The 144,179-nt window shown below is 40.7% G+C and overlaps 2 protein-coding genes across 2 annotated transcripts; one reads left to right on the plus strand and one right to left on the minus strand.

The window, feature by feature from the left end:
• Positions 1-1,041: 1,041 nt before the first annotated feature.
• Positions 1,042-25,502, plus strand: CLEC3B (C-type lectin domain family 3 member B). Its single transcript, XM_075212499.1, has 3 exons — positions 1,042-1,157; positions 18,866-18,967; positions 24,388-25,502. Exons 1-3 carry the CDS (start codon positions 1,067-1,069, stop codon positions 24,786-24,788), a joined length of 594 nt encoding a protein of 197 aa, XP_075068600.1. The 5' UTR covers positions 1,042-1,066; the 3' UTR covers positions 24,789-25,502.
• Positions 25,503-40,199: 14,697 nt separating this feature from the next.
• CDCP1 (CUB domain containing protein 1) lies at positions 40,200-112,938 on the minus strand. Its single transcript, XM_075212505.1, has 9 exons — positions 112,682-112,938; positions 71,778-71,990; positions 70,818-71,171; positions 66,959-67,315; positions 64,959-65,177; positions 60,183-60,572; positions 44,937-45,305; positions 42,767-42,851; positions 40,200-41,080 (listed from the first exon to the last, which is right to left on the minus strand). Exons 1-9 carry the CDS (start codon positions 112,725-112,727, stop codon positions 40,663-40,665), a joined length of 2,451 nt encoding a protein of 816 aa, XP_075068606.1. The 5' UTR covers positions 112,728-112,938; the 3' UTR covers positions 40,200-40,662.
• Positions 112,939-144,179: the final 31,241 nt, after the last annotated feature.

A 144,179-nucleotide genomic window follows, 5' to 3' on the forward strand; every position in this document is an offset into this window, starting at 1 on the left:
AAATATGAAATTGCTTATATTAAAATTGTATGAAAGAGGTATCTAAAATATGAAAGAAAGAAATGGGATTTTCCTACTGACTTGCGTCGGTTCTGCAGTATTATACTGTGCTGTTTGCCACGATGATCTTCTTAAGAAGCTTAATTAAAGAAAAACTATTTTTTTATATTTTTTTTCTTAAACAATTGCAGATGAAATTCAGGCAAAGCAAACATTGTGAAGACCATTTATAACATTTTGCCAGGAATGTGGTATAGAATTTCAGGGGTACATGGCAGAATGCAGTGAACAGCTTCTGAAAGTTATTATTTTGCTTATTTTAAACATGCCTGATTTGATATTCAGTAGAAACAAACACACACAGTATCGTTCTCTGGGAAAATGTTGTGTAGTTGGCAATGTAGACCCAGCCAATAACTGGTAGTTGCATGTTTAATGTGTAAATGTAGAGCATAAATAAAGGGATGGGATAATGTGTATATTATACAAAAACTGCAGCATTGGACCATCATATTATGACAGTAGTCACTAATGGAATAACCCTGCTCTGCCTTGTATGGACAGCCAATAAACCTGCAACAATAAAATAATCCTTTCCTCTCTCTAATCCTATAGAACTGGCCCAAGTTAGGTAAAGGACGGTTTAGGAGTCCAGTGACAAGTACCATGCCAGTAAAAACAATGCTTTATTATTTTATTTTATTTTTTAAATTCTTACATATGCCAGTGGTTACTGATGCAATTTCCCCCAACCAGTACCATTAGAAAGAGCAGAAAGGCACCTGTAGATCTCCTGTAATTTAAATCTCCTTATAAATATCATGTGCATTTTTGGGATTTCACATTATCTAAGAATATCTGTGTAAACTTATGACGTGATACATTTAGAATGACCGTATTCCTGATGTTATCCATAAATTATCAACACAAATAACTATGCATATCAATAACTTCTGTTCTGTTCAGAATGCCTTCCCTGGATGTGGAGGGAGTTCCTGAACAGCATGTTTTTATTATAGGCGTATTATAAGTGCAAGAACACAGTGTACTTCATACAGAGATCACCATGGAGTTCAGACGAGCCTGCATGCTTCTCTGCCTCTTCTGCTTGGCACAAGTCACCTATCAGCAGAAAAAGCAAAGGCAGACAAGTAAAGGTAAGCTGGATTTACATCTCCTATCAACTCATGTTATGATAGTGGGCAAACATATTTTGAAGCCCAAGATTCATTGAAGAAAGCACAAAATGTTCCAAATAAATATTGAATTTACTATAAGATAGCATTCAAAGATAAATTATATAATTTACATATATGTGGTAAAGAAGGAATACGTTTAACATAAAATAACTAATAACTTTTAAAGTAGTTATACACAATTTTAAATATAAGTTGCAAATATAGAAACAATATGTAGTCCCAGCACATCTTAATTTCTAAAGTATAGACGATTCTCTCTAAAACATGCCATTATATATTGAGAAGTGATAGCTGAAACTAACTAAAATGTTATAGAGCAGATATAGGCAACCCATGGCTATACAGCTTTTCAATACGTGGAGTTAAGGTTGTATATATTTAGCATGAAATAGAGGCTGGTAGTTTTTGTTAAGGGGCATATGAGCGTAATAGCTACTTATCTGTACATATGGCTCTATGTAGGGAATATGAAAGTCTTCTGCTGGTCACAAAGCTGTAGTAAGGGATCTTGCTCAATATACCCTTCATATTCCTGCCACAAAGTGATGCCTATGATAGACATGGGACTGTACCTGGCATGAGGCTTTTAATGTTGGCGCAATAATGTTTGTGGTAGGAATGGGGCTGATATACTGAGCAAAGTGTATCATGTAATGGAAATGGGACTGTGGTTTGCATAATGCTGGTAGTTTGGGCACAAGGATGTAATGGTCATGAAATTGTTTACTAAGCACAATACGATAAATAACATGAAACTACAGTGGACATGTATTTTTAATATGGACACAAGGTTGTAAATGTGGGCACGAGGAGTTAAAAGTGGATATATGAAGGAAGCTCTTAACCTGAGCTCGAGGCTGTATCTGATGGGCATAAGGCTGTTATTATGATGTTCGCAGGACTGTAAATGGACTGTGGTAGGCATAAGGTTTTTATGGAGGGCACAATATTGTGTACAGGATGCATTGAATAATATATGGTTGGCATTAGACTACTGAGCATGGGGCTGTATGTAATGGGCCTGGATCTACTTTGCTGTAATGTGCACGCTAAGTATTTAATAGCCCTCACCTGTAAACAGAATCTCAGCTGAGGGGACTGTCAATTATCTGTCCTTGTCGTCCAAGTGCACTAGCTGAGTGAGTATTGTGCATCTTTCTAGAATCCTTGGGGAAGTGGATCATTGTTAGAATGGAAACTTTTACTGATGGAGTTGTTTATAAGAATGATCAACTTCACAGTTTAATAAGTAGCAAACCCCTATCTCCCTCCTTCTCCCCCCCCCAACCTTTTCCTCTCCCCATGTTTGCCTCCCCCCTCAAGAAACAACACAAGAAAAACAACATTATTATTCCGTTATGATAACATACCTATTCACCTTCTGTAATTCTGAGTTTTCTTCAGTGCCTGTATACATCTTGTCATTCATATGTATAATGTTTGGTATGTTCTGCATATGTTGTTTTGTGAAACTCAATATAAATTAAATAAAAAATAAATAAAAATGATCAACTATACAAGCTGTGTTTTATTAAGCTAAATTACACTTTTAATTTAAATCTAATATCTATACTAGGAACTAAGCTGGTGTTTTGTTTTAACTGTAGGGAGCTGTGTCTTGGATTATCTCATTTGGCATCTGTCTAACTTAATGAGATCCAGACTGATGAACATAAACTCAACTGACATTCTCAATATCTGAATATAAACCCCCTGAGAGCCTACCAGGCGTCTCTAACCATAAAGGAATGTGAAAAAACACACAAGACCAAAAGATTTCTTAATGATGTGAAAGATGTAACACAGCAGCCAGCACAGGACCTAATAACTTTTCCATTGTAAATGTTATTTATCCAGCAGTGCCATGTTGGCCAAATTTTAGACATTTATAGCATATACAACTCTGGAAGGATGAGAGACATTTTGCATTAAAATAAAATTTATTTAACTTTATCTACAGGTATGATAGCACCTTAACATAACCCAAAGGGTTAATGTATATTTAGTGTCTATTGAAGGTATGATAGAAATAGAAACTTCATTACCCAAACAAAAACATGAAAGATTGAATGTCTTCTCCTGACACCTCAAATATCTCAAGCCACTCATTTTCCTCAGATTATCTAAATCAGGTCAATCACGCTATTCTGCTTCTGTACCTAACATTACTCACCGAACTTCACTCCTCTATCCAGGTCACTAATTTTCTGTCTCCGCTTACCTAAGTCACTCCCCCTCATCTATTTTGTGTAACGTCCTATCTGGCCTCTGAAACCCAGGTAATTCACCCTTAGCTGCTCCAACCCACGTACCTCACCCATAGCTGCTCTAACCCAGGTACCTCACCTGTAGCTGCTCTAACCCAGGTACCTCATCCTTAGCTGCTCTAACCCTGGAAATTCACCCTTAGCTACTCTAACCCAGGTACCTCACCCGTAGCTGCTAAAACCCAGGTACCTCACCCGTAGCTGCTCTAACCCAGGTACCTCACCCGTAGCTGCTCTAACCCAGGAAATTCACCCTTAGCTGCTCTAACCCAGGTACTTCACCCGTAGCTGCTCTAACTCAGGTACCTCACCCGTAGCTGCTCTAACCCAGGAAATTCACCCTTAGCTGCTCTAACCCAGGTACCTCACCCGTAGCTGCTCTAACCCAGGTACCTCACCCGTAGCTGCTCTAACCCAGGTACCTCACCCGTAGCTGCTCTAACCCAGGAAATTCACCCTTAGCTGCTCTAACCCAGGTACCTCACCCATAGCTGCTCTAACCCAGGTACCTCACTCGTAGCTGCTCTAACCCAGGAAATTCACCCTTAGCTGCTCTAACCCAGGTACCTCACCCGTAGCTGCTCTAACCCAGGAAATTCACCCTTAGCTGCTCTAACCCAGGTACTTCACCCGTAGCTGCTCTAACTCAGGTACCTCACCCGTAGCTGCTCTAACCCAGGAAATTCACCCTTAGCTGCTCTAACCCAGGTACCTCACCCGTAGCTGCTCTAACCCAGGTACCTCACCCGTAGCTGCTCTAACCCAGGAAATTCACCCTTAGCTGCTATAACCCAGGTACCTTACCCATAGCTGCTCTAACCCAGGTACCTCACCCGTAGCTGCTCTAACTCAGGTACCTCACCCGTAGCTGCTCTAACCCAGGAAATTCACCCTTTGGCTTATCTAACCCAGATCACTTACCCTTCTCAACTACACTAACCCTTGTAACTTTCCCTCTGACTTCTCTAACTTAGGCCCCCCACCCTGCTCAGCTATTCTAACTAGAGATGCTCACTGACCCCCGTGTTTTGGTTTTGGTTTTGGATCTGGATTACTACCGTGTTTTGGTTTTGGTTTTGCCAAACCGCCATTGCGTGTTTTGGTTTTGGTTTTGTTTGGTTTTCTTTTGATATTTTGTTTAAAAATCAATGTTTTTGGGCATAAAATAACCAAATTTAGTGCTCCACCTGTTTCTTGGATAAGTAATGTAATTGTAAAGCTAATAAATTATAAAAAAAAACAGTTTAATACCCGGTAGGCCTTCATTAATTCTAAACACAAACCAGATTGTCTTCCTCTCCATCTATGCATATTGGCAATGCAGCCATCACCTTTGGATGTATATTACACCCTACACTTATACTTAAATATGTAAAGAAATGGACAAAGCAAGTTTGGTTTCTGTCTCTCTAGGCCCGCCTCCACTTGTAGAAAATACCAAAAAATTCAGCCGTTATAGACTGTACAATATTAATTGAAATGGACAATGCCAGTTTGGGGTCAGTCTGTGTATGACACACTACCCTTAATGAGAAATTGCCCAAACAGCAGCCTTTCAGAGGGTACGTGATATAGAAATGCCCCAAGTCCCTTTCCTCTTTGGGGGTATATTGCACCCTACACTTAAATAGAAAGTTTTAAAAAGATGTTATTGTCATCATCTTCAGCTTCATCCTCACCCTCATCAGTGTGTATGTCATCATCACAGACTATCAATTCATCGCCACTTGAATCCGCCATTAGAGAACGGTCAGTGCTTGGATGTCTTGGATGGTGAAGGCCTTCCTCGTGGAAGATGTAGTTAATTTTTATAAACATCATTTTCTCCACATTTTTGGGAAGTAACCTTCTACGATCACTGACTAAGTTCCCTACTGTGCTGAACACTCCTTCAGAGTACACACTGGAGGGTGGGCAGCTTAGGTATTGCAAAGCAAGTTTGTACATGGGTTTCCAAATGGCCTGCTTTTCTTCCCAGTGAGGAAGGGGACTGTCTGACATTTCCATATCAACTACCTCTTGAAAATAATCCTCCACCATCCTTTGCATGTTAATACTAAAATTGGATGGAGTTATGGGCAAGGTCACACATTTTTTTGAAAAATCCCTCGATTTGGATTCGGAGCGGGCGGGAGAGTACCGAGCTACTCAGCTCGGTACTCGGATACACAAAGTTCGGGTGGGTTCGGTTCTCGGGGAACCGGACCCACCCATCTCTAGTACAAATATAGAGATTGCGCTGAAAAATGCCATTCTGCCCACTTAACCATCTTGCAACCTCGTCTATGTTACGCCATTTAACGAGAGTTCATGGCAAAGTGTTGGGAAAAGCTGAAAGTTCTTCCCAAAAAATTACAAGCACTCCATCGTCAGCTAAGACCCTCCGCTCACCGACATCCCGATGGCTACAAAATACACCCACCACACCATCCTCAAATATAACCTAAGTAGCGCTCGGAGTTAGCCCGGCATCCCACTTATTAAGGTTGGATGACTCCTGCACTATTATTGATTCCTCTGAAGAAAGCGTTAGTCCCACTGCTGCTGCTGCTGTTGCTACTGCTGGGGGTGATTCGTCAGCCCAGAGGCAGGTCTAGAAAATGAGCAGTCCTACATTCCAGCAATTAACTGTGAAACAATCATTTGCTACGGGAAGCAAATATGACAGCAGTCACCCAGTCGCCAAGCGAATCACAGACGCCATGGCTGCAATGTTAGTGTTAGATCTGCGTCCAATCTCCACAATAAACGCAGCTGGTTTTTCACAGTTAATTGAGGTTTTGTGTCCGCGTTACAGAATTCCATCGCGACACCATTTCTCCCGTAAAGCAATTCCACAACTATACCAAAAAGTGTGTAAAAATGTAGAGATTGTGCTGAAAAATGCCATTCTGGCCACTGTCCACTTAACCACAGATATGTGGACAAGTGGAAGTGGGCAAACCAAAGACTATATGACTGTGATAGCCCACTGGGTTGGTCATTCACCTTCACCAGCAGGAACAGCAGTAGCATGTACACCACTACGTAACATTTGTCACAGGCAGGCCACTCTTTGTATCACCGGCTTCACTAACAGGCATACAGCTGACAATTTGTTACGCAAACTGAGAGGTGTGATTGATACATGGCTTATACCACTTGGACTCTCCCCAGGGTATGTCATTTCTGATAACGCCAACAATATAGTGCGAGCATTACAGCTGGGTGATTTCCAACACATTCCCTGTTTTGCTCACACCATCAACTTGGTGGTGCAGAGCTTCCTACGAAATAACCGTGAGGTGCAGGAGATGCTTTTGGTGGCCCGTAAAATTTCAGGCCATTTCAGGCATTCAGCCACAGCATGTAGGAGATTACAGCAGCTCCAAGAGCAGTTTAACTTGCTCTGCCACCAACTTAAGCAAGAGGTGGTAACTAGGTGGAATTCCACCCTGTACATGCTTCAGAGGATGGAGGAACAGCGCAAAGCCATCCAAGCATATTGCACAAGCCATGACATTGGGAAAGGAGGGGGAATGCATTTCACTCTTGCACAGTGGGGAATCCTTTCAGTGCTGTGCAAGGTGCTGAAACCATTTGAAGTTGTGACGTGTGAGGTGAGTGCAGACTCTGCTAGTTTGAGCAAAGTCATTCCTTTAATTAGACTATTGGAAAAGCAGCTTGATAAAATGAAGGAGGAGCTGAAAGCAAGCAATTCCGCAAAGTATGTTGGCCTTGTCGATCAAGTACTTAATTCGCTTCACAATGATCCTCGAGTTATTAAGATCTTGAACTCGGATCAGTATGTTTTGGCCACTGTGCTTGATCCAATGTTTAAGACCTACATTGAGTCTTTACTCTTAAATGAGCGAGATGTGAACTTTTGCAAGGAGCTATCGCTCAGCAAGTTGGCCGCTGAACTGGGCCTCGGCTTGACGACGTGTCCTCCTTCACTTTCTCAAGCTGCTGCTGCTCGTGAAATTTCCCAAAAAGAAGCAGGGAAGACGCATGGGGCAGACCATAACAATTTAACATCTGGGCTGGTTTGAAGGATTTTTCAAAAAAAAGTGTCACTTTGCCCATAACTCCATCCAATACGAGTATAAACATGCAAAGGATGGTGGAGGATTACTTTCAAGAGGTAGTTGATATGGAAATGTCAGACAGTCCCTTTCCTTGCTGGGAAGAAAAGCAGGCCATTTGGAAACCCATGTACAAACTTGCTTTGCAATACTTAAGCTGCCCACCCTCCAGTGTGTACTCTGAAGGAGTGTTCAGCACAGCAGGGAACTTAGTCAGTGATCGCCGTAGAAGGTTACTTCCCAAAAATGTGTAGAAAATTATATAAAAATGAACTACATCTTCCAAGACAAGACATGCAAGCACTGACTGTTCTCTAATGGCGGATTCAAGCGGCGATGAATTGATAGTCTGTGATGATGACGTACACACTGATGAGGGTGAGGATGAAGCTGAAGATGATGACGATAACATCTTTTTAAAACTTTCTATTTAAGTGTAGAGTGCAATATACCCCCAAAGAGGAAAGGGACCTGTGGCATTTCCATATCACGTACCGTCTTGAAAGGCTGCTGTTTGGGCAATTTATCCTTAAGGGTAGGGTGTCATAGACAGAGTGACCCCAAACTGGTTTTGTCCATTTCAATTAATATTGTACAGTCTATAACGTCTGAATTTTTTTGTATTTTCGACAAGTGGAGGGGGGCCTAGAGAGCCAGAAATCAAACTGGCTTTGTCCATTTCAATTAATATTGTACAGTCTATAACGGCTGAATTTTTTTGTATTTTAAACAAGTGTAGGGGGGCCTATAGAGACAGAAAGCAAACTGCCTTTGTCCATTTCTTTACATATTTAACTATAAGTGTAGGGTGTAATATACATCCAAAGACGATGGCTGCATTGCCAATATGCATAGATGGAGAGGAAGACAATCTGTTTTGTGTGTAGAATAGTGTGTAGAATCCTCATCAACATCCTCATTAGCGCCCTCGTCGCCTACACAAATAACCCCCTCATCCTCTTCTAATTCCAAAGTGGCATCCTCAATTTGTATATTACCGGCTACACTCGGGCTGTTCAGGCACACATCAGCAGAACTGCTGAAAGGGTTCTTCTTTATGGGTACACTAACAGAATGCTCACGATTAGACATACCACTGGTGGATGGACTCTCCACAGGGATTGTTGTCATTTCTGATTCAGAGCATACATTATCCTCTAATGCCTTTCTGTTTTCTTGCAGCTCGGCTTTGACGCGTAACAGTAGTTGTGCACCACTTTTAGGCTCTAAATTACTTGGTCTTGCTTGCTCACGAGTGACCGTGCAAGAAGAAGGCTCGGTTACATTTTTTGATCTGCCACTAATAGAGAAAGGCGAAGGCCTCATTGTTTCTTTGCCACTGCGTGTGTAGAATGGGATGTTTGCAATTTTTTGTTATCGGCAGTTAACTTTTTCTCAGTTACACTTTTTTTTCGCTTCAACACGGTAAATTTTATTTTGGTGTGTGTTTTTTTCCCTGTGTACTTTTAGATCGCCTTTACCAGATGACGTACTGGGAACACTACCATGAGGACTGGTGACAGAACCTGGCTGCTGATTCTGCTCATATGTGGACTGCTTTGAATCCATTTTAATGAGCCCAAAGCACTTGTAGTGCCAGAAATTGTATTAGATGGACACTGATGACAAATATGACTTTTTTGTGACAGCCAGAAAAATTATTGTTTCACACTGGGGAATATGGGACACCCCAAAGCACTTGTAGTGCAAACAAATTTTAGAAATACTGCTGACAAATATCACTTTTGACAGCCAGAAAAATTATTGTTTCACACTGGGGAATATGGGAGACCCCAAAGCACTTGTAGTGCAATAAGTTGAAAAATAAGTCTCCTCTATCCTCCTGTCTTGCTGCTCTAACAATTGCTAATATAATTGGTATTAATTATAATAGAATTGTATAGAATAGAATTGAAACAATAATGTGTATAATTATTGCTCTGTCCCTGCGCTAATACAGCCTCTGACCTAACCCTGCTCTCTCCCTCTGTCAAATGGCGATGGATTGCTGTGGAGGCGGGTATTTATGCTTTTCAAATCTCGCGAGAACCGAGCTCAGAAATACGAATACGTCACAATGACGTTTTGTCTCGATTTCGATTCTGAGTGGGCAGGAGAGTACCGTGCCTGCTCGGCTCGGTACTCGGATAGGTAAAATTCGGATGGATTCGGATCTCGGGGAACCGAGCCCGCCCATCTCCAATTCTAACCCAGGTCTCTCTCTCTCTGGAATCTCAAACTTAAATCCCCCTCCTTCCACAGATATACTAAACAAAAACCCTCCAACATGACCCCTTCTACATGGTACAGAATGATCTGTACCCAAGCATCCCACTTAATTTATTATTGCAGTTGACAATGGGAGTGTTGGTACACATCAATTAACAACAATAAGAAATAACCAGGTAACTCACCCTCTTCAATATCCCACCCCATGTCACTCACCTAGTTCAGCTATTATAATTAAGGTAAGCCACTTTCCTCTTTTCAGATCACTTACCCAATTTATCTACTCTAATCCAGGTTACTCTCTATCTTTTATTTTCCCACACACATGTCTTTTCAGATAAACTTCCCTACACTGCTAATATAACAATCTCCTGAACACATCTGCTTTGTGCCACTCACATTTCCCATCTCACTCAACCCCTTGGTCCACCTGGTCTCAGTTGATGTTCTCTCTTCATCACCAGTTCAGTGGTGTACAGTGTCTTCATACTCTTTCCCTTAAACAGTGCTTAGTGCTGTAAGAATTGTGAGAAATATCGTTATCTATGTCATATGTAGTTTTATCAGCTCTCCACTCATGTCATCTACATTCCCACACCAGTTATAATGAAATTAAAAAATTCCACCCAGTGCCATTAAAAATGTTGTCTGCACGCTATGGAGCTTGTTGTGGTTGTTGTCTGCTAACAGTTTTGTGTTGTTTCGTTGGAAACAATGAGAAAATATATTTTTATCTGCTTTTCTTATAATGCCTTTATTTTCATGGCCAAAAGTTTTGAGAATGACACAAGCATTGGTTTTCACAAGGTTTGCTGCTTAAGTGTTTTTAGACCTTTTTGTCAGATGTTGCTATGGTATACTGAAGAAAAATTGCAATAATTTCATAAGTGTCAAAGGCTTTTATTGACAATTACATTAAGTTTAAAAAAAGAGTCAATATTTGCAATATTGACTCTTCTTTTTGAAGACCTCTGCAATTCGCCCTGGCATGCTGTCAATCAACTTCTGGGCCACATACTGAATAATGGCCACCCATTCTTGCCTAATCAATGCTTGGAGTTTGTCAGAATTTGTGGGTTTTTGTTTGTCCACCCGCCTCTTGAGGATTGACTACAAGTTCTCAATGGGATTAAGGTCTGGGGAGGTTCCTGGCCATGGACCCAAAATTTTGATGTTTTGATCCCCGAGCCACTTAGCTATCACTTTTGCCTTACGGCAAGGTGCTCCTTCATGCTGAAAAAGGCATTGTTCATCACCAAACTGTTCTTGGATGGTTGGAAGAAGTTGCTCTTGGAGGATGTTTTGGTACCATTCTTTATTCATGGCTGCGTTCTCAGGCAAAATTGTGAGTGAGCCCACTCTCTTGGCTGAGAAGCAACCCCACACATGAATGGTCTCAGAATGCTTTACTGTTGGCATGACACAGAACTGATGGTAGCGCTCACCTTTCCTTCTCCGTACAAGTATTTTCCAGATGCCCCAAACAATCTGAAAGGGGATTCATCAGAGAACATGACTTTACCCCAGTCCACAGCAGTCCAATTCCTGTACCTTTTGCAGAATATCAGTCTGTTCCTGATGTTTTTCCTGTTGAGAATTGGTTTCTTTGCTAACCATCTTGACACCAGGCCATCCTCCAAAAGTTTTCGCCTCACTGTGCGTGCAGATGCACTCACACCTGCTTGCTGCCATTTCTGAGCAAGCTCTGCACTGGTGGTGGCCCGATCCCACAGCTGAATAAACTTTAGGAGATGTCCTGGTGCTTGCTGGACTTTCTTGGGCACCCTGAAGCGTTCTTCACAACCTTTGAACCTCTCTTTGAAGTTCTTGATGATCTGATAAATGCTTGATTTAGGTGCAATCTTACTAGTAGCAATATCCTTGCCTGTGAAGCCATGTTTGTGCAGAGCAAAGATGACTGCACATGTTTCCTTGCAGGTAACCATCCTTAACAGAGAAAGAAAAATGATTTCAAGCACCACCATCCTTTTAAAGCTTCCAGTCTGTTATTCTAACTCAATCAGCATGACAGAGTGATCTCCAGCCTTGTCCTCTTCAACACTCTCACCTGTGTTAATGAGAGAATCACTGACCTAATGTCAACTGGTCATTTTGTGGCTTGGCTGAAATGCAGTGGAGATGTTGTTTTTTGGAATAAAGTTGCCATCATAAAAACTGAGGCAGCAGAATTTGTGAAAAGTAATATTTGTGTCATTCTCAAAACTTTTGACCATGACTGTGTATCAGACTGTAAAGAGGGTTCTTTCATTATAAAGCAAATCTTACAAGCTGCTTCTTACACTGCAGCAACACACTTCACAACCAACTGTCAGTTTCTAGTCTTCTGACTAGAGGCACAGACACTCTTAATCAGCACCACAGAAGGTTGTTAATAAATTAGACATCTTGCGCACACGCCCCGGCATGTTGGGCAGCCAGGCGCGTGCGCAAGATGCCTAATTTATTAACAACCTTCTGTGGTGCTGATTAAGAGTGTCTGTGTCTATCTATCCTAATTGGATCACCTATGTATTTAAGGAGGGGTTAGACTCCTTGCCGGTTATAGCATTCAGTTCCTGTTAGCTGAGCAGCTCCTGTCTGTTGTACTGAAACTTGAATTGCTTTCTGTGTATGACCTTTGGCTTTTTTCCTGGACCTTGATTGTTCACTGATGGCCCTGACCTTTGCTTGTGACTCGGATACCGTTGCTTGTTACTGGCCCTGACCCTTGACTGTTCTTGACCACGCTGCCTGCCTCTGTCCCTAGACCTCTGCTTATTTCTGACCATCGTTATCTCCTGTCATTACTTCCTATTTCGTACTACGTTGTTATTCATAAGCTTACACTACATTGAGTTTAAGACCTGGGGGCATCTGAGTACCTGTAAGCATAACAAGCTCTACAGGAAAGGCAGCTACTATAGGTGAAGTCCTCTACTGCTATTTCTGCAGGCTTATGATAATAGCCGTTCACCGTAACATTATAACTGGCCAGTGAAGACATTATTGTAAGGAGTTACTTCAATGGATAACAGCGGAACGAATCCTACTCCAGCCCAGGTTCTGGCTGGTTAGATCCATACCCTGTCTCAGATGGTCCAAACTTATAGTACCCACTCAGGGCTCTATGAGTATTTGGTTATGGCGTTCGGCCTCTGTAACGCCCCAGTAGTGTTTCAAGATTTAATCAATGATGTACTATGGGAATTCTTAGGTAAATTTGTCGTGATCTATTTGGACGATATTTTAATCTACTCACAGTCCTTGGCTCAGCACTGTCAGCATGTCCGTGAAGTGCTGCAGAAACTCTGCCAAATCTTCAGGTTTCCTTACCTCCTTACCTGTTAGGATGCTGTTCTCTCTGGCTCCTGTCTACACATCAGTATCCTGTGTTACCTGTTTCACAATCAAGACCTGTGATGTTATTGCAAGAACCTCGTGCCTCATCATTGGTCTCGTCCTCAAGCTATTCACTTTCAAGGGATCTCAGTGCATCAGTTCTCTGCAGTTCATCACCTCTCAGTTGGTATCCTGTGTTATCTGTTCCATGACCAAGACCTGCGGTATATGCTCATAATTAGTACTGTTCTGAGCTATTTGCTTTCTAAAGACCTCAACGCTTCAGTTCACTGCCATACACCTGGAACTCTGCATTTATCATTCAGCAGTCCTGCTCAACTCCACGGTTCCATCTCACCCTGCTCTAGTCCCGCTTAGAGGACTGCAACCTGTGGCTAGAGAGCAGCTAAGTCCATATTCACTTGCGCGGATCTCTGGTGAATACCTCTCTACCATTAGACTCCTCACCTCTCTGGGGGTAAGTCAGTCTATAGCGGGGCTTTGAGGCCTATTCCAAACTCAGGCTCCATGAGATATTCTTTCTCAGTGGGACCCATGGAACCAGAGACTGCATCCCTGTGCGTATCTCTCCTGGAAATTCTCAACAACCGAGATCAATTATGATGTGGGCAACCACGAATTATTGGCAATTAAATGGGCCTTTGAGGAGTTGCAACACTGGTTGGAAGGAGCTACCCATCATATTACCATCTTCACTGACCATAAAAACCTTCCGTACATCTAGGTCGCCAAGACCTTGAACCTTAGACAAGCCCATTAGGCTATCTTTCTACCCATTTCAACTTCTTAATCACCTTTCGACCAGGCTCTAAAAACATCAAGGCTGATGCACTCTCTTGGAGGTTCATGTCCTGCCATGCCCTGCCTCCTGATCCTCTGCTCATCATTCAGACCTCCTTGATTTTCTTTAGATTGACCCAAGACCTTGGGGTTACGCTTCACCAATTGCAAAGAATTGCCCCCTCTAAAACTACTATAGACAGGTTGCTTCTTCCCACTCATCTTAGAAAAACAGTACTCGCTGAATACAATGAAAACAAACTCATTGGGCATCCAGGAATATCTAAGACCATCGAGAACTCTCACATTGATTCTGGTGGCCCACCTTGTCTTCTGATGTTAGGAGTTATGTCTTCTCCTCAGAAGAATGTGCCAGAAACAAATCTTCCTGAAGCTGCCCATCAGGTCAGTTGATGCCTTCGCCTACTCCAGTTAAACCATGGACACATCTCTCGGTGGATTTCATTGTAGATCTATCATGACCACAATACCATATGGGTGGTCGTGAATAGCCTCAGTAAGATGAACCACTTTGTACCATTACCTAAGCTACCTGATGCTTGAACGCTAACTTCGTTGTTCGTTCAACATATTTGTCGTTTACATGGCCTTCCTGAAGACATCGTCTCTGACCGTTTTGGAGGTCTTTCTGCAGTCTGCTGGGAATAAAAGCTGTCATGCACTTACCATCTGTAATTCAACGACCAGATGGAAAGAACAAATTAGTCCCTAGAACAGTTTCTTTGCCTATATATTTCCAAGTTTCATGATAACTGGTCGTCTCTACTTCTGTGGGCTGAATTTGCCTATAACAATTCTTGTCATTCCTCAACCCGCATATCTCCATTTTTCTGCAACTTCAGTTTCCATTCCAGGGCGAATTCTCTCTCCTCTATTATATCTCCTAGTGTTTCTGGATTACCTTCTACTGCTTTGTGGCTCAGAGACATCTAGAAGAAGGTCCACACTTCCTTGTGCCAGGCCACCTTCAGATTGTTGGTTCACCATCGTAAAGCTTGCTTTTTAAAAGCTGGTGATAATGTTTGGCTCTCCACCCGGAACGTCAAGCTCAGGCAGCCTTGTAGGAAATTAGAGCCCAGGTTCAATGGACCTTTTATTATTAACAAGAAGATCAATCCCTTGGCCTGCAGACTTAAACTGCCTCCATCTTTAAAATTTCTAAACACATTTCATTGTTCTCTGTTGAAGCCTGTTGTCTCTTCTAACAAATTCAATTTCCATAGATCACACAGACAATGACCAGTCAATGTGGATGGGTGCCACAAATTCATTGGGGAAAATATCCTTGATTCCAAGAAAGTTCAGGGGCAGATTAATTTCAGGACTACGCAGGTTAACTGTTTAAGCAGTTAACCTCGGATATCTGCAGAGTCGTTTTGGAGGTAAGTCTGTCAATATTGATGTCGTTTTTTCCTGAAATCGTTTATTTTTTTGCAGGTCTTCTCGCTGTCAGATTTTTCGTTGTTGCAGAAGCGATTACCACTGATGTGAAATGCTTTTATGCGCTTCAGCTGGTACAATTGATTTACTTTCTACAACAGTATGACTCCCTTTTGTGATGAGGCAGTTGTCCTCTTTCAATTTCACAATATTGTTATGCTTTGTGATTTTCTTCAATGATAACAGATTGCTTTAAGAACTTACTGGTATCTTTGTGGTGAGTATCGGGAAGATTGGGCACTCATATACCATCCATTAGGAATGGTAAATCTATCTGTCTTCTTTTGGTAATGGTGAGAGAAGAAGCTTTTATTGTTAGTCACAGAACAAAGCTCCAGAGTTGGTGTGCATGCTTAGATGATATACCCTACACTGGTGTTAAAGACAGTCTCAATACCTAAACTGCTGCCATCTTGTTTTACAGCACTTTATGGTTTCTGTGGCTTACTGTGTAACTTCAACTGATTCATTCTAGCTTTCCACACTTTACAGTCCTGGTTTCTTGCATACAAACCATTCACATTGTATTACTGCTTGTATTTACTCATAAGCTTGCCTTTGGCATAGTCTAATGTGAGCTAGTCACCTGGTTAAGCATCAAGTGCAGTCACAAGCATTTCATAGCTGTCTGGGATACCACTGAATTTCTTCTCCAATATCACAGAGGTACCCTATGATTTCTAGGACACTTCTTATGTACTTCTGTAAATGATGGTCCTTAATAAGCTTAGTTTTATATAGTATTCTGATTAAATGCAATTTATTGGTGAGATTTGCTCTTTCATGTACTTTCTATAGCTTCTTCCATATTTTTGCAGTTTCACATTTGTATATGTTCACAATTTGCTCATCATGTTATGGTAGATAATACTTTGGCTTTTTTTGATCTTTCTCAATCCTGTCATCTGGAAGTGGAATATGCCTAGTCACTGGCATATGTTTCCACATTAGCAGCATCTTTACAGCTGCTGGTCCTTCATGTCAGAGGACGACATTCATTGTTGTGGGACTACAGGGACCTCTAGTGTTTTAAGTGCCCTCTAAACAATGGCACCTTAGCATACCTCCCAACATTTAGGCCATGCAAAATCTGGACAAAATAAGCCCTGACCCCAATCAGTCCAAATCTTGCTCAATCCACCCAGATACACCCACTTCGGACAAAACCCAGTCCAAGTTCCATCCCTTTCAAGGGCAGCAAATCTGGACAATTGGGAAGCATGCCCAAGTTATGAGAGACTAGGTTTACCTAATGGTAAAGTCAGCCCTGATAGAAATAATAACTAATCTAATCTTATTTCATAAGTCACTTTTCTACCTAATTACTTTTACTATGACTGTCCTCTCTAAAGCTATTGGCATTATATTTAAAAGCAGAGGAAACAGAATCAGTAACTAGGTCAATAACTATTCCAATAAAGCTGTGAACAGGAGTGTAGGGAAGGCCAGATAGGTGCAGGTGCTAGTGGTAATTAACTCAATTGTCAAAACAGACTGTGAATAGAAAACTTTGTGATATGTCCCAGGTTCTTGGGTTTGGCATATTGTAGTTCAGGTAGGATGGATAGACAGTTGGAAGGCGCTAGGGAGGATCCAGTGGTTAAGACACATATTGGTACCAATGATAAAGTCAGAGGTCTGCTTAGCTAGGAACGGGTTTCTGATCTTGCAGGGCACCCCAACTCTTGTTGTCTCCCCAACATTAGTAGGAACCAGCCTAAATGGTCTAGGGCTGGTGGAGGAACTGGTTGGTGGTCATGCTGCCCAATTTTTTAATTATTTATGGATGGAGCTTTGTGTTTTTTACATGTAACACATATGCAAAAGACCCCATTGAAATGAAAGGGTAATGCTCTGTGCTGCATGCATTCCTCATACATTTGCAAACACATGTGATTGCATGAAGCGAACAACAGCATGTAAACTGCCTATCAAACTTGTAATATAAGTATGCACAAATGCATAGCATTCATATGCATTTTGACATGAAATTTGCACATGATTTATGATGCAAAAGCAATGCCAGTGAGTAATGGCCTTAGTTATATACAATGGACCCTAACTATGGTAAAAGTGCATTCTACTGCATAGATCTGATAATAAACATGTGACAATTTATCTCTTACATTTGCAATACAGATGACAATAATTGAATGTGTTAAAAGACATACCAGAATCTTTGGAAATGGTAAAATAAGGAAAACCTGGGCGTAGCAATAGTAGAGGGGTGGGGTTAGTTTCAGACAAAGTCTAGAATAGTCCAGTGGCCTAAAGAGTAAAGCTTGAGCCAAACAAACACATGATTAGTCCAATTTTAATTTTACATTGCTACATTAATAAAAATACCCCCAAACATACTTTGGTTTAATTATTTTCCAATGATGTAGAATTACTCTTCATATAATTCCTTTTGGGGTGCATAACTGCAGACTATTTTATCATGTGATAACATAGTTTACCATGTCCAACTTTAATTGATTAAATAAAATAACAAAATTGCAATTGACAACGAAAATAGCAATTCTGCCATTGTGCAATAAGCTACAACAATAATCCCTAACTGGTGAGCCTGAAGAGATGTGTGCAACACAAGAATTTAGGGGTAATATAGGAAATGCCTTTTAAAAAAATGTTGATGGACGATATGTGAACTATCTTTTAACTGAAATTGACTTTGCTGGTATTTTCTTTGGATCTTGGATGTACTTTTTTGCATACTTCCATTTTTATTTATGGAAATGATTTAACATTGAGGCATTATAGGAAAACTAATCACATGGCAGATATATTGCTATATTGAAAACTTATGATACACTATAAACTATAGGAATCAATGAACCTAAAGGTAAAATGTAGTAGGACTGTCCATCTTGATTGGATAATGTTTTATGTATAACTTGCGTGCAAAAAGGAGCAAGTAGGGGTTCTTGGCTCCAATTCCGATTTCTTTTCTTCTTTAACTTTGAATTTTTTGTCTACGTTTATCTTTGATTCCATATTGGTAGTACAAACATCTGCCTACATCATGTACAACTTGATATATCTCTCGGTCTGTGTGTGTGTTTGTTAGGGGATTTAGATTGTAAGCTCCAGTGGGGCAGGGACTAATGTGAATGAGTTCTCTGTACAGCGCTGTGGAATTAGTGGCGCTATATAAATAAATAGATGAAGATGATGATATATTCATATTCAAAGCTACAATTCAAGACTGTGCCTCACAAAGACAAGAGAGAATACATTCTCCTTTCTGTGGATGCACAGGAGTATGCAACCTCTAATAGAACAGTACCCTCAAGTAACCATAATATTACAAGTATTGTTTGTGTGGTTACTTTTTTCCAGGACATAAAAGAAGTAGGAGAAATGGAAATATATTGTTTAATATCTTATAAGCAAGACATTTTACTGATAATGGCTTGAATGTTTTTGGTATTGATTTAGAAAGACTTATTAAGTAGCTGCCAAAAGTAATTTTATATTCCTATTCAAATGTCGGCTTATACAGCAGATGTAGTGAACCTGAAAATGTATGAAGAGCTGAAGAAGGAGGTCCAGGATCTCAAGCAGGAGGTAGACCACCTCAAAGAACAGCAGTCGTTGCAGACAAGTAAGTACCAATGGACTATTAAACTTAACTTTGAATATTTATTTGGACTACTGTAATACCTAAAATAGATCTTAACCTGTTAATTTAGTTTCCAGGGAGTCTAGAGAGGAAACATGATTACATTAAAACTCATTTGACACTTAAAATATAACTAATAAAAAACTATTGTAATATTCACAAATGTATACTTGAAAGCTCTAATGTTAAATACAAAACAAAAATAATTTTATTAATATCCCCCTCCCAACCACTCTGGTCACTGTTTGTTGAGAAGCTCTCCTGGCAAAATATTTTTAAATAATATGACTAATGACTAATACTTCTAATATATACAATGTTTGGTCTGCACCTAATAGTCCTCCCTTGTCCATGGGCAGACCACTCTCATTTTTTATTCGCCTTTCTAAAAAAACAAGAAAAAAAAAAAGTGTCATGTCACACTAGTTCATCAATACTTTGGTATAATTTATGATCTTAGATGACTGCATAATCAGATGCAACCAATTATATTTTGATAGCAATAATCCTTTGTAAAATGTATACATTAAATTGTGTTTCCCACTATACCTTCTTATTCCTTGTGTATGTCAAATAATCTCTATTTTTGGGATCACTTTAAATGGCTTGTAGCAAAAGTGCAATCAATATAATATCATAATATTGCAATCAATACAGCAATACTGAAATGTTCAAATTAATTGGTCAATACAGATCTTGAATACAAATCAAGTTAATTCAGACCTATAGATAGCCTTTCACTGGAAGAGGAAGTAGTGGAAATATCCATATTCACGCATGTAATTAAAAGCATATACTGAATAGATTGATACCAGAGCCATAATCTACAACAGAGTGATACAAATCTTCCGTCATGCATCCCTGCCCATTCCAGTTTTCTTCTTCTTCCTTAAAAATTATGTTTTTACTTTTTCCAGCATGCATATTCCCATGCACCTCATACAAGTGGAAGAGGGCATGAGTTATGTATGAGCACAACAATATAATAGTTATAATATAAAATTTGTTTAAGAATGCACATGCTACAAGTCCACCTTTTTTTAAATTTTGCACTGACTTACTGGAGGTAAATTTTGAGACCCAACAATTTTGAGGTTGCAGAGAGAGATTAAGTTATTGTAGTGACGGGCACACCATGGTCTAATGCAGTGGTTCCCAAACTTTCTGAATTCGAGGCACCCTTAGAGTCTCCATAATTTTTTCAAGGCACCCCTCCAAAATAATTACAGAGCAGTCCTGTTTTATAAGTAGTTGGTTTTAAATAACGTAATAAGTATTTATGTCAGGACAGAAATACTTAGTAAGTTATTTGCAAAAATCACAAACATAAATCCAAGGGAAAAGAATATTTTTATATATTTTTTCAATTATATTTTTGTCAAAGAATAATTTACAGGTAATATTAAGAGGAATAAGATCAAAAACAATAAAACAACAACATGTACAAAAATCACACTGTGCCCATTCACGATCACACTGTGCCCTCCTTCATCCACACATTCTGTGCCCTCCTTCATCCACACACTCTGTTCCCCCTTCATCCACACACACTCTGTGCCCTCCTTCATCCACACACACTCTTGTGCCCTTCTTTATCCACAGACTCTGCCCCTCTTCATCCACACACTCTGCCCCACTTCATCCACACATTCTGCCCCTCTTCATCCTCACTCTGTCTCTCTTCATCCTCACTCTGTCTCTCTTCATCCTCACTCTGCCCCCTCCTTCATTCTTTTGCTCCTCCATTGCTGTTTCCTATCACAATTTCCTCTCCCCTTTCTTTACTTACCATACTTGGCCTTCTTTCTTCTATCTTTTTTTCTGTTTTCTTACCAATCCGGCGGCGCACAGGACCCAGCATCCACCTCTCTCCTGTCGCTTCTCACTTAATATGTCGGGCGTGACGTCATCACACTTTGGGAACCGCCGGTCTAATGTATTTTTTGCCATAACTAGAGTATCCTGAGCTATTCTCAGCTGAAATAATCATAGATAATGCAAATGTTTTTCCATTTAATCGTTATGTATGGTGTACAGGTGACTGCAATAAATTCTTCTCTCTCTGTACAAGAAGTAAAATGGACAACATAGTGCCATTTGAGCTTAATCTGCTATAGACAGTTTGTAAGAGCTGGCGAAAAAGTATTTTCTAAGGCATGAAATAGGACAACAAATGTCTCCTACTAATGGATAATTATTATGCTAAAATAAAATACGTGCAAGAGTGTAACTGTCTACTTGTTTATGTAACTGTTAACAGAAAAAGACATTATCCAGTACAGCAACAGACAGTGCCGTAACTGGAGCCATCTCTATCACACCGTGCCCCCTTATCTCCATCACATATATATATATATATAGATATATACACATATATATATATATACACACACACACACACACAGACAAAGACCATTGTTGTGACTGCCTCACAATACCACCCCCCTCATCTTGAATTAACCCCTCTTCAAAATTGTTGATTCCAGGATCATCATAAAACCCCTATCAACATTAACTCCCTCATCCAGTTTAATTATTAATCTCCACATCATAAATTAATTTCATTCATACTCATTAAACCCTCTCATTACCTCCTTCAGTCTCATCAAAAGACTGTATATGTGTGTGCCCAGAGGGTGTGTCCCTGTATGTGTGTGTCCAGTGTCTGTACCAGTGTCTCTGTGCCCATTTTATGTGTACCTGTAGTTTCTGAAAAATTGCCATAAGATGTCCAGGGGCAGCACAACGTGGCCTCAGTGCATAGGAAGTACCTGGATCCTTGGATCCTGGAATATTGGGGGCACTATTTTGAAAAAAAAATTGGTACATGAAATTTAGATAACTGCAACCAGCTCTGGTGTTAAATCAACGGCACCCACATTTAATAAATAGTTCCAACATTAAAACAATAGTATTCCTATTTAATAAATAAACCTATTTCCCTCCCTCCAAACAGCCCCATCAATAAATAAAATAGCATTTATGTTCAATAAATATAACTATTTCCCACAACCATCCCCAGAATTAAATAATTCATATTTACATTTAATAAATAGCCCTCCTCACCAAACTCAGCCCCACAGCTAATTAATAGTCCCAAATCACCCTAGCATTAAATTAAAGGTCCCGTCAGCTCACCTTAATTAAATAGACCCCACTATTAAATTAAAAAGTCCCATCAATAAATTAAATTGACCCACAATCACACCACAAATAAAATAGTACCCATTAAATAAGTAGCTCCCACCTAAACTACACACCCCTCCATCATAGCAGCATATACCCCCCCCATTCATAATAGTATCATGCAGCATACACCCCCCACTCCATCATAGCAGCATACACCCTCCCTCCATCATAGCAGCATATACCCCCCATTCCTAATAGCATCATGCAGCATGCACCCCCTCTATCATAGTAGCATACACCCCCCTCCATAATAGCATCATGCAGCATACACCCCGCTCCTTAATAGCAGCATGCAGCATACAACCCCCTGGATCATAGCAGCATACATCCCCCTCCATCACTGCAGCATGCAGCAAACACCCCTCCCTCCCTTCATCATAGCAGCATACACCCCCCATTCCCTCCATCATAGCAGCATACAGCATGCACCCCCCTCCATCATATCAGCATGCTGCATACACCCCTCCATCGTAGCTGCATGCAACATACACCCCTTCCCTCCATCGTAGCAGCAAGCAGCATACACCCCCACCTCCCTCCATCATAGCAGCAAGCAGCATACACCCCCACCTCCCTCCATCATAGCAGCAAGCAGCATACACTCCCACCATCATAGCAGCATGCACCCTCCTCCCTCCTTCCATCATAGCAGCATGCATCCACCCTCCATCCATCATATCAGCATGCATCCCCCTCCATCCATCATAGCAGCATGCATCCCCCCTCCATCATAACAGCATACAACATACACCCCCTCTCTCCAGCACAGCATCAAGCAGCATACACCTATACCTTCCTCCATTATAGCAGCATGCTGCATACACCCCCACCTCCCTCCATCATATCAGCAAGCAGCATACACCCCCACCTCCCTCCATCATATCAGCAAGCAGCATACACCCCCCACCTCCCTCCATCATAGCAGCAACCACTCCCACATCCCCCCATCATAGCAGCATGCACCCTCCTCCCTCCTTCCATCATAACAGCATGCATCCCCCCTCCATCATAACAGCATGCAACATACACCACTCTCCCTCCATCAGAGCATCAAGCAGCATACACCCATACCTCCATCCATCATAGCAGCATGCAGCATACACCTCCCTACCTCATTCCATTGCAGCAGCATTCAGCCCCACTCCATCATAGCAGCAAGCAGCATACACCCCCACCTCCCTCCATCATAGCAGCAAGCAGCATAGACTCCCTCTCTTCCATCATGGCAGCACACATCCCCCCCCCCCTTGAAGCTTTTGCTTGAAGCTTTTGCTTCAAGTCCTACCTTTTTTCTTCTTGCTTCCTGTCCAGCTCTCGCTGCCTGGCTCTTCTCCGCTCCACTGCTGCCTAGCAATGTCATGACATCAGATGCTGAGGGACAGAGGGCAGAGGTTAGAAGGGAGGAGGAGCCTTGTGCTGGGCGCCATTTTTGATGCGCCCGGCAGTCTTATTCTGAGGTCTGTTAGTCAGAGACAGGTAGCGGTCTCCCGCTGTGCCTCCTTGGGCTTGCGCCCTGGGCGACGGCACAGCCTGCACCTGCCTAGTTATGGCTCTGACAACAGATGCCAGTGATCAAAATGTTAACATAAATTAGAAAAAATTAATTCAAGAGGTTGCATTTACAACATATTTGGTATTTGAGTCTCATTTAGAGGTCACTGATATCTAGTAGTGTGGACTGCATTAGATTTACAATATACCAGACACAATTTTACATTTAGCTATTGCATTCTCATTGCACTTTATCAGCTGGTATCACCATCACCTGTGCCATTTCCATCTCTGTCTAACTTGAGGCATTTTTTTGGAAAGGTTATGCCAGTACTAGAGTTCGGGAAACATGTTTTATCTTTTACACACAAATTATTAGAGGAACAGGATATTTTTTTACTTTACTTGCCTTGTATAAAAGATAATAGAACATTCAGACATATACAGTATATTATTATTGTAGATTTGTATGGCGCCACAGTGCTCTGCAGCTCAGAGTTCATAGTCTGAAATATTTCAAGTCATGTCAAAGTATTAGTTCTACATTAGACTTAGACAGGAGTTGTGCATAGGGAAAAACAATCAAATTGTATCTTAAATATTTTTTTTTTATCTTAAAATGTTATTGTATCTGTTTGTTTCTGTATTTAAACACCAAATCTGAATGCAGAGAACATTATGCAATAATTAAAACTTTTAAATAAATGTTGTTGTCTTTTCAGTTTGTTTGAAGGGCACCAAGGCTCTCCGTAAATGTTTTCTGTCCTTTTCGGAGCCAAAGAACTACCACCAAGCTAGTGATACCTGCATCGCCCAAGGGGGGGCCCTGAGTACTGCAGACAACGGAGATGAGAATGACTTATTGTATGAATATGTGCGCACAAGCTTAGGTCCAGGGTCAGAGATCTGGATAGGCATCAATGACATGGCTAGTGAGGGATCTTGGGTTGACATGACCGGGAGCCGCATTTCCTTTAAACATTGGGAGACCGAAATAACTAACCAGCCTGATGGTGGCAAACAGGAGAATTGTGCATCTTTGTCTGCCGTTGCCATTGGCAAGTGGTTTGACAAAAACTGCAAGGATGAATTGCCTTTTGTGTGTCAGTTTGCAATTGTTTAGCTGCAATCTGCCCTATATTATGTTAAGTTAGGCTGGGTACACACTATAGCAAATTTCTCCCGATGAGATATCATTATCATGATTTTACCAATGACTGAAAATGCCGATCAGCATGCAGATTCATGTGTACACACTGTACACATTTTACAAGATTTACCTTCAGATCTCTGCTCTTCATCATAATCATCGGCTGAAAAGATTATGACTGTCAACTCTATGGAGATCTGCCTACACTGCTTTTCGTGAGTGCACACTGCAGAATCGGAACAACATTGTTCCATTGTTGAACAAGATTTTTAGTCAGTTTATAAAATCAAATGATAAGATGCCTTTTGGAATGATAATAGTCGATCGTGGTAGCGTACACATTAATGCAATATCGGACCAAACGGTCGTTTATCATGTGATTGGCCCGATAATTGGGTGAAAACCCTGCAGTGTGTACCCTGCCTTAGCCATGCTTAAGAGCAATTATGTAGCAAAATTTACACCCAATAAGCTGTCAGCTGAAAAAAAAAATGCTTTTTGTAAGGTCAAATTATAAACTAGGCTCAGACTTTAACTTGCTGCCACATGTATATTTATTTACACGTTATATATTGTATATATCTTTATGACAGTGGAAGTAATTAAGTCAAGTGCTATCGCTAATTCTATTATGTCAAATGTAAACAAATAAAGTATTTGTTGTATGTCTGTTCATATTACAATTTAGTACTGTGTGGTTTTGGGCTTTAAAGCTACTTGTATTGTTCTAAAGTACAGTTAGGTGTTTTTTTGACTGTACAGTTGTTTTGTTAAGTGGTTTTTGACTCTCCAGCTGTTTAACTACATTTATGTGTGGCTGTAACTTGTAGCTCATTAAAAGGCTGCAGTTTATTCACAGTAAGCACACTAGCACTGGAGGGAAGAGAGAAATTAGTCCTAGGTCTGACCTTAACTAGAGTGTTGTACTGTGGACTTGTATACCATAGAGACCAATCATACCTACATCAATAGACATAACAGTTATGGCAAATATAGCTAAAAGCATCGAAAAATACAAACTTATTTTTCTTGAACTAGTCTGTATGAGTCCTTATTGGCAACAGGTGAATAAATTGGATTCCATTAAATATGACAACATGGCATGCTATCTACTCTCACAGATCTCTGTCAAGAGCAGCAATAGCATTTTCTGGGGAAACATCAAACAATTTTTACTTTCTACCACTTTCTGTTCTCCTTGTAGCTGCAGATGTTGATTAAAATTAATACTGTTTAGGCAGCTGGTCAGAGACCAATTCTTCTAAGGTGGAAGCTAAATTCCTCACCTCAACAAAAAGTTCATTAACCCCAAAACATATACATATTTTTTTTTTACTTTAATGTCTTTTGAATTAAGCATCTTCCAGGACATTGTCTGTGTATAAAGCAATCCTATGAAAAAAATAAGGCACAATGGCTTGCTATAAGTAGGAGCTTGCTTGATATTTTTTTCCCATTTGGTTTGTCTCTTCAGATTGTTCTTAATTGGTGATAATTCTTCAGATTTTCCACGTGTTATGTGACTACCATGGTAACAACAGTCACATGGCATATGATGTAGTGAGCAGAGAGGCTTTGGATGGACCACCCATCTCAGCTCTCTCATTGTGACATTCTACCCACTCTTCCTTTGTGACGCTGTGGTAGTCATTATTGCTTGCCCTCCAGAGGTATTGAAAAGGCAATAATGATCTGTAGAGGGATAGCCAAGAACAATGAATATCCGATGTATGCTTAAAAGTTACTTAACTTGCTATTTTTTGTTTTTTAAAAATATTTTATGCATAATTACAGCTTTTAAGAAAAACTCTGCTAAGAGGATTTATATTGTGGTGTTTAGACACATGTTGGACCCTTGTTGTTTTGCATTGTATTCACTGCTTGGTGAACACAGGCTGGGTGCCTATAAGATTAGAGATAACTGATCACTATAGTAAACACGTTAGTACACACTGGCACTTTTTATATTTACTGTGTCAAGAGTTTGTTATAGACATCAACTATTCCTCTTTTACAAGATTCAGAACTGCATTTACCTTGCGGTCAACTCAAGAGCAATGGGTACACACACAGCTATACACCAGCGTGTATGTGCAAGATATAGTTTATTTTAGTTTTATTTCAACATATTCCTCTGGGAGTTTTTTTTAATAGTTTCTATTTACACTGTTTTGCCAGTGACATATAAAGGATTGCTGAGGAGGAGATGCCAAGAGCTTATGCAAAAGAGACAAACAAGATCTCCTGTAATTACATTGTTATGGTCAAAGCATCATTAGGTTTTATATCTGTACTGTTGTGATATCAGCACTTCATTGGAACCTCTGTTACTAATTTATTCCTTTATATTTTTTTTTAAACTTCATAACGGTTTGTAATATACTTAAAATATATCATAAGGGGAGCATTATCCCATTTTTTTTTTATTGTTCTATAACGCAATTATATTGTCAAATGGGATGTTATTTAATAATGGGCTTTTTCTGTAATTTAAGGTTCATAGCAAAGGGCTTCATTTTTGGTTCACAATAAACACTTTATTAGCTCCTTGTCTTCCCGGTGGACCAAGCCATCAAACAGTGCAAACTTCCATCCAAAGTAAACACATCACAAGTGATATATTTAATGTCTGATACTGTATACAGTTCAGCTCCTTTTGATTTGCAGCTCCCTTGAAGAATTCTGGCTGTGATACATTGCAGTACAGATGTGCCACATCTGCTACAATTTTGATAGTGTTTGATCTTTACAATTACATTTTCGTACTTTGAATACATGATATAAAAAGTACCACCTGCAAAGTATTTACAGTTAGAGGAATATATATAAAAACGCAGCTAGCGGAGAGCATATGTGGATGACTACTATAAGCCAGATGTCTTTAGTTCATGTTAAACTACGTTTTTTTTTTTTACTCTCCGAATTACTGTTCAATTCAAAATCATTGTGAATGTGTTTCTTATTGGAAAAAACCCCCAAGAAAACACAAAGGGGACGATTCAATTAGCTTCAAGTCTCTGTAGTAACCTATTGGCTAGGTTACCACACAATGTTATAGGCAATCTTTGCTCATCTTGCTTGCACCTCAGAGGTATGAGCAAGAAAGATCAAAGTTTTCATTACCGTATTTGCCAATAATGGTGGCTAATGTAATGATTTAATCTTACAGCAGTGAGAACATCACTTTCTTCATGTGTACAATATAGGAAAGCAACTACATATTACCAACTGGAGAGAAACCCTTTACAGCCTTGTGCTTTTATATGGTCACAGAACGCGCCTGTAAATTCTTTATATCATTGTCATTATTAAAAGCCTTTTATCAATGGTTCACAAAAAAACAAGATGCTACTTTGACATGAATATCGCAATATTGCTCTATAAAAAAACTTTTTTATATTTTTTACATTTTAAAAGTTGAATGATAAAATTAGTAAAACAGTTTAAGGAATCTAAGGGGGTGATTCAATTGGCCGCGATGTCCGACTTTGCCTATTGCAGTAAGGAATTTTCCTCTCATCTCTCATCTATGGAAAGAGTGGAAACTTCAGCAGCAACATCAGCATGGTGTGTCTCTGTAAACTGTTCCAGAGACACCATCGTGCTGAATTGAATCTCTGCCTAAGTCTCTGGAGAATTCTGGAAGAATATTTCAAAATCGAAGAATGTCTCTCAACAAAATTTTGAGATTTGGAAGAGGAGTCACTGAACATTTTAATGAACACAGGGGAAAAGTTACACTGGGCACAGTAATTCAATTGCAAAAAATGGGTCTTACTGTGTATGGTGAAGACCTAGAGTGAGGCACATATAAAAATTTAAAAGTATGGACTCAAGTATGGAAAACAAAGTGATATTACAGACACAACATAGCGCCAACATTTCAATCCAGCTTTTGGGACATTTTGAGGCAGGACAGATGTGGTAGTGACTTGTTAATCCAGTCTCATGCCCAAAGCTTGTATTGAATATTCTTTTGTGTGTTGTTTTGGTTAATCTTGGGTCAAGAACTAGAATTAAAGAAGAGGTTCAGAGTTCACCAATCTCAGTAAAGTAATTTCGAAGCAGGGAAGTCCTCTGACAGCCACAAGATCTCTAGAGATAGTGCTCAAATATACAGGTTTAGAGTTTTGCTCAATGTGATCTTCACATATTATATTACACAAGTACTAATAACCTAGATGTGCATTTCTCAACATGGCTGAAATGTAAGGAATCTGCCACTAGAAGTCACTGTTGTGCCAGCTATAAACTGAAGAACTGCAGCTTGTAATGACACAGAGAGTGGTTCAGAGAAGAGTCATAAAGAGCTTACATTTTGTTCTCCAAAACCTACCATTTGTATACAAGGTAAGAAAAGAGGTGTAAAAGAGTGAAGACTGAATTACATGTGGACGGGAATGCAGGGATGCGCGTGTGCTGCGGGGAAGGGGTTGTAGTTTTGTATGGAAAATCCTGGGAGGCAGAGGTAGTAAAATTGTTTGCACTGCAGATTAAAGTAATTGGCTTTTCCCCAATGGATTGTATAAATTGTCTTGGTAATAAGTCAAGATCAACTCATTAGTGCTAGTAATAATCAGGGCCAGATTAACCCGAGGTCTAACTGGGCTAGAGCCCAGGGGCCTCGGGTATCTGGGGGACCCGCCGGCATTCAGCTGGTCAAATGGCAGGCAGCTAACAGCAAATGTTATGCTGTTCGCTGCTTGCTGTCACTGTAATGCTTCCACGGCGCACAGTAAGCTCCTTACTGCGCGCTTACCGAAGCACTACAAGGAGTGGTGGAAGAATGCCTGCAGCCTGCACACAGTGAAGAAAGGACAGATCAGGAATAGGAGGAAAGCGCTCGGGGGAGGGGGCTCTCACAGCTTTATATTATGCTCTATTATATATGTTGGGGGAGAGGGGGGGGGCTCACAGTACTAGGGGACCTCCATTCCCTTAATCCGGCCCTGGTAATAATGCAAGTGTATCCACCAAAATTTTGGATTATAGGAGAATGATATTAGCAAATTATTTGTAATATGTTCTCTTATTATAAAAATACCTCCCAGGATTGTCAATGGCTAAATACATATACTTAAAAGATGTCTAATGGTTGAAAGCCTCTATTTTTTGGTTTGTGCATAGTCTCCTGCAACTATATTAAATGCTTTGCTTAATCTATTTTCATTGTGATTAGATAGAAGACCACTTATTTAAGCTCTGGGCACTGGATACAATTATATTCACTGAGCGATACTGTATCATATCCAAGGGCAACAGAAAAAAAATGAATATTTCTTCCTAGATAATATATATGAAAAACACAGAAAGCAGCAAGGAAATAAAAGGAATACATTTTAGTGAAAGTTTAGTGACAGTTGTGGCAAGGCACGATCAATACATTGATGTCCGCTCAGGCAGTTTACTGTCCACTGGCAGAGGTCTGATGCATAGGAACACAGGGACAGTTGGGTGGCATGTACAATATGCCTCACACCTCCAGGATTAAGAGGACACACTAAAGGGCTATAATTAACATCAATATATGACTCTCAACATTTCTTTATAGTTTGATTTATAGGCTTTATCAATTGCAAATAAAGAATAGGCATCAAAGATGAAAAATACAACCATTATATCATAGATTCACTCTTCATATAGTCAGTCAATAGGGTTTCAAGAACAAGCTCAACATACTTGCTGTACATCTAGCCATGAATAAAAGTTTTCTAGGAATCTATTTGGACATCAACTAGAAGCATATATTAATTTGCACAATCGTTTTGGTTGTTTCCAATATAATTTTCTAGGTAAAACAATTGTAATATTGTTTCTTTTTTTATTGACCATAATGTTTACTATACTTACTTTAAGAGACACATAGCAGGGGTGTCAGTGCTCTAGAACCATAGTTTAGTGCAGTGGATCCCAAACTTTCTCAGATCAAGGCACCCTTAAGATCTCCATACATTTTTCAAGGCACCCCTAATCTAAAATAATTACTAAGCATTTTCCCGCCTTGCTTACCACCGGTCCTGCCCACAACACTCCTGTGAGATCGCCGTGGACCCCAGGGAGCCACAGCACACAGTTTGGGAACCACTGGTATAGTGTTTGTTTTCCGCAATATCATCCCAATAGTCTAATATTGGGATATTCCCTATACATGAATAAAGAGGACAACAAATTCTACATGTATCTGTTCTGTGCATGCCTATGATTCGAAGCTTACATGGGGTATAATAGATTGTACGGATACATTTAACTTGAACTAAATGGCACTTGCACTTGTTACTGCAAATAAATATGCGGAAGCTTTGAGGAACATCAAGTGCCCATTTTGTAAGCAAGTTAATTTGGGGGCATATATATCAATAAGCATAAAGCACATGATGGCTTCATGTACAGATAATAAAAATACAGCTGAATCCAACTCTCTAATCTAATCTTTTTAATTGAAAGTTCAGCATGCCGTCAAGTATTTGTAATTGGGATTTTGCAACTTGGTGCAGTGCAACTCAGAATAAATATAGTCTGAGCAAAAGGACACTTCCTAGCTGATCGCATTAAGGAAGAGCCACAAAGCGCTGCAATTTCTGTTAGCACATTCATAGTGGAGTCTATGTTCAATCACTGGTGGCAATACTGAAGTATTTAACAGTCTCTACAACTTGTAACTGGGAAGCAGGTCTGTTATAGAGCTTCAGTACGTCACCCTCTAATTTCAGAAGTGTTTAGAGCTACAAACATTTACATAGCTGATATTTACAGTGCTTGATTTTGCAATGTAGCAAAACAAAAAAACATGATAAAAGTTGCAGAAAAAAAGCCAAATAAATATTGGCAATGGTGGTGGGGGAGGGCGGTAAGATAGGTTGGCATTGACCTCATGGCTAAATTGTGATCAAAGGCAAAATACATAAGACAATATTTTTTCATGTATACACAGGAAATAGAAGACTGACAAACTGACAGGGGAATGGGAGGGTAAAGGGTAATGTTTTGGAAACCATTATATTCTAAAACATGCACTGAAGCATTATTTCATTTTGATGCATGGTTATATATGGATTTCATTTGCTCCTTATTTTCTGGTGTTTGACAAACCTTCTGTTAGAAGGATGCGAATGTAGCAAGCGTCTGCATTATGGAGACAACCATGACACGTCTGTGACGCAGCATTTGCTTTCATGACTCACACAATAGTCTGCCTGTACATCTCTAGCAACATGAATTACTCTTCCACAATTGCATCCTGAGAAAAATGTTCCTGGCTGATCTATCAGTCGCCGAGTTCAAGAATGAAGGAGTGGCACCAGCTTTACTGTAGTTAGATTTATAGCTTATACAAATTATTACTCTCAGTATTCTGAACAATCTGAATAGCATATTGTTACACGTTAACATTACATTGTTCTCAAAGGAATGCAAAATATATTCTATGTGCTGCGATTCTATTCCAAAACTAGATCCTTGCAATAACGGCATGAAGCCATGAGTAAGATGAAACCATAAAAGTATTTATTGCAGCGTGAACACAAACCAGGTAATGCGTGGTAAATAAACATACAGGTGTGGCAGGATAATAAGTAAATGAAAACAACACAGCAGGTACAGCTAACTTAGCTGAACAGAGATTCACAGCGAGGGCCAGAATAGAACAGAAATGTTCACAAGAACAGAAATGAGGCAATGCAGATACCAAAGGAAAAACAAACAATGACCAGTAAGGTACATGGGGAGAAAAAGGTATAAATAATCAGACACATGTGTGGTAATTAACAAGGACCAGAAGATTAACTCCTGCCAGTGAGGGGAAAATGTCCATGGTAGAACAGCAGCACCTCTGGTGGTATAGAGGGGCTGCAGCCAGGTATAAAACAATGGTAAGACTTAACACAGAGTCCTAACAATATACCAGTTTAACTTTGTTTTGTTTATTTGTTGTATGAGGGGATGAAATAGATGCAAGAGAAATATCTATGGAGATTCATGATGAAGATCTTGTTGTAATATGGTCCAGCATATAGGACATTCTGATTTCTCATAGTGTTTCATTTGTTTAACATATATTTGCTCTGTTTCTATGGATCGTTGCCAGTAGAGTGAGTCTGTTGGTAAACCTCACTGTTTACTGTACAAGTACTGGTTCTTTAATAGGGAAGCAATAGTTTTCCTTTAGGTATAGAGCAGCATGGTCTGTTGACCTATCATTTTTAGAACTTGGAAGTTTACCAATTGTTCTTAATTAAATATTAATGATGTAATACACAAATTATGCAAGTGTATATCAAAATGACTGACTGCCTGTTATAAACTAGCCTTACAAGCAGAGACGTAATTACCACCGGAGTGGCCCATGCTTTAGAACTTGATGGTAAGGGGAGTGAGGGGTGGGCAGGGATAGCTGCTATTTGTGTCCATCTGCTCTGGAGGCTGCCACTCTACACACCCAAACATCTAATGTGGTTGCTAAGGAACACAATGGTAAGTGGGGTCTGGCAATATGCGTACTCCGGAGACCCCTGCTCTGCTTTTCTGAGCATGCCCAGTGAAGAACAGGGTTAGTATAGAATGCAAAACAGGATGAAAAGTCATATATTGGACAGAATCTAATAGTCCTTTTTCAATATTACATACAATGCTTTAATATTCGATCTAGAAAGCCACCATGGATATAAAGTGTTCAAAACAATAGTTTATGGATACTTCTCCATCCAGTAGGGAAAATTCTCCTATTCTTTAGAACGCATATCAACTGTCCTCCAACTGCGACTTTATTCTTATAACGTCTCTTTCTCCCTTGTAAGCACATATGGAATGTTTGTTGACCAAAACTTTATTCATTCACCCATCCGCTACAAGTGCAGAAGTATCACTTCATTATGCACATAGAAAAAAGGAGAATAAGTGCGTATCCGTGGGTTTCCAATAAAAACACACATTTATTAAACAAACACAATCTATACACAGGTATAATGGGATTCGTACCAGATGTAAAATGGTATACAGCATCCAATGTATAATCAGATGCCTTCCGGAAAAGGGACTGCCACACTCAGGACATATAGAACCCTCAGAATTCCTGTGAGAAAAAAATCACATCCGCCTCTTCCATGCACCAACGTGTTTCCACTCACTATGGGCTAGATTTACTAAGCTGCGGGTTTGAAAAAGTGGGGATGTTGCCTATAGCAACCAATCAGATTCTAGCTTTCATTTATTTAGTACCTTATACAAAATGACAGCTAGAATCTGATTGGTTGCTATAGGCAACATCCCCACTTTTTCAAACCCGCAGCTTAGTAAATCTAGCCCTATGAGTCTTTCTCAAGGTAGTGGGGGGGAAGGTAATTCTGACAGTATATATGCTTAAGGGTGGCCATCACGTTTGGTCCCTACTTATTGCAGCGTTTAAACAAAAACATTAACAATATATATAACAAATACATGATGCATAAAGTCGCAATCATGTGATGTGCAAGTTAAAAAGCCTTAAATGCATCCGTACAAACCAATAACATAAAAATAATAAAATTAGCATGAATGAAAGATATGATCCTAAATGGATCACGTCAATAGATGCTACCCCGATCACAAGATGCCATACAGTTCAAGAATTGTTGCATGGTTTGCGGTTATGAATATTCATATATCACGTGATCGGGACTTGCTTGGTATTGCATCTTATTTACATATATATTTTGTTCAGTCTCTTCATCATATATACCGTGTGATGGGAGGTACTGAAAATGGTGCAATATGATTATTATTATTGTTATAGAGTTTGTCAATAATACACAAAGGGCGACCGTGTGTATCACATGATCGGAACTGTATGCCATCTTGTGATCGGGGGTACCAGCTAAGAGCTGCCAGTACTTCCACATCATGTGACTGCCCCTAGACTGCATTTCAAACCTCTGACCACTTTGACATGTGATCACTTAAGTTGCTCATAGAACAGTGGTGTGTGTTCTGGATCCACGGTCTGGCATTTATCGGTTGGCAGTATTTCTTTATGTGGTCAGCGGTGGGCAAGTCTACAACTGATCAGCAGACACCCCTCATCACTCGCATCCCCAAAAACCAAACACCCCAGGCTGCAGCCTAGTCCGCCTATTGGTATTTCAGGCACTGGCTGTGGGGCCTGGTGATTGTGCGTTATGTCCCTGCTTACACGTTCCCATAAGGTGATTAGACCTTTCCTTTGCAGAGAAAGATCAGATCACATTATGTGATCAGAGTTTCAGCCCAAAAGTAGGTTAAACTATGGTTGTCTAAACTAATAGGTGAGAAGACATCAATTCTCAATTATTGTAACCAACTACACAGAATCTTATGTAAAAGAGGAAGCAAAAGGGGAAGTGACCGCGTTACTTGTGAGAGTAATGCGGCCTGCGCACTACTATGGTTAGTATGGTAATTGTAAAGTGGATTTCTGCTCGCGGCTCTCAGAGCTGCGAGCCAAAATCAGTGTTGAAATTACTGTACTAATAGTAATAATGCTCACTATTACTGTAGTAACAGCAATATTGTGCGGGCAATTGAATTCCCTCCTTAGTGTAAACATAGTTTTCACATTAGTATTCATTATCTAGGAGATCAAACTGAATAAGATTACATGTTATCGGCAACTTCTAGAACTATATAAAAATACTTTTCCACTACTATTGCTATTTTATGGCAACTTACAGACTTTACAGAATAAAATGCACTCATTTAGACCGTGCATCTTTTCCTGAAACATTTCCAGGCACTGTATGCTTTGCTATTATTGGTGGGATTTATTATTTAAATAATTAGAAAAATGAACTTGTCCTTTAAACAAATTAAATTGCTTTATTAACAATACACTGAGATTTTAAAAGCACAATATACATGAAACAGAAGAGGGCTGTATCCAGTAACACACATTCAGAAGTTCAAATTCCTCCAGGTTGCCAAATGCTTGTCCTGACAAATCCAATCACACCTCCAATGTATACACGATGCGCCCTCAGCTGCATTTCAGAATGTGCCTTTCTAAACAGGCTTGAGAGGTCTAGTTAATCAAATATTCATATTACATTAAGTTTGATTAGTGATATTTATAATATACACATTTTGTACACAAGTGTTGGTGAACAATTTGGAGGGATAATTGTATTGTAAGAAAATTGCAAAGGAACAGAGAAGTCTCAGATCTGTCACAAGTACAAAGCGGGTCACCAAACAGCCAGATGATGCCACTTTGGGGAAGTAAATTTCTTAATAGGACAGGATGTCCTACATTCCAGAAAAGAAAAATAAACAACTTTGTTGAACACTTGGGGGTATATTTACTAAACTGCAGGTTTGAAAAAGTGGAGATGTTACCTATAGCAACAAATCATATTCTAGCTATTATTTATTTAGTACATTCTACAAAATGACAGCTAGAATCTGATTGGTTGCTACAGACATCTCCACTTTTTCAAACCTGCAGTTTAGTAAATATACCCTTGGAATCCCAAGCATTCTGAATAACAGAGCTACATCTGTGTTGCTTACTCTAACACTATGTACTATTGCAAGCAAATTCAAGTATTTGGATATTGGGAGTTCTAATATACACATATCGACTGCTTAAAAAATATTTTTTCTTATTATCAATAGTTTTCATAAATATATTTAATACACAAATTAAGAGTGATTCTGGAGCACAGTGAAAATAAAACAATTTATGTGCAATTTCACAGGAATTGCTATGTACTTGGAAAGGGTTCAAATGAAAAAATATATGTAGACAAGGGCATAGCAATCATACCTTTGTTGTATTATTGGAAGATGCAACGTTACCCATCTCAAGGAACCCATAAAAAGTCTCAAGTTCCCAGAAATGTTGTTTTATTGTAACTTGCAGAATTTTGATGCTCCAGGAATACAATTTTCTGTTGTAAATCTTGTGTTCATTATTGCCATTCCAATAAAATCCCTAGTTTTAATACCATTAATTTGGATTCTTATGAATTATTTTATACTTTATTTGCCTTACACTTAAAATGAACCACTCAAAGGCCAGTCCCAAATATGCTTTCATAAAGGAAGGCAAAAAAACTAAATTTCTAAAATAAAATTGTTTAAAATATTACATCTGACATAGAACCTACTTCACTCTAACTAGAGCAATATGAATGTGAATTCATTTGTACAATTTGCAACAGGATTATTTGACCTACAAAAGTACTTGAAACATTGGATTAAATATAACATACCCAGCACCTTAAATCTCTGGGAAATTATAACAAAATGGTTGTACTTTCATATATCACACACACACACACACACACACACACACGTCTATGTAATGTGTACGCAAAATTAGCAGACACACCAATCACTAGAAATGATTTCATTATAAAAAATTGTCTTGTGTCATCTTTGTCATAATCAAAAGTAGAGATGGGTGGGCTCGGTTCCCCGAGATCCGAATCCATCCGAATTTACCCTATCCGAGTACCGAGCCGAGCAGGCTCGCTACTCTCCGCCCATTCGGAATCGAAATCGAGGCAAAACGTCATCGTGACGTATTCGTATTTCTGAGCTCGGTTCTCGCGAGATGTGAAAAGCATAAATACCAGCCTCCACAGCAATCCATCGCCATTTGACAGAGGGAGAGAGCAGGGTTAGGTCACAGGCTGAATTAGCGCAGGGAGAGAGCAATAATTGTACACCTTATTCTTTCTATTATTCTTTCATTTAGAATCTATTCAATTCTACTAATAATTCAAATTCTATTAGCAATTCTTAGAGCAGGAAGAGAGGAGGATAGATGAGGCTTATTTTTCAATATTTTCCACTACTAATTTGTTTGCACTACAAGTGCTTTGGGGTCTCCCATATTCCCCAGTGTGAAACAATAATTTTTCTGGCTGCCAAAAGTCATATTTAGCAGCAGTATCTATCTATACAATATTTTGCACTACAAGTGCTTTGGGGTGTCCCATATTCCCCAGTGTGAAACAATAATTTTTCTGGCTGCCAAAAGTCATATTTAGCAGCAGTATCTATCTATACAATATTTTTGCACTACAAGTGCTTTGGGGTGTCCCATATTCCCCAGTGTGAAACAATTTTTCTGGCTGCAAAAAATCATGTTGTGCAGCACTATCTATTGAATATTTTGCACTACAAGTGCTTTGGCCTCATTAAAATGGATTCAAAGCAGTCCACATATGAGCAGGATCAGCAAGCAGGTGCTGGCACCAGTCCTGATGATAGTGTTCCCAGTACGTCATCTGGTAAAACCTATTTAAAAGTACATAGTCTTTAAATCAGGGGAAAAAACACACACCAAAATTTTTTTTACCGTGTTGAAGCGAAAAAAAAGTGTAACTGAGGAAAAGTTAAGTGGCGATAAAAAAAAAAATTGCCAACATGCCATTCTACACACGCAGTGGCAAAGAAAGAATGAGGCCTTCACCTTTCTCTATTAGTGGCAGATCAAAAAATGTTACTGAGCCTTCTTTTTGTACAGTCACTCGTGACCAACCAAGTAATTTGGAGTCTAAAAGTGGTGCACAACTACTGTTACGCGGGAAAGCTGAGCTGCAAGAAAACAGTAAGGCATTAGAGGATAATGTATGCTCTGAATCAGAAATGACACCAATCCCTGTGGACAGTCCATCCACCAGTGGTATGTCTAATCGTGAGCATTCTGTTTGTGTACCCATAAAGAAGGGCCGTTTCAGCAGTTCTGCTGATGTGTGCCTGAACAGCCCGAGTTTAGCCGGTGATACACCAATTGAGGATGCCACTTTGGAATTAGAAGAGGATGAGGGGGAGATTTGTGTAGGCGGCGAGGGTGCAAATGATGATGTTGATGAGGATGATGCAGACAGATACCAAACTGTCTTTGTCCATTTCTATTTATATTGTACAGTCTATAATGGCTGAATTTTTTACTATTTTCTACAAGTGGAGGGGGACCTAGAGAGACAGAAAACCAAACTGCCTTTGTCCATTTCTTTAGATATTTAACTATAAGTGTAGGGTGTAATATACACCCAAAGACGATGGCTCCATTGCCAATATGCATAGATGGAGAGGAAGACAATCTGGTTTGTGTGTAGAATTAATGACGGCCTACCAGGAATGAAACTGTTTTTTTCATAATTATATAGCTTTACAATTCCATTACTTATCCAAGAAACAGGTGGAGTACTAAATTCAGTTATTGTATGCCCAAAAACATTGATTTTTAAACCAAATTGCAAAACAAAACCAAAAAAAAAACAAAACCAAAACCAAAACACGACGGTAATCCAGATCCAAAACCAAAACCAAGTGAGCATCTCTAATTAAAAGTGAAGCTTCATATCTACTAATCTCTAATATCCACTTAAATCGGAAAATTAAATACATTCCATCATGGTAAATCTGAGTCGGGACAAACCATGTTACAATGCAAGGGGTGAAAGTTAGTTTATTATTTTGCACATAAGTTAAATACTGCTTGTTTTTTCATCTTGCACACAAATACTTGATAGATTTATTTTTACACTGAAATTTAAAGTTGATCTATCCCCTCCAATGCAACATGGTTTTGCCCAGGTGCAAAGTTACTACTTTTTTATGCTTTTCTCTCCTTATTGACTCAGGCCCATGGTGTGGATACCAAATAAGAAAATGTAAACTTCTATAGCGGCCAAGATTGACAAACCCCAGCCATGATCAATACTCATGTGGAATTAAAGCACATCCTTATTGTGGATTGGCTAGCTTGAGAAAAGTGTTTTGTTTCTTTATCCAGCTATTGTGGTGAACGATATTGCATTGTATTTCTGATGGCTGCTTATATTATGGCTTCCAGATGCTATTGTTGAAGCTTTGATGGTCAATTCCCAGGTTAATGCTTTATTTGCAGTGTATATGAGTGCTAAATAACAATGGGCATTTTGATTATGGTAGAATCTCAGGAATTATTATATTTTGTGAAACTGTGCGCATGTCGTGAAAGCCTTCTCTAGAACCAGAACCGGAAGGAGGTTTTGCTTTACATAAATAGCGGAGGACAGTCAGGGTTGCCAGCAGCTGAATACCTTAAGATTTCTGCAATAACTACTTTCCTCTTTCATGTCTCCACCTTCCATTGTCTCATTACAACCATACCACACCACCGGTAGCTGTATAAAAATAATGGTGGCTGATAATGTATCTGCCTTACAGTAGCCACACACTTTCCCCATCACCATCTACAATTGTTATTCCACTAACTTATGTATCAATTATCCACCTCTTAAACTGTGAGCACATTTAGGCAGGGCAAACTTTACATTTTGTTTTATATCATTGTATTTGTATATGGATCCCCTCAATGCACAGATTTATGTAATATTTTGTTGCTTTATAAATACAGAATAAAAATAGTTATAGCGTAGGTTCTTTTAAAGAGCAAATTCTATTTTTTATTGTAGAAAAACAAATAAAAATATGATATTTAAGGTGGCATACACTTATTTTGTTGCAATGCAATCTCATGCATAGATATTGTGTAACAAATATGTAGGAGCTAGAAGAATATTTAAAATTTATTTTCAATTTAAAATGAAAACGCAAACAAAAACCACAAAGTAAAAGTCTTTCTTGCTTATGAATTTCCCTCACTGGATGTGGAAATTTTGAGTGAACAACATATGCAAGTTAGCACTGACTCATGTAGCTGCCAAGGCATCAATTATTCACACTGCATAGTGAGCTATGCTTTGAAGACTGTCCAGATGTTATATACACGTATGAGTAACGACCCTGATGCAGGTTAGCGCCACACTGGACATACGTGTCTTATCCGCCAGTTTAGTACCAGTAGTTACAAAATAAATAACATCTGTCTTTCCTGAATGTATTACGCAGACAACATAGTTCCACTTCCTGACTCTTCTATATAGGGTATACTGGTATCTTCATTTTCTACCGGTTGCCTTAAAATTGATTCAGTGAAATTGTAAATTTCATTTTTTCTCATGGATTGGGCAAGGGGGTCCTCCAGTGTATCTTCTATTGTACTTCCATTAGGGTAAGTTATTGGGGGCACAGGTGGAGCCTCAGCCATGCGTCCCTCAAAAGGTTGATATACATCTACCTCTGGGACCAATCCAGTTGGTTCTTGCAACAGATGGCCATAGATCATTGTATCATCAATAACTGCGTAGACATGGGACTCGTTATTTTTCCTACCCTTCTTGAAGACGGCATGGCGTCTGGGTACTTCCGTGTTTACCCTGGAATTGTATATACCCACAGGGTCTTCTTTCTGCTTTTTCCTGCAGTGAAAACAAACAGTGATAGGTGAAAAAATAAGGGATGTATACATATAACCAGCAATTAGTTTTTTTTATGGCAAAAATAAAGATAACATCTTAAAAATGTGTTTAATATTTAAAAAATTCAACTGGTCCGACCTCTGGTAGCCATATTTCAAACAGCTTGTGGCATAATAATGGGAACATCCCTTCAAAGCAGCAGTTTCAATATTATCCTTTATTTCGATTCAACTGCTACATGGGAAAAACAAATACATGCTAGACTTGGTGTATGTGGTGTATTGACTCAAACAGTGGTTTATCGCTCGATTGACCCAATAGTCTGCTGAAAAATCTGTATAGTGTGTATCCAGCCTTAATCAGATGGTCACTGCCAATCACTGTGCAATAAAATTGTAGCAGCTCTGCACAGAGAAATATAAAGGCACAAGAGGACAGACAGCTATGCAAAGAGTATAGCAGACAAAGCAAAAAAAAAAAAAAAGATCAGGAGATGTATTCAGGTTACTGGAATTGAAGTGTCTCTTAGTTCACCGGCCACTTGTCTCTTTGGACTCCGTTTGAAGGGGAAAGTTAATAAACTGACAAAAATGTACATTTCACAGTTACTGATGTTGGCTAAGGTGTGTATAGTGAGGCTGTGGTTGGCCCCGACGAGTCCCACGGTTAAAAATTGGAAGGCACTGGTTAATACCACCATAAGGCACGAGAGATTTGTCTATACTAGCAGACAGGCTCTGAAGGAATTTGAGAATATATGGTACAGACAGGCCCGGCGCTCCCATTAGGCAATGTTAGGCACTTGCCTAGGGCGCCGGGCTCTGGAGGGCGCCACAGAATGGTAAATGACTTTAAAACTGTGCGGCGACCGCTGACCATACCTGTCACGGCCACCGCACAGCATTCAGATGCACGGGGAGGGGGGGGGGGGGAGGAAAGAGGCTATTGCTCACCACCGCCGCCTCTCTGCTCCATCTCCTCCCCTCCACTTACCAGTGTCAGTGAGTGGAGGGGAGGAGACAGAGCAGAGAGGCGGCGGTGGTGAGACAAGGTAAGGAAAGACGGGGTGAGGGGGGAGGAGGGAGGAGGGCACCGATTTGGTAAAAATGCCTAGGGCGCCATGGACCCTACAGATGGTTAGAGTCTCCATTCTATCCTGTGTCATCTAGTACAGATGCTCTATTTACTTAAATGTATGGCTCCCGCAGTTCTTATAATAAGTATCTGAGTCCATGTAATAAACCCTGCATGTGTAACATACTTATATATGAGCATTTACGATGTATGATCCTGAGTGAATATAGCACATTTATTATTATTATGCTTTATTGTAATCTTGTAAATTACGTCATTTAATTCTGATATGTATGCGATTGTTTTTCTTTTCTTTTTGTTGTTTGGTATGTTTATATCTTAAAAAATTTCAATAAAAATACTGGATTTAAAAAAAAAAAAAAAAAAAAAAAGATATAAAAAGAGAGAAATACAAACATTAAAAATAAAAAGGAACACTTAGCATAGAATAAAGTAAGTTGTGAGAGGTTTGTGAATAAAATAAAATTTGAATTAAGGGACAAGCATATAGTGCCCATCCAAATATTAAAATGTATTGTTCATCTGCATATTGAGCAGTTTCAAACAACCTTTAAGGTGTTTTCCAGGTATACAATGTGAACATATACTTACTTTTTTTTGACACAGCAAACTATTATTATCAACGCTAAAACGACAGCAACTGCAGCAGATGCTGCTATCAGTATTGTTTTTAGATCTGTTAAAATGGAAATAAAGAGGATGTAAGACAAGGGGCAAACCTTTTTTATACACTAAGCATTAAAAGTGCATGAAGGTAAAATTGCCCTTGTTACTCTATGACTAAGCAGTGGAAAGTGTGAAACATGTTAGTGTGACCTTGGATTACCATACTCCTCCTTCCTTTAATTGATTTTATATCCAGTACAGTGTGGCAAGGATCATCCATACCTATCAGGGCCATCCCAACAAAATATGGGAGCGGCATCGTTATAAAATTTGTAGCCCACATAGTACACAGGAAATACAGGTTCATGAGAAATCAGAATGATTTATAAACTCTTTAGAACAAATATAAAACTGTAAAATCTGCTATCCATCTTGAAAAACATTACCAAAATAAATTTTACAGATCATAAATATTATATTAAATTAGTCACAAAATTCTTAAATATAGACCAATAATTAGATTAATATCAACAGTAAGTAGCCATAGCAAGTGCATTATGTCTGTCTAAGTACTACCATTACAAATAAAATATATTTAGTGCAGGTTATGCCTACCCACTGCTGTTAACTAACTATACCCTTTGGAGTAGAGGACAAAAAAGTACATTTTATCTCCAGTTTTTGTTATTATTTAATTTGTTCTATGAAATGACTACTAAATCTGAAATGCAAGTTGGTCTATATAAAACATACTTGCCTACACTCCTGCATTTCATGGAGCAAGCACCCTCCCAGATCCTGGTGAAAGTGGGGCTTAATGAGGCAATTTGTGTCATCAGGCCCACACCCCACTATGCAATTTCCACGTTAAATAGCAGGGCGCTACCATGCCCCTCTACTGCACTTGCCACATAACCTCCTGTCTGGGTTGGCAAGTATGATATAAAAGCATTTACAAATCTCTACTTAAAAAGGTTCAGGGGCTTCTAACAAAAATATTTCAGTTGAGGTTGTGTACATGGGAGCAGTGGCGGATCCAGGAAGGGGCGATCGGGGCAATCGCCCCCCCTAGCAGGGGCTTGCTGCCGGCGCCTCAACATTATGTGCAGGTCCGTTTTGCAGTGACAGTGTGCTGCCCGGCTGCTCTGATTGTGTTTTAAACACAATCAGAGCATTCGGGCAGCACACTGTCACTGCAGAACGGACCTGCACATAATGTGCAGCCGCCGGCAGCCTCAGAAAGCAGAAAGGGGGCGGGGCCTAAATCGCCCCCGGTACACCAATTATCTAGATCCGCCCCTGCATGGGAGAAGATATTTAATTACACACAGCAGAATTCTACTGAAGGACACTGCAGTCAGCCTCTTGTAGTCACCTCTTCCATACAATTATAGAGCATTTAAATATGGTACCATAGTTTAATCAGATAGTTCTGATTAAACTATACCATAATAAACTTTGCCATACCAAGTATATGTTCTTTGGTCAGTCAGTTATAGGGTCCATGACAAAGACTCACTTTCAAAGTTTTGTTTCTCTCCTGCAAAGAATTTTCAGGAAAAAATCCTTTTGGCGAGAGTAAGGTGGATTAGGAACAGTTGTTGGCAGCCAATAAATTGGGTGTTGGTGCATGCATGTTGGATTTGGGGATCTCAACAATTCCGTATAAAATTCATGCACTGTAGCATGTGTGAGACAGTTATGCAAAATACAATCATGTCATATAGAATGGTGAACACGGTCTTTGTTTTGGGAAAGGCCAAGATTGAAATTAACTTTTAGGAAGGGTAACAAGTCACATGGTCTGTGCTTTCCCTGCAGTCAGCAATTCTAGATCAGGCCAGCAAGCATTAAATCACATTTACAATGGTTTCGCTGCTGCTAAATGGCAGGGGAGACACACACAGATTGCATCTCCTTACCCTAATATGTCCAACCCCTCTTGGCGTTTTCACAATGAGGTCACTGGAATTCCACGCAAACCAAATATGTAAGCCACACCATCAGCATGACAAAATGTTTATCTTAAAGGTGACTATATCCTCTTTGAACAATGTGAATCAGTGGACATTCAGTGGTCCTAAAAAGGCCATACTGAAATCCTAGCTCTGCTCTCTCCCTACAATAGTCATAAGTCTCGATAGCAGGTTCTTACCTGGGGTCACTTGACTAAAGGTAATAGACATAAGCAGTTTAAGTTTATTTGTTCCATTCCACGGTTTGCAGTTGGAGATGTTTATCCAGAATGGAGAGTATATATCCATGAGACTTGGTAGTTGTTCATCCTCCCTTCTCACTACGACCTGCGCATTGTCTTTCTGTTCTTTTATATTGACGTAGGCAGTGCCCGTTTCACACTTAATGTCCATTGTGTCCTTTGAAAATTTGACTTTCCCGGACTGCTTTTTAGGTAAATTTATGCTCCATGAAACCGCAACATGATCTGGAAGCCCATCGGCCCAATTTGGAGTCTGTAGATAAATAGTATCTCCAGTTTTTGGAGATACAGTGAATATGCACTCCTCTGTAAACAAAATGGACAGGACACATTTAGTCACATTCTATATAAGATGTACATGGTTTAAAACACATACAGTGTGTTAAAAACAAACCATTGAAATATAACAGTACATACTTTATTTCAATAGAATACCAAGGGGTTAATTTTGACTTGGACGCATTTACACCTCAAAACACACAGAAAAAGATATATATATATATATATATATATATATATATATATATATATATATATAGAGCATACGTATGCGGAGGCACACATGACATGGCTCAAGTCTCGCTCAAAAACAGTAGTATGTAAACTTATGCCTATGGATATCATAGAGATGTGGCTTAACAGTGATGGAAATGACTGCTGGTCGCATTACCCTATTTGTACACAATATGTAGTTAATATGTAGTTAAGTGTAATATACACAGGAGAGAATATGGTCTTGATATTTCTTGTTTATCATCTTTCAATTTGAAATGGGAATGTCCTTCACTGCAGTAGTCCAAATGGAAAAGTCGATTAGGGTATGCAAAAAGATATCTACGACTTATAATATATATATATGTATGGTATATAATATAGCTGCGGTGCTAATGATTTCAGTAATATTACCTGTAAGGGACAATACACAATCAACTAATCTGAAGCGGCTAGATAGTGCTACTGATAATCACCATCATTGCACCAACTCTCTAGTACCCAGCAAGAGATACTCCTCCTAAAATGCACTTCTGGAGTTGCATCTATGTTCAATTGGGTGGCAATTATGTGAACATCCCCTTACAGTACTCAACTTTTGCTTTCCGGCAGGGCTGCCAAGAGGGGGGGGGGGCAGGTACTAATTACATGGGCAGTTAATTTTTTAAACCTACTAAAGCTAAAAAACCAGGCATTTAGTTTCTTTAAACCGTTATTTTTTTTCTTTTGTGTTTTTCCCCGCTGCGGGGCGCGCGGGGGGGGGGGGGGGGGGGGGTTGCGTGGCTCACCCCCTTCATTGGTGATGGAGCAAATACTCATCACGTCACTCCCGACATTCAGTGAGGAGCGGCACGGAGAGGAGCTAGCAGGAAGGCAGAAGAAAAGAGATGAAAGAAGCCAATACAAAGGTAAGTAAAGAAATGGAGGCAAGGGGAGGAAAACAAAGGCACCGAGTGATGAAGGTGTGTAGGGGGGGGGGGTGTGGCAGGATAGCATGTAAAGAAGGAGAAGGGGGGAGCAGCATGGCACAGTGATGAAGGGGAGGGGGTCAGCATGGCACAGTGATGAAGGGGAAGGAGTCAGCATGGCACAGAGTGATGGAGTGGGGCAGCATGGAACAGAGTGATGGAGTGGGGCAGCATGGAACAGAGTGATAAAGGGGGGAGCAGCATGGCACAGTGTGATGAAGGGGGACCAGGTGAAGGGGGAAAAGCAGCATGGAGGGTGCAGTGTGATCATAAGTGGGCACAGCGCGGTGATGATAAAGGGGCACAGTAATGTGTGTGATGACACAGGGAGCTTGTGGCAATGTAGTGTGAGGTAGGTGGTGACTAATTAATGGGTGCAATTTTGTTTGTGGGGTGATGGTGGGGCAATTTAATAGTGGGAACTATTAATTTAACATGGGGTGGTTTAGGGGCTATTGAATGTGGGGGTGAGTTTGGGGAGAATGAGGTCTCATATGGGACTATGAATTATTTAATGATAATGATGGTTGTGGGAAATAGGTATATTTATGAAATGTAAATACTAATGTAATGTATTGATGTATTGCTGGGGCTGTTTGGAGGGAGGGTAATAGGTTTATTTATTAAATGGGAATACTATTATTTGAAAGTTGGGGCTGGAGAAAGGCCTAATTATTAATCATGGGTGCTATTGATTTAACGCCGGGGCTGGTAGGAATTTTCTAAATGTACCCATTTTTTTTTCCAAATAGGGCCCCCAACATTCCAGGATCCAGACAAGCCAGAACTAAAGAAACCTGTAGCCACAGAAGATGAAAGTTACAAGAACAGGTAGGAGACAGCAGGACAGTCTGCATTCTTTATATACTACAGTATCTTGCTAGATTTCCTGATAGTCAGGAGAGCTGTGACATGTGTTACGCTCCGGCCAGTGGGCACTGCACCCTTGAGCCAATGGTGTACACAACAATGCAGGTTTTTTTCTGTAGGAGGGTGGCCTAGCGCTTTTCACCTGCTAGCCACGCCCCAATGATGCAAAGCCACACCACCAATTGTATGAACACAGACACCACCACTGTTTTTTACATGCTCAACTATAAGGGGGGCCCCATGAAGTTATCGTACCTCTTGGCAGCCCTGCTTGCCGGTCCACATTCTGAATAAATACAGTTGAAATGCTTTTTATGAGCGCAGGCACAGTACACAAATGCATATCTTATGCAAAAAAAAGTATTGGTGTACGTTCAACTTTACAGTTGGAGTACCGCAAGGCTCAGTGCTAGGTCCTCTGCTGTTCTCTATCTATACCGCTTCTCTTAGAAATCTAATAAGTTCCTTTGCATTTCAGTATCATCTCTATGCGGATGATACCCAAATTTATCTATCCTCTCCTGATCTCTCGACATCTGTGTTGTCCCGTGTAACTGACTGTCTTTCTGCCATTTCATCTTGGATGTCCTCTCGTCAACTCAAACTTAATCTTTCTAAAACAAAGTTAATAATATTCCCACCCACCAACAAGAGCATACCTGACATTTCTATCTCTGTTGATAACATGACCATAAATTCCACCCCACAAGCTCGCTGCCTAGGTGTAATCCTTGACTCACACCTATCCTTTGTTCCCCACATTGGCTCTATATCTAAATCATGTCACATACATCTAGAAAACATTTCCAGAATTCGCACATATCTCACACAAGACACGGCAAAAACCTTAATTCATGCACTTATTTCCCGCATTGACTATTGCAATTCCCTCCTTACTGGTCTTCACCCAAAACAGACTCAAACCCCTACAATCTATTTTGCACGCTGCAGCAAAATTGATTTTCCTGGCAAATCGTTATTCCTCTGTTGAATCACTGTGTATGTCTCTACACTGGTTGCCTGTTTTCTACCGAATCCAATATAAAATACTTTTACTAACCTACAAGGCCATCAACAAAGCTACACCAACATACATCTCCTCTCATCTCAAAATATCTCCCAACTCGGCAACTCCGTTCTGCACAAGATCTGCGTCTCTCATCCACACTCATTACATCCTCCCATTACCGGTTACAGGACTTTTTTCGGGGTGCACCCACTCTATGGAATTCTCTCGCTCGCACAATAAGATTCTCCTCTGGTCTACAAGCTTTCAAGCGTTCTCTGAAAACCCACATCTTCAGACAAGCTTATAATATTCCTCAACCACCCTCTTAACCTCACTACATTACCCTATTACCACCCGTTATACAACTACCCCTTGACCAACATTGTTGTGCGACAGGATCATTTAGCTTATGAGTCACTTTTACCTTTGCAGTCTGGCTGGGCCGACTGCAAATGTAGACTTAACCTCATGTGTCAAACTCCCATTGTCCAATAGATTGTAAGCTCTCACCTCTTTGTCTGTTTTACCCAGTTTGTTTATTAGTTTACTATGTTTGTCCCCAATTGTAAAGCGCTACGGAATATGTTGGCGCTATATAAATAATGATGATGATATATAGTCAAACACCTTTTTAGACCTCAAGTTTGACCTATCCTGCTAACAACTCTTCCGCCCACAAGGGTTATCACATTCTTATTCAGCTCAATTCCTGCCTAAAGAGGCAATGTATATCTACGCTATACTATCCTAACTAGTTTACATACAGAACAAACATAAAACTCCTAACAGTCATCTGCTATCTACCAGTACCATTAGTGTTATACTTAACAGACACAAAAATCACCTCGCCGCTTGTAATACTCATCCTCTATGCCTTCCACATGCTATGCCTAGACCAGTGGTTCCCAAACTTTCTGAATTTGAGGCACCTTTAGGGTCTTCATAATTTTTTCAAGGCACTCATAATCCCCAAAAATTACTGAGCAGTCCCGTTTTATAAGTAGTTGGCTCAAAATAATGTAATAAGTATTTAGATCAATAAGATCAAACAAAATAAACAATAGGTACAAAAATCATCACTCTGCGCTCTCCATCATCACACTGTGCTACTTCACCATAAAATTGTGCCTGTGCAAAATATCACATGCCCTTTCACAATCACATTGTGCCCCTTCACTATCACATGTGCCCCTTCACTATCACATGTACCCCTGCATAACACTGTGCCCTTCATCCTCCGTTTCATTTCTTATCTTGTACTTGTACTTCACAATTGAAACAAATTGGAGGTTGCTTACTCTGGATCAATTTCAAATATAAGTGCAGGATCGCAGGAGATCCAAAATAGGTGGAAACTTGATGGATTGGTGTCTTTTTTCAACCTCATCAACTATGTTACTTCTTTCTTCTGTTTTCTTCTTTTTCTCTTCTGTCTTTTCTTCTGGCTCCTCTCTGCACCGCTCCTCACTGAAAATGTCTGGCGTGATGATGTCACGTCCGACACTCGGTACAAAGGGAGCAGGGTGCCGTACTGGTAAGAATTTTTTTTTGGCCGGCCGGTGGCCAAGTGGGGGATGGCAGATAGAGGGAGCACTCCATGCCACCCCTCCCCTCGCTTACACAGCTTACTGCGTAAGCTGGCTGCGGCACCCCTGTGAGATGGCCGTGGCACCCCAGCGAGCCACGGAGCGCAGTTTGGGAAATGTGGGCCTAGACTAAAACCTTGTAGAAGCAGCTAAGCTATACTGCCCCAGTGATATTGGCTCCTGTTTTTGCAATGTAGTTAATTTTTGCCTATTAACAAATCCAAAGTTATGCATAAAAATCCTCTAAGACTAACGTGTCATTTTTAATGTTTATCATTGTCCATAATTTGCTGCAAATTAATTTTTTAGGGGAATAGCCTCCCCCAACTACCAAACATATTAACATTACAAGTAGTCTTATAGGAAAAGAAGAAGTGCTGAATGCTATTCACAACTATCAAAACCAATAATGTATGGAATTTAATTTACTATACTCTATATGGACAAAAGTACTCAGACACTTGACCATTACGCCAACAGGGACTATAATGACATTTTATTTAAATACATATACTTTAATATGGAGTTGGTCCCCGTTTTGCTGCAAGAACAGCTTATGTTATTCTTGGAAAGCTTTCCACAAGATGTTGAGGGTTTCTGTGGCAATTTGTACTGATCCATTCTGTAGAGCACTTATGAAGTCAGGCACTGATGTTAGATGAGAAGGCCTTGCTCGCGATCTCCATTCCAGTTCGCCCCAAAGGTGTTCGATAGGGTTGAGGTCAGGGCTCTGTGCGGGCCAATCTAGAACTTCCACACCGAACTCATTAAACCATGTCTTTGTAGTCCTTGCTTTTTGCACTGGGGTACAGTCATGTTGGCCTTCCCCAAACAGTTGCCGCAAAGTTGGAAGCATAGCATTGTCCAAAATGACTTTGTATGCTGAAGCATTAAGATTGCCCTTCACTGGAGATAAGGGGCCTAGCCCAAACCCTGAAAAACAGTCCCATACTATTATACCTTCTCCATCGAACTTCACAGTTGGCATGATGCAGTCAGACAGGTAACGTTTTCCAGGCATACACCAAACCCAGACTTGCCCATCTGACTGCCAAAAAGAGAAACGTGATTTTTCACTCCACAGTACACGTTTTCACTGCTCCACAGTCCTGTGTCGGCATGCTTTACACCACTCCATCCGACGCTTGGCATTGGACTTGGTGATGCGAGGTTTTCGTGCAGCTGTTCAACCATGAAAACCCATTCCATTAAGCTCCTGCCACACAGTTTTTGTACTTACATGAATGCCAGTGGAATTTCGGAACTCTTCAGCTATGGAAATAGTAGAGCGTTGGCAACTTTTTCGCACATGCGCCTTAGCAGTCCTTGACCCCGCTATGTGATTTTACGTGGTCTTCACAACTATTGAACCTCTCTCTTTGAAGTTCTTGATGATCTGATAAATATTTGATTTAGGTGCAATCTTAGTATCATCATCACATCATCACCATTTATTTATATAGCGCCACTGATTCCGCAGCGCTGTACAGAGAACTCATTCACATCAATCCCTGCCCCATTGGAGCTTACAGTCTAAATTCCCTAACATACACAGACATAGACTAGGGTCAATTTTTGATAGCAGTCGATTAACCTACTAGTATGTTTTTGGAGTGTGGGAGGAAACCGGAGCACCTGGAAGAAACCCACGCAAACACAGGGAGAACACAGAAACTCCACACAGATAAGGCCATGGTCGGGAATTGAACTAATGACCCCAGTGCTGTGAGGCAGAAGTGCTAACCACTTCGCCACCGTGCTGCCCTGTAGTAGCAGCAATATCCTTGCCTGTGAAGCCCTTTTTGTGTAAAGCAATGATGACTGCATGTGTTTCCTTGCAGTTAACCATTGTTAACAGAAGAATAACAATGATTTCAAGCACCACACTCCTTTTAAAGCTTCCAGTCTGTTATTCTAACTCAGTCAGTATGACAGAGTGATCTCCAGCCTTGTCCTCGTCAACACTCTCACCTGTGTTAATGAGAGAATAACTGACCTGATGTCAATTGGTCCTTTTATGACTTGGCTGAAATGCAGTGGAAATGTTGTGTTTGGGATAAAGTTCATTGTCATGGCAAAGAGGGACTTTGAAATTAATTGCAATTCATCTGATCACTCTTCATGACATTCTGGAGTATATGCAAATTACCATCATAAAAACTGAGGCAGCAGACTTTGTGAAAAATAATATTTGTGTCATTCTCAAAACTATTGGCTATGACTGTACCCCCTGCCCCATTAACACCTGAGTAGGCCACCTGTAACCTAATGCCCATAGCGAGAGTATGTCTTATTGTATTGCCTAGTCTTTGCATGCTGTATCGTGACTACGTACTCCATCCTCCCTCAATCTCTGACTGTTCTATTGTTGTATTACTGCTGTGTTGTGTATCCCTTATTCACAGGTTGTGTTCGTGCATATAGAAGTGTAGCTGCAGTGAGATTAGGGACAGCCAAGGTAGGCAGACTGTACTCTATTTACAGGCATCGTTTGGCAGGCGAGGACACTGGAAGACCCCAGTGTGTGTGAACACCCTGGAGTAGCAGGGACAGAAGGATTCACAGTGATGGGCCAGCTCCCTTAAGTATAGTCTGTGAGGGCTCTTCCTGGTGGTGCACTACCTTGTGAAACTGCCCGCCCAGTATTTCACCCCACCCCCTTCCATCAAAAAGAGAGGGGAGACGCTGCGGTGAAAGACCGGTGTAGTACTTGTAAGTAAGTGTTGAGTCTCTTTCCCTTCTTAGATCCCAATTCAGAACCTCCCCTTACAAATTCAAGTATGGGACTGGCCACGGGATCTGTTATCCACACTATGTCCACCACTGTTTACAGCATTCCCCTAAGGCGCACCATTTTACCTTCATATTAAATTTCAATTTCAATTCTCTAGAAAAATACCACACTCATATGTTAATAAAGTTTGAACTGATTAGACAAAATTTAGTGTAGACCACATTAAACCTATAGAGGGAACACAAACTCTGTTGCAAACAATGAACCAGCTAGTAAAAAGTTTAGCAGTTTCCAACCATCTTATTATAGAGCTACATTCACAAGTTAGATTATTTGAAATCAGCTGCAGCTTCAAATAAAAATTGTTACCATAACAACTAGCACAATTGCAAAACAATATAAGGAAGGTCAGAATGTAATGCAGAATAATTGAAAGGGCTAATCAGCAGCAACCTTATATAGAATTATAAATCCACACACATTACTAGACACCCACACATTACAATATAATCCACACCTTCTACAGTATTAACTATACATACGGCATTGAACATCCACAGGTTACACTGTGTAACCATCTTACACACTAAAATCCCTTCATGGACCACTAAACCCTACATATTACATTAATGGGGCATATTCAATTATTTATGTACCATTTTAGCTGGCACAATGCACAGCTGGAGACCATGTTTGGCAGCACCTCACAGCTAATTGAATCTGACCCTAGGACTCTCACTGACTACAGTAATACACGTACACAAAATGGTACACCCCACGCTTTATACTATGTACACATCTCTCTAAACTACTAAGCTCAAAAATGACACTAAATGTTTTATATTTCACACAATATTCTCCTGCTCAAAGCCAGTTTAAGACCCCCATGTGGCCATGGGCAAGATATTGATTGGGGGCCTCATGTTATTCCCTCGCTATATATCTATATCACTATATTTCCATTGCTTATCCCCCACCTTTATTTCTCCTCTTTCCACCCAGTGCTCAACATTTCAACACATATATACCTATATTCATAAACAGTTGGCAATAAGCGTGTACATGACTCCCACTGTTACAATTCGGGGCTAAAGATGGTAGATTCTTTATGCCAAAGTTAGCACAGGCAGAAAAGAGAACTCTGCATCAATATGGAATAGATAGGTTAGGAAAGCCAGGGTCCCAATCAAAACCAAGAGGAAAGTCCAAAAGTCAAGCTGGAGCTAGACCTAATAAAGCACTGACAATTGTCAGAACAGCAACAGAGACCTATACATAGGGGCAGAATTCTAAGGCAGGAGACCAGATAATGAATAGTGACACACAGACATGTTTAAATTCTCAGGGCTTGTTTGAATTGCCTTCCCCTGTGACGTCAGAAATCACTGTACGCATGATTCTTTTAAAAGTAGGATCTGCTTCTAGAAGATCACTGGACCATGTCCTTCGGAAAATTCCAAACCTTGACCATCTTTCCTAAAATGAAGTTGCTCTAATTCGATGGTTCTGACATATGGGGCCTAGGTCAGTGGAGAGATTTAGGTTCTAATGAAAAAGAATACATATTTCTGAAAATTTCCTGTTATTTGCATATAAAATAATTACATGAAAATGTCTGGTAAAAAATGCTGTGAGAGTTTTTTTACAAGCTTTTACCCTTCTGCTCCACGGGAGATTTCGGTCCTCCCTGAGCTCGCCTTAGGACACCTGAGTTACAGTTTGACAGGTGTACCGCCCCAGTCAAAAGCCCCACCTGCCACTGTCCTCGGAGACAGCCCTTAGTAACCCTAACCCACACACAAAGAAATAATAATTATAGTCTCCAGTCCCACCACTGCTCTCCTCCCCATCCCCATAAAAAGTCATATGATTCAGCAAGCAACAAGGAGACGAAAAATGATAAGAATCCATTATGTCTAAATATTTTGGATCCTTTCATATTATTGCTGAGAACAGTAAAGCCATAGATAGGACACAAATTATTTCCCTGTTGCTCCCTTGTCCCCACAGTCCCCCTTCTGTTAGACATCATCATTCCCAAAAAGAAATCTCCTTCCACCCATCCCAAGCATGTTCCAGAAGTAGTGAAACTACACACTCCAGCATACCAGGCATTATATCAGTGTTTCTCAACTCCAGTCCTCAGGACCCACTAACATTGCAGGATTGCCAGGTGACCAGTGAAATAATTAGTACCACCTGTGAATCGTTCAAAATGTGTCAGTTAGTAACGAATACACCTGTGCTCCAGCAAGATGATATGGAAAACATGTACTGCTTGGGGGTCCTGAGGACTGGAGTTGAGAAACACTGCATTATATGAAGAAGGCAACAGCTCGAATTATACTGGTCTGCTACATCTGACTACATTAAATTGCTCCCCCATCAAGTGTTTTACTTGATTGGAATAAAGTTTCTCAACCTTCCAGAAACACAGTTCTTAATAGAATCTGGCATACGACATCTATGAAATTCATAACAAGTCTTCTCCATGACACTGTTACTACATTTCATAGAATTTGGGACCCCTGGTATCACTTTAACAACTGCAAAGCCCTGGGTACATTGTAGCTCCTCCTTGTTTTGTGGAGATGGTAAAACTTCAAAAGTCTACTTAGTTGTAAAATCATATTTGTCATCTTGAAGAAACTAGCCACACTTGGTGTTAATCCCCCTCACACACACACTCCATCCCTTCTACAATACCCACTTCCCACCCCCATTCTTTCCCACCCTGCACTAAAATATAAAAATCCATCATGCTTTTATTTTTAGTTCTCTTCTTCCACTTACATGTCACATGCATATTTGTTTGTATTGCTTAAGGCTATATTGCTATGCTTTTGATATGTTTTATTCTTCTGCAGTTACAAATAAAAAGTAAAAAAACCCAGTATAATAAAAAACGGGTTACTTAACACTATCCACAGGCAACACTCTCTGGCCTGTGGATAGTGTTAAGTAACCCATTTTGCTATCTGGCTGCAGTCAGCCCCCAGCAATGCACCAAAATAAATAAATTCTGACCAACGCTGCAATTGGGACAAAGCCCTGACAGTACGGCACAGCCCTCCAAAATTTGGACTGCACTGCCAGAATCTAAAAGGTGGCAAGCTATGTTGCTCTCTCCTATCTGTTCTTGCACCATTGACTATATGCTGCTGCTGGTGTCTTAAGCTCTGTGTCTATTTGGCTGAATTGTGAAATGTCAGCGCCCTGTTCAGAAAAGAAAGATACTATTCACCTCCTGAAAAGCTGAGCAAGGGGTGAACACTCTAGCCTCTACATCCCCAACCAGCCCCAACGTGATTATTATTTATACCCCTTTACACCCAACTAGCCCAGCATTAAATTAATAGCTTCCTATTTAATATATAAGCCTATTCCCTCCAATGAGTCTGTCTCAATGGGTCTCAACTCACTTAAAAGCCCCCACATTTCATAGAGATCCCATATTGCTATAATAGCCCTGCCAACTCCCAATTACATTAATAACCACCACATTAATACCTTTATGAGCCACCACATTATATTAACTAAATCCCCACCAAGGCATGTACCGATTCATGGATGCACTGCATAAGCAACATATGCAGAGGGGAGGGGGCTGGTCCTTGTGATTGTTGGAAGGAGCCAGTGACCATGAGTACAGCAAACGCAGCGCTGTTGCTCTCTAACCCAGGGTCTGGTGTTGGACATGGGAAGCTCCGTCAGCCTTACCCTTTCAAGGATTTGAAATTCAGGCCCCACTCAAACTGAGAGACAATCTTTGTTTAAATTATATTAAAAAAATTGGCGGGGCTGGGTCGTTACACAATAGCCGATATGGCTGGATGAACATTTTGAAAGCTCTGGCCTAACTTGACTTACAACCTACTTTCATCCACTTTTCCACAGCAGTAATCAGCCTCTCAATGCCTAATTCATGGGCCTCTCTCTGTCAATCAATTGTTTTTGATTATAATATTATGGGCAACAATCCCATCTGGAAACATCCTGCAAGGTCTTTGGCTTCCCACCCCATTTCCCACATCATTGTGGACAGTACTATTATTTCAGTGCTCAGGAGCCCAAGTGCATTCACCATCCGATAGGGACTGCTTCTTGATAGTAGCACTTAGAGGAGTCTCCAGCTGGTGGCTCATCACAGTCACATGACAGGCAGAAATGAGCAGAAACTAGTGATGTCAAGCATAAAAAACAATAAAAACTTACCTCATTTCTATTACAAGATAAGATTATTAAGGAACTGAAGGACATCAAAGCCACTGTCCAAGCTGAAGCACAAAATGTCTTCCAATCTCTGAGATCTGAAACTGCTAAATAGAACAAAAAACAGACGCCTGGAGAACTGGTCACTTACCAGCATAAAGTACAGACCAATGACCAGCAACTACGCCTCAACATTGCACAGTTACAATAATGTCAATAAAGCCAAGATAATAGGACAAAGTGAAACAAACTGAGAATCGGGTGGAGGGGGATCCTGGAAAAGGTTGAAATTTCTCACTTCAGACCACATCTTAAAAGATTGTTCATGCAGATATCCCCACCACCACCACCACCACCAGAGGATTACTTCCTCCTAAACAGGACTCATCAGGACTCCTTCCAACCTCAGTGTCCATTTTAGTTCCCTTATCGCGACTAATCTACCCAAATGTATTTCATGCTTGTGGTAGCAGGTTGGTGATCATGTTTACCCACCACCACGTTTGATTCAATTGAACCCCATTTAGACGAAAAAAGGATGAGGTTTAATCCTTACAGGAAAGTTAATTCATCGGACTTGCACAGTAAATATGTGTGTCCCAGATCAGAACCAACAAAGTTTTTTAACTTAAAATAGACAGTCTCCTAGCCCAAGTAAAACAGGGCAATCAAAGTTGCCGGACACTTGATGCTGTCCTAAGTAGTACTTTGGAGAGATCTTGCCCTTTCACTAAACAAATCTGATAACCAAAAATCTAAATCCTTTGCAAACCTCTTTAAATCCCATCTTCTGTATGATTCTTGGAGGGTCAGAACCATTCACCTGTGAACATACGTTTTATTCTCTAGTGCATCACGTATTCCAAAATGGATATGATCTTGCTCAGCCATGCCCTCGCCCTTAATCTATAAGATGCCTATATTCATCCTATGTTCTGGTTGGACCATTCCCCAATATCAGCAGATCTTTCCATTCTAGCTTCTCGCCCAATGACATGGCACTTCTGCATAGTAACAAAATAACTACCCAGCTAAAAGAATTACTTAGTGAATATTTTACTGTTAACGAACAACCTGATATATCACCAGCTACTCTCTGGACAGCACATAAGGTGGTCCAGAGGGGATACTTTATTAGTTTTGCTAGCTTCAAGTTTCTCTCTTTAGTTGTCAGGCTAACAACTCTCATAATAACCAAACTCCAATTATTAAAATTCAAACACAAACAAAACCCCAAAAACTGTCTAAACAAATTAAAAGGAAAGTTGAAGCTGCTTGCTTGTGAACAGACCGATAAAAAAAAAAACTAAAATGGCTGAAACAATCCTTTTATGAAAAAGGCGATAAAGCAGATGAGATACTGGCTTTCGGCTGAGACCTGACAGATCATATAAAAACATTATTGCTATCAAAAATTCCAAAAAACAATTGATATATCATCCTATGGCAATTCGATCAGAATTTAAAAAGGATTATACTAATCTTTATAATGTCCCTAACCAAACCTACCTGTGCACTACACAATCCTGAACTGCTAACTTACCCAAACTCTCTGAGCATTCCATAGACTTGAATGAGAAGATTACTCTGGTGGAGATTGCCCTTTCCATAAAAGAGCAGAAAATGGGAAAACCACCAGACCTGGGTGGATTTTCTGCTGTATACTATAAATATTCTCTCACTCGCTATCCCCCATCTGCACAGACTTTTTAACAAAGTACTTCAAGGTGACCCTTTACCCATAAAAATGTTGAAGGCTAGAATAATGCTGAAAAAAAAAAAAAAAAAAAAAAAAAAAAAGATAACCGTAATGTGGATGGCAGGTGGGCGCCTGGAGCCCTCTGTGCCCTAGTTGGTGGCCTAGGTCACATAGTGAATGATCCAGCACTACTCCTGATGTCAACAATAATATTTTATTATTATTAATCTTTATTCATAGGGTGCCACAAGATTTTCGCAGCGCCGTACAGTAAACAGACAGTGGACCATACAGGGTAAAACAGTACAGAACAGTAAACAAAAATACCAGTACTTTAATAGCTACAAACAAAGCTTGCACAGTGGAGTTGGAGGAGAGGAATAGATAGAGACACAGTAGGGAAGAGGGCCCTGCTCGTAAGAGCTTACATCCTAAAGAGAGGGCAAACAGACAGGAGGAACAATGGAGAGTAAGAGAGAATCAATCGCAAGAAGAGCGAGTAGTGGAACAGGGTAACAGGTAAGAAGATCAAGCAGGAGAGACGATTAGGTGGAAGGGTGATAGGCTTTGAGGAACAGATGAGTTTTTATTGCCCGTTTGAAGGTGCACAGATTAGGTGACAAGCAGATGTTAGATCGTTCCATTGGAAGGGGGCTGCCCGGGAGAATTCTTGGATACTGGAGTGGGATGAGATTATCAGAGTGGAGGACAGGCATCCGTCCATTGGCCGAAAGCAGGGAGCGGGATGGAGCGTGAATGGGGAGGAGGTGGGAGATATATGGGGCAGTGGAGTGGTCGAGGGCCTTGTAGCTGATGGTGAGCAGTTTGAAGAGGATTCTGTAAGGGAAGGGGAGCCAGTGTAAGGGCACGGCAGAGAGGGAAGGCAGAAGAAAAGCGGCGGAAGAGGAAGGTGCGTCTCGCAGTCTCTTTAAGTATAGACCTGAGGGTGGGGGGGCAAGTTGGGAGAGGGGGAGGCCAGTAAGGAAAAGGTTACAGTAATCAAGATGGGAAATGATGATTGCATGGATAATGGTTTTCATGGCATCCTGAGATAGGAAGCAGAAGAGCTTCCTACTAAACGATGCATATTACAGAGTCTCCAACTGCCTACACTAAAACCTCTTTCCACAACACTAATCCTTTACACATTAGGCCATGTCACCAGGTCTCTGCACTAATTTCACACATAGGTATGTCAGAAACAAATTGCTCTACATCACTCTCCTGTTTATTACACATCCATAAACTGTTTATTTATAAACTTATAACTAAAACATAGACCTGTACAACCACAAACAATACACAGCACTTCCTCAGCATATAGAGTAAATCACTGAATTTTCATGGTTTGTCACCAACCTTACCTGAAGACCCTTTCTCACCAGCTGCACCAACTGTTTAACATTCACAGTACTTCATTTATTCTTCCGCACGCTACCTTCATGTACAAATTTAAAACTATGCGAGACAATTTAGCTTACATGGGTAACTGACATCCCATAGATAACCTACTAAAATATAATAACCTGTATATACAGATTTTTTGTTTATATTCTTAATGCTCAAAAGTAACATTTTGCAAAACTTATCCTTACAGTACTTCAGCTTCATACCTTTAATGATTGATACAAAAGACACATGTAGATCATGTTCCAGTAGTTTGTTAGGATTTCCGTCCCATGGTGTGGTCAAAACGATGGTAACATTGTCTCTCAGCTGAATCTTTTCAATGGACCCATTTGGGCAAAAGGTCCCAATTTTAAACTGACCTTTGCCGGTGCAGCTGTGAATGTCATACGTGAAACCTGTGGCTGTTACATTGCAGGGTTTATCTTGTACATTCTGTTGTAGATAAATGGACTTGGATACTATTTCAGTACTAATGTACTCTGGAGCGATCAAGTTCCAGGTGTACGTCTCCAGTCGCAGAGGGAACTCAACCAATGATTTAGGGATGGTAAGGGGCACATTGCTTATATTGCAGGTTCTGAGATCCCAACATGCTAAAAAGACAATAGAGAAGAAGATAGTAAACAAAACAAAATTTAAAACAAATTAAATTATAAGCTTTTTTGCTGCACACAGGTATGGTTTCTATCATCCAGAATCCTTAGGATTGTCAGATTAATATTTTTTTCCGTAACTTGAAGCACTAAGCCTAAAACATACTAAATAACATTAAAAATTGAGCCCTTGCTTTCCCCACACAGCCACCGGCATTTGTCTATTCACAGTGACAATGGAAGAAATGGTCAGTGACCATATCTGTGTGTATGGCATTATTAACAGCAGTAATTATTTACTTATTTCCCTTTCTGTTTTCAGAATTTTCTTGACAATCAGTTTATGGACAAAGGATTCCATACCTGTATGAACTTTTGCAGGCTACCAAATTACTGGATATAATTTTCATATAGCACACTAAATTTATATGGCGTCAGAAAATTCTGCAGCTCTGTACAGATAGGAAGTAGAGCATATTACAAAGATGTAGAGGATACTCAAGAAGGTAGATGTGTAAGAAAAGCACGATATTAAGCATATAATCATACAGAAGACATATTAGGTATTTACCAAACTATTGTTTCACAGAACAAGCCAGGAGAAGCAAGGACCCTGATCATGAGCGTTTATGATATTACAACAGACTTTTAAAATAAAATATTGTAGGAAAAATTCAATAGCATTGAAGCTACAAAAATTAGAAAACAACATAATCTTTTAAAGAACCATAGAAGTGATGAAGTCAGTGAAACATAACTAGATTCTCAGCAATATAACTTATGTGTATGCATCATAGCCCAAATAAACCTACGAATATAAACGTTCAACAGAAAAGGTAACATTTTCATTACAAATGTTTAATTTTACACTCCAGAGCTTGTTTTTATACTGAAAAAAAACAAAAACAAAGCTAACTGGAAAATGAATAAAGTAACCATAATATTCCCTATATGTTTATGTTATTAGCACCAAAAATTAACATTGCTAAACGTATCACCTGCATATTTAGACAACCACTCTTGGTGCGCATCCTCCACTGTTATCATACTGCACATTTGCACAGAGGATCATCATCATCATCTATTTATATAGCGCCACTGATTCCGCAGCGCTGTACAGAGAACTCTCACATCAGAGGATAAATTATTATACATATACAAAAATATAAGTGTGCCAACAAGTGGACAAATGAAAGTGATAATTGTACATGTCTTATTTGGGAACACCAAGCAACACATTTTGAACAAAGCCGCTCTTAGACATAAGACATAACAAAACCTTTGCAGTAAGTCTGCAAGGACCACTAATGCATGTACTGTTTTTGAAATTAGCATTTTCAGCACAATATCCTTTTAAAGCCGCACCAATAACTGGAAAAAGATTTTACAAAAGTGTCCACTTTCCCTTGTCAGGTCCCCGGGGGCTGCTTCGTGCAATACAGAATTAGTACATCAACTTAGTGCACTACTTTCAAATGGTGGCAGAGGGGGTTGTGTTATCATGAGGACCAATGACAGGATTGTGGCTTGTGATTGATCCTGCTCCTTTCTGCCGCCGTTGCATCTTGCTTAAAAGTGGCCCACATATATTGTGTTGCAGCACACAGCTCTGCACATAATGCTTCCAGATTTATGTCATCACTGATCAGTCATACCTCCCAAGAGTCAGGATTTAGGCGGGACAGTTCCAATTTGAGGGTTCTGTCATGCCATCCTGATCGGGACAGATTTGTCCCGATTGTGAGGTATTCTGTTCACTGCTGCTTTGCATGGCAGAGCAGCGGTGATGGGGTGCACGAAATGGTGTTTGAAGGGGAGTACAGGTTAGCCTAGCACTTCAAAAGTGACTAAGCCCTATTGTGCCATGGTCACGCCCCCATTGTGCCATGGTCAAGACCCCATTGTTCAGTGGCCACCCCACCTTTCACATCCCGCTGCCCGAGAGACTAATGCTGGGAGGTACATCTTGTGGATGTTACAGCTACCAGCAGGGCCATAACTAGGGCGATGTGACATGTGTGACGGCCCAGGGCACCAAAACACAGGGGGGCGCAGCCACTGACAGGTCTCTCCCCACACCGCATATAACACTCCTGACATCGATCTCTGTGTACTAATGGTGGCTGGTCTCTCCTGCAGGAACAGCCACCTTGATCTATGTGCTACACATCTGGGAAATCTGTTTATCCCCCTCTCACCTCCTATTTCTCCCCTTTCCCTCCTCTATCGTCTCCCCCTTCCTGTTCTCTTCCGCCCTCCATCTCCTCCCACTTCAGAGACCAAAGTGATCTGCTGGGGGAGGAGCAGGAATAGATTCCTGCTGTACCAACTGGAGAGCTGGTAAGTTTCTTGGGGAGCTGGTGGGAGTATTAAAATGGAGGGGTTTGGGTATTATTATTATATTGGGGCTTTAGGGCACTGTTAATGTAATATATGGTTGGAGGGATCTATTAATGCAATATGGGATCTATATTAAATATGGGGCTAACAAATTAATGTCAGTGGGTGAAAATTAATGTTATTAACTTGAGATGAGAGCAGGTTAGGGAGAAAGAGGCCTATTTGTTAAATGGGAACTCTGTTCATTTCAAGTTGGGTATGGGGAAAATAGGTCTGTTTATTAAATGTCAGTGCTGGTTGCAGGTATGGGGGCCTCATTATTAAACATGGGTGTTACCAACATTCTAGAACACTGTTTCCCAACTCCAGTTCTCAGGGACCCCTAACAGTGCAGGTATTCCAGGTACCACCTGTGGATCTTTCAAAAAGTGTCAGTTAGTAATTTCAAAATGTGTCAGTTAGTAATGAATACACATGTGCTCCAGCAAAGAGATATGGAAAACATGCACTGTTAGGGGTCCATGAGGACTGGAGTTGGGAATGACTGTTCTAGAACCTAGATAAGCAGCAACCTAACTAACACGAGCAGTAGCAGGTAGGGAAAGCTGCAAGACCAGGTAGGAGAGAGCAGGACGGTCTGCCAACTGTCTAGATTCTGTGAGGAAAATAGAACTGTTGATGATATGGTAATACGATTAATTTAATGCGGATGCTGGTGGTGGGTGCAGATAGGTCTATTAAATAAAAATGCTACTAATATAATGTCAGGACTGGTGGGGAGAATATGTCCTTTTACCAAATGGGAATACTATTAATTTATTGAGGGGCTGGTGTGGAGGAATACATCTGGTTATTAAATGGAAAAATCTATTAATTTAATGTCGAGGCTTGTTGTAGAAAAATAAATACATTTATTAGATGTGAATACTCTTAATTGTGGAGCTGCTTGGGAGGAAGGAGATTGTGTTTTGTTAAAAAAAAACAACCCAAAAGACTTAATTTAATGTCTGGATGGTTGGAGTGGAAGGAGGTGTAATTATTAAATGTAGATGCAATGTTCATTCATTAGTTGGCGTTCTAGGAAGTGAAAAGTAATCTCTTTTCCAAACAAGACTCCAACATTCCAGGAGCTAGATAAACAGCAAATTAGCTTAAGAAACCAGCAAAACCACCATGTAGTCAAATCTGCAAGGACAGGTAGAGTACAGCACAATGTTGAAGGGCAGTCTAATGTTTGTAAAGAGCTGATCCCCCCATAGTGGTTGTCCAGGACTCCTCAGCAGTGCGTCATCACTTGGGAGCTCCCAGCGTTCTCTCGCGCCGGGGAGCTATTATTTCTAGTTCATTTCTCTGCTTACCACCATTGCTCATATAAGTTTTCCGGGAGCAGCTAAAGTTACTGGAAGTGATCAATGATGACATGTGGGGGCTTCCAGCACAAATCAGAGAGCATTATCTACAGATCAGCATGCCTGACCCTATAATTTTGGGTCCTCACAAGTTGAGAGCTGGTGTGACTGACAAGAGCAGCTTAGGGTCGATTAGATCATAAATATGTAGTGGCCATAGTCCAGATCCTTAAGGGCTCAGGACCAGGTCTCAGTTGCAGCTCCTACTTCTTTTCAGAATTTACTTTACGGCCACAAGATGCCTGCTCTCTTAAGTGGCACTTACAACATTAGTTGCTTCCCCACTCCTTGTTTAATGCAGCACTATCTGTACTGCAAATAGGGATCAGTAAACCCTTTGAGGAGAGTGACAAGAAAGCACAAGTGTTCCCAGTGAATGCTCAACTGACAAGGTAACATCATGTTCCATTTTCTTGTGTCCACATCCCATCCAGTGTTGACTGTGTATACTGTTGGAACATTCGTCATGCGATTCAATTGACCAGTTAATGCAGCTCAGTGCAAACATACCACAGGCAAAGGGACAACACATCTGTATGAGGCCTAAAATGGTTTCAGATTCTGTTGCATGCTTGGAAACAGATAATACAACAAAAGAGTAAATGAAATTAATCATATAGAAATTGCATATTCTTACTCATATTTTTTTCCGCTGTTACCGTCAGACTCTTCATATTATCACAGAGAAAGGAAATTTTATAGTATTTGCCTCCCTCAAGCACTAGCTCGGTATTACAGTCTGATGGTCCCTTGCAGATCTCGCAGACAGGGACAAATCCACGAGCTACAGTTTTTCTCTTCCCTATATACACTTTCAGATCCTTTTCCTTGGTGAAATCCAGATGGTAGAGTGTATCTGAAGACAGAAGAATACAATGTCACACAACCCAACACCAACCTGATAATTATCAATGCATTATTCACAGTATAGTGGAAATTCTGGATATTGCAGTTAAGCTTTTATATTACATCATATTGTGTAACATAAGCAATAACATACTACATAATGTAAAACCAGGGAACAGTTAGGGACAGATATACAGCATGATTACGTACATCTGAAATATGTATTGTGTCACTAACAAGTGTAAATATTATTATTATCTTTAATTTATACGGAGATAATTTGTATTATCAAAGTAGTTATCAGGTGAAAATGATTTTGCATCCCTTAAACAGTATTATTTCAAGGGTATTAAATGATGGCAGCAGGTAAATGTGAACGGTTGGACGCGATAGAGATCACGTAACATGGAAGTTTAATAAATATTAATATTTAATTATTACTATACTATTACGAAGATATGTATTAAATGTCAGATAGTATGAAAATAAGTCTGATTAGCATATCAAATCACTGCCAAATGATCCATTAGGCAGTTCAAGCTGGTCGGGGGGGGCGGGCGAGATTCCGTAATTGGGATCACGACACAGAGTCTGTGTCTGAAGGGTAAGGGAAGGAAATGGGCTGCAGGTCTGACAGCTATTATCAATCACATGATGCTGAGCACCAGGGATCAGAGCCCTGATTGGAGGACCTTAACGCGTGCTCCTCTGACCCCACATGCTCAGTCTCATTTGTTCTATCCAGACATGTAACTAGAGACATAGGGTGAAGCAACATACAAGAGAGTATATTTACTAAACTGCTGGTATGAAAAAGCAGTGGTAGTTATTTTTATCGGCAGTGACTATGCCGACACCATGTAGCACCACGAAAAAATACCGATGACTGAGAACGGCAAGCTGAAAATATGGACTTACTATATCACAGACAGGCACTCATTCCGGCAGCTTTTAATTCCCTCCAGACCTAAAATGCGACTTCTACAAATAACTACAGTAAGAAATGACGTCACTTTTAATGGTTCTACTGAAAACGCTGCTTTTAAAGTGACAATGCCCGGATCCACCACCTGTATAATGTAATCCAGGCGGTGGGTCCGCCCATTCCTGCTTTAAAAGCGCCAGTTTCACTAGGACCATTAAAAGTGACGTCATATCTTACTGTAGTTATTTGTAGAAGTCGCAATTTAGGTCACAGCAATATTCCGACATGTGGGTCCAAGGAAGTAATAGTAGGCAGTTCTCAGTGTGGTAATATCATTTCTCTCCTTCAGTTTAAGCAGGTTGAACTTGTTGTTACTGGTGGTTTATATGGGAACATGAGGAATTGATGTAGGTGTTGCAGTGGTCAGTGGGAGTTCCCTCCTCTATCTCCTGGGGGTATATTTTCTAAACTGCGTGTGTGAAAAAGTGGAGATGTTGCCTATAGCAACTGATCAGATTCTAGCTGTCATTTATTTAGTGCATTCTACAAATTGACAGCTATAATCTGATTGACTTTACGCGCTCACGAACAAGACAAGGTCCTTCAAGTACTTTAAATGTACAGTGCTTTGTAAATGTTGACGCTTTATACTGATTATTAATCTGTAACTAGAAGTTTTAGCAATGCCCTAAAGTTTAAGCAAATTAATCTAAAATATAAATTTTTGCCCACCCCACCTGGGTAGTTGCCCCTTTTGCACAACCCTAGTTACGGCAATAATAGTAACAAATCTTCCTATTTGTCACTAAACTTAAGGACCTTAATTCAACTGGGTTAACAAGTGTTAAAAAAAACATAAAACTTACTTCCTTGACTTTTCTGAACGGTGACACTGAAGTTCAAGGCAAGACCAGGCTGGCCAGAGATCTGTCTGTCTACCTCGCAGTTTTTCAAGGATAAATTGAAGTTGTTCAGAATATTTGCAGGCTGCTTGTCACTCAATTTTAACAACAAAGATTGTGGAAGGCCGTACTGTACTTCTACCTCATTTTTCACACATGTGGGCATGGTATAATTCAGAAACTTCACAGTGGCTGCATGGGCAGGAGGTAAATTGAACTTCCAAGTCAGTTGTTCATTATGAGGAAATGAACCCGGGTAATTTGCAGACAGTAGAGTTACAAGGGACTCTCTCTGGAAAGTGGATTCAACAATGCCTAATCCTGTGAAGAGATAAATGCATCAGCAAAGTGTCCGAGAGATGCAAGTTATTTTTTTTTTTTTTTAAATTTAAGTTTTATTGAGTTTTAAACACATATACAAGTTATACATGTACAACCAACAAAATGGCATGGTATGTTATTGACACTGAAAAAATGACATCCTGGCACCAGTCCAAAATGCACTCAGAGAACTGTAGAGGAAATATGTCAACCCTTACACATATCTGCTAAATAACCATATAGACATTAACATATAGACAAAGTCAAAGGAAGGGAAGGGAAGGGGGGGGATCACATTAGAGCAAGTTATTTTTTGTATACCAAACTTGTCTAACTTTTCCATGATAAAGCTACAAAAAGCTAAAACTAATTGTTTAAATAGTTTCATTTTACATTGTAAAAGACAGTATGACCCTATACATAAAGAATAAACTGTGTTATGTCTATAATCACATAACAATATAGAGGACATGGACAAATAAAATAAAAACACCAATATAAAATCACTTAATAGGGTGATGGACCAAAGTACATCCTTGATGCAGTGTGACACGGAGACTACTAAATTTTGGAATTGTGCAGGATGGAAGCAGCACCATTTTTCCACAAGGAATTGGCGTCTGATTGATGGTGGTAGAAAATTCTGTCTCGGGCGCTGTTTCAGAAAATCCCATATATGCTCAACTGGGCTCAGAACTGGTTGCCAAGATAACATCCATATCATGCTCAAACCACGCGTGCTCTGTGGATGAGTGCACTGTTATCCTTGAAGACACTCTTCCCATCAGGAAAGAAATGCTGCAATATGAGCTGAAGAGGAGAATTCTGTATTATTAAGCAGTGGGTAGCAGTGTATTTGCCTCCTAATGGCATCCAAACCATGCCAGAAAAATGCCACCCCTTAACATTAAAGAACCATCAGAACCCTTCATTGCAAGAAACAGGCAGACAAGGGTGAGAGTAAAGGGTACTTTACGTTGGTGCCACACATGCATTAACTAATTTGTACAGAACAAGGTGATGAATGATTAAGCAGACCATATCACCTTCCACCACTGCTCGGTGGCTGTGCTCTTTGTCCTGCTGAACTAGCAAATGTGAGTTGCCGGGTGGTGAGACGGGTATAAGAATACATTTAGAAAGAAAAAAAAAAAAAAAGTTAATGCGTTAGTTTTAGGAGTGGGGTTTCTGACACTAATGTAAGTGTATTATGTGACATTTTAAATTACTACTATATTTAGTGGGAATTGTGTCCAAAATTTGGCAGGTAACAGCAAAGATGGTATATTGGGGTGAATTAAAAGTACAACTCAACAATCTCTTGAAAATGGGCTATTCGGACAGGGAACATATTATTTTCTTTCATACATAGTGGATCACTACAAACACCAGAATAAAGAAAGCCATTAAATAGTTCATAGCATAATTTTTTTCTTTTCCATCATTATTCCAATTTAAGTCTGTTGACATTATCCCATATTTAAAAGCACTAGAAACAAAGTATGGTGGTATCTCCTTTAAATCTGTATGAAAAGAGTAGGGTCACTTGTGAAGAAGTAAGGCTACAGCAGCCACTGCTTACTACATAGATGGGTAGGAGCTATCCTCCTTTCTCAATTCTCATTCTCGCAGCACATGAACTCCATACTAGTAGAAACTTCGGGCTTCCAAGACTAGGACTTTGATACCTTGGGAGACAGGTATCAAAGACTGTAAATGATACTTGTTTCATATTCCCTTACCTATGGACTACTGCAGTCACTAATTCAGACCTGTTGGCAACCTTCCAATGCCTAAATTTCAGTCACACAGCTTTTAGCAGGTGTCCCTGGTGCAGCTAGCTGGGGTGAGTGGGGCTTATTAGAGGAAATAAATATTCTTAGCTTAATTCTCAAAATTGATGAAAAAAATCCTACATTTCTATGAAAATATTTTAACCAGTGCTTTTCCATTTAATCGAAATGATCAGCCATATTGGAGACATCAAAAATGTATTTCACAGTTAATTGTGCTACATATAATTCCACTAATAATAACCTATGCACATATGCTATGCTGAGCATTTACAGAACAAGGTTATAAGGCCACTTCAAAAGGAGAAACAATAGCCTGAAGAGCCAGCTGCAATATAAAAAAATATTGTGAGTTTCACAAAACTATACACATATTTAAAGTATACTTGGCAACCTTATGTTGGCCAGGTCCGGGAGATCCTGGAAGGCAGGAGGGGTGTATGGGTGTATTGCCTGTTTTTACACTGTAAAAAGACCCCAAACAAGCATTACATCACTGGGGGCTGGGCCAAAATGACGCAAATATATATAGCGAAGCCCCGCCCCCTCCACCAGTACATTCCGGCTCTAATTTTATTGAAGTCGGCAGGTGGGCCAGATGCGGGAGAATCGCCAGCTCTCCCGGGAGTCCATGAGACTGACCCGAATTTCGGGACTCTCCCTGACATTCCGGGAGAGTTGGCAAGTATGATTTAAAGTGAAGCAAACAGTCTACATTTACATACCATGATATGCCCGATGACGTTACTGTAAAACTACCACCTGCACAAAGTCTTCTTCCTGTGTTTAACAGATGCTAGGGTTTGGCATTTGCAGTGTATTGAGATGATAAGTAGGAAGGGGGCATAACACATAATTGTCATGATGAGAAATACATTAAACTTAAAATTGATGTTGATATCTAGAAATGTATATAGAGAACACTTTACAATTACTCTAATAATATTACAAAATTCATTTCTGTCATCAGCTATTTTATGTATGATATTATGTAATTGTATTATATAGAAATATCAAAAAGCAGGCCAGGAATGTTGTCGATGTGTCACATCAGAACTTTGGTTATTAAAGCAATGCCAGAGCATATTAAACATCAGCCACTCCCGAGTTCCTGTCTGCCATTCACAGCAGGACACATTTTTCTTGCAATGAATAGTCATAAAAACAGTCATTGCAAATCAAGAAAACAGTGAAAACACATTAGCTTCATAGTTTAACAAGTTTGATTATAGTAAACGTATCTGTATTTAAAAGTATAAAAACAAACATTTTTTGTGTGGTGTTATCCTGGTTATAAAAACATTTAAATAAAAATCTTAAAAGAGATAGTTCCCAGCTATCTTCCCTTAAAGGAATAATAAAATATATGTTTTTGCATGTATTAAGCATTATTAACTCAAGTAAAATAATTTGAGATTAGTGGTCTTATAAAGGACCGTTATACCTAAAGACCAGTCGACTTCTCTAAGATGAGAAAGTGAGGATTTTTGTTATCTATATCTATCTGTATATCTATCTATCTTACATATATACATCTATCTATCTATATACACACACTTGTGTATGTGTTACTTGTAGCTCCCATATATAAGGAGACATATATTAGGGTTTGTGGTCCTCATAAAAAGCCATCTCTCTATTGGTGCAAAGTTAGTACGATTCATAGAAAAATATAACAAAAAGTAATAAAAGTTTTACTTAACACACACTTTTGATTGCAGATCTGTTTGCTATGCTGAATCCAGGGTTTATTAGAGTTTCAGTCCAAGGCAGACTTAGAGCAACGACGCCTTTTTCTTGGACTTTAACTCGAGAAACTGTTCCATTCCTGCAGAAAGTTCCAATGTTGATGGATGAGTCATGTACAGAAGTGCCGATGTTGAAATTAACAAGGTCTGGGCACGTATTTGACGGATGTACCTGTCTCAGCCATGGAGTGGAGAAGCTGAATATAAGACCACTGTTTCGGGAGGCTAAGATGTGCCAAAGGAAGGTACGATTTAAGCCAGTCAAGCTTGAAGGTTGTAGGGTTATATTTAAAGGGCACAAACCAGAATTGCAATCTAGACATAAAAGGAAAACACAAACACCATTAATTTGTCAGTTCACCAATAATATAAAAAAAAAAAAAAAGGGGCTTTTAGTTTTTTTGTAGAAGACCAAGGTGTAAATTTATCAAGCTGTGAGTTTCCAGCGGGTTTGAAAAGTGGAGATGTTGCCTATAGCAACCAGATTCTAGTTACCATTTATTTAGTACTTTCTACAAAATGATTGAATCTGATTGGTTGCTATAGGCTACATCTCCACTTTGCAAGCCCGCCAGGAAACTCGCAGCCTGATAAATTTACCCCCAAATGTTTATTGGAGAAGAAAATGTAAAATATTATGGCCGAGTCATGGTAGGTTCGTGGACAGCTGTTCTTCAAAAAATATTAGGATTCACCTTAGTACACTTATTGAAAGGCTCATGCAAAAAAGTATTTATGTAAACAGGTTAAATACAAAATGTGGTAAAACTAAAATGTAAATTTAAATTTCATTAAGAAGTGATATGTGCAAATGCATTTCATTTTGCTCCATTGCTGGGGATATATGCTTAGAATACAGCTCAGAAGGATAAAATAATAATAAATATAATAAATAATATATAATACATATTAAAGACTTACCAATTTTCCTGGTGATTTCCATAATAAAGTACCTCTCGGGAGTATTGCAGCTGAAGGTGTAATCCACTTTCCCACCAGGGAGAATTTCTAGATTAGACTCCTTGCAGATATTGTTTGCTCTGCAGATATAACAGGGTGCTGGTGGTGTATTATTACCACGTTTTATATTGATACTTATGTTGGATGTGGGTGGTAAGGAAATAGTAATACATTCTGCAAAAGAAAAGTGCAGCATAGTTACAATATTGTATTAAAACAATAAAAATAAATAAATATCTGCACTAGGTGGAAAAAGGAGCAACAATTCACAAATTACTTACATTTTTATACAACATTTTCTACATTCTCCATGCTGTCCAAAATTGCAATAAAACATTTCTTGCTATATAATAATGTTTAGCACATGTACAATATGTATTAAAACAATAAATGGTTTGATTGCAGAAGTATTTATACACCTGTATTGAAAGGAGTGTAATTGATTTAACATAAAAAAAATGTAAGATAAAAAAAAAATTGAGCCCGACGCAAAGGACACTTCCGACAGACTACTATTTCATGGGTGGAACGGGGGAGTATGCACATAGTCAATGCACAGTAAGGGTGTGCCAAGGTCGAGCGCATGCAGCAGCGGCCGATTCAAGCTTCAGGCATCCCTAAGGTACGTGTTTTTCAGTCATGTGATTTGCACTAGCTACAGGGCAGGCATAAGTGCCAAGTGATAGTGATGGCTGTTGCATATGCATGCTAGAACATGTGTTTGCAAGAGCAACTGTAAAAATGCATTTTATTTATAGCTGACATTAAGAACACCCTGAAAATGTATTTCATGGAAAAAAAAACAACATAAAACCCCTTGCCCGAATTATGTGCATTTTTAAAAAGAAAACAGACAATACGTTTGTTTTGCGTGCCTTAGTGAATCTGACCTATAATGTGTAATATTTAGGTTTCTTGTATAAGGACTCTATTTAATAAAGGGTTAAAGTATCTATCTCAAGCATAGATAGGGCTTCACTATATACATCAAGGGGTCATAGCCGTCAATACCAGCACTAATTACAGCAGGTAGCATCCTTGAAGGATGGCAATTCTTCTGCCATTGGCAGCTCAGGCTGTAAGTATCACTCTGTGTCCGCAATCTAGCTGGTCAGGTCACACACGTGCATAACATAACCTATGACTCTGGCCCAGGGAAACAGTAAGTTAAGGCTTGCTGCTCTCAGCCAGTGTAGCAAAGGCAGCAGCGTATTGCTCAAATACCTTGGCAAGATTCTATTGATAGGCAGCGGTTGCAAACCAGCTCATCGCCATATATTGATAAGACCATTAATCTGCTTCCAGAGATTCACTTGCTTACATAAACTGCTTATTTTTATCTCTGTCCAATAATCCCTTTGTCTCCTCCCAAAACTCTGTTACCAAGCTTATTTGTGATTGGATTGTGTCCAGGAGATAGCACCTGACAACAATGGGTAATATATTACATATTATGGCCTGGTCTCCTGTCACTTTCACTATCCTTCATATGTGCCTGTAAGAAGTAGGGATGAGCGCGCTCGGATTTCTGAAATCCGAGCCCACCCGAACGTTGCGGATCCGAGTCGGATCCGAGACAGATCCGGGTATTGGCGCCAAATTCAAAAGTGAAACTGAGGCTCTGACTCATAATCCCGTTGTCGGATCTCGCGATACTCGGATCCTATAAATTCCCCGCTAGTCGCCGCCATCTTCACTCGGGCATTGATCAGGGTAGAGGGAGGGTGTGTTAGGTGGTCCTCTGTGCTGTTTAGTTCTGTGCTGTTTAGTTCTGTGCTGTTTAGTGCTGTGCTGTTTAGTGCTGTGCTGTTTAGTGCTGTGCTGTGCGGTGCTGTGCTGTGTTCTGCAGTATCAGTCCAGTGGTGCTGTGTGCTGTGCTCTGTCCTTCTGAGGTCAGTGGTGCTGCTGGGTCCTGTGCTGTGTCCTGTTCAGTCCAGTGGTGCTGTGTCCTGTGCTCTGTGCTTCTAAGGGCATAGTTATTTCCCCAATATTCCCCTGTGTTTAAAAAAATAAAAAAAAGTTTTTTTTATAAAATACCAAAAACTACTTTAATATTTTTTAATTACCACAAAATTTTCACAACCAATCCTGCAGTATAAGCCCATTGGTACTGCAATATTACCAAGTTCACACATTCAGCAGTAAAAGTCCAGTGGTACTGCAATATTACAAAGTTTACACATTCTGCAGTATCAGTCCAGTGGTGCTGTGTCCTGTGCTCTGTCCTGCTGAGTTCCGTAGTGCTGCTGGGTCCTGTGCCGTGTCCTGTTCAGTCCAGTGGTGCTGTGTCCTGTGCTCTGTGCTTCTAAGGGCATAGTTTTTTCCCCACTATTCCCAAGTTTGTAAAAAATAAAAAAAAAGTAAAAAAAAATAAAAAATTAAAAAAAAAAAAATATATATAATAATTATAACCAAATTTGCAAAACCAATCCAGCATTATAAGTCCATTGGTACTGCAATATTACCAAGTTCACACATTCTGCAGTATCTTGTGCTACATATAATGGAGACCAAAAATTTGGAGGATAAAGTAGGGAAAGATCAAGACCCACTTCCTCCTAATGCTGAAGCTGCTGCCACTAGTCATGACATAGACGATGAAATGCCATCAACGTCGTCTTCCAAGCCCGATGCCCAATCTCGTAGTACCGGGCATGTAAAATCCAAAAAGCCCAAGTTAAGAAAAAGTAGCAAAAAGAGAAACTTAAAATCATCTGAGGAGAAACGTAAAGTTGCCAATATGCCATTTACGACACGGAGTGGCAAGGAACAGCTTAGGCCCTGGCCCGTGTTCATGACTAGTGGTTCAGCTTCACCCACGGATCTTAGCCCTCCTCCTCCTCCCCCCCCCTACAAAAAATTGAAGAGAGTTATGCTGTCAGCAACAAAACAGCAAACAACTCTGCCTTCTAAAGAGAAATTATCACAAATCCCCAAGGCGAGTCCAAGGGTGTTGGTGGTTGTCAAGCCTGACCTTCCCATCACTGTACGGGAAGAGGTGGCTCGGGAGGAGGCTATTGATGATGTAGCTGGCGCTGTGGAGGAACTTGATGATGAGGATGGTGATGTGGTTATTGTAAATGAGGCACCAGGGGGGGAAACAGCTGATGTCCATGGGATGAAAAAGCCCATCGTCATGCCTGGTCAGAAGACCAAAAAATGCACCTCTTCGGTCTGGAGTTATTTTTATCCAAATCCAGACAACCAATGTATGGCAATATGTAGCTTATGTAAAGCTCAAATAAGCAGGGGTAAGGATCTTGCCCACCTAGGAACATCCTCCCTTATACGTCACCTGAATAACCTTCATAGTTCAGTGGTTAGTTCAGGAACTGGGGCTAGGACCCTCATCGGTACAGGGACACCTAAATCCCGTGGTCCAGTTGGATACACACCAGCAACACCCTCCTCGTCAACTTCCTCCACAATCTCCATCAGATTCAGTCCTGCAGCCCAAGTCACCAGCCAGACTGAGTCCTCCTCAATACGGGATTCATCCGAGGAATCCTGCAGCGGTACGCCTACTACTGCCACTGCTGCTGTTGCTGCTGTTAGTCGGTCATCTTCCCAGAGGGGAAGTCGTAAGACCGCTAAGTCTTTCACCAAACAATTGACCGTCCAACAGTCGTTTGCCATGACCACCAAATACGATAGTAGTCACCCTATTGCAAAGCGTATAACTGCGGCTGTAACTGCAATGTTGGTGTTAGACGTGCGCCCGGTGTCCGCCATCAGTGGAGTGGGATTTAGAGGGTTGATGGAGGTATTGTGTCCCCGGTACCAAATCCCCTCGAGATTCCACTTCACTAGGCAGGCGATACCAAAAATGTACAGAGAAGTACGATCAAGTGTCCTCAGTGCTCTTAAAAATGCGGTTGTACCCACTGTCCACTTAACCACGGACATGTGGACAAGTGGTTCTGGGCAAACGAAGGACTATATGACTGTGACAGCCCACTGGGTAGATGCATCCCCTTCCGCAGCAACAGCAACAGCTGCATCAGTAGCAGCATCTACAAAATGGCTGCTCATGCAAAGGCAGGCAACATTGTGCATTACAGGCTTTAATAAGAGGCACAACGCTGCCAACATATTAGAGAAAATGAGGGAAATTATCTCCCAGTGGCTTACCCCACTTAGACTCTCATGGGGATTTGTGGTGTCAGACAATGCCAGTAACATTGTGCGGGCATTAAATATGGGCAATTTCCAGCACGTCCCATGTTTTGCCCACACCATTAATTTGGTGGTGCAGCATTACCTCAAGAGTGACAGGGGTGTGCAGGAGATGCTTGCGGTGGCCCGCAAAATTGCTGGACACTTTCGGCATTCAGCCAGTGCCTACCGCAGACTAGAGGCACATCAGAAAAGCTTGAACCTGCCCTGCCATCACCTCAAACAAGAGGTTGTGACGCGCTGGAACTCCACCCTCTATATGCTGCAGAGGATGGAGGAGCAGCAAAAGGCCATTCAGGCCTACACAGCCACCTACGACATAGGCAAAGGAGTGGGGATGCGCCTGAGTCAAGCGCAGTGGAGACTGATTTCCGTGTTGTGCAAGGTTCTGCAGCCATTTGAACTTGCCACACGAGAAGTCAGTTCCGACACTGCCAGCTTGAGTCAGGTCATTCCCCTGATCAGGCTGTTGCAGAAGCAGCTGGAGAAAGTGAGGGAGGAGCTGGTAAGCCATTGCGATTACAGCAAGCATGTAGCTCTTGTGGATGTAGCCCTTCGTACGCTTTGCCAGGATCCGAGGGTGGTCACTCTTTTAAAGTCAGAGGAATACATTCTGGCCACCGTGCTCGATCCTCGGTTTAAAGCATATGTTGTGTCTCTGTTTCCGGCGGACACAAATCTACAGCGGTGCAAAGACCTGCTGGTCAGGAGATTGTCCTCTGAAGAGGACCGTGACATGCCAACAGCTCCACCCTCATTTTCTTCCACATCTATGGCTGCGAGGAAAAAGCTCAGTTTTCCCAAAAGAGGCACTGGCGGGGATGCTGATAACATCTGGTCCGGACTGAAGGACCTGCCAACCATTGCAGACATGTCTACTCTCGCTGCATTGGATGCTGTCACAATAGAAAAAATTGTGGATGATTACTTTGCTGACACCATCCAAGTAGACATGTCAGACAGTCCATATTGTTACTGGCAGGAAAAAAAGGCAGTTTGGAAGCCCCTGTACAAACTGGCTCTATTTTACCTGAGTTGTCCCCCCTCCAGTGTGTACTCGGAAAGAGTTTTTAGTGCAGCGGGGAACCTGGTCAGTGAGCGGCGAAGGAGGTTGCTTCCTCACAACGTTGAAAAAATGATGTTTATAAAAATGAATAATCAATTCCTCAATGAAGTACAGCACTGCCCTCCAGATACTACAGAGGGACCTGTGGTTGTGGAGTCCAGCGGGGACGAATTGATAATGTGTGATGAGGAGGAAGTACACACTGTAGGGGGAGAGGAATCAGAGGTTGAGGATGAGGACGACATCTTGCCTCAGTAGAGCCTGTTTAGTCTGTACAGGGAGAGATAAATAGCTTTTTTGGTGTGGGGGCCCAAACAAACCAATCATTTCAGTCAAAGTTGTTTGGTAGGCCCTGTCGCTGAAATGATTGGTTTGTTAAAGTGTGCATGTCCTATTTCAACAGCAGACCTCTCAACTGCAGCTCATCCCTCCTCTGCGGGGATAATGTCTCCTGTGCTCTGACACGTCACTCTGTGTACTCTCAGCCTCAGGATCTGACACTACAGCTACCATGCCTCTTGTAGCAGCCCTCACTCCAGGGCCTCTTCCATGTGCAGTGTCCCCCTCTCTCTTGGGTTCACTATAGTGGCATGGAGTTCTCCCCCTCATCCAGGGCACACATTCCTTGCCCTGGCTCAGTCACCACGCTCAGACTTCCAGGCAATGCTGGGGGAGCCTGGGAGCTTCCACCCCAGGTCCCCAGCTACAACTCTCCTCTCCTGTGTCTTCTCTCTCTTTCTGACACTTTAAAGATCGTGCCTTTAAATGAAAAAGTCAGTCTTGATTGCACGACTATGTGCAAGTGCAACAGGGACATTTTTTTGGGTTTACAAAGTCAAACAGTAACACTACGACCCTGTCTGTCTGGGGTCTGTCAATGACGAATTGTCTGGAGCATGTTTTGAGGAGGTATTGTGGCCCCGGTATCAAATTGGGTACCGGGGCCACCCCACTATGCAGTCCAGATACTTGTTTGGTGGAATTCCGACACGTGGAGGGTTTTTTAATTATATTGTGGCCTCGGTACCAAATTGTGTACCGGGGCCACCACACTACGCAGTCAAGATACTTGTTTGGTGGAATTCAGACCAGTTGAGGGTTTTATTATTATATTGTGTGGACCACTCTATCTATACCACACTACAACTCTATACCACTCTATTTCCTACTTTAATTCTATTTAATTCTATTTCCTACTTTAATTCTATTACTAATTAATTACCATAAAGAGGAACCAAAAAAACCAATTTTACCAAAAGTATAATATGACTTAGACTTACAAACACTACACTTGAAAGATCGTGCCTTTAAATGAAAAAGTAAGTCTTCATTGCACGACTATGTGCAACAGGGACAGTTTTTTTCTTTACAAAGTCAACTAATAACACTTGGACCCTGTCTGTCTTTAACATACTTAATGGGATCTCAATGACGAATTGTCTGTAGCATGTTTGGAGGAGGTATTGTGGCCCCGGTATCAAGTTGGGTACCGGGGCCACCCCACTACGCAGTCCAGATACTTGTTTGGTGGAATTCTGACACGTGGAGGGTGTATTTATTTTATTGTGGCCCCGGTATCAAGTTGGGTACCGGGGCCACCCCACTACGCAGTCCAGATACTTGTTTGGTGGAATTCTGACACGTGGAGGGTGTATTTATTTTATTGTGGCCCCGGTACCAAATTGTGTACCGGGGCCACCACACTACGCAGTCAAGATAGATAGATGCGTATCATAGATAAAGTACATTCAGTGGTGTGGGGCAAATTGAAAAATATTCAAAATGCACTGACATTATCAAAAACAAGAGGTTGTCACACGCTAAAACTCCAACATGTATATGATGGAGAGGATGGAGGAGCAGCCGTATGTGTAGTGTAATGCAGACCTGTTGAAGGTTTTTTATATATTTTATTGTGGTGCCCAGTGCCCACTCCTCTACGCAGTCCAGGTACATTTATTGGTGCGAATCAAACAAGTTGATGGTTTTCTTATTATATATATTGTGGTGACCCACTCCTCTACGCAGTCCAGGTACATTTATTGGTGCGATTCATAAAAGTTCAGGGTTTTTAAGATATTGTGGTGACCCACTCCTCTACGCAGTCCAGGTACATTTATTGGTGCGATTCATAAAAGTTCAGGGTTTTTAATATATTGTGGTGACCCACTCCTCTACGCAGTCCAGGTACATTTATTGGTGCGAATCAAACAAGTTGATGGTTTTCTTATTATATATATTGTGGTGACCCACTCCTCTACGCAGTCCAGGTACATTTATTGGTGCGATTCATAAAAGTTCAGGGTTTTTAATATATTGTGGTGACCCACTCCTCTACGCAGTCCAGGTACATTTATTGGTGCGATTCATAAAAGTTCAGGGTTTTTAATATATTGTGGTGACCCACTCCTCTACGCAGTCCAGGTACATTTATTGGTGCGAATCAAACAAGTTGATGGTTTTCTTATTATATATATTGTGGTGACCCACTCCTCTACGCAGTCCAGGTACATTTATTGGTGCGATTCATAAAAGTTCAGGGTTTTTAATATATTGTGGTGACCCACTCCTCTACGCAGTCCAGGTACATTTATTGGTGCGAATCAAACCAGTTGATGGTTTTCTTATTATATATATTGTGGTGACCCACTCCTCTACGCAGTCCAGGTACATTTATTGGTGCGATTCATAAAAGTTCAGGGTTTTTAATATATTGTGGTGACCCACTCCTCTACGCAGTCCAGGTACAATTATTGGTGCGAATCATAAAAGTTCAGGGTTTTTAATATATATTGTGGTGACCCACTCCTCTACGCAGTCCAGAAAGATACCTTGTTGCAACGTTTTGGACTAATAACTATATTGTGAGGTGTTCAGATTCAGAATACACTGTAAATTAGTGGAAATGCTTGTTATTGAATGTTATTGAGGTTAATAATAGCCTAGGAGTGAAAATAAGCCCAAAAACTTGATTTTTAAACTTTTTATGTTTTTTTCAAAAAAAATCCGAATCCAATACCTTAAATCCGAACCGAGACCTTTCGTCAAGTGTTTTGCGAGACAAATCCGAACCTCAAAAATAACGAAAATCCGGATCCAAAACACAAAACACGAGACCTCAAAAGTCGCCGGTGCACATCCCTAGTAAGAAGTCACTAACTGTATGTAACAAACTGACCTTTTCTCCTCTCAAACAACCTCATATACCCGGCAGTAACAGAAACATGCCTCACCTGCAGCCATTTCACACAATAACAACTTTACATTTCTCTGCCACAAGAACTTTCCATAATTTCTAAAAAGTGTCTTCCCAGAGTCAACCAAGTTCTCAATAGTAGTACACTAAAGAAACGCAAAGTCAAAAACTCTCCCACAAAGTGGAATGTCATTGGTGAAAGTCTTGTACAGCTCATAACTTACTGAAATATACTGCTATTTACCCCACCCACCAAAATGCACTGGACACTGCCAAACAAACATTTCCAATTTCCGCTTCTAACTCAACAGACGTACGTAATATGTACATGTACATTTCTTCTCAAACCTCCCACACCAACACCTCAGAACATCATCACTGCCCAAAACCTTGCTTCCTACTTTAAGGTCAAGATCCAATATGAAATCTTATTTTCTGCTCTGGCTGGCCGATTTTGTGCGTAGAATCCGAAAAATGCCCAGAACTGGACCATACGCCACAGATCGCAGCCACGTTCAATTAATCTTCAAGAAGAAAAAGAAAACTTACTACAGCATACCATTTCAGGGAGGCGCTGTCACAGGGGTGCCGCGGCCAGCCATAGAAAAAACAACACAAAAACTTACCAATCCGCACGGCGCCGGGACCCAGCATCCTCCTCACTGAGTGAGAGAGGAGGATGCTGGGTCCCGGCGCCGTGCGGATTGGTAAGTTTTTGTGTTGTTTTTTCTATGGCTGGCACGCGGCAGAGGGGGACACAGCGTGAGAGGGGGCAGAGGAGGGGGACACAGCGTGAGAGGGGGAAGAGGAGGGGGACACAGCGTGAGAGGGGGCAGAGGAGGGGGACACAGCGTGAGAGGGGACAGAGGAGGGGGACACAGCGTGAGAGGGGGCAGAGGAGGGGGACACAGCGTGAGAGGGGGCAGAGGAGGGGGGACAGCGGGGCAGAGGGAACAGCGTGACAGAGGGCAGAGGAGGGGGGACAGCGTGTCTGGATTCAGAGGGGGCATTTTTGCATACAACTAAATAAGTATTTCTGTCCTGACCTAAATACTTATTGCAATTTTTTGACCCAACTACTTCTAAAACAGGACTGCTCAATAATTATTTTGGAGGGGTGTCGTGAAAAAATTATGGAGACTCTAAGGGTTCCGCAAACTACAAAAGTTTGGGAACCACTGGTATAGGCATACCAAACTCGATCGCACACAGGAGCATCCAATTCAAGCCCTGGGCATATCTCAGGTACTTGTTTTTCAGCCGTATCTCTTACTCCACCTACAGGTCCAATTACTAGGGAAGACGGCTGTGCATATGAAAGATTTTTCAAACTAATCCCTGGGTGCTGAATATATGTAAACCACAAGAATTAATTAATTAATAAGATAAAATTACAAATGGAGAACTTCTGCATCCGTAGTAAGTGTGTGTGACTCTTATCAAAAAATGTTAAAATAAACTATGTTGAGCTGCCTTTCGTCCTAATTCTACTACTCATAAATACAAATATATAATCCACGTGTTATATAAAATAAAGCTTTATTTCGATAAAAACAACATTCTCAAACTGTAGAAACAGTCAATAAACACAATAGCTAAAAATGTTTTTTTTATTAAAACAAAGCTATATTTTATATGACAGCTGTGTATGCATGCTATTACATGTGTTTCAAACAGGAGCAACTGTAAATGTATTTTATGTACAGTAGATATACATAACATATTAATAAATGTATTTTATGGAGGGAAAACACTATTTTTTAATGTTTGATCATTAATGCCTATATTATTAAAAGGCAACATTAATTGTTTTGGTTTTTTTCTGTCCATTCTTCTGTGATTTTCTATTCCACAAATGTATTCAATGTATTCATCACCACAAGTATCTTCACATCTGCTCCTTGTTGAATTCAGGTGTATGTATATCCGATTTACGCGTGTTTTAAAACAAATGCACATTGCGCTCAGTATGTATGCCTTTAATGAATCAGGCACACAATCATTAGCTTCTTCCCCTCCCACTCCCACTCCCTTCAACCGCTCATAAATCACCGCCCAGGGGCTGTGTCCTTCTCCCCTGGGAAGGGAGTGTTTTTTCTTGTGTGTACCCCATCTCCCAAGTTTGACGTTATGGCAGGGGTACCCCACGCTGCGTGTACCCCTGCTATAGTGGCAAAGCCTAGTGCTGGTACTAGTAAAACTGAATTTGCTACTACCAGCCTGGGATGACAACACTAGGGTTAAGCCGTTTTGTATGTCTAGACACTTTATTTGTTTTTCACTGTATTATTTACACTGTTGTGCTGTATCGCAGGTGCACCTGCTCCTGCCAGCTGGCTGTTTGCTGTTTGAATGTCGACTTTGTGACTGTCGACTATACTACCTGTTGACAGTGATAAATGTCGACCATTTTAACCACATAGACACACTGAACTTGACACCAAAATGTCAACCGTCAGAAATGTTGATAACAGTCTAGCTGTTGACAGGTTCGGTGTTGACAGATTAACTACATCACACCCATAACGTCATTGGAATTAAGCCAGTTTAATATATCAGTTTACATTTTTGGTCACACTATCATGCGATAGATTCGTTCACCAACCCAATCTTGAAAAAATAGACCATCTGCAGCCTACCAGGAGCTTATTATGATAACATTTGCTAATGGAAATAAATTCAGAGGATACAGTCTGGTATACTTGTCAGTTTTTGACTTTAAAAGACAGGATAAATAGAACTACCAGATGGGAAAAAAGAGAAATTGAGACACCAGTTTTGCCAATACTGCAAAAAAACTATTCAGTAATGGACATTTCCAAATCATGTGGCAAAAAGTACCCAAATCCAATCTGCACCTAGGACAATTTAAACTTCAGTACTATTCAAATTTAACAGGTATTAAATAGACTCTTCGTAAAACATAACTGAATTTGCTGATTATTTGCACAGAACATCAAAACACAGGATAAACCTAAGATACTGGTCCACTCTTGATCTGAAACAGATCCTAGAGAACCTTCCCATTTTTTCAGCAGCAATGGAAGTTTTTCTATATCAATGTCCCTCAGCAAAATTGTGTATATATTAGAAATTCATTTCTTTTGACTCATTCTAATTTTAATTTATACAATTTATCTCGGAAAACTAATGAGTTCCTTTGGATTAAGAATTACCTCTATGTGGATGACACCCAAATGTATCTATCATGTCCAATGTATGTTGGCCTGTGTTACTGAATGTCTTTCTGATATTTCATTTTGGATGTCCGCACAACCTCAAATCAACAAACTCTTTCAGAAACGGAGCTCATAATATTCCACTAGTCAATTGACGCTTTCTACCCGACAACTCTATTTCTGTTAACAATCCAATAAACTGTATCTTTCACGTTAGCTGCCTAGGTGTCATCCTTGATTCCCTACATGCAATCTCTATTCAAATCCTGTTAGAAATGTTTCCTATATGTATATAAAAGATACACACATCTCACACTAGATACAGCAAAAACTTTAAATCATACACTCATTTCTCTCATTAATTATTGCACTTTTCTTCTTACAGTCCTTTCCCTAACCAGACTTCCAGTCCTCAATATACAGTATTTTGACTACAGTGGGCTAGATCAACTTTCCTCACAAAAGGTTCTTCTGCTGACACTCTGCCAGTCCCTACATTTTTTGCCTGTATTTTCCCAAATCTAAAATACCGGTAGATTATTTCTACTAAGATACAATCCATTAACAAAACTTTCTCTACATACATCTTTTCACTAATCTCAAAATATTTCCTAACTAGATCAGATCAGATTTCCCTATAGATGTTAACAAGATAAGGAGGCCTTGCTTGCAAGCTTGTCTGTTTTCAATAGTCAGGGGCCTATTTATTATTTGAGGGTGATAACCTAGATTAGCAGTACCCAATGTACAAGTAAAATTGTGCAGGGGCAGCTGAGCTATGTGTAGTCTTACTGCTTCACCAGTCAGTCTGGGGAACCTCTGTGCATGAGTGAACTGGTATTGCTAGTTCACACATGCACAGTAGAACATATAAGCCTCACTTTTGTAAAATAGAAATAGTTATTTATTTTAATATTAAAGAAAACAAATAAAGCATATTTTCTTGAGCATCAGCTCTGCTATCGCCATCCTGAGATAGCGAGAGAGTTAGGAGGACAGTGGCGGTACTGCAACACACTTTGCTTGTTAAATAGGCTTTCCCATGCTTTTCCTTGGAGAAGCTCCACCAGAGGCCTCTTGAGATAGCTACTGCAGGCATTAGCCTTTAGTAAATAGGGAGAAGCCCTATCTTCGGTGAAAGCAAAACATTTTGGCAGAAATAGGTTATTTCTCGGGGGGGGGGAAAAGGATTCAAGGATCAAGGATCACTCCCAGGCAACAAGCTAGTGGGTGGGATTTCTTGTCATGGCAACAGAAATAGAAGTGGTAGGTAACTTCTTTTGACGGTTGGGAATATTATTAACTGTGTTTTTGAAAGATTGAGTTTGCGTTAGCGAGAGGACATCCCAGATGAAATTGCAGGAAGACAGTCACTAACGCGGGTCAACACAGATGGTGAGAGATCCGAAGAGGATAGATACATTTAGGGTATCATCTGTATAGAGATAAACCTGAAACCAAAAAGGAGCTTATTAGTTTTCCAAGAGAAGTGGTGTAGATAGAGAAGAGTAGAGAACCAAGGACTAAGCCTTGTGGTACTCTAATAGATAAAGAAAGATGAGGAGAGAAACAAACACAAAGAACAATTAGATCGGTAGGATGAGAACCAGAATAGGAGAGTTTCTTGAAGACCTAGTAATTGTAGTGCTTTCATCAGAAGAGAGTGGTCAACAGTGTCAAATGCAGCAGAGAGATCCAGGAGAATTAGAAGCAAGTAGATTTAGCAGTGATCACATCGCTGACAACCTTAGTCAACGCAATGTCCATGGAGAAAGCCCGACTGAAGAGGTTGTGTGAGGAAATAAAGCGTGTGAGGCAAGTGTAGGCAGTTCTGTCAAGAAGCTTGGAGGTGCAAGGGAGCGGATATATACGACAGTGATTTAAAAGACAGTTTGGCCCATAATTTTGTTTTTTCAGAATAGTAATTAATGTGTGTTTGAATAATGACAGAAAAATACCAGTACAGAGAGAAAAATTACACATTGTACCTAGGAGTGGGATAAGCACAGGAGACAGGGGTCTACTGATTTTTAAGGGTAAAGGATCAAGAGCAGAGGTGGTAGAGTAGGAAGATAAGAAGAAAGTAGATACTTCATCTTCAATTGTGGGATCAAATGAAGAAAGGGTATTAGAGATTGCTGGGAAGGAATTGAGCTACTCGTTTGTCAAGGAAGACTGTTCCATTTCAAGTCAGATCTAACAAATGTTGTCACTGAATTAGGAAGCAAGATCCTGGGCACAGGTAGTAGTCGGAGGGTTAGGGATGGGAGGGATTAGAGAAGATTTAAATGTGTTAGAAAAGGAGTTTGGGGTTCTAAGTCTGAGCAGAGATGAGAGATTGGAAGTATGTTTGTTTAGCAATGTGCAGAGCATTTTGATAGAAGTGGTAGTTCACAGTATATGTGAGAAAATTAGATGCACGAGAATTATGCCAGTAACATTTTGCTTTGCGAGAAACTTTTTGAAATTGCCAACATGGAGTATGAAGAGTCACTGGAGCCACTTGATCAAAGGCTGTTGCTAAGGTTTGGTGAAAATGAGGTACTGCCATATCAGTGGAGAATGTAGAAATTTGGGAGAGGATATTGGAGAAATATGGATAACTGTTGAAAATTAATCGAGTTAAGATTTCTGCAAGTATGAGGAGGCTTGGGAGAGTTTGACAGCAGAGAGGTGAAAGTACTGGGGGAGAGCTTGTAGCTAATAATGTGATTATCTAAGAGGGGGAAGTCAAGGTAATCAGAAACTGAGCATAGTCTAGAGAAAACAAGATTAAAGCAGTGGCCATCCTGAGGAGTAGATGATTTAGTCCACTGGGAGAGGCAGAGAGAGGAAGTTATAGAGAGTAGTTTAGAAGCACATGTGGAATATGGATTATCAATGGGCATGTTGAAATCACCCATGATGTTTGTGGGGACGTCAGAAGATAAGAAATGAGGTTCACTGATAGTGTTTTGATATACAGTACACGTTTGGAGGAAGTGGGGGGAGGGGACCTGTATTAGATGATATATCACCAGTTAATAGAAGCAGAGAGAGCAAGATAGGTAAGGTGAGTGTAAGATGTGTGACCTTTTATTTTCTGTCGACAGTGTGACAATGTTCCAGTTAGTGAATATAAATAGGTTCATGAGTGTTAAATAGAGGTGAGTGGAGTAGTGAGGGGCAATGTGTACAAAGGTGTGTGTGTTGCAGGAACTGAAAAGGATGATATAGTTCTAAAGATAATGCCATGAATGGATAATAAGAAAAGCAATTTATTAAACATTGGGATTTAATGGCAAGAAACTGTGGCAAATAAAAATAAAATACCTAGTTGCAATGTCCCCTGCAGCTAGAGAAGAAGTGCAGAGTCAGGTTGTAGTAGATGTAGCTTATTTCTGGGTGTCTTCAGAAGTTGCTCAGTGTTTAACTGTACTGTTTAACTGAGCATTTCCCAATGATTTGTGAGAGAAACCCACTTAGTGTAGGAAACCTCAAACACGTTTCCCGTTAGACTGAATTCTAAGATGTTGTTGGGATGAATACAAACTCGCTACATCTGCTCTAATTGGTCAGCCAGTGTTGAAAGAGGGCAGACTGCCTAAAGTTTGAAGTCATACCGAAGATGCTCCTGCCAGTATATGAATATTTGCACTCTCACAAATAATCACGAATAGGTCATACCTGACTAGAAAATGGCTGACTTCATGAAGACATGTGAATATAGAAGAAATTATATAGCTGTAACAAACAATAACTCTACCATATGTTTACGGATATCTTAAGATCGACTTAACGTGGAATTGTTTATGGCAATGGTTCTCAAACTTTTTCAGTTCGCGGCACCCTTAGAGTCTCCATAATTTTTTCAAGGGACCCCTCCAAAATAATTACCGAGCATTCCCATTTTATAAGTAGTTGGGTCAAAGTAACGTAATAAGTATTTAGGTCAGGACAGAAATACTTATTAAGTTGTTTGCAAAAATAATACACATAAATCCAAGGGAAAAGAATATTTTTATATATTTTGTTCAATTATATTACTGTCAAAGAATAATTTACAGCTAATATTAAGAGGAATAATTTTAAACAAAATAAAACATGTACAAAAATCATCACACTGTCCCCCTTCATGATCACTCTGTGCCCTCCTTCATCCACACACTCTGTGCCCTCCTTCATCCACACACTCTGTGCCCTCCTTCATCCACACACTATGTGCCCTCCTTCATCCACACACTATGTGCCCTCCTTCATCCACACACTCTGTGCCCTCCTTCATTCTTTTGCCCCTTCATTGCCGTTTCCCATCACCATTTCCCCTCCCCTTTCTTTAGTTACCATACTTGGCCTTCTTTCTTCTATTCCTTCTGTCTTCTCTTCTGTCTTCTTACGAATCCAGCGGCGCCTGGGACCCAACATCCTCCTCTCTCCTCCCGCTTCTCACTGAATATGTTGGATGTGAAGACGTCACGCCCGGCATTCTGTGAGAAGTGAGGAAGGAGGAGGATGCCGGGTCCCGGGGCGCCGCTGGATTGGTAAGTTTGTTTTCTTTTCTTCCTGGCCGCAGCACCCCTGTGACAGCGCCGCGGCACCCCTGGGAGCCACTGTGCACACTTTGGGAACCGTTGGTTTATGGGAACTATTCATGGAAAAAAATTCAGACAGAAACATTCCACCTGCTGACATCATTATAGCAGGCCAAGGGAAATCTTTCCACAATCACAGAGACCAGATTAACTATTATAATACAGCAGATTGCAAGACAGGTAATTTTCACATTTCATTGTGAAAAACGTTACGAGACCGAATATGTATTTTTGTTACAGATCAAGCATCTTAGTTACATTAATTTATAAAGAAATTAGGTTAGAATGCAGGTGTTTGGGAAGTCCATTTCTGTTTGCAGAAATCCCAATGCAGTGAAAACATTAAAATGTACTAATGGAATCCATAGTGTCATGGCTTAATTCAAACAGAAGTGAGGCTTACACTAGTAGTATTGGATAAGAAAATATAAAAGTTGAAATTAAAAGAGTAGCACTAAAATGTTAGTAGGCCAGATGTGATGTTTTCAGGAAGTGGTTGTGCTAGGACAAATAAGTGCATCTACACAAAAAGAAATCTGTTGTGTGACCACTTCTGTTAGAGAATGAGCCCTATTGCCTGATTGTGTTCTTTTTTCTCTAGTTTAGAACAAATAGTGAATAAAGTAACATTACTACTTAGAATAATGTTGATTTCACAGATTACAATGCACTAAGACATACAAATAACTGCATAAGAAAGAGGGGTGGCACCTAGTTGCAGCCTCAGGCAACTATGTTTAGGCTCATCCATAACTACACATATTGACGCTGCAAGCTTTGCACAAAGACAACCATTGTGTCAATGCTGGCTATGAAATACCTGTTAAAACATGACCTACACTATGTGAATGCTGACACACCATGTGCTGGAATAATTAAACTACAACAATACAAAAAGAAAACCACTGCTTTTACAAAGGACGTATCTAGTCTCTCTTATATTACATAAACCTCTTCCACTCAAGTAATAGAACAGCAAAAGGTATCTACTTCAGGGTCTTCGCTGTTTTTGAAAGGAATTACCCCTGGCACCCACTTCTCACTTTATTTTTTTCTCATCGGTCTCATAGTGCTGGAAGATATCTAATTGGGCCATCCCTCTAGTGGGGAACGGGAGGTGCTTATGAAAAGAAAAAAAGAAAACTAAGAGTAGAGTTATACTTTAATATTAGTAAGCTGCCAGCCTTGTGAAATAATTCCCCAGTACTATCTCAGCTCTCCATCTGCTGCATTATACCTCCTGAAACTACCCAGTTGGAAATCAGGAACATTATCTAAACTTGTTATAAACAACACCGTTTAGGTAGACCTTCATTCTCTACAATCCATAACCTGTTCTTATGATATGTTCAGTGAATTTGATTGATCTGCAAAAATGTACTGTGTGAACTGGTGGAATCATAAACACAGTGAAGGGATAGTGATATCTAATAGTGATAACTAAAATACTCAAATTTTACTCTCTGCTTTAGATCCGAATATTGACATTTTGGGTTTAAGCTGTTCTCTAAAATGTAGCACCAGCCTTTCGTGTAATGGTCATCTGAAAGGATCTAGGACAACTTGGTACTAGCACTTGCATCTAAATCCATGTTGTCTTATTAGTATGCAAAATTTTTAAGCCCCCATAAATTGAAGTGGAGAAAAATTTGGAAGCCTTTGTTTGCCTGCAAACCTTAAATGACATGGCTTCTTTATAAATTATTTACACTTGGTCCTGGAATTGGAACATAGCCAAAGATTAATAGAATGTGTAAAAAACAAAACAAACAAAAACCTCTTTAGGGGGTATATTTACTAAACTGCAGGGTTTGAAAAAGTGGAGATGTTGCCTATAGCAACCAATCAGATTATAGCTTTCATTTATTTAGTGCATTCTACAAAAATACAGCTAGAATCTGATTGGTTGCTATAGGCAACATCTCCACTTTTTCAAACCCCGCAGTTTAGTAAATATACCCCTAAGAGTTGAAACTATTGACAATAATTCATTACTTTCTAAAACAGTAGGCCTAAAAATCAACAAATAAATAAGATACACAGCTACATAAAAATATACGATTCCATTATGAATACAATGTTATGTACAGAATTTTGTGGGATGAGTCTACTGATGGCAATGGAACATACCAATTTAATAATAACTAGTGACATAACAGAGGTAATTGATGACCAATATTCATAAAAAACTGGTTCCAATGTAATTGATAGGCTGCATTCATATGAATATTGATTCAGCCCAAACAATGATTGATCCAACTCCTCCCACCGGGTGGGTGACTAATGCACTATTAATCTGACTAATGTACTATTTATCTATAACCTTCTTGTACACAACTGCAAGTTAGTGTAGTAAACAAAATAGTGTTGTAGGGAGCAGTTAACCTTACTTCACTGTATGAAATCACTGCCTTTTAAATTCCGTATAACATTGTTTTGAGGTTAGTATTTTGAAAACCAACCTAAACACTTCACTGTGGAAACACACATAGTTGCCAATAGCGCTTAAAGATTCCAGTGCATATATACAAACAAAGCGGATTAAGCAAAATCATGTAGTGTAAGCATTTGTGGGTACAGATTCTCATATTAGCTACTGGCTTCAAATATCCAAAATCTCCATTAATGTACAACACAGCTCATTACAACCAGCATTGACCAACACAATATATACCCAGCATTGTTCAGCTCATTATACCAAACACAGCCAGGATACAACATCCAGCAGTAAATAACTAGAAATACCAGTAAGCCGCCTGCCAATGACTATACTGAATATATTTTAAGGTCTGTGAAGGTGAAAGTATTGCGGACAGTAATGGCCAAACTGTAATTTAATATACTTCTCAATTTAAAACTTCACAGTCACCACTTGTTCCCTTATTTGCCAATAATTCTGACAGTAATATTTTCCCACATGCAGCCTCCATATTTCCCCCGATATTGACTTTGGGAATATATGTAACCCCTTCAGCCCCAGTGTACCAGTGATACTGGAAGTTACTGGACAAGCATATATATATATATATATACACACACATACACATACAAGTTAACCTGTGCATGATACTCATGCATTCTTGTCAAATCAAGCTACTTAAGGTGTTAAAAAGGTTCTTGTCATGCATTTGGGCCATAGCCCAGGTCTCCTCAGGGGAAGAGCGTTACTTCCTGACGCAAGTGCCCTTTGTTAACGTGGTTTTGTCCACATGTCACCACCTCATCATTTTTCTCCATCGCCTCATCCTTCATCTTCCTCTATCCAGATGTCTATCCAGACACAGGGATCCCTCTCAGCGGTCCTGAGTATCACACTCCTCTCGCTCTGTCACCCCCGGCAACCACCAACCACTCCCAACTGTCACCCCCGGCAACCACCAACCACTCCCAACTGTCACCCCCGGCAACCACCAACCACTCCCAACTGTCACTTCTTTTTCAAGAAATTTTATATATATATATTTTTTTTTATTTTTTTTTTTAAAAATCTTTATAAACACTTTTAACAATTAACAAATGAAAAACATTTTAGTATACCAAATTTCAGCCCTTTCTGGGGTTTTTTTTCCACACACACTAAGAATTTAGTAGGTCAGTGTATAACTCCGCCCAGCAGGTGGCACTGCAGCTTGGTTTTTTTTCCACACACAGACACACGCCACTAGGCTTTTATATTATAGATATATATATAGGCAGTCTCTGGGGTCCCGAGACACTTCTCAGAGATTGGCCATTGGGGAAATTGTCCCCCATTGGCTGTAGCTGCTAGCACTGATGGGAAGGGACAGAAAACCCATACAGTGCAGCCCATCTCTCTCTTCTGCGTGGATCAGAAGTTATAGAAGGAATATCAGGAGTGTCACCTCTGCAGCATTAGAAGTTCCAGCCATCACAGGCAATATCAAAGAACATAAGCAAAATGAGAGATGATCGTTCTTTCCCATCCCTAAGAGTCCAAGTGATTCAAGACACTCCATCTGTGCACTAACTGGACAGAACAGGACTGTATCCTCTGAAGGGAGAAAAACCCTTTGACAATTTGTGTTGAACAACAATCCCAGGAACACCATGCGTTTCTGTTGGTATCTAACTGGATTTGTTGCAGTTGATCACTCATCTATGTTCTTGCAGAATGTCCCTGGTCAGCTGCACATGTGACTGAAGCCGAATACGCCTTGATCAGCAGGTAGTCTAGGTAAGGTAAAATATTCTGATCCACTGCTCCCGAAAGAGCAGTAGGCACGCTCCCACCACCAGAGCCCCCAGTGGAGGATGCAGGAGGTCATGTTGCTTGTTTGTCTGCTGGCTTAGGGGCAGGGTGACGTCCTGTCCAGGTCTGTCTGCCTCTTTGCCCCCCTCCTCTTGTAACCGGGGCTTGGCTTCTGGAAGAATCACCTCTAGAGCGACCGACAAACCGAAAGGAGCGAAATTGCCTCCCTTTTGCCTTCGTCGCAGCTACCAAAAGAAAAGCACTCTTCTCCCCCAGCGCAGGGACTTGGCGTCTAGTCTGGCGCGTGTTTCGGTTACTAACTGGCACAACAGCGCCCATACATTAAAGGTTTACATTTAAATTAATAAATATACTTTTTAATACATCTTTAATCTTTTAGTGCTGAGGTTTAATCCATTTGATGCACCCCATGCCACATCGGTCATAAAACTCATTTGTATGTACATAGATTTTATGGTTCTTACATAACAGTGGAAGGGCGGCTATGGGCAACTGAAGTAAGAGTGTCTGCTATTAAAACTTAACATTGGTGGTGTCATAATTGGTAAGGCAAAAGTTAGTGTGCGGGATAGACAGGGAGAGTTTTAATTACTTTAAAAAGACCAGGTGGTTGTTTTATGATTAACCCTTTGTCTCACACACATCATGCAGGCTTAGGTTAGTTCTGGATTGCGACAGTGGTCCTGGGGGTGCATAAGTGGGTATTGCACCTCCTCGTCTGTGCTCCTCACTGCCCTGACAAGCTCTTGATTTGTGGCATAAGAGGGTTCCAAGCAGGTTTTACAGCAATGTCTGTTAAGTGTGAATACATTTGTTGTTTTATTATGGTGCAGTGCAATAGGTTTCACAATATGTTGGACGCCAGACCATCTCTATGTTGTGAAATAGAAACGCTTTTATTTACACGCCTCCTACATTCAAGTACATTCTTCAATGGTTTAAACAATAAATCGAATATATACATCTCCATTTCTCCTCCTGCACGGATATGTTAATAGGATAATCAAAGTTAAAGTGGTGCCTTAGAACACATTCTCTTTCAGGAGTATTTCACTCACCCCTCCTCTGCATGTATAACATCAATCACTGGGTTTGGCATGATCCTTGCTAGTGTTCTCTCAGGCCTGCTAACCCCTCCTCCGCAGGGGTGTATTCACTTCTTTGGGCTCTGAAACTTACTTGCTAGTGTTCTCTCAGTCCCTACAATACATGCAGTCTCTGCTCCTAGCAGGATGTATTTGGGTTCATTTACTCAAATGCTGTGTATCTCAGTCACACAGTTATATTCTGGGTGAATGCGGTATATTCCCACCCAACTCCTCTCTACCACCCTGCCATACTCTGAGGTAATTTCTCCATCAAATGTGTCTATTTCACTCATTCTCTGTGTCATGGTGTACTTTGGCCCTTGTGACAGCAGGCCGTGGACCAACTCCCCAGATTGCAAGGGGATCCTGGGACCTTTTCCCCTCTGCCCCATGTCCATGGCTGTCATTCTCCCAGGGCACACTTATGTTCAGTTCATACCAGCCTTATGGTGCTAATCAACCATTTCTAGTGTGCATCCTCTGGGTCCTAGTGCCAGGGCCACACATTTAGTCACAGGGAGATGTGAATAGCAATGCCAGAGGGGGTGTTACAGATAAAATAACCTTCTCTTTCCCAGTATGGTTTCCTCCCTTTTGAGGACTTCTGGAACAGACTAGACATTCTCAACTGCAAATTCTACCAATACCTCCAGATCAGACACTTCTTTCACTCTACCAGGCCTACCTCCACACACAGACCATTATCTACCTTACTTTAATCTACTTATGTCTAACCTACTCTCTGTAGGTTAGTCTTCTAAATCTGCAGTCCCATAATGCACAGTGTTATATAGGTAACACACAAAAAGAGGAGCGCTCCATTGCTAATTGTCATTGCTGAAATACAAATACTAGGACTGCCAAGCTTTTCTTCTGAATTTGCAGTCAAAGTGTATGGTGTTATCAAAATGGATTCACAGCAGTACACAGAAGAGCAGGAGCACTAAGCAGCTGCTGCCACCAGTCATGACGATAGTAATCCCTCTACGTCATCTGGTAAAGCCTATGTAAAAGTGCATAGTGTTTTTAAATCAGGGAAACAAAAATGTAAAAAAAACACCTTTTACCTTGGTCAAGAAAATAAGACCTGTAATCCAGGCAAAGTTATGTTACAAAACCTAAGGGATGTCATTGCAACATGGCTTATCCTGCTTGGACTCTCCTCAGGATATGTCATTTCTGATAATGCCACCAATATTGTGAGAGCATTACAGCTGGGTGAATTCCATCACATTCCGTTTTGCTCACACAATAAACTTGGTGGTGTAGAGCTTTTTAAAACAGGACAGGGACGTGCAGGAGAGGCTGTGGCCCGTAAAATATCTGGACATTTCCGGCATTCGGCAACAGCATGTAGGAGATTGCAGCAGCTGCAAAAGCAATTTAATTTGTCCTGCCACCAACTGAAGCAAGAGGTGGTGACAAGGTGGAATTCATGTATATGCTTATGCAGATGGAGGAACAGTGAATAACCATCCACACTTACTCCACAAGCCATGACATTGGGAAAGGTGGGGGGGATGTATTTTAGTCAAGCGCACTGGAAAATACTTTCCGAGTTGCGCAAGGTGCTGAAACCATTCAAAGTAGTCACCTGTGAAGTGAGTTCAGACACTGCTAGCTTGAGTCAAGTGATTCCCTTAATTAGACTTTTGGAAAAGCAGCTTGAGAAACTGAAGGAAGAGATGAAACAAAGCAATTACGCTAAGTATGTCGGACTTGTAGATCAAGTAATTTATTTGCTTTGCCAGGATCCAAGAGTTATCAAAATCTACAATCGGATCACTACATTTTGGCGACTGTGCTTGATCTTCAGTTTAAGAGCTAGGTCTTCTCTTTGTTTCCAACTGACCCAGATCTGAAGAGATGCAAGGAGCTCCTGGTGAGCAAGATGACAGCTCAAGTGTTACGTGGCTGGACAGCGTCTCCTCCTTCAGTTTCTCACTCAACTGCTGCTAGGAAAAAAATTAGCTTTCCCAAGAGACCCAGGGATAACGCAGATGACTCGGCACCTAATTTTGACATCTGGTCTGGTCTAAAAGAATTTACCAAAAAACGTGACACCTCTGCCATAACTCCACCTGATCCTACTATCAGCATCAAAAGGATGGTGGAAGATTATTTTCTTGCCAGCATAGAAATAGACACATCAGACCGTCCCTTTACATACTGGGAGGAAAAAAAGGGAATTTGGAGACCCATGTACCAACTCGCTTTGCACTGCCTAAGCTGCACACCCTCCAGTGTGTTCTCGGATGGAGCTTTCATCAGAGCCGGGAACCTTGTCAGTAATTGGCAGAGGAGGCTACTTCCTCAAAATGTGGAAAAGATGATGTTCATAAAAATGAACTTCAAGTTCCACGAGGAAGACTTTTCCTGCCAATTACATAAAAATATTGAGATTTCTGTAATGGTGGATTCCAGCGGTGACGAATTAATAATGTGTGAGGATGAGGTACACACTGATGAGGGTGAGGATGAGGCTGAGGAGACTGACAACATCATCTTGCCACAGTAGAGTTCATTAACAACACTGTTACCTTAGGGGCCTTAAGCCCATTGTTACCTTGTTTTGTGGGGGCCCAAACAAACCAAGCACGTCAGCCACAAGCAGTGGCACTTTTTTTGGCTGAAGTGCTTGGTTTGTTAAAGTGTGCATGTCTTTTTTAAGATCCAACACAAGGGTGTGTGGGAGGGCCCAAGGACAGTTCCATCTTGCACCATTTTTCCTTTCAGCTACCGCTGTGTGCCAATGTTACCTACATGTGCTATATACTGTTGTGTGTGTAGCAAAAATCTTAATCAGCGATCATTGCCATGTATTAGCTGTAGAATTACTTCAGTTATCCAAGAAGCAGGTGGAGTGGTCAAATGAATCATAACTGGTTTCATGATCCAAGGACAATTCCATCTTGCACCAGTTTTTTTTTCTGCCACTGTGTGCCAATGTGTCCTAGATGTGCTAGGAACTGCCTGTTTTTGAGTCATGCTCTGTCGCTTACCATCCAGCCAGGTTGCTGTAGAATTTGTCCGAAAGTGTATGAATATAATATTGTTGACCTGCGAGGTGGTCAAAATTGACTGCAATTGACTTGAAAATAATGTTATTGAGGTTAATAATGTAGAAACAAAAAAAGAGGAAAATTATGTGAATTTAGCATATTTTAGAAATTTTTCTAAAAAATACAGATCCAAAACCAAAACCCATGAGGGTGGTTTTGCCAAAACTAAAACAAAAACACGCAGCTAATCCAGATCCAAAACAAAACCAGTTCACGGGGACCAGTGAGCATCTCTAGAAAAAATGCTTGCCACTAACGATAAAGCATTTTATCTCTGTCACAAATATTGCTTGCAGCACCTGTTCACCTTTGTGCGTGTTTGTTAAAGTGACACTTTTAAAGTAGAGAAAAAAAATGCACACTTCATATTTAACACAACACTTATAGTTAGTTTACTATATCTGCATACCCATTTAAAAATCTGGGGTTATAGATATGTTCATTGTATACAATTATGTGTAGTGTATATTTATTTGCGGTAGCATAAAAAATGTAATGGGAAAGTAAGTGAATGGAATGTGATAATTTTACAATGAAGGCAGTAGGAGAAGTGGCGGTATGGCATACCACTCTATACACCCCCACTTCCACCACTGGTTATGTGAAGAAGAAAGTACTTCCTCCGTTAAATCTGTGCTTTTACATATCAGGACATAATTGACAATCATCTAGTCCTCAATAAATCCTACAAAGTGAGAAATCTAACCTCATGTGACAAATAATCCATAACAGATTGTACTAGACAACATGAAAAAGCCATGTGCGATAATGTTATTGCACCCTTTCTGCTCCCTTAATAATAAAGAAGGCAATATGAGCCAGGTGCTGCTAATCAAGTGTACCTCATTAATCAATCATCAGGAAATGTTACTACCTCTATATAAAAGCAGAACCTGTGCGATTACAATCTAGAGCATGGAGATTGGCATTAACAACATCTGCAAAGATCTCAAAGAAACATTTTACTGCCCATCAGTATGAAAAGAGTTAGCAGGCAATTTCCAAACAGTTTGTAGTTTATTATTCCATATTGATAAAGGCTATTTACAAAGGATACATTTGAACACTGAAGACAGTTGTCAATCTTCTCAAAAGTGGATATGCCAGCTGTCACGGTTCAGGAATGGATCCCTCGGTTTGCTTAGATCTGCACTACTCAAGTAAGGCGCAGAGTCTAACGAGGAGACGGTATTCACCAGGAACCACCGCAAGGCGGTTTGGCCTTTACTGAGTCTATCCCGCAGGTTGCGACTCCTACTAGGAGTACCAGACGAAACCCCTTAGGAGAATATGCAAAGATGGTCAGCAATGGCGGACAACACAAGCAGAAGAGTAGTAGAGATTGGCAGGTTACCACTGGAGAGATGGTAGCAAGTACACTGTGGAGTGTCAATTCTGCAGTAAGTAGGTTACCACTGGAACGGCGATGAAGTACTCTATAGAGTATCATTTCTATGGACAAGAGGTTACCACTGGAATGGCGGCAAGCAGGGTCGGACTGGCCCACCGGGGGACCGGGCTATCCACCGGTAGGCCCCGACCCTGAATCGCTCCCCTCTTCGTTGGTGGGGGGGGAGCGAGAAACTTGAAGAAGGAGAAAAAAAACAAACAAACAAAAAAAAAAAACAAAAAAAAAATAACTCACGTGACCGCAGCGCTGGCTCCGTCCGCACTGAATGCCGGGCGTGATGACGTCAGTGAGGAGCGCTGGCAAGACAGAAGACAAGAAAAGGAAGAAGCAGATAGAAAAGGTAAGTGATAGGGGAGCATGGCACAAAGAAGGGGGAGCATGGCAGCGATCGAGGAGCATGGCAGAGCAGGAAGAGCATGGCACAGAGACGGAAGAGCATGGCGCAGAGAAGGGGGAGCATGGCGCAGAGAAGGGGGAGCATGGCGCAGAGAAGGGGGAGCATGGCGCAGAGAAGGGGGAGCATGGCGCAGAGAAGGGGGAGCATGGCGCAGAGAAGGGGGAGCATGGCGCAGAGAAGGGGGAGCATGGCGCAGAGAAAGGGGAGCATGGCAGAGAAAGGGGAGCATGGCAGAGAAAGGGGAGCATGGCAGAGAAAGGGGAGCATGGCAGAGAAAGGGGGAGCATGGCAGAGAAAGGGGGAGCATGGCAGAGAAAGGGGGAGCATATCAGAGAGAAGGGGGAGCACAGACAGCATGGCAGACTGTGAAGGGGGGCCAGGAGAAGGGGGAGCAAAAGCAGCAAGACACAGGGTGATGAAGGGGGGCCAGGAGAAGGGGGGGAGCAAAAGCAGCATGGAGGGCGCAGTGTGATCATAAGGAGGTGATGAAGGGGTGCAGTAATGTGTGTGTGATGGCATAACGGGCTTGTGGAAATGTAATGTGTGTGTGGTAGGTGGTGGCTAAATAATAGGGGCTATTTTCTTTGTAGGGTAAAGATGGGGTAATTTAATTTTATAGTGGGGACTATTTAAGATGGGGTGGTTTGGACTCTATTAATTGAATGTGGGGCTGAGTTTGAGGAGCATCAGGTATATTTATTAAATGTGAATATGAATTATTTAATGGCAGTGACGGTTGTTGGAAATAGGTATATTTATTATATGTAAATGTGATTAATTTATTGCAGGGGGTGTGTACTCTTTATACACACACTGCATTCTTTATATACTACACTATGGTGCTGGCTGTCCTTCGTGGGCTGACCACTCCCCCTCTATGATGGCTGACCACAACCCCTCTGGTGGGCCCCTAGCGTTGCAGTCCCCCGGTGGGCCCTTCATGCCCCAGTCCGACACTGGCGGCAAGTATGCAGTGAAGAATTGGCTCTGCGATCTGCAGGTTATCACTAAAGTGACTGAAATGTTCTGTAGAGAGTCAGCACTGTGGACAACAGATTACCACTGGAATGACAGTGAAATATTATGTAGAGAGTCAGCTTTGCGGACATCAGGTACCACTGGAATGGCGGCAGGTAAACTATGGAGTGTCAGCTCTGTAGTCAGCAGGAGAAAAGGAGCCATGTCTAGCACCTTGGAGGTAACCAAAAGGCACCTCCTCTTGATGTTTGGTGGCTGTTCTTTTTAAAGTTTGGAGCCAAAAACATTAGCCAATGGGAGTGGAGCAGAGGCAATGAATAGATCGGGTCTGCGCATAAGATGGCGGTGGTCGGGACAGAGTGAGCAGTCGGCGGGACCAGATAAGAGCGCCGGGAATCAGTTGTGCAGTCCGATCGCCCGGCGTGTGACACCAGCAAATGTATTCAAAGATCCAACAGTATGATGCCCCCTAAAAATTGCAAAGAACCTATAAGGTACATCCAGAGCTCTACAGGACTCTGTCAACACTGTAAATGTAAAAGTTTACAACTCTACCTTCAAAAAAGACTAAACAAGTATGGCTGTCATGTAAGGGTAGCCAGGAGACAGCCCCTTATCAACAAAAAGAAAAACAACACATTGTCTTATGGCTTAGATGTGCAAAGTTGGAACAAGACACAAGATGTCTGGAACAATGTCCATTGGACCAACGAGAATGTGGACCCATTTAGGTTAAGTCAAATATGGTGCTGTACATGAAGACCAAACACAGCGTATCACCAGAAGAAACTTATACCAACCATCAAGCACAATGGGGGAGGGGTGATGATGTGTGCTTATTTTGCAGTCACAGGACCTGGACACCTCGCAATTATCAGGTCCACCATTAACTCTTCTTCGTACCAGAAAATTATACCAGAAAATCTGAGGACATGTATTGAACAGCTGAAGCTTGGCGAAACTGGATCATGAAACAGGAGAATGATGCTAGACACACCAGCAAATCTACAACTGAATTTCTGGTAAAGAAAACAATCATGGTTTTGAAAAGGCAAAATCAAAGTCTAGACCTCATATCCATGGAGATACTGTAGCAGGACCTTAACACAGTGGTGCATAACAAATGTCTTCACATTTCAATGATACTGGGCAATTGACCGGATATCACAGCATGTGGTCCCACTCCCAACGACTTTAATATGGTGTGTAGAGAGCCAATCACAATTCTGCTATGTGGCCCAGACATATGTAGTTACACTTCTGGCTGTTAGTCTTACCATCTGACCACAAAATCGGGTGTAAGAACTACTATCAATGGATGTGTGGCCACGGCAATAATTGGCTAAAAATATTTCAGAGAACAGGGTAAGAGATATTTGACACAACCTACTGCATTTTTACCTTTCCACATAATAGCTTAAGATCTGCCATGTCACAAAGACCCTACTGAGAGGCATGGCCACAATTGCTGGACCTATACTAGTGCTATCATTTATTTGAAATGTAATTGGAATTATGTTTTGTTTTATATATATTTTTAATTTTCCAATTTTCAAATAGACGTTACAAAACAAAAGAGTAAAACCAGTTCAAACGCATGAAACATTGGTTACAATTTCACTTTGAAATTATAGGCTTTACTGTGACTAATCACCTGGTGGTTATGTGTGAAACTATGAGAAAATAATCTCAATATAATTCAAGGCTATTTTATTATTTCCACCTGTGACAATGACTAATAATTATTGTAAGTTCATTTTTCCTTTAATTTTGTTAAATGCAGCATTCAGCACACACATACATATATTTATCATCATCATCATTATTATATATATATATATATATATATATATATATATACATATATACACACACACTGTATATATTACATATACATACACATATTGAAAGCCCAATTCTAGGCTTCCAGTTACACCTTGAATGTGTGAGCTGGCAAGCTAGGTGACACATGCACATATCATTACATTGAATTTATCTCAAGATTTTTTTTCCCCAATACCATAAGGTTAAACAAATTATAAATAAAAACTATGCATTTAATTGATATGACGAAACCTTGAGATATTCTCTACAAGATATAACTGTCATTTTTAAGAGGGCGGAGACTCAAAACCAAATGAGTACCTAGTTTTGTTTTAAAGGCATTCATACAAGGATACAGAGTGACTCCTTCAGACTCCTCTGTGGAACGTGTCAATTACCAATAGGTTGTTTTAAAAGTAACAAAGCTACCTGTATTACTTGTAGGCACATCATAGGCAGATGTCAGTCCTTCACAGCTGAAGGACGATTATTGGCTTGGGGCTGCACGCTAAACTGGAGACACTGATAATCTTGGTGAGGATACACAGATGCTTGCTGACTGAAAATCTGCTATGATCAGGGCCGGATTTCCCGCTAGGCAACTTAGGCACCTGCCTAGGGCCTAGCGGCTCTCTGGGGGCCCAGATGGGGGGGGGGGGGACAAAACAGAAAAAAAAAAATTTCGGCCCCTTCCCCGACTCGTGACAAGATGCAGGGTTCCCCGTTACGATGAACAGCGCTAATCGCGCTCACGAAGCAGGTCCTCAGTGATGGTACAATGCCGATTCGCGGGAGAGAGACGGCGTGCGTTCCACAGTGGAACGCACGTCACTTCCGGATGGTGTCAGAATGTATGACTCCATTTGACTGCTGGACTGTATGAGGTTGGTCTATGACTGTTCTCTAATTGGACCTCATTGCCCCATACTATGTTCCCTTGACCTGGTTGGACTGTAATAAGGATATACCATCTTTCCAACAGAGCTCTCTCTAGCAGCCTCCACTGTTTCCCTTTACTTGGAACTCGCAGACCATGGCTGTTTGACCAATTACTATTGTAACAATTGCAGTGTCAGACTTCCATTCATATGGCAATTGTGGACATTCATTTGTATTATTTGTATGTAAACATTAAATGTTTTTTGTTTTAACCCCCATGCTGTCATTCCAACGTTATCACCCATCTTCTCTACATATTCTTACCTAATTGCATTACAACTAATTATTTTCGTTATAAGACAATTTTGAGCGCTAATAGTCTACCATATTACTACAGGGGGCATGTATTATGATGGAAGATGCAGGGCACAGGGGGCATGTGTGATGGAAGATGCAGGGCACAGGGGGCATGTGTAATGGAAGATGCAGGGCACAGGGGGCATGTGTGATGGAAGATGCAGGGCACAGGGGGCATGTGTGATGGAAGATGCAGGGCACAGGGGGCATGTGTGATGAGAGGGACAGTAATGAGGGGCCGCATGGTGATGCAGGAGGAGCAGCGTGATGTGCGGCGGCACATAGCTTACCCTTCTACTTAACTATAGGAGTATATGCTGTGTTAAAAAAAATATAGTGCTATGGATTGTTTCAGGGAGGCAGGGGGGCATGTGGGGGGTGTGCGGGGCTGGGGGGGGGGGGCCCAAACCAATATCTTGCCCAGGACCCCATGAGGTGTAAATCCGGCTCTGGCTATGATAACAACGTTGCTGTGTAACATTCTAAAAGAATACTCTGTTACTATGAGAGACTGTAAATAACATGCTATACTGGCTGGCCACTAATGTCTGTGAAGTTGCTCTGCCTAAATTAACATATTACAGACGTTACCTATGAGAAACTGAGACAGCAGTTCATAGTAAACCTGAAGCACTGTGCAGCTATTTATGCCCCCCAAAAAAGTTAAGGACATTTGGGACTTTATTTGTGAATGGTACACTTTTCATGAAAACAGGATACGATTACTGACAATGTGGTGGATTTGGTTTAACTGAGTACTAAATATGGAACTATACAAAAAAACTTTTGGGATTTCATGCTGATTGGATCAATTCCTTTGTTTTTCTCAGATTTTGGTAAAGGATTGCAAGATTTATGACTTTGAAAATATTTAACCAATAACGGTTTTGCCGTGAATACCATTGCATGTTTTCACTCCTTATGGCAATAAGTTTTAACACCATTAGTGCTAAGGACAAGTGGGACTTCGCTAATTCCCTTCGGTGGTGAAAGAGACTCAATGATATCATTGCACCATTACTTAATGACATCATTAAGCCCCACCATCTCATCCACTGCCTACGGAAAAATAACGAAGAGTCAGAGGACAGGGTGAGGAGGGGGTCCCCACTTTCATATTAGTTGCCCCCTTAATAGTTATTCTCTGGTGATCATGGTTGGTCACTAGACAATTTCCCCCTACACGACATAAATAATTAAGTCCAGGGTCTGGGGAGGAAGGGCCAGATCTCCCACATTTTTACCTTACAAAAAAAAAAGTAAAGCAGAGGTACCCTCATTTGAAAGAGTGGTATCCCCCCGTTCAAATTATACGGCCTTTCAATAATTATTGTTTGGTGATCACATGTGATTACCAGACAATACCAGCCAGTGCCATAACAAGGGTGGTACGGGCGGTGCTGTCGCCCAGGGCGCAAAGCCAAGGGGGCGCAGCAGCCGCCCGCTACCTGCTTTCAGCCCTTAAGTTCCGCTTAAGGGCTGGAGAGAGAGAGAGCGATTTTAACTTGCCAGAGTTTGATGCTTCAGCCGTTAAGTTCCTCCGTGGAATGCATGTGCGTTCCACTGACAGGTAGTTCGGAATTTGGAACGCAAACTGCTGAAGCATCAAACGCTGGTAAGTTAAAATGTCTCACTCTTTCTGTCCTCCTACCCAACCACCCCACCCCCCTCCTTAGATGGGGGGCGCCGGTGCCCTGTCTCGCCCAGGGCACCAAAATGTATAGTTACGGCACGGATACCAGCCCACACTACATAAAACAAGCAGCCCAGGATGGGGTATTGTAATGCAGATCTCTCCCAAGCTGGGAACTAAAGACTCACAGGCACCCTTGTTTGAAAAAGGGTTCAAAGTGGTTTCAATTAACTCAGGGGTACCCTCAATTGATGCTCATGAAGTGCAGATCTTCGTATAAAAACCTATCTGTAGAATCCTGCTTTTTGTTGCTTTGGAAAGGTGGATTGATGTCAAAGAAAGTATTTCTTAGTAGTGGTGCTTACAAAAAAAAACCCCAACAAAACACACATTTGCTTTTACTTCACTTTCTTGCATTTTTATTAAAAAAACAACTTTTTCCCCCATATTGGGTAGAATTGTTATTGCTGTGACAGGAGGCATTAGCAAACTAATACCAGTAGTACTATTTTCTGAAAACTTAATGTCTTCTGAAAAACAAAAATATAGTACAATTTGTGTTGGTACTGCACTGTGTTTCTTTAAAAAAATATATTTGTTTTTTATTTATATGGGTGTGTTTTGCTCCCGACACTTATTGGGGATTACTTGTTTGAGCCCCTTAAAACCTTTTTCTGGTTTAATTTTGAGCATCTTTTTTGAGGTTTTATATAGATTGTAAGCTCTTCTGAGCAGTAATCTCTAGTTTGTGTTTTATGCAGTATCATATTTATTTGGAATACTTAATACTTTAATGTCCAGTATATAAAATTAAAATCTTTACTGATAAGTTGGAACCATTTCTATATTGTTCGTATAGAAAATTCTGAATAATTTCTGAACAATTCAGGCAATGACTTGTTACTGAGGAATTTTCATCTGAACACTAATGAGCAAGAGGATCAAATAGCCGAGGGCATTACCACATACAGTCACAGTATCCGGAAATACTGTTACTATGGGCAAAGATGATGATGATACAGGATATATGACATTTTGATACTCATTAGAACTTAGAGGGCAATTTTAGCCAAAAATAATTCTTTAAATCAACATTGACTTCTCCATGCAGGTCTTTCCGGTCAATGCCTAAAAGCATGACAATTACTGTTAAATTACTCCTAGATAACATCAGAATAAGAAATGCTGCAATAACGGGTGAGTGCAGGATTTCCAAAACTGCACGGACAGCATGGAGCCCACACTCTATAAACATATACAGAATCACCCAAATCATATCTGCAATAAGCATGTACTGTGGCAGTACAGAATAATAAGACCATACTTGCCAACTCTCCCAGAGTGTCCGGGAGACTCCTTAAATTCGGGTCAGTCTCACGGACTCCCGGGAGACCTGGCAAATTTCCTGCATCCCGCTGCTGGCACCCCAAAATGACGCAATTCGCTGTGAATTGCGTCATTTTGGCCCCGCCCCCCGCAGCAAAATGCCATTTGTGTCCCTGGGGGCGGGGCCAAAATGATGCGCCCCGCCCCTCCAGTCACGCCCCTTTCCCGGGAAGACCAATGAGAAAGTAGGTAAGTATGAATAAGACATTTGCATGTGATTTGCTTGTTTTCTTTCACAAGATTGTGCTAGTGGTGTATCCACTCACTGTATTTCTGCACCTATCAGTGCAATCTATATCCATCCTGTTGCCCTACATCCTTGTATCATATTTTGCATAGTTCAAGCTGGTGTGTTTTTCTGCCCAAACTAACCTGCAAAGCTGTAATAGCTCTGTAATGCTATGCCCTGTGGCTCTCTGTTTGCAATAGGATACCACATTGCCCCTGCTAGGATGTCCTGCACTCTATATAGTAAGGCATTATACCATTCTACTGTGATGTCGGTATTTCAGTAAAAGTGAAGGAGAAATGTTACAGTGTTGACATGGATTTCTAGGATTTTCTTGTATACTGTACAAACAAACTATACACATCAATGCAATACACAGCTACTATTGCTTTAATGTTAGAAGCACCTAATTACCAATTGATTGACGTGCGGGCACTGCACCACGTGGGAGATGTACAGACATCAACAATTTACATACACATGCCCCAAAGCAGTCGCAGCTCGAGGAACTATAGGCAGTTGGTCGTGGATTGATCGGAAATTTATACACATTACATGATCGTAAGGTGATTGGAACAAGATTATGAAACAGTACGACCAACCAAATGAACTGACAATCAGCACTTTGGGGCGACTTTCAACCATCGTGTAATTATACACACTATGCCGACATCCGAACGTACGGTCGTATGTCGGCTATTTTGCACGATGATTGGACGAAGAAGCTCCAGTGTGTACCTAGCCTAACTTTGCCTTACCAATTCTGCCATCACCAAGGGGTTTTGTGAAGAGTTGACACTCTTAATTAGGAAACTTTTGGTTCTCCTTTAAACTAATCTATCACAATTTACTTTCAGCAATTATCATAAATCAAATGACCTCCTATGTTTCAACTATGTAGCTTTCTTACAAATTCACGTGTCAGACTTGGCTTGGTTTTAGAACACAGAGACTTGAACTTTTTAAGTGCAATTTAATATGGAAAATGAATCTACAATGTTTAATATAAAAACAACTAACAAAATTACATACAAAGCTATAATACAACACAATAGTTAATGGTAAAAATTTCTTGATTGGAGAAGAAGAAATAAAAGGGCCACATCTCAATGAGAATTTGACTGCCCAAAAGTGTCACATTTTTATAGTGACAGGACAATTTTAAACATGCTGCAGGTACCCACAGCCACTCTTATTCTGTGATGTCAGACATTGAAAGTCTGTGTAATTGGAAATTAGTTGTTTATGACCTCTGTTCAAACACCTTTCAAATCAATTTTTTTTTTTTTACACAGGATTAGCTTCTCACCAGAATATCCTACAAAGATGATTTTACCTCCACACAACAGGTCATATGTTTCCCTTCATTTGCATATCAAACATGACTCCTGTAAGTATGGTATTTGAGGAAATATGATATGACATTTTCCTGTGTCCTTATGTCCCTTTGTTCACATTTATCCGAACTGCTCTGACACTCAGTGACACCAAAACATTGAGAAAACATTCAAATTGGTCTAGACATGAACAGTCATTATCATCGTTTTTAAATGGTTAAAAGGATAATTCCACCCAAAAATGGAAATTCAGTTTTTAATATCAAACTAAACCCTGGTCCCAAAAGTTTATTTAGTTGTGATACGGGGCCAACTGGGAGGGCACTTCAGAAGGGCAAACCAACAGGTTTTCAGAGGACCATACCTAATACATGAGCACCTCCCTTTGGTTATCCCCCTCCACTTTATGTACTTTATAATGTTTCTATTTTTCTGTTTAGTAGGTGTAATGTCTATTTTTGTGTTTAGTAGGTGTAATGTCCTACATATGTATAGAGTGTAATAGGATTATATTGAGAACATGTCCCATGGCAGTGTTGTGTTTGTTTGGTGCAGTAATCTATGTTTAGTATAGGAAACGGTATTAACTGGTGATAGGCTGCTGTGGTGCGTTATGTTCCATGTATAACATGTACAGATCCAGGAGTACAAACGCAACATATGGCACTACAGCATCTACAATATTTTTCATATAGATGCATGTTAGACACATCTACTTTGCATCTATATGAAACAGTTGTGCATGAGTAGATGAATTTTCTTAAAAATAACTCAATTACTCAAACCTGCTCAACATTTCAGAAATGTGCATCACTGCATATGCTCAGTTTAAAAGTAGGTACACATAGGTATTCGTGAGCTGCTAGAGTATAGCACCTAAACATGGTTGCAAAATGAAGACAAAATAAGCCATGTCAAAGCAATTTAGGTGTGAAACACAGGGTAAGTGTGGCTGGGTACCCTATGTATGTATTAAATTAATGCATTCATTAATGTGTTGCACTGGTTAGTAAAGGCACGCAGCGCCAAAAGGGTTAAGTACCGGCGCATCGTGAGTATACATGTAGAACTTTGCCATTTCCCAAACGTATTATACATTTTAATTTATATAAAATAACCCTGGTGGTCCAATAGGGATCAATACTCCCCTGGCGGTTTTTTGCCTTTGCTCTGGTTCCTGTCAGTAGATACCAGAGCGCTGTGGTGCCAGGGCTGTGTCCAATCTTTAGTTGTCCCATAGGGGACTGCAGGAGCAGCCCAGGAATCCAGATAGCTGCTCCATAGTAGTCCCCCACTGGCAGCCACTGTACAATAAAATTAATACAGGAGACGCTGGGCATGCTGGGAGACCCAGCCAGCAAAGGAGCATACTGGAGCTCAAAGGGCTCCAGGAGTAGCTGACATGGAACCTAGCTATCCATCGTCTGGAGAATATTTCAGCTTGAGCAGGGAGCCAGACCCCAGAGCAAATCCTATGGAAGTATTTTAAGCAGGAGTTTTAAAGAATAAATCTCCTGCCATAATCTCAGTGGCACCATAGTTGATAATGAGGCTGATTCTCCCTCTACCTGACAGCTCGTGGACACCACCCCCCCTGCCACTAGCAGCGCATTGGTTAAAGGGGAATGAGGCTGGATTAGCTCCTTGCCGGTTGTGTACTAAAGCTGTAAAAAAAAGAAAAAAAGAAAAAAGAAAAAAAGAGCCATACGGTTCATGTAAAGGTTTGTTCCATCTGTACTTCTTGATGAACAACTGGTGTGGAAGGGTCCTAATAAGAACCCTTTAAGAGCAATAAATCATTACTGCTTTCAAGATTCTTTGAAGTTGGCTCAGGCATGTGCAGGTTGACTACAGACTGGCTGGTGAAGCAGTAAGAGTCCGCTTACCTTTGCCATTCAGTATCGCCGAACAGCTAGGCATCGTTCAGCTGCCCCGGTTACATTTTCTTCTTAAATTCTGTACAAGAAGATTTTCTCTCCAATATAAGAAGCAATAGAAAATCTTCCATATCGCCCAATATTGATTAGTAGACCACTTACTTCCATCCAGTTCAGAGTAAAAGTATATTAAAGTAAAAGTATGATGCTAGGTGTTTTTATAAAACTAAAACAATGATATGTTAGTACACATAAGAGAAAATGCATCACTTATTTTTACAACGTATGCCACTGTTATGAGTATGTGGTAAAATAGTAGGGTACCCAGACATTAGAGGAAGCACATAGCTATAGGAAAGTAACTAATCTCAACAATGGCCAGAAAACAGAGCAAAATAAACTAAGCGAGTATATTTACCCAATAGTTTATTTTAAATTTACAATATAAAAGAAGTGTAATCCTATGCATTCTGCCAAACTATGAATCATATCGGGTGAGGTTCTTGCTCTTATGCAAACTGTTTGGGCGTTCCCGGGCGAACACTAATTTACTATCCAGCTTAAAAAAAAATATAAAAAGATGGCATTTAAACCGACCCATAGTGAAGTACCATCCTCCATTTATGTGTGGATGTGCTGCTCAATAACGAGAAGGGAATTGAATGATTAGCTCCACAATGCTGTCCCGAACATCACAAGGGGGTCTTTTTAAGAAGATGTGAAGAATGAAAATGCCAGCGCATGCACAGTCGAAAGGTTCTTTCACCGCTTTTTGTTAGATTTCTCAGAGCTTACCGCTGTATGGGGACAGGAGCATTAGTTAATCTACTAAACTGTGGAAAGCGTAAAAAGTAATCCCATCTCAGGATGCCATTACTGTTTGGGTTTTTTTCAATGGGATCCGATGCCTCACAGGGAAAGTGCCCTAGTATGGTCTCCATTCGCCGGCAGCATAAGGCTGCGGTCAAGAGTGAAAACACTTTGGGGCACATTTATCATTTATCGGACAAAACGAGAAATACTTATCAATCCTTATCGCATGGATAAGGATTGATGTATTTCTCAAATTTATTAAAAATGGATCCCAGAGACAGCAGTTCCGAAAAACTGCTGTTTCTGTGATAAAAAAAAAAAACATACTCACCACTGCCTCTTCGGTCGCGCTGGCTCCGGATCTCCTCCTCTTCGGCTTACTTTATCTTCTTCATGCTACTGCGCATGTGCCGACCGGAGAACTTGAGGCTGTGACAGGGAGGGATCACAAGATCACTCCCTGCGCATGCGCTGTCCAGCTCTGCTCTCCGGAGCAGAGCTGGACATACCGAAGAACACAAGTTTTACAAGTAATTCCTATGATGTACGCCAGCTTCAGCTGCGTACATTAACACAACAAGTTCCTGAAAAAAATATTTTTTCGGGACTTGTTAGATTGCGGCCAGGAGCAGTCACCATTCTGTTGAATGGTGACTGCTCGCAAAAACGATCAGGAGTGCAAAGCAGCAGATATCAATGATATCTGCTGCGAAGCACCTTTAATAAATTTGCGGAGAGCACATCCTGGCCTAATTTACACGGTAAGTGCACGATAGTGCACTACCGTGCTTTCTTAAATATACCCCTTTGTTGTGGATAGGGTCAACATCGATGCTCCAGAGCAGCCCTGGCATAGTAAATTGCAGCGGTGCTTCTTTAAATGCCACCACAATACGCAGCAATATAAATTGATGTCTATGGCACTGGGGTCATAAATAAACCCCAAAGAGAGCTTGCAAACAAAGAAAATATTTAATGTTTACAAAACCTATCATTCACTGTTTATGACAGATTATATATATATATGCTGTTTCCTGTCAGCAGACAAATATAAATCGGATTAGGTAAAAGCCGGAACTGCCAGAATGCCAAAATGAGTCAGCTTTCTACAGCGCCCTCTGCTGCTTGGTGTTCTTGCTATATATTCTCTCCCTGTATAGTGCAGTCTGCTCTGCTACAGTCTGTAGCAGAACAGATTACACAATCAGTTTGGCGACAGTCAAAATTGTGAATGAGAGAATGCCGCCACTTAAGCTCCCGACATGTCGGCAGGCTACATGCCGACACTTACAATATGGTCAGTGGGATTGGCGACATTGACAATGTCGCCAATCACAATGCATACATTAAAATAACAATGCTGCCGGATCCGGCGGCTATAACCCGGACCCGGCGACACTGTTCTTTTAATGTCGGCGTTGTGATTGGCGACATTGTCAATGTTGCCAATCGCACTGATGACATTGTAAACCTGTCTGCATAATGTAAGTATAAACAGCAAAAGAAGGAATAAAGTAGGTGCACTGCTGCTCTCGAGATAGCAGTGCTTCTTTTGTTGTTTATACTATATACCTTACTGCGTAGGTAGCACCCGTTAGAAATGATTATGCAATATTGTCTGTATCATTAAACTTTTGGGCTCTTGCTCTCTCCACTTGTGCGACAGATAGAGGCCCCTTCCTTTTCTTTGTACATTTTTAGGTAATTCACATTGCATAATGTAAGTGTCGGCATTTAGCCTGCCAATATTTTCATGTCAGCAGGTTAAGTGCCGGCATTCTCTCATTCGCAATTATGTACCCTATCATCATCATTTATTTATATAGCGCCACTGATTCCGCTCCCTATGCTCCGGAATGGGGCACAGAGTGCCCTAACCATACATTCCGGCTTCGGGAATGGGGCACAGAGTGCCCTAACCATGCATTCCGGCTTCCGGAATGGGGCACAGAGTGCCCTAACCATACATTCCGGCTTCCGGAATGGGGCACAGAGTGCCCTAACCATACATTCCGGCTTCGGGAATGGGGCACAGAGTGCCCTAACCATACATTCCGGCTTCGGGAATGGGGCACAGAGTGCCCTAACCATACATTCCGGCTTCGGGAATGGGGCACAGAGTGCCCTAACCATACATTCCGGCTTCCGGAATGGGGCTCTGAGGATCTTAAAATGGTTAAGGTCCTATGAGCCCCATTCCGGTAGCCGGAATGGATGGCTAGGGTACTGAGATATCCATTCTGTCACCCTTCCTCCGCCCATAATGTATGGTTAAGTAGCTCAGACCTCCATTCCGGCAGAGAGAATGAATGGCTAATGTACTCAGAGCCCCATTCCGGCAGCCGGAACAGATGGTTAAGGTACTCAGAAATCTATTCCGGCAGACAAAATGGATAGCGATAACATATAGCTACAATTATATATATATATATATAAATAATGTGGAATAGTTGTGCCACATATTATAACTAAACACATTACAGTGACCATATCTGTGTAACAGAACAGAATGCACTATACAGGGAGAGAATATACGGCAAGCTTCACTGAAGACACCAAGCAGCAGAGGGTGCTGCCTCAATCCAGCATTCTGGTTTTCACCCATACCCGATTCTGAGCATTATTCTCCGATACATAAGTTAGGACATATATTTTTTTAGAAATGGTGAAAGTTTGTAAAATACTGCAAAGGTTACTCTATTGTATGGTTACACATGATGGCTGTCACCCACGTAACGGCCACTCACTGCAGGACCTATCATGGTGACTGACAAGGTTAGATGAGTAGAGGCAGGAGTGAAAGAGTACTTCCTATAACTCATATCCCTGTTCCACTCACACTGTAAATTACTAAGTGACTGCGAAATGAGTTCAGGTGGCACGTCTCCTACGCTCCTTTTGCAATAAAATATTGCACAAGAGCCTGTGACCGGCATGTTGCAGGCTATGAGGTGAGAGAGGGGCCTCACCAATGCCACCTCTGTTTCACGTGAGGAATGGCCAACACTCTCACCTAACCCTAATAATCTCATTGTGTATACTGAGCTCAGCCCTTATCCACTGGAGACCTAAGGTGCCACAGCTGCATTTTAGTTTAATTAGCAGCCACAAAACATTTAAACAAGCAGAGCCAAGTCTTCAATGGAGTACATGTAATATAAATGCAGATTCTTACCTGTCAGATATGGAAGCAGAAAGCAGAGCAGAATTCCCAGGAGCATCCTTGCTGCGTATCTATGGCCCAGACCACGGCCCACATCAAACAGTCCAGCTGTAAGTCTCCTCTTTCTATCCCATGCACAAACCACTAATTTCCACCTTTTCCTGGAGTTTTCATTTTATGAGCATGCTCCCTTAAGGTTTCACATTAACAGATCAATAAGATATGTTTTCCTCCCTGTCTTCACCTTTCAGCAGAACCCAGCTCACAGTTTACAGGAAATGGGTGTCAAGTATAGACTTGTACACTCCCAGATACACATTGCACAAGGCGTGTCCTCCAGCCTTGCTTCCTCCTTTACCTTCAAGGTGTACACAGGTAAATGTTCAAGAGGTTGTAAACAGTTGCTCTGTAAGCTGAAAACTGCAACTGGTCATTCACATTGACTACATGGAGAATATAAACATATTTTTTATTGCAATACTGAGCTGTCAGTTTAGTTTAATGCAGTAGTTTGTGGACTTTTGTTGGTAAAAAGATCTATGATTGTTTTTGTGTCATTAATGGTGTCTATGTCACACATGCTGTTTGCAACTAAAATAAACAAGTAACATGTTTGCCTTTTACAGTAGTAAAAGAGGCTGGAGGTTAGAACATATTTAATTTTTCAGAAGCCTAACATCACTACAAGATGAGTATACCAATCCCACAAAATCAGATCACCCATCTAATAAAATATGTGGTATTTCACTGGGGAAATCCTGAACAAACATACAAATATTGAACACAATAATATTCTTCCTAGTGAAGCTCAAATGGAAAAAAAAGTTTGCTTTTTTTTATCTACAACTTTACTTTAGAAAGCACATTTCTAGAGACTGTGGGGGGAATTTAATTCTCCCCGAAGTCTCGCCATGTAAAAACTATTACCGTTATTCCAGTAATATTAACCCAGCTTGGTATTGGTAATGGTATTTACGCGCACTATTACCGTAACAACAGTAATAGTGCGCAGGCCGCGTTACTTTTTCATGTAACGCGGCCAATTGAATTCCCCCCTCTGAGGAATATTTACTAAACTGTGGGTTTGAAAAAGTGCAGATGTTACCTATTTCAACCAATTAGATTATAGCTGTCATTTTGTAGAATGTACTAAGTAAATTATAAGAATAGAATCTGATCTGAAATTATAACTATAGAAACTGATTGGTTGCTATAGGCAACAGCTCCATATTTTCAAACCCACAGTTTAGTAAATATACCCCTTTGGCTTGTCATCTTATCCCCTTATAATTGGGCACATGAATTACCTTATTCCTGTGGTTTGTGGTCTGTCATTTCAAGTGAGATGAAAACTTGGTATTCACCTTGTTTGGTACAAATCATCCTTTCACGGAGACCTTGTACTTGATATGTTTTCTTTATTAGAGCTATGGGGCATATTCAATTAGCTGCGGAGTGCCTTCGCGACTGTTCTGAAGGCACCCCAGAGCGATGTAAAATGACGGAGGGGAGAAACTTCCGCAATGTTGCATCAACGTAGAGCATACTTGCCAACTCCCGGAGAGGGGGCGCAACTGGAGGGTGGGAGGGGGCGGGGCCAATTGCGCCATTTTGACCCCGCCCCCACAAAACCATAATTTTTGACGTGGAGGCAGGGCCAAAATGATGCAATTGGCCATACCCCGCCCCCTCCCGCCCTCCAAAATGGCGTGAATCTCTGTGAAATCCAGGATGCGGGAGAAATGCCAGCTCGCCCGGGAAACTGACCCGGGAGAGTTGGCAAGTATGACGTAGAGTGCCTATGGACCGGTCACAAAGGCACTCTGCGGCTAATTGAATATGCCCCTATGTCTGATGGCCCTGGGCTTCCTAGGGACCATCGTGGGGAAAGTTGGGTTAACTCTTTGGTTATGTTGTCCCTCATTACTAAATATTTATGCAGTCCTATTGGATTACTCTTATTCTTGGATTATGTATATTTCACAAAATTATGCAGCGAAGTTTTCTGCTCTGCTATTATTTTATAATGTTCCAGGGTATGCTTTTCTGTAAGGTTATTGAGTACTAGAGGGAGTGTTTACATTTGTAATGTTCTGCCTCTCTTGTGAAGCCTTTAAGTACACTAGTAAATTGCCATGCAGATGAGAGTACATAACATATGTCTATATGTCTAAAGGACTAGAGTCAGACAGGCAGACATACTGTATCTTGCATAGGTGACCTGTGTGAATGGGTCATGGGGATTTGGGAATGTTCACAATTTATTAATTTTAGCATTACAACAAGAGTGCTTATACATATTGAGCATGATTCAGCAAGGCACGTATTCTGAGTGCAACCCATGTTCAGTATTATACGCACGTATTTAGGCTTTGTGTACTCACAAATTCAGCATGGCATGATCTCAAGATACATGCGCTGTTGAATTCAGGTGTAGGGCTGCTGTGATCTACTGCACAAGACGCTGCAGGATATGTCCAATACCTATGTGGATTATAAATTCGCAAAAGAACACACAGGATAATAAAAAAGATATTGAATTAATGTCACCTGGTAATAATATAGGCATTAATGATAAAACAGTTAAAAATGTATTTATTAGAATGTTGTTAATGTCTACTGTACATAAAATACATTTTTACAGTTGCTCGTGATTGTAAACACATGCTATAGCATGCATACGAGACTGTCGTCACTGCTGATCGGGACTTAGACTTAGCCCTTTAGCTGGTGCAAGAGATACTGCAGTAAAACAAGTAACTTTGACATGCCCAGCGGTGGCTTTGGACGTGGCTGCATGCGCTTGAGTTTGGCATGCCCCTAATGTACATTGACATTGGTAAACCACCCCTTCCCTGCCAAGTTCACTCCCTGAAATCGTAGGCTGAAGTAGGAGGCCTTTGTGCTCGCATGCGCACGGAAACGGCTGTGTTCCCAGACGTTTCTGACGATTCTTGGCATGCACAGAATGATTTTGCAGACGATAAGCACAAAATCAGCAGATACGTGCCTTGTTGAATCAGGCCCATTGTGTGGAGGATAGAAAGTGGGGTATGCAATTTGTTTCTTCATAATGAGAAGTCATTAGTCCTGCTCCTGATATAATCTTTGAATGACTGATATCAGCAGCGACACCCTGATAGCAGAGTCTGCAGGACTGACTCTTCAGTAAAGCTCACTTGTTTGCCACACAATCTTATCTCCTTTATGGATCTGATGGAGGCCTTGCATATCAGCCGGGATTGGATCACACAACATCTATTATTGATGTCCATAGGGCACAACCTCCTCAGAGTCTTCGTTTAAATCAACAGTGTCTTTCTGTTTTTATTGTTTTTAATGAACTAATAAAATAGTAAATATATTTCTAAATAACAGACACAATGCTGACTTCAAGTAAATAGTCATTTCACCTCTGCAGCTTGTATCTTGAGTTAGTTCTTCCAAATATATACCTGCAAAGCTAGTGCCATCTACTGGTTATCATGTATATAAACTGCATACTGTTGATTTCCCTCTTCACTGCACCAAACCTCTTTAACCGTTAACACACTAAAACCTTATCTATATAATAATCACACTGACAACTTGATTTTGGCAAAAAACAGGTCACAATTTATTAATTACAAAAATATGGTGGCGGTGAGAGCAATCGCAATCAGCTAATGACTAATAGAAAAACCAGTGTATGGTCACAGGCACTATCCACTGGTCCCTGGACATCATTCTATACGACTGGCCGGTGCTAAATCTGGGGTCATCATGACTACTCCCTCTGGACTCACAAGGATGTGCCCCCACAAAGCAGGTCGATGGGTCCCCCACACAATGGGACCAAGAGCCTGGGTGCTTCGAAGGGGGTAGGGACGTGCAACCAATCAGCGACAGCACCGTGTGAATTAGCCACTGATTGCAAGAGCTCTCCCGCCAACTGTGCCTCCTCTGTTATGGGGAAAAAGAAAATATGGGCTACAAAATGCCATTCTACCCACTGTACACATAACCACAGATATGCGGACCAGCGGAACTGAGCAAACTAAAGATTATATGACTGACAGGCCACTAGGTTGGGGGTTGGTGATTTGCCTTCACCAGCAGGAACAGCAGTGGCATGTACCCAAGTACGTCACATTTTTCAAAGGCAGGTTACTCTGTGTATCACCGACTTCACTAAGAGGCATACCGATGACAATCTGTTACAAAAAGTAAGGGATGTAATTGCAACATGGCTTATTCTGCTTGGACACCAATATTGTGAGAGCATTACAACTGGGTGAATTCCATAACATTCCCTGTTTTGCTCACACAATAAATTTGGTGGTGCAGAGCTTTTTAAAAAATGACAGGGACGTGCAGGAGATGCTGTTTGTGGCCCGTAAAATATCTGGACAGTATGTCGGACTTGCAGATCAAGTACTTTATTCGCTTTGCCAGGATCAAAGAGTTATCAACTTCTGGAAATTGTATCACTACATTTTTGTGACTATGCTTGATCCTAGGTTTAAGAGCTATGTCTTCTCTTTATTTCCCACTGTCCCAGATCACAAGAGATGCAATGAGCTTCTGGTGAGCAAGTTGACAGCTGAAGTGGTACCTGACACGACGGCGTCCTCTCCTTCAGTTTCTCAGGCTACTGTTGCTAGGAAAAAGCTAAGCTTTTCTAAGAGACCCAGGGATGATGCAGATAATTCAGCAGAACATTTTGACGTTTGGTCTGGTGTAAAAGAATTGCCCAAAAATCGTGACAGCTCTGTCGTAAAATGAACTACAAATTACACTAGAAAGGCTTTTACTGGCACTTAGATCAAAGTACAGAGACTTCTGTAATGGTGGCTTTCAGCCAGGATTAATTAGTATTGAGTGATGATGATATACACACTGATGAGGGTGAGGATGAAGACAATGTAGATTGCAGGTGCTGGGTTCTAGCTTAGAGAAGGAAGCTAGCTGATGCTGGAATGCTTATTAATATTTGGGTAAAATTACATTTTGGCAATTTTATGTTTTTCTGCAGTAAAGTTTCACCTTTATTAAAGATGTGCTTGTTTCTTTAAAAAGGTAAAAGTTTTATTTTTTTACATTTTTGTTTTTGACATTTTTGTTAGAGACCTCTGTAATGGTGGTTTCCTGTGGGGTTGAATTAATATTGTGTTAAGATGATGTACACACTAATAAGGGTGAGGGTGAGGCTGAAGATGATGACATCATCTTGCCACTGTAGAGTTCATTGACAGCACTCTTACCCTAGCTGCTTTAAGCCCATTGTTACCTTGTTTTGCAGATGGCCCAAACAAAGCAAGCCCTTCAGCCACAAAAGTGGCACTCCTTATCGCTGAAGTGCTTGGTTTGTTAAACTGTGCATGTCCTTTTTAAAGATCCAACATAAGGGTGGGTGGGAGGAGGCCAAGGACAACTCCACCTTGCACTACTTTTCCTTTCAGCAACCGCTGTGTGCCAATGTTAGCTACATGTGCTATAAGTGCTGAAGTTTGTTTTCAATCATCCTTTCAATTGCTTCTCTCTTGTATGTGTGACAACATACTTTGTTTTTCATTGGGTTCACCATCTCCAACTGTGTTATAGGAGTGCTCTGGGTGACAGCAATCGCCTCGTCCTTATCTTCCAAATATTCGTCTGCAAGGGCCTGTGACACACCCATTTGTTTTCTCAGGTCTCTTAGCTGTTCTTTAAACTGGACATAATTATCATCCTGCCTCAGGTCCTCCTCTGTATTATTCTTCTGAAGCGCAGTGTATCTCTTGTGTACAAGCTCTCTTAAACCTGGGATCTCATCTGGTGGGTCACATTTTAATTTAAGTACGGCCTCCTCAACTGCATCTATATATTGTTTTAAATCTCTGTTCAATGCAGCATATTCCAAGATGACGGACTCCATGCTGCCTACATGTTCCGTGTCACAGTCTGTCTGAAGCAGATGTAATGCCACTCCAGTTGTAATTTCTCTTCCTGTCTATATTAGTTTGGCAGTTATTTAGGGATGAGAGGGAGGTATCCAGAGAGGAGAAGGAGATTAAAGATGCAGCACGAGCAGACATGGTTTAATAATGTTCATTGACAGCACTGTTGGTCTTAAGGCAGCTAAGCTATTGGTAGCTTGTTTTGTGGGAGACCCAAACAAACCAATCACTTCAGCCACAAAAGTTGTACTCCTTGTCGCTGGAATGCTTGCTTTGTCAAAATGTACATGTCCTTTTCAATATCTAACATAAGGGTGGGTGATAGGACCCAAGGCCAATTCCATCTTGCACCACTTTTCTTTTCTGCCACTACTGTTTCCTAGATGTGCTATGAACTGCCATGTGTTTGTGTCGTTGCTCTGTCGCTTAGCATCCAGCCAGGTCACTGCAGTCTTTGTCTGAAAGTGGATGAAAATAATATTGTGACCTGTGAGGCGGTCAAAATTGACTGGAAATTAGTGTTATTGAAGTTAATAATAATCTAGGAGCAAAAAAGAGCAAAATTGTGATTTTTTAGCTATTTTTCTTAAAAATACAGAACCAAAACCAAAACACGGGGTCAGTGAACATCTCTAGTTAAAACCTCATATCGCTGCTGTTTTGCTAAACTAATTCGAAATAATTAAGTGGTGTAAGCATTGTATTTATATAATAGTGGCTTCACTTTTTATTGTGCTTTTTAAAGTTGTTACAGATGTACGTATTGAAGTGGAATTCAATGGTTGCGTAAACTAATTTTGCTACTTTGTGCAATTATCAGTGCATAACTACATGCTAGATTTTAAGCTGCTAAGTTATTCATATATAATTTAGTATTTATGTGTTACATATTTTAGAAGTGGTAATCACACATGATGCTGTACAATGGTGAGTATGATGGTAATGCTGTCTGTATTTTTTCTTTGTTGTATTACTTTTGTGGAGAAAAAGGCGGTGTTGTTTTGAAACTTTAATGGACTTAGGGCAAAGATTGCACTAGGGTATCTGCATTCCATCTCGAGAAACACAAGGGGCCTCATTCATTAAGGAAAGTAAGGCAAACAATGAGTACATTTTCTCCTGAACAAACCATGTTACAATGCACAGGGTGCAAATTAGTTTATTATTTTGCACATAAGTTAATACTGGATGTTTTATCATGTAGCACACAAATCCTTGATAGCTTTATTTTTACACTGAAAATTTAAAGTTGATCTAGGACATGCCCTACCCCAACTATAAATCTGTCCCCACATTTTAAATTTACCTCTCCCTCTATTGCAACATGGTTTTTCAAAGTTGCAAATTTACTCTTTTTTTTTTTACTTTCCTTTTCTTAATGAATTAGGCCTAAGTAGTAACTTGAAACTGCACGAGAGTGGCCCTGCTGTGCCACTAATTGTTGATGTTGGTTCACCCGAATCCAAATTCATGTCCAATATTGATAAGGGACCCCCAAAGGTTATGGAGGTTGAACACTTACAGGTAGCTGCACACAGTAGCCAATGCAGAATGTCAGATGAGGGTTTTGTTTACCTCATTTAAGAATATTCTAGCAGTGACAGGAGCTTGTAATAAACATTAAACCTGCCTGGGACTCCCTTGTGTCTGTTTCTTATGTAGCCACTGGCCTGCTGGGTACGTCAGCATACCTGGAGGTGGGGATGAATTTTTTTCATAATTTGCAAGGTCTCACCTTTTCTCCAATGGAATGACTGCATCCATGTCATATTTTCTCTTCAGTTTTGTAGCTCTTAGTAAAATCTACCAAGGGTTGACTCGGGAAACCCCTGCCTGACTCACAGTAAATAACTGGTGATGGCTCATAAACCTACAGAAACGTACAAAGAATACCAGCGGGCTCAGAATTCCAGTTTCACAAAATGATCAGATGCATAGCAATGTGGTTTGTTTTTCACAAGCATGCACATTAGGTAAAAAGGGGAAAAGCCACTTGGCATGTGTATTAAATGGCATGACAACTGTAAGGCCACTAAATCAATGGATAGTAAAGCGATTGGAACTTGGCCTCAGATGAGATAAAGTGGCAAAATTGACTATAGCCGTGAAATATAATTTGCACACAAAAGACAATAGTCTAAATTTGGTGCAAAAGAGTAATAAGATAAACACATTTGCATGACAGTCATTAATGACATAGTGCAATGATCAGCATAACAGTAAAGACAATGGTATCCGTTCACAATAATATTGATTATAATGGTTACCTTGAATAAAAGGTAACTTTGGGTTTAGTATAAAGCATTCTAAGACTTCACTCCCTGGTGTAGGCCAAATTTTGGTAATATTCACATCTGGACCTAGAGACACTCACCTACTTACTGACTAATGGCATGTAATGGAAGACTTTTTGAAGTAGAAAACACTATTCCATTTCACAATTAAACAATTGGTATGAACTCATACTGAAGGGAGTAGTCCCAAAAATGCAGTTGGCCATAAATATGTGTAGAAGATGAGGAGAGTAGTAGTCCTGGCAGTACTAAGTAGATCAGGTCCAGACCTCTAGCTCAGATCTGCCACTATAGATGCTCAGCACCTGATATATTGCGATTACTCACACTTGCTGTGGACACTTTCACAAATCAGGGTCTTAGTCTTGATTACACCACTCGGCGGTACCATATCACCGTGCATCTCCCTTTTGGTTGAAGGCAGCATTCTATCCTGGGACAAGTGTGACTTCTGTTTACCGTAATGGAGGCAACCATCTTGGATGAGACATTTGCTAAACATCCTGCTGAGTCTGTACACCTGATTTTTTCCACCAATTGGCTTCCACTGCAGACTATAAGAGTCTCCTCCTACACACAGCAAATTGCCAGTGCAACACTTTCCTAGTTCCTGGTTCCAGACTTCCACATTTGCTGTTTGTTTTCTGCATCAATCTGCCTGCTGTATACAGATTTCAACCATCAACCCTTTGTGGGAATTCAGCTTCATCGTGTTTGCTGTTATATGGACTTTTACTATCAAACCTCTGAATGAGCTCGGCTTCATTGTGCCTGCTGAAATAAAGACTTTGCTTATTTATTTCTTGTGTGGATTCACCTTTATTCTACCTGCTTATGTACAGACAAGTTAACCCGTGCATAATACTCATGCATTCTAGTCAAATCAAGCTACTTAAGGTGTTAAAAAGGTTCTTGTCATGCATTTGGGCCATAGCCCAGGCCTCCTCGGGGGAAGAGCGTTACTTCCCGACGTAAGCGCCCTTTTTTAACGTGGTTTTGTCCACATGTCATCACCTCATCATTCTTCTCCATCACCTCATCCTTCATTTTCATCGCCACATCTATCCAGATGTCTATCCAGACACAGGGATCTCTCTCAGCGGTCCTGAGTATCACACTCCTCTCACTCTGTCACCCCCGGCAACCACCAACCACTCCCAACTGTCACCCCCGGCAACCACCAACCACTCCCAACTGTCACCCCCGGCAACCACCAACCACTCCCAACTGTCACTTCTCCTTCAAGAAATATATATATATATTTTTTAAAAATCTTTATAAACACTTTTAACAATTAACAAATTAAAAACATCTTAGTATACCAAATTTCAGCCCTTTCTGAATTTTTTTTTCCACACACACACTAAGAATTTAGTAGGTCAGTGTATAACTCCGCCCAGCAGGTGGCGCTGCAGCTTGGTTTTATTTTTTACACACACACACACACACACACACACACAGACAGACTAACACATGCCACTAGACATTTATATTATAGATTCCAGCTGTTACCTTCTGTGGGGATCCTCCTTTCACCAGTCTATTCCTTTCTCTCCTACTGGCTATATGAGATAGTAGGTTGTTGTTCTGAGTCATCCACATTCTGGAGCCATTTCTGTGTCTTGGGGTACCATCTTCCAGTTCCAGGCATACTCCAGGTTCTGAGTTCTGAGTTGTCCAGGGCCAGTTCCAGGCTTATTCTGTTCAGGAGGCTGCCACCCCTGTATATCCACTGCCTGAATTCAGAGTCTTTCCAGTCCCAGTTGTGGTACTATATTTGTCACAAAAAGTAATTGTCACAAACAGAAAATTGTCGTGTATAGGTGGTACTGAGTCTCTAGTCGTAGGTTCACGTCCTCCCTGTTTCCACGTTCAGGTTTCAGTCCCTTAGGTCCAGATTCAAGTCACTTATTCCGGTACAGAGTCCAGTCCAGCATTCCTCCTCCTAACATCCAGTATACGGAATTAGATCAAGCTCTATGAGCAAGACATTTATCCGGCCTCCCAGTTTCCTCTACACTCCAGCCACAGCAAGTCCCAAGGGTCCCAAGACGGATCCTCACTAGGTCACAAAGTAGAATTTGTAGCAATTGCAGGTACCTGGAACAACCAGAACAAATCAGGAAATCTTGCAGACATCTGCAAGACTTGATTTGGACTCAATCTGGACAGCAGGGTGGCATCTCTCTTGCAATAAGGACTTGCTCTGTGACACTGGAAGCTTACTATCAAACACTGGCAAATTCCCCACTGTATTTGGCAGCTCTCAGTCATAAACTGTCAGTTCCCTCTGTGATTCTGACATATCTCTAGTAATCTAGAAGCTCTTCCTATTAGACTAGCAGTTGGTGGCCCTCTGCATTGCTCTCAGCCTCTTTACAAGGGTGTTTATCCCTTTGGCTGTGTTTCTTTCTGCAGCTTTTCCTTCAAAAGTACTAAGTCTCCCAACAGTTTCTGTGTTCACCGGCAGGTTTCCTGGGCTCATCTGTGCTGCTCAACTCAGACGTTCACATAAAAAAATCGATAATATGTATTCAGTATGCTCTCTGTGCCTAATCCTCCACTTTTCATTTTTAAAGTTTTAGTAAATCTACCCCTATGTGTCTGTAAACCCAGGCATAAATTTCTAATTGGCTCAACAAACCCTAACATTTGATTTCCTCAATGGCCATCCAACATATTGCAAACCAGGTAATGTCAATTGTAACCCCCTGTCGTGTGTGTGTGTGTGTGTGTGTGTGTGTGTGTGTGTGTGTGTGTGTAGTCGTGGGGTACATAGGTGGACTTTCTTATTTGCACTTTCCTCTGCCCTGGCTAGCTCTTGGGTGTGGGCATAAGTGACCAGATGGTGCCTGCAGATGTGGGTTTTTAAACAATGTCTGTTAAGTGTGGACACAGGTATTGCTGCATGATGGTGTCTCTATATTGCAATGGCCCACTGGTGTATCTGGGAAATCATTGATGGACCTCACTACCTGTGGAGGCTGTGTGGTAACATTCTGTTTTGGGCCAATCACAGAGTGAAAAGTTAGAAGCCAGCAGGCGAGTAGCATGATGCTTGCTATCAATTAACATACAGGTCTCCTGGATGGTTTCACATTTAAAACTCGCATCTTCTACTATTAAGACAAATTGTTATAGTACCGAAGCGTGGAATGTAGCTGTCGAGGATTACGATGTAATGTACTACTGTGCTGGTGTGGAGACAAGCAGAGGAAGTTTTCCTATTTGGTGTTATGGGGTTTATTACAAAAATAAATACAATAAATAAATACATTTCACGCATTTCTCCTTTAATCATTGGATTAGGCACAGTGTGACAGGGTGGACCATCTATGCCACCCTGTTTGTTGTTGCTGGGAACCGGCTGGGCTTACTTTGCCACCGTCCCCCATTGTTAATCCGAATACACCTCTCCTGTTGCAGTAGGGGGAGCCTGCTGCCACCACTGGGCTTCTTTATGGCGCCCAGAACCACGTTCCTTCTGGGTAACACTGCTAGTGTACTCCTGTGCTGGTACACTTGGACTAGTACCCCTGACCGCTTACTATGGATCAGAGTGCTGTGGATGGATCCCTCCTGGCCTATCACACTGGCCAAAGCTGCTGGGTAGTGGCAGAGCAGTGGTACTGGATAGCTGGGTCCAACCTCAGAAACAGCCAGAGGACGGACTAGATTTAGGGTCTAATCTGTAGGTCACAGGAGTACAGAAATATTGAAAATGTTTTCAAGCAGGTCTTTGAAGCAAGTGATTATTTGCTATCACACTGGTTGAAGGTACCAGGTGATCAGGTCAGATGGAACATAAGAATGATGCATTTCAGTTTACAGGACTTTTTATACAGATTTGAACAGAGGCTATTTTTAGAATCAGGATGTAACCTGTTTACCAAAACATATATTTACATGCATTGCAAAGCTAACAATATTTACACCTATCTGTGATATCTTAAAAGCCTTGCAGTGATTTTCTGCATCTTATTTCAGAGGCAGGAGATCTACTAGCAAGTCAAAAGGTCTAATTGGCATGAATACTTTCTTTAGACAGTCGCAGAATACACATTCCCAAAGAAAGATACAAACCCCAAACAAGTCATTTCCCCACATCACAATACACAAAAGACTTTCTAAACAAAGACTCATTGTATCAGATATATACATCAGAAATAAGTAATTTCCTTTGGCAAGGTTAAAACAGAAAAAAACTAATTTTCTCCCCTGGTCTCATAAATAAAGATTTCCTATATCAAAATATACACAATATCAAAAATAAGTGCATTGACAATTATATAAACAAGCACCCTGCGTTATTTCCTTTAAATAAATTTATACCATAGGTTATTTATAAGTGATCCAGTCACACACAGGTAAACCAGCTCCCAGATTTCTACTTGCATACTGTGCCTCATGATTTTTCATACATACAGACTTTCTCTTACATTTATTTGTCTCCCATATTTATGGAAGCATGGTGTCTCGTACATTTATGGATATAATGCCTCTCACATTTCTAAATGTGTACTGTGAATATTTTGCACTCAAGGTGTATTACACCCTTATGGTGGAATGCTGGATTTCCCGCTAAAGCACACATAGGAGCCAAGTGTAAATGCAATTAAGTAATGACCCTTGGTGTACATCATTTAATTGTAATCATTTTATTCAACTAGTGTACTGTACAGTTACATAAAAATGTAATTTAAGTAAATAGGCACCTAGTTTTGAGTAAGTGATTTTGAAGCCTGACCTAAAGCTCTGACTGAGATCATTTGTTATAAAACCCCTAATTGGCTTTACATAGATAAATATATTTTTATGAGTTGAAAAGAACTTAAAAAAAGGCTATTTTAAAAATGTAATTTACACCAAAAATCAGAAATGTTCCACAAAATTAAGCTGTATTGTGGCTGTACTGAAAAAGGTGTCACTGTATGTAAGCAATGTACAGATTTTTGGGAGAAGGAGGGTTATTTATTATATGTGAATACTAATTATTTAATATCAGAGGGTGGGGAGGTTTGGGGGGGGTAGGTTAATTTATCAAACGTGAATACTATTAATATAATGTCAGGACAGGTTGGGAAGTAATAATTATATTTATTACAGGTAAATACTATTACTGTAATGTTGAGGGTGAGTGCAGGAATGGAGGCTTATTTATTAAACATGGGTGCTATTGATTTACCATTGAGGTTGGTTTAGGGGAGGGAAACATAAATGATTCACTCACTGCTAGACTTTCCAGATATCATGTACCTATTCCTTTCTCCAAACAAGGACCCAACATTCCAGGATCCACAAAAGCAGCAACCGAGCTTAAGACACTGACAGTAGCAGGTAGTGAAATCTGGAAGAACAGTTAGGAGAGAGCAGGACAGTCTCACAACTGTCTTGATTCTGGTGATGCAGTCCTGATTTTGGTTGACTGTTCTGCTCAGTAAGGACTTTGTCCCCACTGTAGGGACATTTGGGAGGTATGTCTAGCTTCACACTGCTCTGCTCGTGAAGGGAGAGCTCTGTGCACCTAACAGTAGTGCACATAGCTTTGCCGTATATTTGAAGTGGGTGGAATAGAGTTGTGGACCGTTTTTGAACTGGTTAAAATAAGAGCCATGCCTATTGCATGATGGTCATGCCATGGAAACATTCTCAAAATCCTGTATTTGCTGGTCCTACTCTCATCCCACCCTGCTATGTGTCTCGTGATATGTTGGAAGGAAAAAAAAAAATACTGTCCTTGTCATTTGAGTAATTCTTTTTTCCTTATGACACTGCGTCAGAAAGAAAGAAGAACCACTCAGGTGAAGTGACCTGGTCAGTGATTCTTATGTAGCGGCTGGCCATGTCCATTCAGGGACACACCGCTGCATTGCAGTGGTGCACATTCAATTTCATGGGCACCTATTATTGCATTCCCCCCCGTGGGCCCTTCATGCCCCAGTCCGACACTGGTTACATGGATATTTGTGTATAGGATAGTCACATCTAACCTGGTGCCACAGTACGCATTTCTATCAGCAGTGTTTCACTCCAACTCCTCTGCTGGAGTGACTATTCACTTTTTTGGGCTGTGACATTTACTTGCTAGTGTTCTCTCATCCCTACTCACCCGTCTTCTGTGAGGGTAACACATGTCCCAGCAGGATGTCTCTGGATTCACTCACTCTGATGCTTTGTCTCTCTAACATATAGACGCATTCTGAGGTAATTTTTCCCTCAAAACATTGGCTTCATTATCTATATTACTAATAGGGTTTGCTTTAAACAAGACCTTTCAAAGTGGTTTGGAAGCCCCTTTGAATTACAATTTATTGAAGTGATTCCAATAAGTTCTTGTGATATAGTGAAACATCTATTAATTTTGGATGAAAGCTGATGATATAATTTTAGCACTGCAAGTTCCCCATTATTAATTGTACTAGTCCTCAATAGATTTATATGTATGTGGTTATTGTAGAAGATATGTGAATAAGTTCATTCTAATTTATTTTTTAATACATGAGCTCATATTTGGTGCATGTTAAAACTTGTTTAATAATTTGGTTTATATTATCCACAGATCTCTTTATATTGTTTTTTTTTTTTATAGTTTTAGAGCGCTTGCTGCACATTTTTTTTCTTCCTTGCAGATTTTTTATTGGGGTATTCAGACCCCCTGCAGTTAGCAGCCTTTACCTATTTTCTTACCGAGCACTGAAAGGTTTTCTTTTAGTCACTTTTGTTATTTGTACATTATTTTGCTAAGCAACCGTTCTTAGTGTGTTTTAGTGGGTCATACTGCCAGGGCCACACAAATGAAGTCACCAGGAGGTGTGAATAACAATGCCAGAGGGAGCGTTACACAATAAATACACAATGCTCTTGGTCTCAAAACTCCATTTATTTTAAACTTGAAATCACTTCATTTTGTCATGGTCATCATACATGCATAATAACTATAACAATAAAAAAAATTCTTTATTTTCTTCTAGTTGGGTACAATTACCTTCTGCCATATCCCTGACATAGCTCTTCTTTACTGAGAGAGAAGTTACAGGGTAGTCCTGTATTGTGTTGGGTATCTGCTGGTAATTTGCACTGCAGCATATGCATTGCTCTTGTGAGAATCTGGAAATACTGTTTAAACATTCATGTTCTTGCAATTGCACACACAAATCAGTGAATACTGCTAATCAGTGATGAAACTAGAGATGCTCAGGCTCAGTTCCTCGGGAACCGAACACACCCGAACTTACGGGATCCGAGTACCGAGCCATGTTGCGTACCTTCACGCTTTTTCGGAATCGAAAACGAGGCAAAACATCATTGTGATGTCGCTGGATCTTGCGAGTTTTGGAATCTATAAATACCGCCCTCCACAGCGATCTAGCGTCATTTGAGAGACACAGAAGGTGTAGCACACAGTGTAGAGCAGTTGGTCAGCCAAGTAGATAGAATTGAAAGAGGAGGGGGTAGCAGTGTTCAAGAAAGTCTACAGTGACATTCAGGAGAGCTCTGTTGGTAATTCTCATTGCAGAAACATACAAATACTAGTGCTGGCACGCTTTTCTTCTGACTTTGCAGTCAAATTGTACAGTGTTATATAGGTTACACTCAAAGAGAAGAGCTCCATTGCTCCATTGCTAATTGTCATTGCTGAAATACTAGGCATTGCAGGCTTTTCTTCTGACTTCTTTTCTGCCACTGCTGTGTGCCAATGTGCCCTAGATGTGGTAGGAACTGCCGTGTGTTTCAGTCATTGCTCTGTTGCTTAGCATCCAACCAGGTCGCTGCAGTATTTGTCCAAAAGTGTATAAAAAATAATAATGTGACCTGTGAGGTGGTCAAAATTGACTGCAAATGACTTGAAATTAGTGTTATTGAGGTTAATAATAATCTAGGATCAAAAAAAGAGCAAAATTATGTGATTTTAGCAATTTTTCTAAAAAAAATACAAAACCAAAACACGAGGGCGGTTTTGGCAAAACCAAAACACGAAGCTAATCCAGATCCAAAACCAAATCCTCTTGTCGAAGTCGTATAATTGGATGAATGAAAGTATATTGGTTAATATTGTTTTGCCGTGCGGTTGCGATCCGTACGCCACGTAACACGTGGCATGGTGCGATCGCATGGTAAAATACGCACGCACACACTCGCATTACAACATTTAGTTATTTATACTCATATTGGTTCCGTTACACTATAATTTATGAGCAGATAGTATTTGGTTTATTATTAGTTTATATATATATATATATATATATATATATATATATATATATATAATGATTATATGTACACTTCAGTGATATTCAAGGTTCACGTTATACGAAAGGTATCATGCCTAGTATCATATTAAAACCCTAATCATCATCAGCTGTCCGGTTCCATCGCCGAAGAGATCGCATATTGCATACTCTAGTTATTGATGTTAGGGAATAAACCTTTGTATGATGCTGGCTATGAAATGCTAATTGTAACTGGAGCATTGGCGGGAAGAAAGGAGCTCATACCCTGGAGAGACGACCCCCACCTTTGGATTCCTTAGATTGAATCAGCCTATGACCTGTTTACCCTGGAACCACCCTTGTCTGGACCTATAGAAGCAAGCTACGTCATCTCTATTGTTCACTGTGTAACACTGTACTGTATATAATCATAGCTGCACCCCCATGGCCCTCAGTCTTCACTGATCACAGTATTCTGTGATCAGTCCCTGCGCTCTGCTAATGACCGTCGCCTCTCCTCCACTCTAATTACCACTTCCCACTCCAGAATCCAAGACTTCGCCCGAGCTGCCCCACTGCACTGGAACGACCTCCCTCGTTCCATCCGTCTCACTCCCAATCTGTGCTCCTTCAAACGAGCACTTAAAACTCACCTGTTCCTCAAAGCTTATCAACCGTCCACTTAACCCCTCATCTACTCTGCTCGCTATTCCCTCACTCCCCTGGCATCACTAGCTCCCTCTAGTGTCTGATTTGTCCACCCTCCCTTAGGATGTAAGCTCTTATGAGCAGGGCCCCTCTTCCCCCGTGTCTCCATACCTGTTCTTCTGCTCTGTCCTTACTCCTTATGGCTGTCCTGGAGTTACTGAAGCATTGGTACTTTGTGTTTTCGTTCTGTACTGTTTAACCCTGTACGGTCTACTGTTTGTACTATGTACGGCGCTGCGGAAACCTTGTGGCGCCCAACAAATAAATGATAATAATAATAATTCTAACAGATATACTGTCCACCGGGTCCCGTGGGTGCGCAGCGAGCGCATGCGATAGCAGCGGTATGTATTTATCTTTTGGTATTGGCTGTACTGTACTGTTCTTTATATTATGACAATGTATTGAATTGTTAACTATTTACATCTGCTAAAATAAATCACTTTGTGCGTTAGAAACACAATACAATCGCCTATGCAATGCTTATTTGGAAACGATAAAATTACTTTAATACTCTTCACGGGGGACAGTGAGCATCTCTAGATGAAACTAGTGCCGGAGCAGCTGTTGTGGGGCTCGGCAATTTTGGTCCATTCGCAGAGCACCCTCTCTGCTCTTCTGAGCCTGTGAGGGCGACAATGCAGAAACTGAAATCCCCAAAGCTTCACTGCACAAGCATCAGCCTCCGTGCCAGAAGAGCAGAGCGGGAGCCTCTAGAGTGGATGGCTAGGCTGCCCTATAAAACTTGCTATGGGCCCAGTGTTACGCCACTGTGCATAATATATCTTATGCCTTCAATTGAAACAAAGCGTTTGCCATAGAACTAGATGTTGCTAATTATGTAATGACCAACAAAAGTTATATCGCTTTAAAAACAATTATGTGCCTATGTCATATGGTTGCAGGAATATACTTATTATTAGAGTATACTTTTGATCCGAACAGCTGCCTAGTTGAAAGAGAGAGTGTTGGCAGGAGTAGAGTATAAAATGACAGACTTTAGCTTGGGTGAGATAAAGATGCAAATGGAGGGTCAAGATCTTGAGACTTTTATTCGTATGTTCTCTTCTGCTTCCCAGGATAACTGGATGGATCTTCTGCCGTGGGCAGAGTTTGCGCATAATAATTTGTTTCATGAGTCTACTTCCTCTACTCCATTCTTTATTGTATATGGCTTACATCCTGGTTTGCCAAAGTTTTCACCCCTCCCTCCCACCCATGTTCCTGCAGCTACAGAACTCATTCAAAAATTTTCGGCTACTTGGAACCAAGTTATATCTCAGCTTAAGAGGTCTATTCAATATAAATCAGCAGCTGACAAGAAACATAGAGCTGTACCTGCTCTGAAAGTGGGTGACAAAGTTTGGTTGTCCACTCGGAACATTCGTCTTAAAGTCCCTTCAATGAAGTTCGCTCCTCGATTCATCGGTCCGTATAAAATTTTGAAAGTCATCAACCCAGTGTCCTTTAAATTAAAACTGCCAGCCTCACTTCATATTTCGAACTCCTTCCATGTTTCTCTGTTAAAACCATTAGTTATCAATCGTTTTTCATCTACATCTTCTTCAACAGTACCAGAACTTTCTCAAAAGGAAGACTTTGAGATTACTCAAATTTTGGATTCTAAAATTGTTCGAGGAGTGATTAAATATTTAGTAGATTGGAAGGGTTTCGGCCCTGAGGAGCGTTCCTGGGTAAATGCCTCTGATATTGATGCTCCTGCATTATTACGCAAGTTCCAGATTAAGTTTCCACGGAAAGTCATCTTTAAGTGTCCAGTGGCCACTTCTAAAAGGGAGGGCACTGTCACACGCCGGTCCCATAGCTAGGTGCTGGCGTTGTGATTTGCCCTTTAAGAACTATGTTGGTGCTTGCTTTCGCTTCAGAGTCTCTACCTGTCCATAGGTGTTTTTCGTTATGTTGATTGGGACCTCCTTCTGAAGTCTATTGGTCCTAGAGGACTATTTCAAGTTCCCGTAATCCTGGACTCATTGCCTGATCTTCGTGTTACTCACACTGCCGTGGGTTCTGGCTGCATATCTGATCTTTTGTCTATCTGCTGGATACTATCGGTTGCCGAAGTTACCTGTCATCGTTGCTCTCCATCGGCTCCGCTCTATGCCAGTTGGTGGTTCATCTACAAGCTGAAGTTACGTGGTGTCATTCTTCTGCACACAGAACTATTCGTGAGTTGTTTGCTACACCTGCGCTCATGTTGATTGGCTCCAGTACTATTCTACTCGGCTGTCTATGTTGCGGTATGCTATGTTGAACTACAATCAAGTTCTCTTGTCATCTGTGGTTCTATGTCTGGCACAGCTATTATTATTCTGCTGATTATTATTGCTGGACTGTTATTATGAATATACTGCTAAGCCGGGAGCCTCTACTTCAATACAAGTTGTGTGCATTACCAGCTGTCGTCTAATTGTGATGAACTCTTGCTTACCTGTTAACCGGATCTCCTGTGACCTGTAGTTCTACGCTCAGTTTGGATTTCGTTATCACGCTGTACTTCTAGGCAACACCTTCCTGCATGTTACTAGTTATACCCAAGTTCCTGGATAGTATATAACATGCTTTGTTCCGCTATATGAACTATTGTGATACCTATAACCACCTGCTAAAGTGAATCATATTATACGTTTGGATCAGCCAAGTCTACATACTATTCTCATTGTACTTTTAGCTGTGTCAGTGGTTCACCTTCATCTGCTGTGTGTTTCGTGTGGGATCCAAGTGTTCTATTACCATCTAGCGTTGAACTGTTATATTGTCTATTTCGCATGCTGTTGCCATTGGTTAGCAACTGAAGTGCATCTGTGATTACGATTGTATTTTATTATAACTGCTGTTGTATCTTCTATCAATATATCAAGTTGCAACACTACTACCATAGTTTGTGTTATTGTTCCCTGTGATGCTCTCAAGTTAAGAACTTCAATTCCACTGTGTCCTGTCTCCACCACCCTCTACTATCACCATCTAAAGTAGAGGCTGGGGATCCATAATTATTCATAGCCGTGACAGTAACCTCTGATATCATTGGTGACCAGGGGGTCCCTTGGTGGGACCAGAAGCCATGCAGTGTGGTTCCAAAGCCTACCATTATTACACCATTTCGCTCAGTGTAATGGTCCAAATTGAACTTCAATACCATGGTGCTATGCATGCACATTAGATAAAGGAAATTCACGATGTCACAGGGACTTTGATGCAGCATTGAATACCTCTAAATCAGGCCTCCCATGAAATGAAATGCTAATATATCCTAGTTATAGTTAGCTACAGTTTTAAAACTTGACAAGTCGCACGGCCTCATGGTGATCAGAACTCATCACAAATGGAACTTCAGTCCTTTTGTATTATTTTCTTTTTTATAATGGTTGAGTCAGGTCTTTTGTACAGCTGCTTTGCTCACTATAATCCCATACCTCATGCACTTGGTTTTTACACAGATAGAGGCAAGAGACTAGGGCCTAGATTTACTAAGCTGTGAGTTTGAAAAAGTGGAAATGTTGCCTATAGCAACTAATCAGATTCTTGCTTTCATTTATTTAGTACCTTCTACAAAATGAAAGCTAGAATCTGATTGGTTGCTATAGGCAACATCCCCACTTTTTCAAACCCGCAGCTTAGTAAATCTAACCCTAGGAGTGTGATGAAAGACAGAGCAGAAAGATGAAGCAGGGAAGAAGAAAGATAAAGGGGCATCGACCTTGGTGCCAGTTCTCTGGGACATGGTGAGGGGACATGAGGTAATAATATAGATTCTCATATGCCTCGATATAACATGCATGGGGACATGTTTTAATATACATCCCATGGGGACATGTTTTACTATACATCCCACGGTGACATGTTTTTCTTTCATCCCTGCTCACCCGTCTTCTGTGAGGGTAACACTTCACATGTCCCAGCAGGATGTCTCTGGATTCACTCACTCTGAGGTAATTTTTCCCTCAAAACATTGGTTTCATTATCTATATTACTAATAGGGTTTGCTTTAAACAAGACATTCAAAGCAGTTTGGAAGCCCCTTTGCATTACAATTTATTGCAGCGATTCCAATAAGTTCTTGTGATATAGTGAAACATCTATTAATTTTGGATGAAAGCTGATGATATAATTTTAGCCCTTAAAGTTTCACATTATTAATTGTACTATTGCTCAATAGATTTATATGTATGTGGTTATTTTATAAGATATGTGGATAAGTTAATTCTAAATTATTTTTTAATACATGCACATTCTGCTTGTACATTGTCACATTGTCCACCTGGTGGCACGTGAGGCTGTATGGGCATAAAGGCTATATACTGGCATGTGAGGCTATATCAAGGTATCTTGACTATGTGCTGGCATGTGAGTATAAATGGAGGTATTATGTTGACATATGTGGAGGCATACGAAGTGACTGATTAAAAATAAAAAATTGAATTTATATTAAAAACTCAGGTAAAGTATCCACCTGTATGCTACAAATATAGTATTTTTTAACTTAAGAAAATTGGTATGTGTATATGTGTGTGTGTATGTATAATATATATATATATATGTTCCAAAATAAAAGCCCCCATCATCTGATTTTTATTTTTTTTTGCCTTAGATTTAGAAAAAATAAAGGTTATTGCTAGCGAAAAATTTCTCCAGACATTAAAAAGTGTAAACTATCTCCAGCCATGAAAGGGGCTAACATATTTTAGCTTTCATTGTTTTACAAAGTTTGAACATATCAAATACAATAATACAATAATAAATATAAATTTATTTATAAGGCGCTGCGGATGCCTTGTGGCACCTTTTATAAATAAATATTAATAATAATAATAAGGAAAATATAGGAGAAGTAGTAAGTACTATAAATAAACAAATACAATTATGTCAAAATGAAAAATGCAGGACATCCTACCCTCCTCATTCCAACGAAATCCGGCCTGTGATCCCCTGAAACCACACCTTCATCTAGTACAACTGCCATGTCACACGATCTCCACAGGGAGAACTAGCAGCAACATATAATAAGGTAAGTATTCTCAGGGGATGTTCTACCCTGCTACAGTTCTCCACACATGGATTCTGTATAATTATTAGAAAAGCATTTTATGCATCTATTATAGTTGGTTACAACATGAGAAGGATTTTCAAGAACCTCACATGTGGCACGTGGACACTTAAAAAGCCAAACATTATATTTGTAGGAAAACACCTAATTCCATAGAAACAGTGCAATATTGATTTTGGCACGTCATCAATTGTCAAACATCAGAATTCATATGGATGTCAGGTCTCAAACAATTTTACAAAAGCAAAATACTTCTTAGTAATATTTGTTTTGCATTGTATTTCCTTTTTGTTTGCAGGTTCTAAAGGAGGTGACAATTCCCTCTCAGACACCCTGTTGCTATTGATATACTATATAAGGATATTGCCTCTAGTTTTATGAGGTAGCTTTATTTTGAATATGATGTCTCCCTTGGGACATAACTATCTTTGCCTGCCTGTGTTGATTTTCTGCGCATACACTACACATGATCTATGTGATTTGCTGCTTATGTACAAGGAAAATAAATCCAATATTCCAAATGGCATATTTTTCCATTTCCATTTAAATCAGTGGGGATGCTAAAGACACTTTAAAGAATTTGTATGTGGCGTTTTTATTTTCATTATTTCTAATATTATTATTTTATGCACAAATTATAATCCAATAATGTAATTTAGTCCTTGCAATTTGCATCATATCACAGGTTATCGGACAAGGACCCTGATATGCTCTTCTTTAATAAGTAATACGATAATTAGTGAGCTAGCAAACAGTAGAAGAACAATTAATACCTGTATGTTTCAACAGTGTATTATGCACAATATTTGAATAGAGCATACAATAGTCACTGTTAATGTAACCTGTATTAATGAGAATGTTTATTTATGTTACCAGTGTTACTGAAATGTTTAAATAATGTTAACAGTAATATAGGAAACCAGTGTTGACATTTAAAATTAGTTTTCATGGCGAATGTGTTGGGATAAAATGTGAGAAGGAGTATGATTAGAAATGAAGAAAAGATAAGGGTCAGGTGACAGGGAGCATGAGAGATTGAGACAGTTGAGTGGTAGAGAACTAGAGAGAAAGGGGAGGACATGTGAGAGGCAAGAAAGGGGAACATTGAGGAGAATTTAGCAATAAAGTATATGAAATGAGAGTATTATGACAGACTAAGAAGATAGCGATTGATACAAAAGGAGGATAAGACTAGGTACACACTGGAGCATTTTCGTATATAGTGAGACGATGGTCGAAAGTCGCGCCAAAGTGTCGATTGTCGGCTCATTTGGTTGGTCGTACTATTTAATATTTTCCGACCAATCCATCTAACGGTCATGTAGTGTGTATAATTTTCCAATCGATCCACAACCAAGTGCCGATCGAAGTTCATCGAGCTGCGACTCCTTTGGAGGCGTATGTTAATTTCTGATACCTGTACCAGTCCCACGTGGTGTGGTGTCTGCACGTCACTCTATTGAACATGCTCTGCCCCTTATTTAAATTTCTTGGGGATATCATTACATAGTCATTTAAGTGTGTGCAAATTTCTAATGTTTGCTCACGACAATATGGTAGTAAAAAGTTGCTTTCCGGATGGTCGGTCTTTCGTCTAAAACTTGACTAGTGTGTACGCATTAATCGTACAAGCAATCGGACCTTTAGTCGAAGGGAAAGTCGTTGTAGATAACACGTCGGTTGGAAAATTCTTCAGTGTGTACCTAGCCTAAGCTATAGAGAAACCTCACACCACAAGGATAATAATCTGTGTGCCGGGAATACGATAGTTGTGAGAGATAAGTGTATCAACCCACAGTACAGTAGTAAAAAATGTGTGTAATTTGCCTTAAAGCTGGATTCAGAGATAATCAGACTAAGATTTAACTTCAAGTAGAAACAGTTAAGTTATAACCTTTCACCTCATTCACTGCAAGATAATGAACACATAGATATATAGTATTTTGAGTGTGTATATCTTTCCACAGACTTTTGGTGTCGTCATTTATGAAACCTTAAATATTATGATTCAACAACAACATCTTGCAATTTTAAAAAAACTAAATGAGGTTTAAATGATATGGTTTATAATTTCTTTGGCGATGAAACCATCTTCATTTGTGAACTATAGTTTTTCCATTAATTCAAGACATATTGGTAAGCCCGAATAAATGTATAAAAATTGCATAAGGATATTCAATTATTAGTAGCGTAAAAATCAAGTTTGTCATGTGTAAATTCAGGGTTGACCAGGTATAAATAAGTGATTAAGGGAGTAATATGATATGATTCAGAAGATAAGCTAAATTATATAGATTACATGTCGATTTCTGTATACACTGAATGTATTAATTTCTGGGATGTGCTGTATGATATTCATCAGTGTTGTTATTGTGCAAACAGTGTTATAAGCAAAAAATATAATATAACACATTTTTGGTTTCTGCATGAATCTATCAGATTAAATATTACCAGGGAAGTATAGGGAATGGTTTCCTGAATCGTTAATCTTTAAACGTTTACCCTTTTCACCTACAGCCAGTTTCATGAGAATGTATCCAGTGGCGCACGCAGGGAGGGTTTCTGAGTCTCCAGAAAACCCCCCCCCTGCGCTAACTCAGTGCCCACCATATCGGCACTGTCCTATACAGCAGCCGCGGTGCTGTCAAAGAAGCGTCCGCGGCGGTGCTGTATTGTATACAGCACCGCCGCGGATGCTTCTTTGGCAGCGCCGCAGCTGCTGTATAGGACAACGCTGCCGAAACGGAACTACTGCGCATGCGCGGTCGCATGTACAGCAGCTCTCTCTCGTGGGTTTTTTTTTTTTTTGGTCGGGGGGGGGGGACCCCCCCTGACAATCCTGCGTGCGCCTCTGGTATCCTCATACCTTAGTGATGTCCTAGATCCTAGTGTAGTGATAGACTGTATTCTTGTAAATATTGGTTCAGCCCAAAAAATGTCTGTCTCCGCTGTGTGTAGATTAAAGGTACACTTTAAGCACCAAATTTCACCACAGCATGTTTACCTTACTAAAATATTTTTCTTGATTTGCATTGCACCAAACTATGAATAATAAAAGTGACAATGCACTGGAAAACATTTTACATTGTACCAGAAGTTCCTAAAATATAGGCGCTCCTTTAAATTTGAGTGCAATTTGTGTCACAAATGTACATGTTAAACACAGGCTGCAGGATTAGGCTCTTACAAGGTTATTATAATATGCATGTATCTTAAGATTGTTATGAGTAATAGTCTCTTCATGTTTGTCAACTGGCTGAAAATAAACATGCGCAGTGTCAAAATGATTGTCATAAACATTTAAAATTGAACTGCATAATGCTCAGCCTGTGTTTGTCCTCATAGCTGCCACTAATGGCGGGGGTGGTTGGGGGGAAATAGTTCTATTATTAACTGTGAATAATATTAATTTAAAAACAGGGCTGGTTGGAAAATTGGGTCTGTTTATTAAATGTGGCTTTCTAAATTTTATGTACCTGTCTTTTTCCAAATAGGGCACCGACATTCCAGGATCCAGACTAGCAGCAACTGAGCTTAAGACACCATCAGCCACAGATGGTGAAAGCTGCAAGAACGGGTAGGAAAGTACAGGACAACCACCTAAGAGGAGGTAAGAGTTATTATTTTAATTTTACAAAAGTCAAACCTGTGATGTGGGTACTGAGGTACGAAGGGTGGCAGGCTGAAGCGTTGCATCGAGAAACCTTGCAACGGCCCTCCGCGTTACTCTGTCTATCTTGTTCCAACCGTGCCACCCGTAGCTGCAGATCAATTACATTCACCAGTGACTGCTTTAGGACTGGCAGCTGATAATGCTGCTGCCTCACAGTAGCCACACATTTCCCAATAGCTACATTTTTACTCGTCTGCCCTATGCATCAAGTGTTCTCTACACCTCCTAGATTGTAAGCTCATTTGGGCAGGGCCATCTCTACCTTCAGTTTCACATGATTGTAAGTAATTTGTTTGTGTCACGATCCCCTCAATGTACAGAGCTGCGTAATATGTCATAAATATACCATATAATAATAGCTGGGCAGAGAAATTGCAGTGATTTTACTGAGATGAAAATAAAGCAGCTATTATTAACACCTGAATCACCTTCCTGATTGCTGTTCACGAAACACAAAGAAGATAGAAATTTACAATTTGCAGACTTATTTTTTAGAACAAAAAACATTGCTTGGACTTAAGATGGTTATTTGACCTGATGACAGAGCATTAACCATTTCAGCCACAAACAGAATGGCCAAGATTATGCAGATCTGGTTGTAAATTGTGACAAACATCTATATTATATCAATATTACAAGGGGTCTCCTACATTCTGGACAGAAAACATTCTGGCTTCTGACAGATTTTTCACACTGGTCAATTAAACTCAAACAGATTTTAATCATGCAAATTCATCACTGGTGATCTGTTGGGGTTTATACAAGTAGTAATATTATAGCTAGGTTTGGTCTACTGTGGCCCTACTGTTGTCCTGCTGCAGCCCTGCCATGGTAGCTATTTAATTTTTTCCCCTCTGCTTCAGCCCAGAGTTGAAGGAAGATTACTGGTGAGATGTAGTGGAAGGGTGAAAACCAGTAGGAAGCCTGCCAGAATGGTGTTTAGTTCCCACATAACTTTTACTTAATGTTGGGTAGTCATCACCAAACCTTAATTGACCATTGGTGGTGACAAATTGCAAGCCGCAAGCACAAACCTCACATCATATTAAGTGACTTGGACACCGTTGGGCAGTGCAACTACCGTATATACACTGCAGGCTGGGTCATTAGGAGGCAACAATTAGGTAAGTACAGATACCCTTATTACTAGACATCACAACTACTGGTAGCTTATTTTATCATTTTTAAGGCATTACAACTATTGCTGGTATTTTTGTATTAAATGTTAATGATGATGGATAATTAATGGGCATTACTATCCATAGGTACCTGTGCTGTGGATGCTTGATGACCCCCATTATTCGTGCTGTCTCTACTCATACCCATGCATGCCATTTTTCAGTCATATAAGGGAGGTACTTGATCGCCCCTAATCATTTTAAAAAGTTGGCTTTTATGCTATTAATGGGCATTAGTAGTCATGTTGTTGTTGTATTGAAGATAACTACTACTGGTGACTCCTGCTGGGCGTTGTTGTCACTGGAGGCATATTCCTGAGCATTACTACTACTCTCCTGGCTGAAGATGACTGCCCATGATTGGATGTAATTGTCACATGATGACCTGCATCTAATCATGGGACTGTTTTCATTCTCTCCCAGCCAATTATGTTAAATAATGTGGTCAACCAGGGGTAGGCCAAACCTTTAAGCAGCAAGTGATATCAGTGCGTATCCAAGACTTCGCCCGCGCTGCCCCCCTCCACTGGAACAAGCTCCCTCCCTCCATCAGAACTTCCCCTAATCTGTCCAGTTTCAAATGGGCCCTAAAAACCCACCTTTTTCTTAAAGCCTTTCTGTCTCCCGCTTAACTTCCTACCTTATCTTCTGCCTCCGACCCCCTACTCTCCCTCTCTCCCCTGCGTCTCTCTGTCTGTCCACCCCTCCCCTTAGATTGTACGCTCCTCTGAGCAGGGCCATCTCTCCTCCTGTTTCCACCACTTCTAACTGTGCTCTCCAGCTACTTAGCCCTCCTCCTCGAGGCTCCACTCCACGTCCACTCTCCCTCCCTCCTCCCCCCTGGGGGTCTCCCTGTCTTCCGCGCCCTCCTTCTTGGGCCCCGTCATTTGCGGATCCTACCTCCCCCTTCCCCGCCCTCTCTAGCTGTGCATTGAGCTTACTGAGTTGCTGTGCTTACTGTTTACTGTACTGTGCTGTCTACCATTGTATTGTAATTTGTTTGTCTCTGTACGGCGCTGCGGACGCCTTGTGGCGCCTTATAAATAAAAATTAATAATAATAATAATAATAATAAAGTGATGCCTCTAAAATCTAGCTGGTAACTGACCACTGCTGCAATAAGACTGCTGTGCGTGTGTTTAAGGGAAAGGGCTAGTGCAAGTCTTGATAGCAACAGAAAAAAAGTTACTAATAACTAGGGATGTGCACCGGCGACTTTTGAGGTCTCGTGTTTTGTGTTTTGGATCCGGATTTTCATTATTTTTGGGGTTCGGATTTGTCTCGCAAAACACTTGACGAAAGGTCTCGGTTCGGATTTAAGGTTTTGGATTCGGATTTTTTTTGAAAAAAACATAAAAAGTTTAAAAATCAAGTTTTTGGGCTTATTTTCACTCCTACGCTATTATTAACCTCAATAACATTCAATAACAAGCATTTCCACTAATTTACAGTGTATTCTGAACACCTCAAAATATAGTTATTAGTCCAAAACGTTGCAACAAGGTATCTTTCTGGACTGCGTAGAAGAGTGGGTCACCACAATATATATAATAAGAAAACCATCAACTTGTATGATGCGCACCAATAAATGTACCTGGACTGCGTAGAGGAGTGGGTCACCACAATATATATTAAAAACCCTGAACTTGTATGATTCGCACCAATAATGTACCTGGACTGCGTAGAGGAGTGGGTCACCACAATATATATTAAAAACCCTGAACTTGTATGATTCGCAGCAATAAATGTATCTGGACTGCGTAGAGGAGTGGGTCCCCACAATATATATAATAAGAAAACCATCAACTTGTATGATTCGCAGCAATAAATGTATCTGGACTGCGTAGAGGAGTGGGCACTGGGCACCACAATAAAATATATATAGAAAACCTTCAACAGGTCAGAATTACACCCAAAAATAGTATCTGGACTGCGTAGAGTAGTGGGCACTGGGCACCACAATAAAAAATATATAGAAAACCTTCAACAGGTCAGAATTACACCCAAAAATAGTATCTGGACTGCGTAGAGTAGTGGGCACTGGGCACCACAATAAAATATATAAAAAACCTTCAACAGGTCAGAATTACACCCAAAAATAGTATCTGGACTGCGTAGAGTAGTGGGCACTGGGCACCACAATAAAATATATAAAAAAAACCTTCAACAGGTCTGCATTACACTGCACATACGGCTGCTCCTCCATCCTCTCCATCATATACATGTTGGAGTTTCAGCGTGTGACAACCTCTTGTTTTTGATAATGTCAGTGCATTTTGAATATTTTTCAATTTGCCCCACACCACTGAATGTACTTTATCTATGATACGCATCTATCTATCTTGACTGCGTAGTGTGGTGGCCCCGGTACACAATTTGGTACCGAGGCCACAATATAATTAAAAAACCCTCCACGTGTCAGAATTCCACCAAAAAAGGGTATGGACTGCGTAGTGTGGTGGCCCCGGTACACAATTTGGTACCGAGGCCACAATATAATTAAAAAATTGGGCATCAACTGTCACCGTTGTTTAATATCTGATACACCTAAATATGGACTGCACAGTGGAGTGGCCCCGGTAGTAAATTTGGTGCCGGGGCCACAATACCTCCTCCAACTTCCAAGTGTAGTGTTTATAAAGACAGACAGCGTCGAAGTGTTATTAGTTGACTTTCTTAACCCTAAAATTGTCCCTGTTGCAAATATTCGTGCAATGGACAGTTACTTTTTTATTGAAAGACTCAAGCTTTCAAGTGTAGTGTTTATAAAATATAAACAACAATACAGTAGTTTTAGAACACGTCAATACCTCTTGTTTTAAATTATGACAGGGCATTTTACTTTTGGTTTAATTTCTTGAATTTGTTTAAATTTGGTTTTACTTTTTGAACATGGCAAACGACTGTTGATTGGTCATATAATGCAAAAAAAAAAGTTCCAAGATGGAATTGTCCTTGGGCCCTCACACCCACCCTTATGTTGTTGAAATAGGACATGCACACTTTAACAAACCAATCATTTCAGCGACAGGGCCTACCAAGCAACTTTAGCTGAAATGATTGGTTTGTTTGGGCCCCCACACCAAAAAAGCTATTCATCTCTCCCTGTACAGACTAAAAGGGCTCTACTGAGGCAAGATGTCATCCTCATCCTCAACCTCTGATTCCTCTACCCCTACAGTGTGTACTTCCTCCTCATCACACATTATCAATTCGTCCCCGCTGGACTCCACAACCACAGGTCCCTCTGTAGTATCTGGAGGGCAGTGCTGTACTTCATTGAGGAATTGATTATTCATTTTTATAAACATCATTTTTTCAACGTTGTGAGGAAGCAACCTCCTTCGCCGCTCACTGACCAGGTTCCCCGCTGCACTAAAAACTCTTTCCGAGTACACACTGGAGGGGGGACAACTCAGGTAAAATAGAGCCAGTTTGTACAGGGGCTTCCAAACTGCCTTTTTTTCCTGCCAGTAACAATATGGACTGTCTGACATGTCTACTTGGATGGTGTCAGCAAAGTAATCATCCACAATTTTTTCTATTGTGACAGCATCCAATGCAGCGAGAGTAGACATGTCTGCAATGGTTGGCAGGTCCTTCAGTCCGGACCAGATGTTATCAGCATCCCCGCCAGTGCCTCTTTTGGGAAAACTGAGCTTTTTCCTCGCAGCCATAGATGTGGAAGAAAATGAGGGTGGAGCTGTTGGCATGTCACGGTCCTCTTCAGAGGACAATCTCCTGACCAGCAGGTCTTTGCACCGCTGTAGACTTGTGTCCGCCGGAAACAGAGACACAACATACGCTTTAAACCGAGGATCGAGCACAGTGGCCAGAATGTATTCCTCTGACTTTAAAAGAGTGACCACCCTCGGATCCTGGCAAAGCGTACGAAGGGCTACATCCACAAGAGCTACATGCTTGGTGTAATCGCAATGGCTTACCAGCTCCTCCCTCACTTTCTCCAGCTGCTTCTGCAACAGCCTGATCAGGGGAATGACCTGACTCAAGCTGGCAGTGTCGGAACTGACTTCTCGTGTGGCAAGTTCAAATGGCTGCAGAACCTTGCACAACACGGAAATCAGTCTCCACTGCGCTTGACTGAGGCGCATCCCCACTCCTTTGCCTATGTCGTAGGTGGCTGTGTAGGCCTGAATGGCCTTTTGCTGCTCCTCCATCCTCTGCAGCATATAGAGGGTGGAGTTCCAGCGCGTCACAACCTCTTGTTTGAGGTGATGGCAGGGCAGGTTCAAGCTTTTTTGATGTGCCTCTAGTCTGCGGTAGGCACTGGCTGAATGCCGAAAGTGTCCAGCAATTTTGCGGGCCACCGCAAGCATCTCCTGCACACCCCTGTCACTCTTGAGGTAATGCTGCACCACCAAATTAATGGTGTGGGCAAAACATGGGACGTGCTGGAAATTGCCCATATTTAATGCCCGCACAATGTTACTGGCATTGTCTGAC

The sequence above is a fragment of the Mixophyes fleayi genome, chromosome 5 (assembly GCF_038048845.1).
Source record: "Mixophyes fleayi isolate aMixFle1 chromosome 5, aMixFle1.hap1, whole genome shotgun sequence".
Classification (NCBI taxonomy): Eukaryota; Metazoa; Chordata; class Amphibia; order Anura; family Limnodynastidae; genus Mixophyes; species Mixophyes fleayi.

Coding starts and splice junctions, on each gene's coding strand:
- CLEC3B (XM_075212499.1), top strand. CDS start 1,067: ATGGAGTTCAGACGAGCCTGCATGCTTCTCTGCCTCTTCTGCTTGGCA. Junction 1,158..18,865: donor GCAAAGGCAGACAAGTAAAG/GTAAGCTGGATT, acceptor CGGCTTATACAG/CAGATGTAGTGAACCTGAAA. Junction 18,968..24,387: donor ACAGCAGTCGTTGCAGACAA/GTAAGTACCAAT, acceptor TTGTCTTTTCAG/TTTGTTTGAAGGGCACCAAG.
- CDCP1 (XM_075212505.1), bottom strand. CDS start 112,727: ATGCTCCTGGGAATTCTGCTCTGCTTTCTGCTTCCATATCTGACAG. Junction 71,991..112,681: donor TCTGCTTCCATATCTGACAG/GTAAGAATCTGC, acceptor TTTCTTTTGCAG/AATGTATTACTATTTCCTTA. Junction 45,306..60,182: donor TTTTGTATCAATCATTAAAG/GTATGAAGCTGA, acceptor TTTTGTTTACAG/AGGAGTGCATATTCACTGTA.